General features: G+C 51.5%; 2 protein-coding genes, 1 long non-coding RNA gene and 1 pseudogene across 7 annotated transcripts; 2 read left to right on the forward strand and 2 right to left on the reverse strand.

The window, feature by feature from the left end:
* The first annotated feature begins 5141 nt into the window (after positions 1 to 5141).
* LOC101552714 (ferritin light chain-like) lies at positions 5142 to 5848 on the forward strand (annotated as a pseudogene).
* Positions 5849 to 12026: 6178 nt separating this feature from the next.
* LDB3 (LIM domain binding 3) lies at positions 12027 to 81075 on the reverse strand. 5 transcript variants are annotated; one of them, XM_055119603.1, is made up of 16 exons: positions 81004 to 81075; positions 80795 to 80910; positions 68838 to 68989; positions 68262 to 68337; positions 61391 to 61413; positions 60073 to 60276; positions 57927 to 57941; positions 55623 to 55792; positions 55129 to 55165; positions 42723 to 42890; positions 39329 to 39447; positions 30313 to 30790; positions 28523 to 28703; positions 28169 to 28289; positions 20379 to 20494; positions 12027 to 15029 (listed from the first exon to the last, which is right to left on the reverse strand). In XM_055119603.1, exons 2-16 carry the CDS (start codon positions 80885 to 80887, stop codon positions 14940 to 14942), a joined length of 2043 nt encoding a protein of 680 aa, XP_054975578.1. In that variant the 5' UTR covers positions 80888 to 80910; positions 81004 to 81075; the 3' UTR covers positions 12027 to 14939. The 5 variants fall into 5 exon arrangements, with proteins under 5 accessions (XP_054975578.1, XP_054975577.1, XP_004607471.2 ...); XM_055119602.1 differs by lacking the exon at positions 57927 to 57941; XM_004607414.2 differs by lacking the exons at positions 57927 to 57941; positions 60073 to 60276; positions 61391 to 61413 and adding an exon at positions 66358 to 66725.
* Positions 81076 to 83759: 2684 nt separating this feature from the next.
* OPN4 (opsin 4) lies at positions 83760 to 95627 on the reverse strand. Its single transcript, XM_055119251.1, has 11 exons — positions 95423 to 95627; positions 93284 to 93473; positions 91855 to 91858; positions 90911 to 91044; positions 90359 to 90562; positions 89781 to 89952; positions 89273 to 89437; positions 88298 to 88405; positions 87494 to 87674; positions 86006 to 86140; positions 83760 to 83881 (listed from the first exon to the last, which is right to left on the reverse strand). Exons 1-11 carry the CDS (start codon positions 95552 to 95554, stop codon positions 83843 to 83845), a joined length of 1464 nt encoding a protein of 487 aa, XP_054975226.1. The 5' UTR covers positions 95555 to 95627; the 3' UTR covers positions 83760 to 83842.
* Positions 83806 to 91884, forward strand: LOC129399400 (uncharacterized). Its single transcript, XR_008627061.1, has 3 exons — positions 83806 to 83900; positions 89770 to 89924; positions 91670 to 91884. It is a non-coding gene; the product is annotated as an uncharacterized LOC129399400 (long non-coding RNA).
* Positions 95628 to 141922: the final 46295 nt, after the last annotated feature.

Raw genomic sequence — 141922 nt, forward strand, 5'->3', positions numbered from 1 at the left:
ATCGAGCCTAAATTGCTCGCTTGTAAGCCAAGTGCCCTATGCACTGGACTGTCACTCTGCCATCTTACCAGAGCTTATTTCTGTCCTATTACTTACCATGCATTCTGCTTTGCAAGCTAAGTTACCTACTAACATGGGACATGGAGTATAATGATGTCGTAATGGCATCTTCTCTGGGGCCTCAGTTTTATTTAATAACACTTCAATTAAAACAAAGGGCATAATTTTCTTTTGTTAAAATACATTAATTTTTTAAGTTTATGATCACAGAGGGTCCTTAGAGGACTTGTGCTTACATCCTTTGCTTTTATGCTTACACTGCAAAAAATTTAAAGAAACGTTTATTGCCATATGATAGTGAAACTATATACTGTATCACTGCATCACTGTCATCCTGTTGCTCATCAATTTGCTCGAGCTGACACCAGTAATGTCTCCATTGTGAGACTTGTTACTGCGCCATGGGTAGTTTGCCAGGCTCTCCTGTGTGGGTGAGATAGCTATATACTAACTTATCTATTTATCCCATCAGACTATGAATTCTGATAGGGCAGGAATTGTGCCTCCTTTGCCTCTGAATTCAAATTCTTAACTACTGGGTTATGAAAATAATGTAAGTGGTAGAGCACATGTCTAGCACGCATAAGACCCTGAGTTTGATTCCTGGCACCACCTGCCTTCCCTCCCTCCTTCATAGCAGGGTGTGGGCTGAGCACCACACTACCAGACCGAAACACTAAACCACCAAACCAAGAATTGCCAGGAGTGACTCACTGCCACTAAGGAAAAAAAAAAAAGGAAGGCAAAAAATACTTAGCCACATAGTACCAGGCCTGAACCATCAATGTTTGTGTAAGTAAACTCAACTTTGCCTTCTTCCTGTACTTGTGAGAGACATATATATAGTGTTTCCACCAAGAAGAGGAACTCATACATCGAGTGTCTATTAAAGAGAATTACAATCTTAGCTGTACGTTTGGGGAAGGACTTTTAAAAATAATTTTTTATTGAATCACCATGAGATAGACCATTATAAAGTTGTTTATAATTGGGTTTCAGTCATACAGTGTTCCAACATTTGGGGAGGATTTTAACTGACTGACCCTTGATTTCTCAAACTGGTAGGAGTGTGAATATTCAATAATAAAATATTCATACAATACCAATCACTACACTTGTCTCAAAAATAGTGCATGCAAAAAGCTTTCTTTACTTTCCTCCTAAGACATAGTCTGGCTTTTAATCTGTACTCTAAGAGATGATCATTTTATTCATTTTTAATTTATTTTTGTTTTATTAAAGCAAAATAGTTTTATTGAGAGAAATTTACATAGATGTGAGGGGAGAGAAGAAAAGGAATACATATTCAAGAGAGGACACAGGCTTTTCCAGAGTGGAAAAAGCTGATTCCAGTCATTTTAAACACTCCAAACAACACAGAAAGAATCTGGTACTTGCAGCTCAGGTCTGAGTTTGGGGGCTTCTTCCTAAACTTTTCACCTAATATAGCCATTCAACTGTTCACGTCCTATCTCACTTCCCTCACATTAAACCTGGGCTTACAAGATAAGGAAAATTCATCCAGAAGGTGGAGAAGGGTGATGATGTAATGGAGGTTTGGACCGCAGAGTCAGGGCCCATTTCAAGCCTTCCCTCACTCAGTAATATGATTTACGCTTCCAGCTCTAAGGCAGGTCTTGGTCCTGGTTCCTCAGGCAGACCTGGACAAACATTACTATTCCTTAACATAGAATGTAAGCCAGGAAATCAGGATTCTCCCATCCCCCCACCCCCAAAGGTGATTTTCATTCTACTGGCCTCTGTCCAGAGTAGCTAGAAAGCTAGAAACTGATGAGAAATTAATGAAAACTTAAGCTACAGGTTAAGTTTTGAAAGGTCTTGTTTTGAAAGGCCCCTGTAAATACCGGGAGTTTCTAGAATGTTTCTGGTTGACTGGGAAGTCAAGTGGCAGTCTGGAGCATTCTTAGGCTTTACAAAGAGTTTGCCTGAAAAGATTTCAGAAGAGACCCAGAAGCACACTGATTTCCAGTAATTTCCTGTGACTCATTTTCCTCTTTCTAAATGAATACTGAAGCTATGTGATCAGTTTTGTATTTGAAATTGTATATTCTTTGCTTTAAAAATGACCCTACAAATTGGTCTTCTCCAACCTGTGCCTCCCTAGCCTGCTGCTCACCAGAAGATCACAAACAAACTGTGAGGCAACCGAAGCTGTCCTTGTGGAGAGGACTGTGTGCAAGAGAGACTCACCCTCACTCCTGGCATTCCATCTCCACCCCAGCCGCACACTGGGTGCCCTGTACCGGTTCTCCCTTCACAAATGCCAAGACCCTCTGGCATTCCCAAAGGCTGCATTTAAGAATAAAAGAGTCAAACCATGAACACTCTGGACAAGAACTGAGAGCTGATTGTAGGGAAAAGACTATACATGATAACTTCTCAGTACCTATATTGCAAACCTTAATGCCCAGAAAGAAATAGAGAAAGAGAGCGAGAGCGAGAGCGAGAGCGAGAGAGAGAGAGAGAGAGAGAGAGAGAGAGAGAGAGAGAGAGAGAGAGAGAGAGAAGGAGAGGGAGAAGGAGAGGGGGAGGAAGTAGGGGGAACTGTGAGGCAATAGAGGCTGGGGAGGAGGGCAGTGTTGGGAGGGAAACTGGGGACATTGGTGGTGGGAAATGTATACTGGTGAAGGATGGATGTTGGACTATTGCATGACTGAAACCCGGTCATGAGCAAGTTTGTGCTGTGTGGTAATTCAATTTAAAAATTTTAAAAATTAAAGAAACCAAAAGAACCAAACCTCTGTTCTGAGGCTTCTCCCGCAATCTTAAAACAATTTGAAATAGTCCTGGTCTACCCATTTTTAAGTATCAAAGAGACTTTGGACTAGAATTAGATAAGATATAACGAATTTGCAACTGGAAAGGTAGCTTGTAAAAATTTACTTAATAACATGTTTTGAATTTTGAATAGAATTTGCTTGTGAAAAAGAAACTCTCTCCCCACCTATCTGTTCATGACCAAGGCTTCCTTTTGCCATTTTAGTTCTAAACAATCTGGTCTAACTCCTAAATGTAAGTGGAAAAACAAATAAATAAACAAACAAACAAAAACAATGCATATGTATTATAGAAAAGTGTTCAGTGTTTTACACAGTTTGACTAACATATAAATGGACTCCTAAGAGTCATCCTCATAGCTGCTTCTTGCCAAAACAGGTGAGAAGTACATATATAGTCAGTTATTAAATAATGTGAAAATGCGAGGATGCTATGAAAATACTGAGGCAGGAATGTGAACCCTGGCACGTCCAGAGTGTGTGGTAATGTTGAAAGGTAGATCCAGGGGCCAGAGTAATAGTAGAGGGCTATATGTGGCTGACCCAGATTCAATCTTCAGCACCACAAATGGTCCCTGAGCCCCACCAAGAGTGATCCCTGAGCATAGAGCCAGGAATAGCTCCTGAGCACAGCTGGGTGTGACTCCAAAACCAAACAAGCAAAACAAAAGAAGGTAGTTCCACAAAGTTTAGCTGTCCCATTCCCATGCAGGGGTTTATGTACAAATTAGCTTGAACTCTAAGAGTTAGCTAGAGTTAGTTCTAACTAAGGGATAATGGGAAGTCATTTATGAGTGTTTTGGGGACTTTGAGGAGTTTTTATTTCACAGTGCCAGGGATCAAGCTCAGGGTCTCACACATGCCAAGGCAAATACTATACTACTGAGCTCTATTCCTGACTCCTACTTAAGTGTTCAATGAGACCATTATAGGGTCAAACACCTAACTCAGTGCTTTGAGGTCACTCTCGAAAATGCTCAGAGGACCATGTAGTGATGGAGATCAAACTCAGGCATCCTGTATATTGAACTCAGTCCCTTTGAGCTACTTCTCCAGTTTTGGGTCAGATGTATTTTTGTTTATTTTATCTACAGTGGAACTATTCCTGACAGTGGCCAGGGGCCATCAGGTTCACATCCATCTGCACAGGGGTCCATATGTGTGCAGAATAAAACTCAGGGCCTTTCAAATATATGAAATGTGCTCTGCCTTTTTAGTTACAACCCTAACAGGGGTCAAATTTATTTTTAAAAAATATTTCCCTAATTACACAATGGGGAATGGGTTAGGAGTGGTTTGGGGACAAAATGAATAGTACTATGCTATGTTAATTTAAAATGTTTTAGTTAAAAATGTTAATACTATTATATACCATGATATCTCAATGTTAGTTAATTTTTATTGTATTTATTTAGGTTTGGGTTTTGGACCACACCTATCAGTGCTCAGGACTTAACTTTTGGCTCTCCATTCAGGGACATTCCTGGCTGGCTTTTTTTTTTTTTTTTAATTTTACAGGATTTACTACAAAACACCATAAAAACTGCCCTGGCTCTAGGCCCGCTACCCCCGTATCCGGCGGGCCAGCTGGATGTCCTTGGGCATGATGGTGATGCGCTTGGCGTGGATGGCGCACAGGTTGGTGTCGACTTCCGCTACGTCTGCTTGGTTCGGGCCATCGCTCACCAAAAGCCGAGGTCTCCAGCCGCTTCTCCTCCGACCGACCGCCGCGCCGCTACCGCCGCCCCAGGGAGAGCCGCAGTTCCCGAGCGAGGGGCACAAGACTCCCCGACCAACGACCCAACCGCTCTGGGCTCTCCTGGCTGCTTTTTAATTATTATTATTATTATTATTTTGCTTTTTGGGGTCACACCCGGCGATGCATAGGGGTTACTCCTGGCTTTGCACTCAGGAATTACTCCTGGCGGTGCTCAGGGGACCATATGGGATGCTGGGAATCGAACCCGGGTTGGTCGCGTGCAAGGCAAACGCCCTACCCGCTGTGCTGTCGCTCCAGCCCCCACTCCTGGTTGTTTTTGAGGACCATATGGAATGCCAGGGATTGAACTTGGGTCAGCGGCACGCAAAGCAAATGCCTTATCCATTATACGATCATTCTGGTCCCATAGTAAATTTTTTCTTTTTTTTTTTTTAAATGAACAGGGGTAGAGCGCGGTCGGTTGGTTCCCGCGGATCTGTCTCTTGCTTCACCAGTGTTTGGACGGAACAGACCCGGAACGCCCTACTAGCCTGCCTCCAACCACCCTCAACTTTCTTTCTAGTCGCAATCTGCGGAACCAACCCTTCCGCCGCCCTTTCTCCCCTGGGACCATCTAGCATCCTTTTTGGATCTTCACTTCTCACTGCCGACCAACCATGAGCTCCCAGATTCGTCGGAATTATTGCTCCGACGTGGAGGCCGCCGCCAATCGCCTGGTGGACCTGCATCTGCGGGCCTCCTACACCTGCCTCTCTCTGGGCTTCTATTTCAGCCGCAACGACGTGACTCTGGAGGGCGTGGGCCGCTTCTTCTGCGAGTTGTCCTTGTTGGAGGGGAAGCGCCAGGGCGCCGAACGCCCCCTGAAGATGCAAAGCCAGCGTGGCGGCCGCGCCCTCTGCCAGCACGTGCAGAAGCCGTCCCCGGATGAGTGGGGTAAAAACGCCGGAGGCCACGGAAGCCGCCGCGGTCCTGGAGGAGAATCTCAACCAGGCCCTGCTGGATCTGCGTGCCTGGGGTTCCATCCGCTCGGATCCCCGTCTCTGTGACTTCCTGGAGAACCGTTTCCTGGACGAAGAGGTGAAACTGATCAAGAAGATGGGCGACCACCGGACCAAACCTCCGCAGACCAGGAAGCCCCCAGCCTGGGCTGGGCGAGTATCTCTTCGAGAGGCTGACCCTCAAGCACGACCAGGCGCCTCTCGAACCCCCCCGCCCCCCGCCGTGGCCTTTGAGTCTCCAAAAATGGTGTCCCCTGGTATCACGGGCTTGACCTGAGTCCTTCTTGATGCTCCCTGGGCAGCTTCTGAAGTGGACCAAATAACCAATAAAGCTTTTGCAGCAAAAAAAAAAAAATGAACAGGGGTGGAGAGATAGTAAGGCCGGTAAGGTGCTTAGCACAAAGCTAACTGTGGTTCCATCTCCAGCACCACATATGGTTCCTTGAACCTTCCAAGAGTGATCCCTGAGAGCGGAGCCAGTAGTATGCCCAGAGCACCGTTGTGTATAGTCCAAAAAAAAACACAAAAAGCAAACAAAAAAGGGAGTTGTAGAGATAGTATGAGAGTGGGGCACTTGCCTTGTATGCAGTTACCCTCGTTTGACCCCTGGTACTGTATGTGGTCTCCTGAGCACTACCAAAAGGATCCCTGAGCACACCGCCAGGAGCAACCTCTGACTATCACCAGGTGTGGTTCCTCAAAATACGGAAGTGAAGACAAGGTCAGTTAGGAAGCAGGTGACGTAAGTGAGAGAGACTTGAAGGCAGAAGTCTCGAGGATGGAGAAGAGAAAGCACATTCAAGACAACTTCAGGAAGAAAATTTGGTGGCTGGTGGTAATTATTGTCATTAAGAGCAGCCATGGGGGAAGAAAGTCAATCACTTGTGTTGACTGACTCCCAGATTTCGAGTTTCAATGACTGAGTAGTGCGTACAACTTACAGAAATAGAGTGTGAAAGAGGCAGCAGGTTGGGGGTTAGAGTGGCCAGGCCACACAGTGGCAGCTCCAGAGTTCTGATACTGAAGAGGTATGGGACCGCCGGACTGTGTGATTTGTCTTGAAGCTGTTATTTACAATAATAAGCACTTTGTTTGAGTTAGCTGGTGTGTCTAGATGGAATGGCATGGGAAGTACGGGTGAAGAATTATGGGGGCTAACAACGACCCCTCCCCCATCCGGAATTCATCATCGAACATTATATTAGTTGGCATGCAGCTCACCTGGGTTTGATCCCCATCACCACATATGGCACCTGAGCACTGTCAAAAGTGATGGCTGAGCAAAGAGCCAGAAGTAGCCCTTGAGCACTTCCACGTGTAGCCCAAACACTACCTTCCCAAATAAAATAATAAAATAAACAAATAGCATCAGGGAAATAACTCAGTGGACTGGAGTGCCAGCTTTGCATGTAGGAGTCCCAGGTTCAATCCTTCATATTACATGGTCCTCTGAAAACTGCCAGAAGTGATCCTGGAGCAGGAAAGTAACTTCTGAGCGCCAGTTGGTGCAGCCCCCAAACCAAATATACAAACAGATAGTTAAAATGGGCTAAATGTGGGACTGGAACTTTGAGAATGATTATTTGACATTAGGATTATCCTGGAGAAACTAGAGCTCAAGAAAACCTACACCAAACTTTGGGCAATGTTTTCCAAATTGGAGTTGCATACTCTGTGCTCAAGTAAATTAAATAGGCTTCCTTATTAAGGGACAGGCTACTCATATGCTTTGTTATGTGTGCTCTGTATCTTCAGAGCTAAAACATATACAGCTCTTCCCTGAACTTATTTGAACCCGAATTCACTTTTCAAGCTATCAGTGAATCTAAGTTCAGCTTAATGCCACTGTTATTTATCCCTAAAAAAAAAATTGGGGGGCTGGAGAGATAGCACAGTGGGTAGGGCGTTTGCCTGGCACTCGGCCGACCCGGGTTCGATTCTCAGGATCCCATATGGTCCACTGAGCACCACCAGGAGTAATTCCTGAGTGCAAAGCCAGGAGTAGCCCCTGTGCATCGCCAGGTGTGACCCAAAAAGAAAAAAAAAAAAAAGAAAAAAAAAAAACAATTTCAGTGTTTTGGTTGTTTTATTTTTTGGCTTTTGGATTTTGGGCCATACCTAGCAATGCTCAGAGGTTTTTCCTGGCTCTGTGCTCAGGAATTACTCCTGGCAGTGTTCAGGGGACCATATGGGATGCCACGGATTGAACCTGGGTTAGCTTCATGGAAGGCAAACACCCTAGCTGCTGTACTATCACTCCAGCCTAGAAAAAGTTTTAAATGGTCAAATATTTGTCCGTATAATATAAGTAATGTATGCTGTTTGGCTCATTCAAGCTCAGATATAAGTTCCACTGGAACAGAGTCTGTTTTTGTCTGATTTTTTTTTTTTTGGCTACATATGGCAGTTCTCAAGGGCTACTCCAGGCTCTATCCTAAGGGATCACTCCTGGCAGTGTCAGAGGACCCTATGGGTGGGCTGCCAGGGATCAAAGCTTACTCCTAGCTCTGTGCTCAGGGAACATTCCTGGTGGTACTTGGGGAACTTAGTGGTACCAGGGACTGAACCTGAACAACTGAATGCAAGGCCAGCACCCTTCCTGCTGTATTTTCTCGCTGGCCCCAACAATAGTCTAATTTGGGAGGGAAGTGGGTCATACCTGTGGTGCTCAGAGGCTACTCTTAGCTTGGTGCTTAGGAGCCACTCCTACAGTGCTCAAGGAGACATGTGATACTGGAAGAAAGAGAGAGAAGAAAAGTGCCTGTCATAGAAGTAGGCTGCAGGGGGAGGTGGGTGGTAGTGGGAGGGACACTGGGGACACTGATGCTGGGAAATGTACACTGGTGGAGGGATGAGTGTTGGAACACTATTGTTGAAATATAATTATGAACAGCTTTGTAAGAATCTATCTCACTGAGTCAATTTTAAAAAATCTTAAAAAAAGAATAAAGATCACACAGATAGTCAGAAACATAAACCAGATGGACCAGAATTTGTATAATTGTTTTGTATAAAAATTTCTGCCTTTTCCTCTGAGGAATCTGGGTAGAATAAGAATGCCCTTTTGGAGACTGGGAAATAATTTGGTAGACTAAGCACGGGTTTTGCATTTGGAAGACCCAGGTTTAATCCCTGGCACTGCGTGCTCCCCCAGCACCAAAAGAAGTGGCCCCTAATAACTGAGTTGGGAGAAGTCCCTGAGCACCACTGAGTATAACCGGGGCGGTGAGGGGGAAAGGGATGTTTATTCATTCATTCATTTATTCATTCTTTTGGTAAATAGTGTCTGAGCACCCATTATGTGCAAGACATTGCTCTAAACATTAGGAACTATATAGTGAATAAATCAGACAAAAGCAAGTGCCAGAGTACCACTTGGATGGGCCCCCTCGCCCTTCCCCAAACAAACTCAAAACATAAAATAAGACAAGAACCAAATTAAACACTCGTTTTACCATTCTAAATACCCAGCTGTCTTCCTAGCTGGCTGTTTGTGCTGGAGGTCACTTCCTTTTTCTGGGCTTCAGTTGCTGTGTCTAGTAAATGTCCAAATCACCGCTCACATTCTCTCCACCTTTACATTCTCTTATTCTATGAGTGGGTTTTTGTTTGTTTTAAAGGACACTGGCTCCAGGTCTGTCCTGTTTTTCTTTTCTTTTATTTGGGAAGAAGGGGGCCACACCTAGCAATGCTCAGGGCTTACTCCTGGTTCTGCATTCACTGATCACTCCTGTTAGGCTCAGGAAACCTAACAGGAGTGATCATATGGGATGTCGGGGACCGAACCCAGGTCACAAACACCTTACCCACTGTACTATCACTCCAGCCCCTTTATGAGCATTTTTTTTTTTGCTTTTTGGGTCACACCTGGCAATTCACTGGGGTCACTCCTTGCTCTGCACTCAGGAATTACCTCTGGTGGTGCTCGGGGGACCATATGGGATGCTGGGAATCGAACCCGGGTTGGCCGCGTGCAAGGCAAACGCCCTATCCGCTGTGCTATTGCTCCAGCCCCTTTATGAGCATTTTAAAATCTCCATCACCTATGTTTTATTAATAGCTATAGCTTTAAAAAGTCCCCAAATAGTGGGATTTTATTTCTATTTATAATTGTACAACTCTTGACATTTTTTATTCTGGTTCTAAGAATAAATTATGAAAAACATCTCTTTCTTTTAAAATATGCCTAGGAACAGACCATCTGGCAAATGAATGAATGGGCTTTGTTAAGCTTTACATCTTCAGAAGGGTTTTCATTATTTGGCACTGGAGAGACAGTAAAGTAGGTAGGACACTTTCCTTGCACACACATGACCTATGGTCCAGCACACCCTATGGTTCTCCAATCTCTCTAGGAGTGACCCCTAAATGTAGAGTCAAGAGCAAGCCCTGAGCACCACAGGGTGTGGCCCCCAAATTTTTTTTTTAAATACAGAAGGGTTTTCATTATTTATTTACCTGTCATCATTTCCTCTTCCCTTTGTTGTTGCTGTGGGGCTGGGTTGCACTACTGAGTTATAGTGCTAACTGGGGCCATATATACGGTTGTGGCACTCATGCCATGCTACCACAATGCTTGCTGGGGGCTGCATTCTTCCAGAATAATGTGTTGGTCATCCACATTCTGCTGGCAATGCTCACTGGGGGCCATGCTAGTATATAACTACTTGCTTGCTTGCTGAAACTCCTGGTTCGCACATCTTCAGCAGCAGTGCTCAGCAGGGCTCATGCAACTTAGTGCAGCACTTACTCATGCAGACCTGATGGTGTACAGACAGTGCACATGCCGTGGAGGCACTGGGGGCCGCAGAGAAGTGCTTAGTGCTCTTGGTTGGTGCATGTGGGAAACATGATCAAACTTCTGGTCTCATGCCTGAAAGATCGGCCCTCTTAGCCACTGAGTCATCCCCTGAACCCTAGACCTTTGTTATTGAGGGTAGGAGCAGGGCACAGATAGGGCAATACCTGGAAGTGCTCAGGGATTACTCGTGACTCTGTGCTCAGGGATTGCTCCTCGTGGTGCTTAAGAGACCACATGCAGTTCCGGTGATCCAATCAAGGACAGTCACATGCAAGCCAAGAACTTAATTCTGCATTAGCTCTCAACCCTGGCTTTGTTATTTTATTATTATTGTTATTATTAATTTAATTTTTATAAAGTTGTTCACAATATTTGATCACTTTAATATTCACTAATCCCACCGCCATTGCACCTTCCCACCACCATATTTCCATCCCAAACCCCAAACCCTGCTCCCAAAGCAGAACCAAAATAATTTATTTTGTATTGCGAGTTATGAATAATCCACTAAAAATGATCCAAAACGGTTTTTTAGAGGAAAGTGTGTGAAGATTGTTGTATTTCACCCAGGAACCACAAAGGCCTTCATAAGAGATTAATAACATGTTGTTAAAGGTTTAGCCTTGTATGCTTTTATATATATATATTTTTATACACATATATATGTGTGTGTGTATATATATATATACATATATTTATATATAGCACTGTAGCACTGTCATCCCATTGTTCATTGATTTGCTCAAGCAGGCACCAGTAACGTCTCCATTATGAGACTTGCTGTTACTGTTTTTGGCATATAGAATACGCCACGGGTAGCTTGCCAGGCTCTGCCATGCGGGTGGGATACTCTCGGTAGCTTGCTGGGCTCTCCGAGAGGGATGGAGAAATCAAACCCGGGTTGGCCATGTGCAAGGCAAATGCCCTACCCGCTGTGCTATCACTCCAGTCCTGTATGTATATATATCTCTATATATCTGTATATCTGTATAAATATATTTCTCCCTAAGATTGGTTCTCTATTTGTTATTTAAAAGAAAAATGCCATTAGGAGATTTTTCTCTGAGCTTATTTCAAAACAAAGGTATATAGAGGGGGAGAGGAATCTCTCAAGGGGCTGGAGTGCAAGCTTTACACATGGGGATTTCTTTTCCATCCCCAGCACTGCATGGTCTCTGGAACACCGCCAGGAACAGCTTCCCTGCCCCAGCAGCCCAAAAACAAAATATAGACCTATGTGTATATATATATGTGTATATATATATATATACAGATATGATAAAAAATTTCCCAGAAGCAAAGACATTCAGAGAAGAATAACATTAATAAACTGAAATATCTAAATGATCCATGAATAGCTAAGTAAACAAACCTCTCCCAAAAGGAGAAAGCGAAGTCTGCTCTTCAGTTTTTGTTTACCTGGTAAATTTACTTTGTAGGCAAAATGTTTGCATTATTCATATATCTTTGTCTGTTTCTATTAAACTATGGAGCTATGCAGCCAACGGGGCAAGGAGGTTATGTGTGTTTCTTCTTCATGGGGCATTTTATTTTGTCTCAAACTTATTTGCAACTATATAGAAATAACCAACTTTGGAGATGTTGCATTAAAAAGAACTGCACAGGAAAATCGGTATTTGCACATTCGTTCAAGGTTTTATTTTGCTAAAAATTATAAGTCACAAGCCTTCCCTCCCCCCAAAGGAAAACATGCATAATGTTTTTAAGCACACCTATCCCACACTACATTCCACTTCTGACATCTTAAATTTTTTTTTCAAAATAAACAAACAAAAAAACACACCCAAAGGAGGAGTACCTGGGTTGAGAAATTAACCTTATAAAATCTAAGTTTCTAACATAAACTCTGCAGATACAAATCACTCAGTTGTAAGATGTTAATATTTATAAATGTTCAATTGAAAGAGTCAAGAACTGTAGATCTTAAAATATAACAGATCCCTGCTGTGATCTGCTAAAATTTGTTTGGTGCTGTAGGAGATGGATTATGTTACCTTGAAATAATAAGGTTGAATAATTAGCAATCTTAACCCATCTTACATTATATTACACCCATAATATTACACCCATCTTATAGACACCGAGGGAACCATATTCATAATTTTTTTGTTTTAGTTTTGCGGCCCACACCCAGCAGTTCTCAGGGCTTACTCCTGGCTTTGTGCTCAGGAATCACTTGTGGCAGGGCTTAGGGGATCATACAGGATGTGGGATCAAACTTGGGTCAGCTGCGTATAACACAAGTGCCCTACCTGATTTACTATCTTTCGGGCCCCAGGAACCATATTCAAAGCTATCTCCTTCCTTTGTTACCTTTAAAGCATTTTTTGCTTGTTTTGTGTAAAAAAGAAAAAAAAAAGAGTTCCTCAGAAGCTGTTCTGCTCTGAGATGCAGAAACAAAAATTTGAACAAATAATTATGATGTCATTATCCTTTGGGATATTTTACTTTTAATCACGTGTATGTGTGTGCATGTGTGTGTGTGCACTCGCGCATGTGTGTTTGTGGGTAAACCTTTAAAAAATTATTTTGGAAACTTAACTCTATGGAACTTTTTTCCTTTCCTCAAGACAAGTCCCTGATGATTTAGTAGATCTATTGTTTTGCTTTCAGAAAACCTGTCTACAGCCTTTACTTATAATCAGCAACCTCCTAGTTCCCGCATATTAAATTCTGCAAAAATTAACAGGAGATTCCAAGGCACTTGTTGGAAACACCTGAAATATCTCCCAGCACTCCCGGTAGATTTCACTCTGACTACTCTTCCTCTTCACTTTCTTTGGGCACCAAAGGGAAAGAAGAACCTTGTGGTAGAAACACATTTATGCCCCTCCTGGTGCTCCTTGGGGAGGTTTGTAGCTTCGATCTTGAGAAAAAAAACCAAAACACAAAACCCAGGCCTCCTGCTAGGAGGACAGCAAGCTGTATCCCCTGAGGAGAGGGACACGCGAAGGACAGCAGTCCCCTGACACCCTCAGTTTTCAGAAGATAACGTGCTCTTGTGCATTCCCACAAAATATTGCAAACGTGAGAAGAGAAACCCCAAAAGAAGAGTGAGCAGAGGGTATCTGGGAGTTGGACTGAAGAATGCCCAAGCATTGTGCACAAGTGAGAAACATCTATTCAAACTACTTGCCTCAAAGCCATCCACTCAACATCACAGTGCTTCCTAAGAGGGAAAGAGAATCTACCCTGGGCAGCCTCCGGAACTAAGCTTCACTCTGCATCACCCAACGGCTTTAAAATCTTACTCAAACTGTGGTTCATATTTTAAAGAAGTCTGAAGACCCAAGTCTATTTCAGTATGCACTTAAATAATTGCTGATCAACATAGTGCATGCATTTTCAAAATGTTGGCCTAAGTGAGTATCTTTCATTCAGATATCTATCATTTTTTTTTTCCTTCCTGCATCCAACACCGCTCTCTGTCACTGGTGTTCTCTGTTTAAAGGAACTGGGAAGGATGGTGCCCAACTTAGGTGGGGGGGGGGGGGGGCCTGCCAACTTGTTCTTACTGAGGTTGGCAGGAAAGAAGGTTCTTCTTCTCCACTCCGACTTTGGGCCTGGTAGCAGTCTGTTCTGCCCCCCAACTGTGGTACACACTGAAACTCTCTTCTCCACAGACCATTCATCGGTTGTGGGGAGGGTGCTGTGGGAAGACTGGGAAGCGAGCAGCCATAGGGCTGGGAGTGAAAGATATGCCCCAAACAGAGACATCCATGCTAAATGAACCTCTAAAGCAAGACAAAAGCAAACCCAACCCTGTGGCCATCGGTTTAAAGAAATCTCACACAGCTAAGCAAAACTGGAAAAATCCAATTCCACCTTCTGATCACGATTCAAAAAGGAGTTAAGCCTCTCGGGGGATGTTGACTGTTTCAGCCTAAAGACACTCCACTTTTTTTCTCTGATGTCAGCTCTGTGAGCCAAATCCCTTTCTGAAGCCCTCTCCATTGCCGAGTGGCTCCCAGAAGTCACCTCCTCTGAGTTCTGTTCCGAAGGTTCAAGTCTGTTCAAGGTCTGAAGTTTGATGTGCAGAGGTAGTTCCATGATGCTAGCAATGGAATAACGCTTCCTTTTTTGGTGAGGAAAGCCCACGCGGTCTTAGCTAACCAGTTCTCAGCTATGACTCTAAAAATACCCTGCAGATTGTTTGGCACTTCATTCTGTTTGCCCAAAGAACTCTAAAGAACTCCACAGAATGTTTGGGATTCTCCATCACTGCTCTGAGCTCTGTCCCTGCTCTGGTGACCTCATGGAAGTGGATCTTTTGGGAAATATTACTTTCTTTCACTGCTGAGATCTCAGAATTCTGTCCTGAATATCTCAAGTATGATGCCAGTCTTGGGATTTATTACTAGCTTGGTTTAGGATCTTCATTTGGCTTCTAGTTTGAACTATGCAAATGTATTATCTGTATGCAGAAGAAAGGCTAAAATTACATTTCAAAGTGGCCCAGTCGCTTCCTGTCTCCCCTCTTCCCCCCAAAATGAAACATCAGCCTCCTCGAGTCCTTCTGCTCCGCAGAAGCCCTGGGCTCCCTACACATTGATGGCGTGCGCGTGCTTCTTGCAGAGTGGCCGGTCCTTCTTGGAGTAGAACGGCTGCCCCTCCAGATTCACGTGGCAGACCTGGCATGGAAAACACACCGGAATGAGGCAGAGCTTTTCTTGGCGGGCGGCGAACATGAGGACAAGATTTCAGTAACCATTTAAGACAAAGTGCTATTCAAGGTTCGGTCTGTTTCCCACCACTACAGATTCTTCACACAGCAGGAGAGATGGCTGAAACGAGGTAAACTTTAAGATTTCCAAAGAAACAGGCAAAGAGAAAGCTTAAAGGACTGAGGACATTTGGGGCTGGAGCAATAGCACAGCGGGTAGGGCGTTTGCCTTGCACGCGGCCGACCTGGGTTCGATTCCCAGCAACCCATATGGTCCCCTGAGCACTGCCAGGGTTAATTCCTGAGTGCAGAGCCAGGAGTAACCCCTGTGCATTGCCGGGTGTGACCCAAAAAGAAAAAAAAAAAAAGGACTGAGGACATTCTTTGCATGTGTGAGGCGCAGGTTCAATCCCTGGCTCCACATCGGCCCTCTGAGCACACCACTCCGTGCATAATCCCCAGGCCTTTCCAGGTAAGGCCCCAAAACCAAAAAAAAATTTTTCCCCAAAGGGGAGCCTGATATAAAACTCAGATAAACTAAATTAATTCGGGGTTGGGGAGATAGGAAGGGGTGAAGGTGACTTCCTTGCATGTGATTTCCTTCCTTCCCAGCACTGCATAATCCATGAGCACAGAGCCAGGAGTTGCATCAGAGCACCACTGGCTGTGACCCACTCCCTCAATTATTAATTAATTAAAGTAATTAAAATAGTGGAATAGAGCATAGATACAGAATGAAGATGGTTAGTTGGTTGATGCCAGTCAATACTTATAAGGCTTGTAAATATATTATAAGCTTATAATATAATGACAATAAGTATAAGTATTATTTATAATATATATGTAATATGTGTACTCTCATTTGGTTTTGGGGCCACACCTGGCGGTGCTCAGCAATTACTCCTGGCTCTGTGCTCAGGAATTACTCCTGGCATGCTCAGAGATTCATATTGATTGCCAGGGATCAAACCCAGGTCACTGCATGCAAGGCAAATGAACTTCCTGCAGTACAATTGCTCTGGCCCCCAACATAGATAATTTTTATTTTTATTTTTTTTTTTGCTTTTTGGGTCTCATCCAGTGATGCACAGGGGTTCACTCCTGGCTCTGCACTCAGGAATTACTCCTGGTGGTTCTCAGGAGACCATATGGGATGCTGGGAATAGAACCTGGATCAGCCTCGTGCAAGGCAAATGCCCTACCCACTATACTATCGTTCCAACCCCAACATATGTACTTTCATAGTATACTTTCCAATATGCACAATTTCCTATGTCAATATCCACCAACATCTAAAATAAAAGTACCACTAGTAAACTAAGAAATATGCCAGAAAAAAATAATTATTCTACTATTAAAGGGAAAAAAAAAACAAGAAAACTTCTATACAATAATACCAGACATCAATTAATTCATTGGAATAAGTAAAATCAAGTGCAGTTCATGCCCAATTCAATCAGCTTAAGCAATGGCTGAACAAATAGCAGTACTACATTATTTAAAAAAAATAGTACTACAGTTAATAGCACTGTAGTATTGAGAAGAGTAGATTTGGAAAGTTCTCATCACAAGAGAAAATTTTTTGTAGCTCTGTTTTCATGTATGTTAAGTAGACAATGGTGACCATTTTGCACGGTTTGCAGTCATCATTATCTTGTATACCTGAAACTAATTTTATATTAGTCATTCTATAAATTACATTCATTTAATGACTTAATATTAATAAAATAATTTTCAAAAATTAGAACAATAATTTTAATAAAAATTATACCTTAATTTTTTATTTCAGAAAATAAAATAAAATAAAAATAATTTTAATAAAAATCATACTTTAATTTTTTTATTTCAGAAAATAAAATAAAATAAAAATACACATTGGTTACCTTTTACCTCATCTGAGCTGTAGCTAAGAAAGGAAAGAAAAAAAGTAACTGATCCAAAGTCAGCAATGCCCAAAGGGCAGTAGTGCCACCATGGTGACACGCGAGTGAGCTTGGCTTCTGCAAGGAGGTGGCCACACTGCAGAGCACCCAGGAAGCATGCCTGCCCTGGGCTCCAGGAAGACCCTCGTGGAGAATTCCACCTTGCAGAAACTAGGACAGAGAACAAGGTAGCCAAGTGTGCTCAAACAAAAAGTGAAGACCACTGAAATCTCTCTCATTTGGGAGATGATTCAATAAAACACCAGGCTCTATTTCACCAATGACATACCACCATGAAAAAAAGAGAAATAATATCTGAGAAAATAAATGCAAGAACTGGTTACAAGGGAAAGAACACAAAGATAAAATCATACATCCCAGGTTAGTAGAATTTGAGAGCCATTTGAGGTTGGACGCAACCCTGAAAGAAGTACCTCAGGGGCAGAATGACTTTTCCCCCATGTCAAAAATGAAACACTTGAAATATGGAACATAATGAAGGTAAAGAGAAAATGAAGAGAAATTCATCAGTTATACAGTTGGGGATGGGGGGCGGGGGAGAGGGGTATACTGGGGTTTCTGGTGGTGAAATATGGGCACTGGTGAATGGATGGGTGTTTGAATATTGTATAACTGAGACATAAACCTGGGAACTTTGTAACTTTCCACATGGTGATTCAATAAAAATTAAAAAAAAAAAATGAAACACTGAGATTCAGAGCCAGGGCCAGGCTCAGAGGTGGGGCACAGCACTCCAAAGTGGGTTTGATCCCTAGCGCCAGAATTAAAACAAAGACAACGACCCAATCATGTAATGGAGCAGTAAGTGCCACCCAGGCTTGTTTGGAGGGAAGACAAAGAATCTCCAAAAGAACAGAACCAGCCTGGTTTCCCTGGGTGGGTCTCTAGGGCAGCCTTATGGCACTCTCATAGCGGATGGGAACTTATTTGTAACATCAGCCTGAACAACCTGATAGGACTTCTGACTGCCAAGCATGGCTGGCCTGAAGTTGCAGACAGACCCACAGGTCCCCATGCCATGGCGCTCTCTCTCTCTCTCTCTCTCTCTCTCTCTCTCTCTCTCTCTCTCTGAGTGGAAGGGTTTGCAGGAGGGCTGCCTTCAGAGATCAGACCTTCTGGCTACCGTCTTCTCTGTACCTTCTCCAAATGTCTTCTTTAATTTCTGATTTTGCTGGTGTTGGTTTTGGGGTTACACCCATCGGTGCTCAAGGACTCCTCTCAGCTAGGGACTGTCTCGCCAGAGGTGACCAGGCGGTGCCAGGGATTGAACCTGGACCTACCTTATGCAAAACATGTACTCAGCCTGTTGAGCTGTCTCTCTGGTCCTTCAAGACTCTTGGATCCTTCTAGAAGTTTGATAATCAGACTTACAATCCTAAACCTTTTAGGATTAGACATGGCCATAGCTTAAATGTAAGGGTCAGAAGTTCTGATCATGGCCCTACAGGGGACAACTCCAGACCACTTCATATTTGTATCATTGTCATTGTCCCCTTTTTGGTTGTTGTTGGGGGGTGGGCACACCCGGCAGTGCTCAGGACTTACTCCTGGTTCTGCATTCAGGGATCACACTTGGCAGGGTTGGGGGACTATATGGGGTATGGGGGTCAAATTCAAGTGATGTGCAAGGCAATTGCCCTACCCACTGTGCAATTACTCCAGCCCCCAATCATCATCCCTTTATAGAGGGGAGTCCCCAATATATTTAACAAATGCTGAAAGCCAACTAGAAAATCTGATCAAAGAGCTGGAAAAATCAGCAGTTTCTGGATTGAATTGTGTCACTCCCTTCCCCCAAGTCATACACTGAAGTCCTTACCCCCACAACCTCCAAGCTACCAGGCACAGCAACCTTATTTAAAACTTGGACCTCTGTAGATACAACTAGGATGTGAGCTAAAATGACCTGACACTGGAGTAAGGTGGGAATTAATCCAAAATGACCAGTGCCCACAGAGACAGACAGGAACACAGCCGAACACCGTGTGAGGTCACAGACACACAGAGGGAAGCCAGCAATGTGAGGATGGAGGGAGAGACTGGGTCATGCAGCTGCAAGCAAGTCCAACAACACAAAGGCTCGCAGGGAACTGACTGGTGGAGGTTCCAGTAGCTGCATGACCCTACTGAGACCTCAACTTTGGATTTCTAGTCCTGGGAGTTGTGAGAGTGGAATACATGTCTGGGATTTCAGCCCTCAGTTTTCCTTAGCGCACTAATCCTCAGAGAGACTTAACCAATGCACCACATGGGCCCCAAGAAGGGAAAAAAGGAAATGGGGGGACGGAGCGGAGGGCTGTGGAGATACTCAAAGGACTGGAACACATGCTTTGCTTATAGGAGTCCAGGGTTCAATCACATGGTCTCCTGAGCATCCCTGGGAACCACCTCTGAGTACTGTGCCAGGAGTAACAAGAAAAACCCCAACATCAAAAACAAAAAAGGCAGGAAGTCCCACATTAATTTTTCCAGATAAAGTTTATTCAATTAAGAGATTCATATCCCAGGGCTTTAGTGGGACGACCATTTCCTAACTCTCACGCAGATTCTGAATGGTGGGAGGCTGGGGCCAGAGCAATAAGTAGTAGTACAGCTGTTACCCTGTTTGATCCAATGCATCCCATATGGTCCCCCACACCCAGACAGGAGTGATCCCTTAGGGCAGAGCCAGGAATTAGCCCTAAGCATTGCCAGGGGTGGGGTAGCCCCCAAACAAAAACAAAACAAACAAAAATATTGAGAGGCGCATTGCCATGCCCCTCCCCAACTCAAAGCCCTTGGAAGTGAACGTCAATATCGAAGTAAAAGTGACCTGGCATTGAGCAGAAATAAATTGTACCCGGTTAATAGATAATCTAGGGCTTATCTCTGGCAACCACATTATCAAGAACAGGTCCTACTTTCTGAAGGCTCTAACAAAAGGAACCTTATCTTTTCGATGGGATTAGTCAACAAGCTCCAATCTCCTGTTCACAGGGAAAACTTTGAGGAGAACCTTTGAATGACTTCATCTAAAACAAGGAATGACCATAGGAAGTCATCCACCCCTACTTAAACCCCAGCACCACTGCTGCTCCCATGATTGATGAAACTGCCAGGGAGGCAAGCTTCTAGTTTGCCAGATCCTGGGACACTCTTTTAGCCTAATGGAAATGGAAAGTTAACAGAGTCACATGGGTTTATAAATAATTATTAGTAATAAAACTTTACTCGACTCTGACACATCAAGACCTCATGGTATTTTGCCAGTGTTTAACAAGAGATCAGAAGAGCAGAATGCCAGAGTTAAAATGGGGGGAGAGGGGTTGGTCATCCGACCCCACTTGGTCCCTCCTCCCCCTCCTCAGAAAGTCAGACCCCAGGTCAATACATACTGCGCAAATGAAGCAGGTATCATGCCAGGTGTGCCCCAGAGCTTCGATGAACTTGTCACCGGCCTCCACCGGGAAATCACAGCCATGACACTTGGTGCTGAACAGATTGACGTAGTCTGGAAAGAAAGGCAGAGTGAGGAGCAGGAACCCAGGCATGCTGACTGGAGTTGACAGCCCCCAAATCAATGGGTCAAGGGGCAATGGGTAAAACTTGATGGAATACTTCTCATCTTGCAGGCAAAACACTCAACTCCATGACTAATTGGTTGTTTTACGTTTTCCCCCTGCCAATAATTTGCACTGGTGTGTAAATTCAAATTTGGTCAGCACCCTGTGCTGGTCTGATGTGCAAATACTTTCTGAAACTGTCATTGATTTGCTACAGATTATTTTTTCCCTCTGTTCTGATGTGTCACCTCTTTTTAAAATTATTGATGGATTTATAGTTTTTTGTTGGGAGAGGGGGGCACACCCAGTGGTTTTCAGGTCTTACTCCTGGCTCTGTGCTCAGGGATCACTCCTGGCAGTGTTCAGGGGACCATTTGCAGTGCTGGGGATCAAATGGGTTAGCCATGTGCAAGGTAAGTGCTTTTTAACCTCTAAACTATCTCTCTGGCCTTGGTAAGGCACTTGCCTTGCATGCAGCTGACCCCTTCGATTTGGTTCTCTAAAATCCACCAGGAGTGATTCCTGAGTACAAAGCCAAGAGAAAGCCCTTAGCATTGCTGGGTGTTTCTCCCCCACCAAAAAAAAAAATCACCCAAATTTTCACAACTAGAAAGTATTTGAGCTACCTTATTGGGACCTAGTCCCATGCCAAGGAGTTAATCCAACCTAGAAGAGAGTAACTGTGTAATGCTTCACAATTTACCAAGTATTCTACAGAAATAATCTTATTTAGTAATACCTCAGCATCAAGGTCTTTATATTCCCAGCATAGCATTTGGTACACAAATTAGTATCCAAGGTATATATGTATATATATATTTATTTGTTTATATTATATATAATCTAAGATGTATTATAAACAAGTACTATATTATATATTATATTAGATATAATATTATTTGTAATATAAACAAATACTATATAATATATATAAATATAATGTGATAGCACAGCGGGTAGGGTGTTTGCCTTGCACATGGCAGACCCAGATTTGATTCCTCCGCCCCTCTCGGAGAGCCTGGCAAGCTACTGAGAGTATCTCGCCCATACGGCAGAGCCTGGCAAGCTACCCGTGGCATATTCGATATGCCAAAAACAGTAACAACAAGTCTCACAACGGAGACGTTACTCACACCTGCTTGAGCAAATCGATGAGAAGCGGGATGACAGTGATACAGTGATAATATATAGTATTTATATATTATCATATATAATATAAACAAATACTATATTATATAGTCACTGTATCACTGTCATCCCACTGTTCATCGATTTGCTCGAGTGGACGCCAGTAACATCTCCATTTGTCCCTCTTGCATGCTAGTGTAGCCCGATGGTATATTTCAGGGGGCTTGTTCAGGGTCAGGGGAATGAGAAATGTCGTTGTTACTGTTTTTGGCATATTGAGTGTGCCACGGGTAGCTTGCCAGGCTCTGCCGTGCGGGCGGGATATTTATATATATATACACTCAAACACATACGTGTGTATATGTGTGTGTGTGTGTGTTGGAGGAATGAGTGCATGGCTGAATCAATGAATGAATAAACTTCGTCTAGGCAAAATGCTTTGGTGATCAAACTGTTATTGTTTTCCTATTTTGTTTTGTGTGTGAAAGAACTAAGGCTCAGGGAGGTGAAAAACTTGGTCAGTCATGCCTGAGACTCAGTGGCCAGGTCCCTGCTTTTCCACCAGAGTTTCTGTCTTCCCTGGGCCAGAAGGGCAACAATTGAGCTTCAATCATGGTTAAACACTTCCTGATTTTCTTATTCTTCTATAAGAGCTGGACGCCTTTTACAATTCCCCCAGATCTTGTGCTTGTCCTGCCATAGCTCTGTTTTACCTGGATTTTTCTTAATTTTTTAAATTTTTAAAAATTATTTTGGCTTTTTGGGTCACACCTGGTAATGCTCAGGGGTTAATCTTGGGTTTGCACTCAGGAATTACTCCTGGCAGTGCTCGGGGAACCATATGGGATGCTGAGGCTCGAAATTTGGTCAGCCGTGTACAAGCCAAACGCCCTACCCACTGTGCTATTGCTCTGGCCCCTTACCTGAATTTTTCTTACATGATTTTCTGGGCACATCTCTTGTTGACAGTAATGCCTTTTCTCTTCCTAAAATGGCAGGCTGGGAAACAGTGTGCCATGGTGGTTATGAACTCTCACTTTGAAGAAAGAGCTGGTGTCAAATCCTAGCCTTAGGAAAGAATTTTTCAGACCTAGGACAAGTCACCTTACTTCTCAGTGCCTCAATCTTCTCACTGTATGGAAATAACTCTAGCATTTAATTTATGGAGCTTGAATAAAATAATGCATGTGAACTACATGGCATAAATACTCAGAAAAAAAACATTATTCTGAAAGTCTTCATGAACAATGGTTTGGAGACCACCACCAGCAGTGCCCAGGGGCTGCTCCCAGAGATGCCGGGAAGAACCACGAGGTGACAGATTTCAAACCCAGGGTTTCTGTATGGAAGCTTCAGTCCTCTGGGTCATCTTCCTGGCCCCTTTCTTCATAAACAATGAAAGGAGAGTAGAGAAGGTGATTTGATTGCCTAATGTCTGCCAATCCAGTATCAAAGACTTTTTGACAGTCTTTTGTTTCATCTTCATGATGTCTCTGTGAAGGAGCATTTATTCTCTTCTCCAAAAGGAGGAAGCTGGCTGCAGACACTCCGTCATACAACTGGTAAGGACTCCAAAGTTCATTTTCTTTCCGTGACTTCATGATGCCCCTGGTTATCTATTTGCCATTGAGCTTTGATAAGCTATATCTTGTGTGTACTTTTTTCCAATGTATGATTTCCCCGCAGGAGTTTAATTATAGTTTGTCATGCAAATGCATTTATATAAGTCCATAAATCTTGTCTCTAACAAAACATTTGATTTCTTGAATTATTGGCAGATATTTTCATCTCATCCGACCTAAGAAAACATGGAGGCTAGATAGAGAGATCAAAGGGCTGGAGTCCACGCTGTGCATACAGGTGGCCAGGTTTGATCCCTGCAAGCACCGTCAGAAGTTACCCACCCCCCCAAAAAAAAAAGATAACAAGATTTTGGGCATGAGAGATAGTATAGGGATTGAGGCACTTGCTTTTCATGCAGCTAAGCTGGTTTTGAATCTCCCACACCACATCTGATCCCTTTGTGTACTACCAGGAATAACCCCCCGAGGACAGCCCCTGTACTAACTCTCCTGCCTGGAACTTTGATTTAAAACTTGGTGATACGTGGGATCAGAAAGATAGTACAGCAGGAAGGGCACTTGTCTTGTATGCAGCTGACCTGGGTTGAATTCCCAGCGCTATATACAGTCCCCTGAGCACTCCAGAAATGATCCCTGAGCACACAAGGGCTCAAGGAATAAGCCCTTAAATATTGCGATGTGGCTGCAGTATTTCCCCCAAACCACCACACCAAAAAAATTAAAAGATTTTGGTGGCACAGGTCTGACCTTAATTCATCTTACTTTTTTTTTTTTGTAGTACCAAAAACCCTAAAAGAGCCTCCAACGTGGCACCATTGAAAAGGACGTGTAAAGAGAGGCTTCTAAAATCTTGGGGCTAGGACGAATGGAGACGTTACTGAGACCACTCGAGAAATTCAACGATCAACAGAATGAAGACAATGATGATGATGATGACCAAAAATCAAGCCCAGTGACACTTATATATTTTATTTTTGTTGTTGCTTTTTGGGTCAAATCTGGCTGTGGTCAAGGACCAGCTACTTAGTCCTTGGGGGACATTCCCTGAATTTCTCAGGGTAGATATGGGTTCTGAGAATAGAACCCAGGACCTCACATATGCAAGACAAGTGCTCTACCACTGAGCCACTTCCCCAGCCCCCTAATACATTTTTTAAGTGGTATTTTGTGTGAAAGAAATAGTATAGCTATTAAGGTGCTTGCCTTGCATGCAGCTGACCCAGGTTTAATCCCCAGCATCATGTATGGTCTCCTGAAGCCTGCCAGAAATGATCTCTGAGCTCCAAGCAGAGTAAGCTCTGAGCATAATTAGGTATGGTTCCAGAACAACAATAAAGATGGTATTTTACCCCACTTAATGTACAAAAGATAAATATACCTGTTATTAAATCCAGTTTGTGAATGGGCCTTTCCTAACAAGAATAAAATCTGGTTCCTCACATATTTATTCCTTTATGTCTCCTTTATAATGTTCTTTAACTTTCCTATGCCCCAAGTTGAACTAATACCTGGTACTTAATGGATTTGCAAAAGGATTTCCAACCACCAAATCACAGATGCTCAGCGTTGAAAGGGGGCTTAGTGCTTTACTAGAGCAGCAATTCCCAAATGTTAGAAGCACCTGAAAGATTTGTTGAAACACCAATTGCAGGCTGGAGAGGGAGCTTTCCAGGCCGGGGTACGTGCTCTACATGTAACAGGACCAGGTTCCAAACCAGCCCCACACTGTTCCCCGAGCACTCCCGGGAGTTACCCCCAAGCATTCAGCTGGGAGTAGCCTCCAGTACTGGTGGCTGTGGACCCCCACCAAAACACATTTAAGAACAGAGAAGGGTATCTTGTCATAAGCACTGGTGAACCTGAGGAACAATATGTAAGTGAAATAACTCAATCACAAAAAGATACATACAACTTGTGTCCACTAATATGAAGTATCTAAAGTGATCAGATTCAAAGAACAGAATAGAATGTTGCTAGGAGCTGCTAAGAGAGGGGAAAGTAAGTTGCTGAATGAGTAAGAGTTTCACATTGACAAGATTAAAAAAGTTCTGTGGATATTTTTTTCCACAACAGTGTGAATTTCTAACCCTTTTGAACCGTGTACTTGAAAGTAGCTAAGATGGGCCAGAGAGATAAAACAGTGGGCAAAGTGCTTTCCTCGCATGCAGCTAAGACAGGTGTAGCCCCCAAACAAAAAAACCCATAAAACATGGTTAAGATGATAAATTATATCATTTGGGGGAAGGGGGTGTTGGGTCACACCTAGCAGCGTGCTCAGGGGCTATTGCTGGCTCAGAAATTACTTCTAGAATTTGCGGGGGTGGGGGTGGGGGGGTGGGAGCATATATAACACTGGGAATTTGGACCCATATCACATCCTCAGCAGCCACATGCAAGGCAAGTGTCTTACCTCCCATACTATGTCCCCAGTCCCCAAGAGTATCATTCTTCATCATGTTCAAGAAGCATACTGAACATCTAAAATTAAAAATTTTGATTTCTGGGGATGGCGAGATAGTACAGCAGGGAGGCCATTTACCTTGCAAGTGGCCAACCTGGGTCCAATCCCCAGCACCCCATATGGTTCCCAGAGCACTGCCAGGAGTGATGCCTGAGTGCAGAGCCAAGAGTAACCCCTTTAGGGGCTGGAGCGATAGCACAGCGGGTAGGGCGTTTGCCTTGCACGTGGCTGAACTGAGTTCAATTCCCAGCATCCCATAAGGTCCCTGGAGCACCGGCAGGAGTAATTCCTGAGTGCAAAGCCAGGAGTAACCCCTGAGTATCTCCCAGTGTGACCCAAAATGCAGAGAGAGAGAGAGAGAGAGAGAGAGAGAGAGAGAGAGAGTGTAACCCCTATACATTACCAGATGTAGCCTCCAATAAAAACAACAACAAAAATTATTTTTTTAAATTTTTGTTCCTAAAAGAAAAGGGAGATTGTATTCAGACATTCCAGGACCCTTCATTGCTTTGGGGAATGCTTTTCAATCGTGTTCCTTGGAGCTGAGTCTCCTGGAACTGCTGCAGGAGTTGCACACTCTGCAAGTAGCAGCCTCAGGAAGAAGCAGGAAAGGGGAGGAAGAGGCGAGAGCTCACACAGCCTCAGACGGGCTCACAGGCTCTCAAGTCAGGGCCTGTCAAGCCTGGATCTGAGCCACAAATGCTTCTTCAATGTCTCCTCTGAACGGCAGACATGTCCTTCCCAGATCTTCTTCCTCAAAACATCGTTGGTTGGGGGCTGAAGAGATAGTACCATGGCTAGGGCACTTGCCTCACACATGGCCAACCAGGGTTAAATCCCCAACACCCTAGGTATGCCACTAAAAGGAATCTCTGAGCACAGAGTCTGAAGTAAGTCCTGATCACTGAAGGGAATGACCTCAAAATAGTTGCACTGTAGCACTGTCATCCTGTTGTTCATTGATCTTGCTCGAGCGGGCACCAGTAATGTCTCCATTGTGAGACTTGTTGTTACTGTTTTTGGCATATTGAATATGCCACGGGTAGCTTGTCAAGCTCTGCCATGTGGGTGGGATACTTTCGGTAGCTTGCCAGGCTCTCCGAGAGGGACAGAGGAATCAAACCCAGGTAGGCCGCGTGCAAGGCAAACGCCCTACCCACTGTGAAAAATAGTACAAAACAAAAAAAAATCTATAATTTGTTGTCGGTGGTTATAGTCTTGGTGTTGGACCACACTTAGCAGTGCTGAGAGTTAACCCCCAGTTCTGTGCTTGGGGGTTGCTCCTGACGGTGCCTGGGAGATCATATGCAAAGCCAGAGATGGAACCAGAGCTGGATGCATGCAAGACAAGCACCTTAACTGCTGCACTATCACAATCTCTCCATCTTCTCAAAACACCATTAGAAAAATATTTTTTTTTAGTGGCTGGAGAGGTAGTACAAAGGTTAAGACACTTGCCCTGCATGCAGCTGCGGCCATAACTCTGGTGTGAACCCAAATCCGAGTGACCCCAAACTATGCAGCAAAGGTTTGCTACCTGCTAACTGTTAGCTCTGTAAGTCTTAGTAATCAATTCACCTCCCTGCTGTTTCCTTCTCTACTTGGTGCTGATTTTCTAGTTCTATTACCTGAACTTTCCTCCTGTGATCCCTTTGTTAGAACTTGCCTCACATTCTTCTCTGAAAGAAGCTAGCTACATATAAAAGTGAGTGGTGGTCAGGGAGATGGCTTAAAGCACTGGTGTGTGGTGGGATATGCAGGCTTAATCCCTAGCACCACTGGATCCCCAGCAACACCAGGACAGGTCCCAGAGCACTGCTCTAGGAGTAGCCTCCAGTCCCACTGGGTATGGCTCTAAAAACCAAACAAAAAGAGTGAATGAATGGAAGTTCCACTCTCTAGGAGAGTGCTTGGTCTCTAGAATTCCTATTCCCATAGGTCACTATTCCTTCCTCTGAATAGGAACTTAACAGTTAGCATCTTGGAGAACAGGCACGCTCTGAATTCAGACACGGAGTTTGCAGGCCTGAAGAGACATCAAAGCCTGGTGCAGCATCCCAGGAGCAGGGAAAGGAAATGAGGAATGTGAGGCTCAGAGAAGTTTGATAGCTCCCTCAAGGTCACAAAGCCAGCCTGAGGCGGAGTCTGGAATGGAGCTAAACACGAAGTCTGGACTGGAGGACTTTTCAGACACTACTCCCTGTTATCCAAATGATAACCCACCTAAAAAAGGGTCCCTAGGCGGTCACAAGACACCAACGTGGAACCCCTTTATTTGGTGCAGAGTAAGTATCCAAGTAGCAGACACCCCCCAAGGGCAGGGCTAGCACCAAATCGGCGGGGAACATAATCTGATGGATTTCCTTCAGAATTGGGCCCAATTCTGCCATTTGGAGGGTTCCGTCCATGTGAGGGCGTGAGGGGCTCTCCTGCAGCACAGAGGGGCCTACCTTTCTCGCAGTAGGGTTCCCCATCTTCCATGTGGAAGAGGCTGTTCCCAAAGGGCTTCTTGCAGGCCGCGCAGACAAAGCAGGTGGTGTGCCAGGTCTGTCTCAAGGCGTGCATCACTTCCTGGGGGGGAGGGGAGCGCCGCTCAGGAGGGAGGCAGGAGGCAGACCTTCCCCTCCCTCCAGCTCCCAGTCACCAGGGGATGGGGCAGGAGGGCCCAGGAAAGGGCCTTGGATACACAGAGGAAAGGGGGGTTGGGCAGAACAGAGATTCCTACACTGCTCAGTCTTGGGGAGGGCAGAGACTGGTGAAGAATGGGGGAGAAGATGGGGAGAGGGTCGCAGCCATTGACTTACCCCCATGATTTTGGTGTTGCACTTGGCACAGATCGGGGCAAAGAACTGCTCATAGCACCGTTCACAGTACACGTTGTTCTGCTCCTCCACAAAGCACCTGTCTGCCAGTGAGGTCTTGCAATAGGCACAGTTGAACTCCTCCGGGTGCCAGGAACGGCCCATGGCTACCAGGAAGGGCCCCCTGGAGACGCAGAGAATAGCACTTAACAGGGCGGCTCTGAAGGTTTCAGACTAGGTATTTTAGAGACCCCATCACTGTTTCTATTTTGACCCCCATTTGCTTGACTTCCTTGACTATTCTAATGAAATTTGGATAAAGTTCCACACAGAGTGGCTGGAGAGATAATACAGCACGACAAAACCGAGTTTGATCCCTGACACTCCAGATGGTTCCCTGAGCCCGGCAGGATTGATCCCTGAGCACAGAGCCAGGCGTAAACATTGAGTATCACTGGATGTGGCCCCAAAACCAAGGTGGGGGTGGGAGAACAAACTCCATGCAGAGGTATGTTCCTAGTTATTGTGTTGTTATGGTAAATGGAAGCCAGGCTCAACTCAAAAATTTACCATCTCGAAGTCAGGTTAGCCTGTTACCTACATGGTTGGCTACTTTAACTCAGAATAACAAAGGCAACTGTCCCGGTGGTTAACATTTACTACGTGCTAGCTCTGTGCCAGGCACCATTTAAGAAGAAATTTGTATTAACTGAAAAGAAAAAAAAAACCAACTTGCTTAACTCTCTCAATAGAACTATGAAGTAGGGATTATTATGAATTTCATTTTCAGAGAAGAAAGCAGACACCAAGAAGTTAGGTCAGTGGTTTAGGGTCTGAGGGCTAAATGGTGGATCAGGACACACCTGGGTCATCTAGTTCCAGATTAGGAATTAGAACAGTGGGACTATAAGGAAATGTTTTGGTTCTAACTTATTTTTTTTGGTAGATTTGGGGCCACACCTGACGGTGTTCAGAGATCATTCCTGGCAGGGTTTGGGACCCACATGCAGTGGTGGGGATCGAACCAGTGCTGACTGTGTGCAAGGTAAGCACCTAAACCCCCATACTACCTCTCTGGCTCGAAAAGAAAAGTTTTAACTTTCACTTTTCTGAATTTTCTAATTCTTCTCTAAGTGTTATTTTGTTTTCAAATAAAAGTGTTTTTAATATGTTTTCAAATAAAAAGGTTTTAAATACACACACACACACACACACACACACACATTCACTCCCTGAAGTTTCTCCCCCTACACACACAAACATACTATTCACATGAGCACTGCCAAAGATCCCTGACCTCCAAGCATGAAATAACTTGTTTTCATTTCAGTGTGGCAGCTGCCCACCCAAGCCGAAGCAGCACAGAGCCTGTTTCTGAAAAGATCTAGAAGTAACTCAAAAGGGAGGAGGCTGAGTCAAACCAGCACTGCTAGCCAGCTTGCGACATGCCAGCAAGGCCTGTGATTCCCAGAACCTGGCCCAAACCCAAGAGGGAGGCTCTGGCACCAGGCAACTCGCTGGAACTTACCCACTTACCTCATGGAATCCTCCCAACTCCGCAGGGAAGTGGGTGTTGCAGAGGTGGGGAAACTGTTGCTCCCAGAGGGTGGACCAGATGGCCAGCCAGAGGGCCGGGAGACTGCTCTGCAAGCTTCCCCACTCTTTTCCCCATACCTGCCCTTCCAGATCCCCCGCACCCTTGCACCCCTCCACCTCACCAGGGCTCTGCCCATGGGTGACCCTTGCACGCCCCCCGCCCCGCATCCCTCCCTACCACATTACAGGAATCCTACCGGATGATGTTGTTGCAATGGCCACAGAGTGGGGTCCGGCTGCTGGCTGGGAAGCGCTCAGCCCTCTGAACGATGCCCCTGGCCAGGGGGGCACCTGTCGGGGTGTAGCCCGGACCCGCTCGAGGCAAGGTCTGCTTGCTGATGGTGGTGGTACCCTTGCCAGGGGCAAACTTCTGAGAGAAGCTGTCGTCTGTCACCCATGGGGGGCGGCTGGCAGGCTCCGAAGGGGCCCCACCATAGGTCGATGTGGGGTTATAGCTGGGGGCTGGTGAAGGGGTATAGGTGGGGGCTGGCGAGGGGGTATAGGTGGGGGCTGGTGAAGGGGAGTAGGTGGGGGCTGGTGAGGGGGTATAGGCTGGTGCTGGGGAGGGAGAGTAGGTAGGGGCAGGTGAGGGGGTATAGGCAGGCGCAGGAGAGGGGGTGTAGGGAGTTTGACTGTAATTGGCCCCTGGGGATGGGCTGTAGGTAGACGCAGGCACTGCAAGTCAAAAATACCCAAAGGAAATCATGTTAGGAATTCATTCCCCTAACTCCCCTACCCCCAGCAGAGAACTATCAAAGGAGACTCGACTCTTAAAGTAGTACAGTTCCAACCTTTGCATGAGACAAGTCACTGGACTTCTTGATACTCCAGATCTGCACTGTTTTGTTCTGTTTGGGAGCCACACCTGGCGGTGTTCAGGGTCGATTCCTGGAGTATTACTTGGTAGGGAGAGGAGAGTGTTATGGAGGGTCACTCCTCGGAGTGCTTGCAGGACCATGGGGTCTCAGGACTTGAGCCCGGGCTCTCAATGCAGAGCAAGTACTCTAGCCCTTTAAAGAGCTGTCGCTAAAGGAGTGGAGGGAGACAAAGAACCACTGGAGCAGAGCTCTGCAATCCAGAGCTTGGGAAGAGCTCAGGGAGGGATTCGGCTATAAGTACTTGTGGCTGTGTGGGGTACGGCTCTCTGAGCCTTGGCTGCCTGCAGGACACGGGGAAGTATGAGGGGCTTGTGGGGAGGACCCCAGGGTGTCCCCAAAGCTCACGTCTGGGTTCCCTGGGATGGGAGTGGCCAGCCGGGCCTTGACTGGAAGATGCGTTCAGTTGCACTCTGACTAGTGATCGGCTGTGTGCAGTGCTTCACTGCGTGCACTCGCTGAACCCGAACCAAGTCCAACCTCCCGGACAGAGCAGCATTTTCAGGCTCAGGTTTGGGGTTTAGTGACAATTGTTTTCTTGAAAAACAGCTGGCTTGGAGAGGAATTCCATCCTGGCTTGATTGGAGTTGGGGGTCTTGAAGGAATCATTCAGAGTAGGCAGAAATGCTAGGGTGACAGAGCCCAGGGCTCGCTAGTGTCCCTTGCCTTGTGACTATCATGGGGATCCCTGCTCCCACAGACCCTACTGCAGTAGAAAGTGAGGATGCGTGAGACTGAGCTTACCAAGGAAGTTCAGGAGTGGGGGAGAAGGCCCTGCCCCACTGCCAGCACTCCCTTTCCAGCTCTCTGAAAGCAACCATTTTTCCAAAGACATACAGATGGCTCTGGCATATTGGCTATGCCAAAAACAGTAACAATAAGTCTCACAATGAGAGACATTACTGGTGCCCGCGCGAACAAATCGATGAGCAACGGGATGACAGTGACAGTGACAGTGATACAGATGGCTCACAGACATAAGGGAAAGTCTCAACCTCACTTACTAGGAAAATGTACATAAAACCATAATGAAATATCAGCTCTCACCAATGAAAATGGCCTAGATCTAAACTGGAAAAAATCAAATGTTGGGGCTGGAGCGATAGCACAGCGGTAGGGTGTTTGCCTTGCATTCGGCTGTACTGGGTTTGATTTCCAGCATCCCATATGGTCCCCTGAGCACCACCAGGACTAATTCCTGAGTGCATGAGCCAAGAGTAAGCCCTGTGCATCACCAAGTGTGACCCAAAAAGCAAAAAACAAAGAAACAAACAAAAAACCAAATGTTGGTGAGGGTATGGAAAAAAAGGAACTCTTGTGATGTTGGGGGAATTGTCAGTTGAATATAGCTTCTATGCTAAATAGTATGCAGATTCCTAAAAAACCAAAACAGGGGCTAGGGATGTGGCCCAAGGGATAGAGCACATGCCTCAAAGTGAAAAGCCTGGGCTCAATCCCCAACACCACCTCCCCCAAACACCTGACCTCTTTCCCTCCCAAGCACACATTCTCAGCACTGCCAGATGTGACCTCCACACAATAATTTTTTTTTCTTTTTGGGTCACACCCGGTGATGCACAAGGGTTACTCCTGGCTCATGCACTCAGGAATTACTCCTGGCGGTGCTCGGGGGACCATATGGGATGCTGGGAATCGAACCTGGGTCAGCCACATGCAAGGCAAATGCGCTACCCACTGTGCTATCACTCCAGCCCCCTCTACACAATAATTTTTTAAAAAATTAATTCATGTCTTGAACATGTGTGAGACACTGGATTTTATTCCCAGCACAGTCAAAACAAAAAAAATGGACACTTAAAAATGGAAGTATCATGTAATTCTTAACACTATTTTCTAGCATTTATGTGAAGGGTATGAAAACACTAATTTGAAAGAGTATTTGCACTTCTATTTATAACAACATTATTCACAATAGCTAAAACATGGTAACAATCTAAATGTCCATCAACAGATGACTGGATAAAGAAGCTATGGTATATCTATGCAGTGGAATATTACTCAGTGATTTAAAAAGAAAAAAAAGATGAAATAGCCCCAAACTCTCCCCTTTCCTTGAAAAAAGAAGAAAGGAAAAAGCCCCCCAAAATGATGAGATGCCTTTGGAGATAACACAGATGAAATTTTGAAATTTGAGGTGATTCTGCTATGTGAAATGAGTCAGGAAGTAAAAGATAAAAATGTTTTTTTTAATGTGAAATATAAATAGTCAAGCAACCAAACTGGCAAAACACCATAAAAATAGTTCTTAGGGGGCTGGAGCAATAGCACAGCGGATAGGGTATTTGCCTTGCACGCGGCCAACCCGGGTTTGATTCCCAGCATCCCATTTGGTCTCCTGAGCACCGCCAGGAGTAATTCCTGAGTGCACGAGCCAGGAGTAAACCCTGTGCATCGCCAGGTGTGACCCAAAAACCAAAAAAAAAAAGAAAAAGAAAAAAAAAAGAAAAGAAAAGAAAAGAAAAAAATGGTTCTTAGACTTGAAAATTAGAATGGCTACTAGCGATACAGGAGAAGGGGTGTGAGAGTCATAAGTTAGGGGGGAGGGTACGTTTTGATGGTGAGATGACACTGGAATGTCGGTGGCTGGATATGGTAATACATATCAAAGTACAAAGCTCTAGTTGACATTTGACAGTGGTGCCAAAAAGCTAGTATAGTGGCTAAGGCACTTGTCTGACACACAGTGACCCGGGTTTGATTCCTGGTACCCTATGTGGCCCCCAAAGCAAATTCAGGACTTATCCCTGAGCACAGAGCCAGGAGTAAGCCCTTAGCAACTACAGGTACAGCCTGAAAACAACAGAATTTGATAGTAATAGCAAATGGGCAAAGGTTAGTTATTAATTTATTTTTAAAAACTAATTTAAAATATTAATCCATTGAGAAAGAAGAACAGGGGCCAGAGTGACAGTACAGCAGGTAAGGCATTTGACTTGCATGCACTCGGTCAGCCCTAATTTGATCCCCAGCATCCCGTGTCCCAAGCACTACCAAGAGTAACCTCTGAGCTTGTTGTGTATGGCCCACAAACAAACAAACAAAACAAAACAAACAAAAAATTCAGAAGACAACAGCAATGGATAGGATCCCATATAGTCCCCTGTGCACTGCCAAGAGTGATCCCTAAGCACAGAGTGAGGAGTAACCCCCTGAGTACTGCCAAGTGTGATCCCAAAACTAAAAACCAAAAGGATGAAAGTCCTCCTACTTCTGGGCTATCTAACTGGTAGCTCTAGTGACCACAAAGCACCTGCAATGTGGATCGATTAAATTTTGAAGATTAAGCACAAGAATGTGGCACATCTCATTAAGAATGATCTTAGTATTGAAATCTTTTGAATATTGTAAGTTAAATAACATATACTAAATGGATTTCACCTGCTTCCTTTGAAATTTAAAGATGTGACTACTTGAAAATTTATTGTGATTGGACTGCACCGCCCTCATCAAAACAGTGACTCCCAAGAGGCTCTACCTTGCTTCCCCAGCCAGACCCTTTAAGGGTATTATTTCATTTAACATTTGCTGCAACCCACTTGAGGCAGGTATTATTCTCCAGAGAAGAAATTGAGGCTTGGAAAACTTAAGCGCCTGTCTTAAAAATCACGGAGCTAGTGAACTCGCTGGCAGAAACCCGAGTTCAAGCCATGGGATTCAACCCCCTTGCTTATAGCCACTCCCTAAGGCAGCAAAACAGGCTTTAGCACGCCCCTTCCAAATGGGGCCTTTGCCCAGTTTTGCCCGCCTCCCTCAGCAATACTAACATTCCCGGTGCCTGGCAGACGTTCACCCTCCTCCCCTGCAAGGCCTTGCAGACGTCCCGGCCCACCCACCTTTATAGAAGGTGCTGAAAAGCTGAGGTCTGCACACATAGTGGCGCGGGGGTGGGGTAGGGGGCCAGTGAGGCCAGAATCGGGTTTGGCTGTTCCCCAGCGCAGAGCCGCAGTAGAGCTGAGGCTAAAGACCCTACGCTACAGGAGGTGCGACCCTCTGGCAGGACGCCCCTGCACCACTTAGTCCCGGAGGGGGGGGGGCGTGGGGAGATGTGTGTGGTGTGTGTGCTGCACCCCCCCCACCCCCAGGACGAGCCGGGAAAGAGACTTGACCCCCTCCCTCACCCCCACCCCCACCCTCATCTCCCGGAGCCCCGAGGCTGTTGCTATTTTCTGCGTGACGGAATTAAGCCCGTCCAAATTAGAAGGTGATATTTCATCTCTAATGGGCCGAGTTCAAAAGGCCCCTATCGCACTCGGCAGGCTCGGGAATGTGTAATTAAACAAGGTGATTTCTGACTCATTCCACATCGGGCCTGGCTCCCCTCCGCGCGCCCGGCCCCGCTGGGGTGCCTCGCCCTCCGCCCGGGCCACATCAGTCCGGGTCTCCGCCCGGCCCTGGGGGTGCGGGTGTGTGTGCGTGCGTGCGTGCGTGCGTGCGTGCGTGTGTGTGTGTGTGTGTGTGTGTGTGTGTGTGTGTTTATGGGGGTGAGGGCCCAGGTGTCCCGGAGAACCGGCGCCAGCGATCAGATCCGGGCAGCGGAGCTGCAGCCCGGCCGGGGGTGGGGGAAACGGGGGGCACTCCTCGCCACCGCCCCCGGGGCCCCTCCCAGCCGCCGGGCCACCCGGGGAGAGGCTGGAGGCACACCCGGCTGCCTGCTCCCCGCCGGCCAGGAATGAGTTAACGTCTGCACCGCCTGGGAACACAGCGCAGGCACGTCTCGCGCGTCTGGGCCTCAGCCCGGGTGCGGGAGGAAGCGGGGGTGCGGGGAGGGGGGGGGAATGTCCCGGGCTCGTGCTGCCTCCTGGCGGGTCAGCAGAGAAGTGTCGGGCGGCAGGGCTGGGAAGCACAACCCCCCCCAACCCTACATACACACACACACACACACACACACACACACCCATCACACCCAACACACACACACCCATCACACCCAACACACACACCCATCACACCCAACACACACACACCCATCACACCCAACACATATCCATCACACACGCCCACACATACCCATCTCACACACACATGCGCACGCACACACACGCACGCATACACACACACACACACACACACACACATCCCAGGACCCGCCCCGGACCCGCCCCGGAAGGTGCCCGGAAGAACCCGCCTAGGCGGGGCGTCCGCCAGGACGGAAGTTCTGGCTCTCAGAGTTGCGGCGGAGACTTCGTCTCTCGTGCCCGCTCCTTCCCCTCCTCCCTTTTCTCAAACGTTGTGTTTGTTGGTGTTTGTTTATTTCTGTTTTGGAAGCACCTCTGAGCGCGCCCTGCCCGGCTGTTCTGTCTCGGCCCCTCCCACCCCGGGCGGTCCAGCTTCCTGAGATGTTTCCACCCTTTGCAACCTCCGGCTTCCGGAGAGGTTTCACCCTTGCCAACTGCTCCAGATTGCTCCCCGATCCTGGGGCTCTGTGACCTCAGGACATCAGGTCGTCGTCGCAGAGGGACAGAGGAGGGCACCTCGTGGGCTAGGAGTTTCCCTTGGTCCCCCAGAACATAGATAGTCAGGTGCCCGCGCGAGAGAGTAAAGATTTCTCGTTCGAACAACCTTGGGCATAGAAGGGTCTGTCAGCGTTTAGTAAAATGGGGCTAGTCCTGACTCTTCTGCCCTGCACATTAAATCAAATTTCCCCCCCCCCCCAAAGAAGGCCCTTCCTGAGTCTGTTCCTGTTTTGTTTGTCCTGTTTTTGTTTGGGGACCACACAAAACAGTGCTCAGAGCTTAGTTTTGACTCTACTCAGGGATCACTGCCAGTACCTAACCTGCTGCACTTCATCTCCTGTCTTATGTGGCTTGTTCTCCAGCCACTAACCACATATTCCTGAGGCCACGGCTGATTGTCCAACTCTCCCATGTGACAGAACAGATTCCTCCTTCCCTGCTGCTGAGTTAGCTGCCTCGTTCTTTCCTAACCAGTGACTAGCTCCAAACTGCATTAATTTTGCCACATGAAAAAAAAAAGGCCTGTATGTAACAATGGGAGGTGGGGTTACTGGGGAGAATAGTTTCTAAAACTGTTTATCGCGACCGGAGACTTGCAATACCAATTCCATTACATTTACTATTGTAAAGAGCAATAGTCTGAAGATACTATTTCTTTTTTTCTTCTTTTTTTTTTTTGATGGGGGGAGCAGGTCACACCTAGTGATGCTCTGGGGTTAGTGCTGGCTTTGCACTCAGAAATTATTCCTGGCAGTGCACTGGGGGCCATATGGGATGCCAGGGATTGAACCTGGATTGGCCACCAAAAGCACAACAATTTTGAGGGAAAGCTTGTGTCTGTCTCAGGTCCGATCACACCCCGCTATGGAAGGGGCAGCAGGAGACAGCACTGGGGACCCTGCTGATGTTAGTCCTGAGACTTGGACCCCCAAAGAGTGTAGCTCACAGCTCCTCCAAGCCCACCCCACAGATTGCTTTCCTCACTCATCCCTGCCATTCTTCTTTCACGACTGTTCTGGGCAGCTTCTTGGTGCCAGGTGTGAGGCAGGGGCGGGGGATACAGTAGGAGAAATTCTCCACAACTCTGCCCTCATGGAATTCAGAGATACAATCCAGTGGGAAGGAGGGGATGGTGATATCAGCACCCAGGGTGGGTGCCGGGGGCCCTTGTGTGGATATATTCTGAGAAAGAAAAAAAACTTAGGGACCTTCCCCTGGCCTGGAAAATGTCTGCCAGAGAGCCTTCAGCTTCACTAAGCAGGGATGAGCAGGGGGCAGGGGGAGTGCGACCCAGTTGGAAAACTGCCTCTCGGGGGCAGCGTGTTAGTGCTGCAGGTAGGACACTTGCCTTGCACGTGCCCAAGCTGTGCAATGTCGATTCCCGGCACTCCATATGATCGATTTCTGAGCCCTGCCAGGAGTGATCCCTGAGCACTCAGCCAGGATTCAGTCCTGAGCACTGCTGGGTGTGATGAGCACTGCTGGCCTACCTCCCCACCCCACCAAAAATAAAGCAACCAAACACCAACAAAACAAACTGCCTGTCAGCTCTGGGGAACAGGTCCAACTTTTCCTACAAAACAGGGTCTGAGCCTATAGGCCGAACATGATGGCCACTTAATACCTCTACTGCAAACCACAACACCCAAAAGGAGAGAGAGAGCAAAAGGGAATGCGCTGCCACAGAGGCGGGGTGGGGTAGAGTGGATGCGGTGGGGGTGGTGGGAGGGATGCTGGGACCATGGGTGGTGGGAAATGGGCACTGGTGGAGGGAAGGGTACTCGCCCATTGTATGACTGAAATGCAAGAACAAAAGTTTGTAAGTCTGTAACTGTATCTCACGGTGATTCACTTATAAAAAATTAAAAAAAAAAAAAGAGGTCTGAGCCCTTGTCAGGCCTCCTGCAAGGAGGCCCTGGGCAGTGATGAGAATGGGGACCCGAGAAAATGGCATAGCAGCAGGCAAGCTCAGCCCGCCCTGACCCCCCTGGCCACTCTGCATGCAGCACTCTATGTGAGGAAGTCAAAGACCACCCACTGAGAAGCTGGTGGGGGCCACACCATGACCCGTAAGCTTTCCCCAGAGCCCACAGCTGCCTGTGCTGTGGCGTGAATGAGACCCAGGCTCCTGGAGAAACGAGCTCCTTTCCGGCTTCTCCGTGAGTCTGGAAATCCCCACCCAGGAATGTTCTTTTCCTATAGAGCTGGGAGGCTCCCCACTTGTCTTCCCATAGCCAGCACAGATCCCAGAAGTGTCTGCGCGCACATGGGCACACACACATACACATGCACACACGCGCGCCAACCACGCACACACAGACGCGCAGACACACACACGTGTGCATGCGCAGACGATTCTGGCCCAAAGTGGGAGGAAGGCAGGTTCACTCAATAGTAGGGCCTCACTTTTGATCTCTCTCTCTCCAATTGGGTGTGTGGTTTGCAATAGGAGCACTGAGCGGCCATCGTGTTCAGTCTCTAGACTACTTTCAGCACACATCTCCCTTCCCACGCAGGATCTCCAACCACATTTTACTTGGTGTTCCCTTCTCTATCTGAGCTGCCTTTTTACCCTGCCACAGAGGCAGGGTGGGGTTGGGGGGAGATGGGATTGGGGGTTGGGAGGGATACTGGGTTTATTGGTGGTGGAGAATGGGCACTGGTGGAGGGATGTGCTTGTGAACATTGTATGACATAAAAACAAGCTCGAAAATGTGTGAATCTGTATCTTTACCCTCATGGTGACTCACTAATTAAAGAATAAAATAAATTAAAAAAAAAATAGTAGGGCCTCACTGAGCCCCGCCCCACCAAAGCTCTGGCCCCTCTCTGCAAACAGCTTCCCGAACCACCCTGCCACTCACCTGGCTGGTAGACAGAAGGCCGGATACTGGCAGTTGTGACAACCCGGGGCTTGGGTGCAGGCGCTGCAGGGGCTTCACTGTAGGTCTGAGTGGCAGGTGCTGGAGAGGTCGCCTGAGGCCTGGAACCAAGGGGTAAGAGTTAACTGCCAGCAGGACAGCCCCACCAGGCCCCGGGGCCTGCAGCCATAAGCTGGAACCTCTGGGAGGTGGAAACCTGGAGCGCGTGACCCTGGGGCACTGCCAGGGGCTGTGGAGGAATGGAACTCTGAGGGTCTTGGAGGAGGCAGCTGAGTCCCGGTGAGTCAGTTAGAGCAGCAGACGCCTTCAGACCTGCAGCCCATTGCGGGGGAGGCAGGGAAGACCCGCTAGCCAGGGGGGAGGAAAACTTCTCCCCCAGGTAGAGACTGCCAGGCTGGGGCAGGAGAGAGTGGAGATGGAGACGGCCACCCCCTGGCCCCGCAGACCCTCAAGGGCACCACACGGCCTCAGGCCACTTTCCCCTCAGTGCTGTTGCAGGAGGGAGTAGCAAAGCCTTTGGTTTTGGGGCAGTGATGCTGGGGGGGTGGGGGGCGGGGTTCAAGAGAAACCCGCGGTCTCTCTTCCACTGGGTAAATTGCTAAGACACCTAGAACATCCTGTTCATACTTGTGACCCAATGACCAGGGGGCCCAGAGAGACAGGGGACGGGGGGTGGGGGGTGAGGAGAGGGAGTGTTCCAGTGCATTGCCCTCAAGGACCTGCTGTCCTGGGCTTCTCTTCTTCAAGAGCTTGCTGGAGAAGCCAACCTGATCCCATCCAAAGTTTCCCCATTCAACTCTGTGTGAGCCACCCAACTCGCCTTTCCTCACTTTTATGCGAGCCAGACAGATAATACTGGGGTTAAGGAAGGAACTTGTCTTGCAGGTGGCTGACCCTCGTTTGATCTCCAGCACCAGTCTGTGCCTACTCTGTGATCCCTGAGCACGGAGCTAGGGGTGGTCCTGGAGCTCTTAGGCTTGGCCCTAACCTGCTCCCCAAGCCCTAAATAAATCTAACGAACACCCGCAGAACATTCCCTGGTCTATGTCTCTTTCAGATCCCAGTGGAGACCCCATACCCATAGTTAGGGCAAAAGGGGTGCAGAAGAAGTGAGCCCCCAGATAGGCTACCCTCTTTCTTCAGCCTTTCCTGCTTGCTTTCCACTAGTAGCCCAACAAGCCCACAACTGGCCCATCCCCTTTGGGACAGATTTGGATGCTAAAGAAGCATCTTCCTCTCAGTAGGTCTGGGAGTGGGTAGACCTCACCTAAGAACCCTCAGTAGGATGTGGAGGGTGGGTGCGGTGCTGAGGTTGAAAAGGGCTCGGCCACCAGAGGCCTGGGCCGAGGGCAGCCTTCAGACCTGCCCTGTTAAATGACCTGTGAGGCTGCCAGCCTCCCCTCCCGAGGCTTGCCTGCCCTTCTCTGTTAGACCCATCAGGACCAGTGCAATAGGGGCCTCCTTGGGAGCAAAGAGGCTGTGTTCCTGGGTGACCAGCTTCCCCTGTGGTGGGAGAAGGCCAGAGGTGGCCCCCGAGAAAGATAGCATGTCCAGGATTGGTGTTGGGAGAGGAAGCAGAGGCTTAAGACCTACAGCAAGAATCGTGATGAGATGCCTGCGGGTTTTTGCCTCCTCCTGGATCCCGTAGTTCTAGCTCCACCCTGCTCCCAGCCCACATGTAGGGAGAGGAGGTGGTCTGGGGCTCCAAGGACCAGGCTAGACTGCCTGGAGGCCACTATGTCAGGGGCTTCCCCCATCTAATCTGGGATGCTCATCACTCTTCAGTTTGGTCCTTCATCCTCCCGCTGCACATCTGGCTCCGTCTAAGCAAATCTGGCCTGCAGAGGAAGTGAGGGTGAATCGATGACCCTTGGAGGCTGGGGCAGGAGTCGCCCTCGAGTGGGACAAAGTCCGGGCGTGGCACCACCTGGGTCACTGTGAGGCCCAGAGTGCAGTGTGCCAACCTAGGGTGCTTAGCCCACCTTTTGCCCTGTCTCGGGCTGCTCCATGAGCATCAGCCCCATCAGGAGAGGCATGGCCTCCAGCAAAGCCATGTGGGGAGAGTGCAGGGGTGGGGTCCTGGGGTACTGGCTGGCTCTGACTCCAACACTAGCTTGACTGCACTGTGCAGCCTGTAAACAGCTGGGCACCAGGCCTGTTACCCTACTGCTCTCCAAATGACCTGCATGAACTTCTCCTTGAGTACCCTGCCTCCCCCGCCACTTTTCTTCCTTCCTCCCCTCACTTCGCAGGTATCCTAGTACAGGGAGCTATACAGTCGTCTGCAATATTTGTGGGTCTTTTCTATTACTAAGTGTTCTATGAACTCTTTTCCTATCCCAGCCCTATAAAAACAGAGCTTGCCTTGAACCTCCTGGCAGAGGAGGACACAGGTTTGGAGAAATTAAGTCACTTTCTCTGCTGGGTGTGGAGGAGCTCCCCAAGCACCACTCAGGAGGTCTGGGAGTCACTCTTGGTGATACTCAGCCAGCTGGGCTGAACAGTTACGCACTTGGCCTGGAGAGGTGCCATTGCCTTGGCCCAGGGGTCAACCACGCTTGAGTCAGGTGTCACCAGAGCTGCATCCTGTGGTCCTTGGGGAGTCCAGGTGGCATCAGGGATCAAACTCAGGCCCTTGACATGCAGTGCATGGGTCCCAAACCCCCGAGCTATCTCCTTGGCCCTTTAATCACTTTCTGAAGATTACTGACAGCATTATTTCAAGCCCACTGCACCCGCTGTCTATGCAGTCAGCATGTTCCTCCCTTAGAGGAGAAGAGGGTAAGGAGCTGGGGACGCTCATGTGTGGACTCTGCCCCACGACCTGCCATTCATAGGTCAATGCCCTTTCTCCATGGAGACCTCTTTGACTTCTTCAGTATGCAGGGATGCTCCCTGGTCCAAGTGCCAAAAAAATAGACATGGACATAGTCTACCTTTGTGTGCATGTGTGTGCGTGTGCATGTGTCTGCATGTGTGTGTGTGTGTGTGTGTGTGTGTGTGTGAGACTTTAACCTCTCTCACTAGAACATGTAGCTCTGAGGAGCAAGAAGACATGTGTTTCTGCCTCTGTCCTCAGTCACATGCCCTGTGTTCCCTGGAAATGCACCCCCACATCCCCTGTCCCCACCGTGTGCTCCCTGGAAATGCACCCCCACATCCCCCGCCCCGTGTGTTCCCTGGAAATGCACCCTCATGTCCGTTGCCCCTTGAACAGCATGCAATGCTAGCTTGGCTTGTCAGGACCCCCAGGGTCCTCTAGCCACCTTGGATGGGCCACCTCTGGAAGGCCGGACACAGCTACCAGCAGAGGCATCCAGGCGAGGGTCTCTCCTGCTCCTCTTAGCCGCAATCAGGCCAGATGCCGGGCAGTTACCTGGGACTCTCCACACGGCTTGAGGCAGGGGCTGCAGCAGAGGCGGTAGCAGCAGCCAGGGGTGGCGAGGTTGCACTGGGAGAGGCAGCAGCGGGCGACTGGGCAGAAGCGGGCAACAGCGGGGTGGCGGCCTGGCTGGTACACACTGGAGCATGCTCAATAGGGGTGCTGATGAGGCGGGACGGAGAAAGAAAACAGGTCAAGATGTGCCTCTCCAAGGAATGGCCCCAGGCTCAGAAAAAAGAGCCCTCTACTTTATTTTATGGTTTATTTTTTGATTTGGGGGCCACACCCAGTGGTGCTCAGGGGTTAGTCCTGGTGCATTGCTTGAGTACCACGTGGGAGCACCCCCTGAGCAAGGCACCAGGGTTTGGCCCCTGAGCACCACTAAGTGTGGCCCCAAGCCCCCAATAAAATATAAAATAAAAGCTAGCTCAGAGATTCAGCAAACAAGCCTTACATGAATGAGGCCTTGCTGCCATCCCTGGCACCTTGCAGGGAAGGAGCCCTCTAGGGCCCTAGGGGGAAAGGACTCAAACTACAGCGGTTCACCCTAACATCAGAAATATTCCCCAGACTGACAGAAGCTCCCACATGCTTTTTTGGTGTATATTCTCATTTTTCTTTATCTGCATCTATTGTAAAAATTCACAATGGCTGGAGAAATGGTACAGCAGGTAAAGTGCTTTCCTTGTACACAACTGACCTGGGTTCAATCCCTGGCACTTCCTATGGTCATCTGAGCACCTCCAGGAATGATGTCTGACGACAGTAAACCTAAGCACTGCCAGACATCAGCCAAACACCCAAAACAACAGTCCCCAGAGTGAAGAGAAGATAAGTTGACTTGTTAACCAAGGTTCTAGTGAAAGCCAGGGTAAGATATTTATGGGATACAGACTTGGGATTTATGAGCCTCTGGGCTCAGAGCTTCAAAGTTCTTGTTGACATCTGCAAATACTGTCTTTGAAAAGTAGATCAAAGCTACATGCCAGGAAGATCACGGCAAGCAGGGCCAGGAAAGGGATTTGAGAAGAGGCAGTGCTGCCTTTGTTTTGGGTAAACCCTGGGGTAGTGTCAGGACCCCCGGATTCCCCATGCCCACAGGGAAGGGGCAGGCAGACCTGAGAGAGACCATCATATCACCTGTGGGCTGCAGGTATCCCCCACCCCCACCCCACCACCTGTCATCAGCACCTGCTCATCTGTAGTCGGGAACAAGGTGGTGGCTGCTCCACCAGTGAGGACCAGTGTGACAGCCATGATGAGGGGAAACCCCACACAGGCGGGCACTGGCTAGACCATGACTGAGAACCAGGACCTGCAGCCCCAGCCTGCCCACCCTGGTGGACTCTAGGCTCCTCTGCTCCAGACACCCCGTTGGACAAGTGAGGCCCATCAGAACCTGAATCAAGGGGCTCGTCATCTGCCCCCTGTGACGTAGGCAGCAAATAGAAGTTAAATTGGGTGGAGAGCACAGAAATGCACATTCTTGCTTGACTCCTTTGGGTCACTGAGTTAAGATCTGGATTCGCAGCAACAGCAGCAGGATATTGCAAACTCTTATGGGTGGGAAGGACTTTTCCCAGAAGGTGGAATTCATTTCCTGACTGTGTTCCATGTGCCAGGCATCTGTCTTTAATTCCTCTGCGTGGGTATTCTCTTTTATCTACTAGAAGACAGGATGGAGAGACAGCAATTGCTCAAGCTCTTGAGATTGATCTGTAGTGATAACAGGAGCTGACTTGAGACTGGAGGAGCGTTTGGATTGGAAGCCTGAACCCATCTTCAAGCAGTTTCCCGGAGAGGAGGAAAGGAACGTCTCTGGTGAGTCAAGAAGAATCTTCCCCCAACAAAAAGCATTATCCCTACTTGATAAAACCTAAACCAGCGGTCTCTCCTCCACAACAGCTCACCACACACCATGCCTAGTGTGCACAGCTGTGCACCTGATTTCGTAACACAGTTGATCCTTTCTGCCACCCAGGTGCCTGGTATCACGATCATCGTTTCATAGATACAGAACAGGAGGTCTAGAGATAACCAGTCTCTACCAAAACATCACACAGCTGCTGATGGGTGTGAACTAAGATGAGTGTGAGCCCTAGTGACCACAACGCTTCTCAGATTCTGACATGCAGATGCAATTGCCTGGGAATTTTGCTCAAATGCAACTTGGAAGGTTTGTTCAATAGCTTTGTAGTGAGGCTGAGTAGCTACATTTTTTTCTCTGTGTATATATGCTGAGAGAGATCAAACCCTGAACCCACATGTGGGTAAGTAAGACATGTGCTCTGCCACTGTGCTCTACTGCACCACCGTGGCCTCAAAGCCTACATTTCTCACAAGTTTCCAAGAAATGCTGATGTGCTTGCCTGAGGATCACACTTGGAAGGGCAAGGTTTCACAAAGGCCTGTCCAGGAGCAGGGTACAAGTGAACCACAAACTGTTTGGCAAAGCTTCCCTGAATTGCTCTCCTCCATCTGGCGAGGTTTGAGGTAGAGAAGGAAGCTTGTGCAGAGAAGTAGCTGCGGAACTTGACAACATATGCCTGAGCTGGCTGCCAGACCCACCCGGCAATGTGGGTAGGTGTGGCAGGCTCAGGCTGAACACGGGACACCTGGTTTCTTTGACCTGCTTCTCCCTGACCTTGCTGCATGTTTCCAGTGAGTCTCCGAGCCCAGCAATGGTGAAAAGGTCCATGCTGAGTTTAGTGCTCTATAGGACTAATAGAAACAAACAGCTCTACTATTGCAGTCTTGACTTCAGTTTCGTCAGATCAGCTGGCCAGCTCTCCCTACACTAGCGCCAAGTGATCCTGGTCTGGGGAGCAGGGGTGAAGCTAGAGCTGGGAGTAGGACATAGTAAAATTCATCATTTATCGCAGAACTTGGGCAGCAGACATGCCCGTGAGTTCGCTGCTTGGGGTTCCTGTTGGGCGGAGCCCCTCTCAGACCACTCTGTGCAGATACCAGGCATCCAGGGTGAAGAAGAGGTAGGAAAAGAATTAAGGAGCATCAGGGCTGGAGTGATAGCACAGTGGGTAGGGCATTTGCCTCGCATGCGGCCGACCCGAGTTCGATTCCCAGCATCCCATATGGTCCCCCAAGCACCGCCAGGAGTGATTCCTGAGTGCAGAGCCAGGGGTAACCCCTGAGCATCACTGGGTATGACCCAAAAAAGCAAAATAAATAAATAAATAAGAAGCATACTGATTAGGATCTTAGATTATTGTCCAGGTCAGTACTGGTCCTGTCTGAAGTTCCACAAATCCCCAAAAGCCCTAAGTAAGGGGTATCACAGAGCAACCAAGGTATAGAACTCATGTAGCCCTGGCTTCAGCCCTAAAGACAGTACTCATGAGCGCACCCCAGCTAGTCTAGGAGTCCATAGCTGTCTATTAGAACACTATTAAAGTGGTTCTAATCCACTTTAAGCATCTAAGCAAGAACCAAACCAAACCAACGATACTTGTATATGCAAGGCTGCCTGGGGAGAGAGCAAAGACAGGCTACAATCCTTTTCATATCATCTCTTCTCTCACCCCAGTTGGCATGGAGGGTCCATCAGTAGCCGCAGCTCAGCTGTGGTGGCCCTTGGTAGAAGGCAAGGTGGGACCTGGTTGATGTTCTTTGCTCTGGAAGGGAGGGGCATGGCATTGGTGCTCTTCTGCATCTTGAGGTTTTGTGATCATTGGGTTCAGAATGAAACTGCTGATACGGTGCGGATATTGTTACTGATGGTATTGGGAGTAATTGCTATGATGGCATTTGCATTAGTTAAGAGAATGGAATATTAACACTTCTTTTGATTGGGTGATGGCAACATACCAGTGTGAAGGTCAGTCTTGAACTCACTCACGCTGCCCACCTTGCTGGCATTTCATCTTTCTGCCTGGGGATTATCGCTCAGGGCAGCCCGGACCACGTCACACACAGCAAGAATGCTTTGCTGCACAATTCCAGGGATGCACTGACATTGTTGCCTAGGCTAACGACTCCACTGAGAACCAGGGGAGGCTTAGAAAATTCACAAGCTAGTGTAAGAATGGCACCCTGCAACCTTCGAGAGCTCCATTGAGCTTGTGAATATAGTGAAGCTATATTGGAGTTTTCTCAAAGGCCCAGTGGGCATGGTTGCATGCAGGAGTCCTGTGTTCAATCCCTGGTGCCGCAGAGTCCCTTGAGCACCACCACTAGGAGGGACCCACAAGCACAGCTTGAGAGAAGCCCCCCAGGTCTGCTGGGTAAGGCCTAACAGCAACCCCCAAACAGAATACAGTTAAAATCCCTCGCCGGACCAGCACAAACCACAGCATTCTCTACATTCCCCCAGTTCCAGCCAGAAATGATTGACATGGGTTAATAAGGTCTCTGAGGTCCCCCTTCTTCCCATCCCACCTTTGTGCCCTCTGCTTAGGGATCCTGGCCAGGCTTCCTCATTGCGCAAACTCCCTTGTGAACTGATCTCAAAGAGCAGCCCCCAGCCGAGGGGGTCCTCCCTGTCTCTGCACCTCTCGCACCCAGCCACTCACAGGGTCCAGTCACAGCCACTTTGCTCCTTCTGATTCCTTTGGTACTCACAGCAACCACACGTGGCACGTCGACTAATACCAACAAGACATAGATCGCTGAAGGGGGACGTCTCTGCTGCTGGAGCGGTAGTACAGTGACTAGGGCACTTGTCTTGCCTGTGACCAAACCAGGTCCAATCACTGGCATCCCATACGGTCCCTCAAGTACCACCAGGAGTGAGTCCTAAGCGCAGAGCCAGGAGCAGCCCCTGAACATCACCGGTTATGCCCCAAAAACAAACCAAAAAGAAGGGGGACATCTCTGCTGGCTACTCCAGAGGACTCGACTGGATGCCTGGCCTGGCAAGGTACCAGGCAGGCTGGCAAGCAGAGAGGAGCTTTCAGTGAGGCAAGGCAAGGGGCCTTCCACAGACAGGGCAGGAGGCTGTGGTACCACGAGTTCTCAACGGTTGACTCAGGCCCTCTGCCAACCCTGGGACTCTCCCTGACTGGCACTGCTTTCTGCTAGGCAGGTCCCACCTTTGGGTCTGAGAAGTTTCAGTGAAAGGTCAGACAGACATCACACGCCCCGACATGCCGAGACACACAGCTGCCCCTCACCCTTGGCCTCCGGCTAAGGGACATCCGCTGGGCCCCGGCTTGGGCCTTGGAGTGAGACCACTAGAGGCAGCAAGACATGGATGGGCAGCAGCTGGAGCAATAGCACAGCGAGTCAAAGGGCATTTGCCTTGCACGCGGCCGACCCGGGTTCTAATCCCAGCATCCCATAGGGTCCCCCGAGCACCGCCAGGAGTAATTCCTGAGTGCATGAGCCAGGAGTACCCCTGTGCATCGCCAGGTGTGACCCCCCCCCCAAAAAAAAAAGAAAGAAAAAGACATGGAGGGGCAAACAGGCTCCTGGTGGCCTTGGGGAGCTTCTCAGGCTATGGGTCAGAGGACAGATATCTCCCTGGCCACCTCTTCCAAATGAACAACGTTGTTCCCTTCCTCAGAGGCAGAAATCAGGTCCAGGCATAGGCAGCAGGTGTGGACTGTACGGTGGTGGGCCAGGACAGCCGCTGGGGCAATGGCAGAGCCCTGAGGGACAAGCCCCACTCATGGGGGTGCCGAGCGCTGGGTTGGGGACATGGACAAATGGGGAGGACAGACATCTGTCTGGACTCTTTGTTAAGTGCTCAGGTCCAGGACAGGGTCACAGGTGGGTGAGGCTTTCGGACCTCCTGCCACCTGAGCAAGATTCCATCTGTGTTTTTCACTTCCTCCTCCTCCTCCTCCTCCTCCTCCTCCTCCTCCTCCTCCTCCTCCTCCTCCTCCTCCTCCTCTTTCTCCTCTTCTTCTTCCTCCTCCTCCTTCTCTTCCTCCATCCACTGAGGGTCCCCAATAGCTCCCTGCATTCTACTCCTTAACTCAGTGGTGCCCCTCGAAGCCCCTTCTCCTGTGCTCCACGCCAGGCCTGAGTGTGAGCAGCGGCTTCCTGGGGGTCTTGGAAGCGTGAGGGCTCAGCCTGCTGGTGGGGGCCGGGGTGGGGCAGGCAGGGGACTGATACGGTCCCCCCTGCCTGAGCTCGGGAACAGCCAGGTTGGGGTAAGGGTGGGAGAGCGACAGAGACGGCGCTGTCCAGGGTCTCGGGCTGCCAGGCACCGCTGCCCAGCAAGCCCCCCTGGGTGGTCCGCACACAGAGAGAGCATGACTGGGGCTGGTTTGGTTCGTTTCAAATCCTCTTTATTTCGGAACAGGCACGCTTCTCTGTACAGGATTGAGAACTGGGGGTGGGGAGTCACACGCAGCGCAGCAGAGGACGCCCCAGTCTCTCCACAGCCAGGGGGCTCCACTTCCTCTGCACAGGGCCCGATCCAGCCGCCCGCTGCTCTAGGAACCAATGGGAACAAGCCAGGACTTGGCCTTCTCCTGGGCCCCTGATCTACGGGTGCTTCAGGAAGGCATGAGGCCAGGCTGGGGGAAGCGACAGACCACTCGTGCCAAGACCCACCTCCCGGGGCTGGAGCCTCACAGCGGCCAAACCGCATCCTGCCCTGGCTCATCTCTGGCTAAGAAGCAGAGGTTTGGGCTATGTGAGGTGCCGGAGGGGTCGCATTGAAGGATGGGGAAGTGAAAGGGGGGGGCGGTGCTGTGTGGGGTGGGTCTCAGCCTTCAGCTCAGGTGCCAGCAGAGAGAGAAACTGCTAGAGTCGGCTTTCAAAGGCGGCCCCCTACACAGCTCTACATTCTCAAGCGTCACCGCAGGGTCTCATGCCAGATGGGGGTAAGGAGGAGAGGGGTCGGGCGGGGAGAGGGGGCTGTTCCAGGCAGCCTTTTAGGTTTTAACATTAAGGCTTTGGGCCGAAAGGCCATGGTGCCAGTTGCGCAATTTGGCAAAACGTGGGCTGTTACGTTCCGTTTCAAACCTTTCCCTGTGGCACAGAGAGAGACAGAGAGACAGAGACAGAGAGAAGAGAGGAAGAGAGAAAGGGGTTAGGGGCTGCGTCCATTGTTTCCCTGTCTGTAGCCAGGGCAGAGGGGAGGGGACAGCGGAGTCTGGGCTTGGAGAGGCTTGGTGAGCTATGGAGCACTTTCCAAGTCCTGAGGGTCAGGCTGGAGGGGAGGGGAGGGGGAGACTAAAGCCCCTGACCAATGTAAGAGGGGGGTCTGGCTAGGGGGCCTGAGGGCAGGATGGGCAAAGGGGGCATCTCTGGGTTCCCCCTGGCCTGTGTGGTTAGAGGTGGGCAGGGCTGCTTTGGCTGTGACCTCTCTGGGGTGAACCTAGTCGGCAGGTGGGCCAAAGTGCTCTCTGTCCCCTAGCTGGGCATCAAGAAGGAGGAACACCTGTCCCTGTGATGGGGCTTGGTGAACACACCTGCTGCCTACTGTCCTGTCCCTGATCTCTGCCAAACCTTCCCTGTCCTCGAGGGAGAGAAGCCTTCAAACACCACGGATGGCCCCCCAGAGGCCGGCACGCATAGGCAGGCAAGAGCAGACCCAGAAGGCTCTCCACACCGGCCGAAGCCAGACTGTCCAGCCGCTTCCCGCCAGCAGCACCTCTGCGGCCCAGCACACAATCTGCGCAGCCCAGGGGCACAGGACAAAGCCAATAAGGAGCAGCCGGGAAGGTAGAAAAGTCGGCAAGTGTAAACATAGCAGACCTGGGCCACAGAAGCCAGAATCCTATACTGTGCACGCGGTCAAGGCTTCTCCCACCCAGAACAGGAGAATACACAGGGTTGCCTGGAGCTGCACTGCGGCACACACATGGGGTCTTTAACCTGGACGATGCTTGAAGACATCTGACAAAGAATTGCTAAATCCGGACCATGAACCCCCAAGTCAGCAGCCAAAAGACGCAAGGGACATCAGCACCCTCTATAACTTTGGCTGAATCCCAGGAAGTCAGGCTGAGTGAGAAGAACCAATTGACACAAAGGCCCTGTGCTGTATGGTTCCACCTATAGGACACTTTGGAATGGAGAATTCTAGAAGCAGAGAACAGGACAGAATGCAGTTACCAGAGGCTGCAAGAGTTCTGGGTCTTTGCTGGACCAGTGTAAACCTCCTGGTTGTGGCACTGAATGGTATCATTTGGCAAGAGGAAATCACTGGGGATAAAGGGACCATGAGATCTCTCTGCAGTACTTTTCACAGGCATCTACAGTTCAGCAGCGATCACCAGAGTAATTGTTCCATAAATAAGTGAATTGCCAGCTTATGAAAATTGAGATGATCAGATTTTGGTCTTTGAAAATTGGGACGGAGCCGTGCTGGTCTTACATTTCTGTGCGTCCACATTAACCCCAGCTGCCGTCCCACTCCTCCCGGGGCTACCAGGCTCCCTCCCCCTTGCCACCCTGTGGCCTGCACTGGGTCTCTGTGGAGGATTCTGTTGACGAAGGGGCCCTTCCACAGACACCCGAGACACCCACTAGTTCAGATCTGCCTTTTCCAAACACGAGGAGAGAGCCAAGAGCACAGCATGAGCAGACGGGACGGAAGCTACACAAACACGCAGTGACCCAAGCCAGAGACCTGGCCCCTGCCCCCTCTGAGGCTGGGGAGGGGAGCAGCAGGCCCGCAGCAGGGTCCCACTGCCCCGCTGATCACACGGCAGCATCACAACCCTGACACCACCTAGGGCAGGCCTGCAGCTTGTTCTCAGTGGCCAAGGATAGGCTGAGGGACCGTCCTCCAAACCTAAGGCACTTATTCTGCTAGAGTTGCTTGGAAAGTCACCGCAAGTCAGAGGACCAAGGAGAGGAGAGCATGTGAGAGAGGAGCAGTGAGGTCCCAGGACATCCAAGAGAGCTACCCTGGTGACACCCAGGGGGAGATCCCGTCTCTCCAGAAGCCCCAGAACATAGTTCAGGAGGCCGGCTGTGAGGGATGGGGGGTGGGCACAGACCAGCCAATCCCTGTGTTCCACGGGAGCTCCCGAGCAGAGAGTCTTGGCTAAAGGCTTTGACACTGTTGATGATGGGGGGGATGAAATTCAGTTCTCACCCTCTGTGAGCTCACGAGAATCAAGGCTGGTCACAGCATCCTGGGACATTGGGGCTGGGAAGAGCTCAACAGGCTGGTGTTTACATGAGGGAGGGTCTGAGTTTGATCCCCGTGATCCCCAGGTCCCCTGAATCATGCTAGGCATAGTCCTAGGCACCATCAGGTGTGAACCCAAAACAAAACAAGAAAACATCCTGGGACAGGACGGGGGTGCAGGGGGTCTCGGTGACACACTAGAGTCTTTTTGGATGGTTACACCCAAGCCTGGGATCCAGGTGCCTCTCACAGATTTGATCCCAGCTTAGGATGGAACCTGGTTTGCTTCTACTTGGTACCTTGCCAGGACTCCCCAACGTGGACCTGGCCTTTGGGGCCACCAGGCCGCCAGAATACCTTCCCAAAGACAAAGGGAAGCAGTGGAGACCTCGTGAGAAGAGGAGAAGCCCCCGTCTCTGGTGGAGGCTGGGAGTGTTGCATTACCTGAACCTACTAGTACAGGGCTCGGGGGATGCAGGCAGGGTGGGGACTAGTGTCAGCCCACACGGACAGTTTGCTAAGGTGCTGGAGTCTCTCCTGGACTCCCCTGGCCACATCCACAGCTGACATCTGGGCCACTCAGGGGCCTGTCCTGCTCCCACTGTAAGGACAAGGGCCGTGCAGACTAGCTTCTGCACTGAGCTGCCAACAGGTGGGTGCTGCAGCCTTGGAGGGCATTTCCCTGCTTCCAAATACAGAGAGTCAGGGCCTGAGAGCAGAGCAGAGCAGGGCAGAGCAAGGCGGAGCTGCTCAGGGCCTCCCCGGAGGAAGGAGCAGAGATGGGCCAGGGAGAGTCCCTGGGGTCCTCTGACATGCTATATTGCAGACTGATCCTCCTGCCAGTCTTCCCACACTCACCAGACAACAGCACCCCAGTGTGGCTGGTATGAGCACCCCAGCACCCTTGTATGAGGTCTGGCAGAGCAGGTTCTGCGGGAAGAAGCTACTTGGAAGCAATGTGCAGTGGGCAGCCTGGGGGATGCACAGCCTTTGGGAGAGAGCCCAGACTCGTTGTCAGGGACCCAGCCGGGGAGCACACGGAGGCTGTTTCTCTCTGACCAGGGGAGGGGGCGGAGGGCAACACCAATGAATGGACATGAGGCTCCGTACCTCCTTGAGGAGCAAGTTCCCTGGACCAGGGAGGCCACCGTCACCACTTAATGCTTTAAGCACACACAGAATTGATGGGGCTAGAGAGAGAGCTCGACCACATGGTTCCCCAACACTGCCGGGAGCGAACCCCAAACACAGAGCCAGGGGTAACTATAGGCTGCAAATAGAAATAACTGATCCCTGCACATGTTACATGCATGGGCCCTGGACACCCCAGGATGGTTCGACCTGAATGAAATAGAAACGCACACACACACACACACACACACACACACACACACACACACACACACACACACACACCCCCTGGGGCCACAGGGAGGTTGAGCACTATTGGGAGAGGCTCCGAGGAGGACCTGCAGAAAACACAGTTGGGAAAAGGGAGTTTGCACCCCCTCCATTGCTGAGTAGGAGGGGTACTGGGTTCCCCAAGAACCTCCACTGATGGTGGTGTGGTGCTGTGGGGGAAAGCTGCTTTTTCAGGCCAGCTCAAACCTCTTCCTGGGTCCTCTTTTTACATTTCTCTCCCATGAAACTCGGTAGGAACAGAAGCAGGAGGAGACACTCCAAGACGTACACAGGAGCCCAAGATCCCAGGATCCCCCACCTTCTTTCTACCGGGGGCCCAAAGAAGCACATAAAGACCAACATTCCCCAGATATCTACAGGACCAGGGAGAACTAGCCCCAAAGGCTGCTTCTGGAAGGGGAGAGAGGGAAGGCCAACCGCCAGCCTGGAGAATCCCCTCCTTCATGCAGCCTCTTGGCTGCAGAGACCACAAGGATGGGACAGAGGATGAGAGAAGACACAGAGCCCTGCTATCTGCCTCCACCACGGCCTCCTGCCTTTCTACAGTGAAGGATGGGTGAGAGTCACACCCGGAGCAACTGGGCAGGGGAAGTGACTGCTCCAGCAGAGGTGATGGGGCCAGAAAGGCAGGGGCTTCCGGTCACTCCTGCTGCTTGACAGAAGGAACCTGGAGATGCCAGCTGTCTGCTCTGGGCTGTGCGACGTAGAGCCCGCTAGCAAATCTTTGGCAAAGTCTCAGCGCCTATGCAGGTGGGACACTTATGGAAGACAAGAGGTGGGTGGGGAGCATGGCGGGGAGGGGGGGCATCCAGACAGCGGTGAATGGGCGCTGGTGTAAGAGCCAAGCACTGCTCTGTCACACTCCCGAGAGCTAGAGACCGGTTCGTGAGCCCCACCAAACATTCAGTTCATTGCAGGCGCTCTGAGACATGGCCACAGGCACCCAGGGGTCAGGCTCAGCCCTGGAAATACGCTGCATCACCAGCAGACCTGGGCAGAGTGTGTGAAGCCCTAGGCAAAGAGTGACCAACACTTGGATCACTACAGACACAGGTTCCGAGACACAATCCATGTCCACTGGAACTGACCACCAGGCACTGGAGAGCAAATATAGCACCACCCCCTGCCCAGCCCCCACCCTCGGGAGAAACGTGTCTGAGCTCAGGCAGCTCACGTGGCGGATGGGATGGGGCCAGGCCGCCTCCCAGGAGATGCACACTGAGGGGACATTGGCCGCAGCTGCCAGAAGCATAAACTGCCACCCGATGTCTCACTGCCTCACCACCGAAGGCCCTAGTGAGTCCCCGCGAGCAGCAGGCCAGTGCTCTGTCCTCACACCTGCGGCTGGAGTTCCCCGGCGGAGACTAGCCAGGGAACAGCACCAAGACGGCAGGCCCTGCACAAGCCCCTCCCTTGCTGGGACAGGCCCTTCCTCACAGCAGCTGTGGGGCTTCAAGCCGCACAGGTGCTGATACTCCGTGGGGTCTGGACAGAGGCCAGGGCTCGGGCGCCCATGCCCGGCACAGCCCTCGGCGTGCTGGTCACCCAGGATCTTGCCTGCACACTCCCACATGACAGGCCCTGCAGGTTGGCAGGGCAGCTGGCCCGGTGCCCTCATGGGGAGAGATGCCCTCCTTCTCAACAGCCCAGCCAAGGCCAAAGCAGCGCTGCACCCTGCCCGGGAACACAGCCAGGAGGGCCCAGAGTGCTCAGCTCCTGCCGCCTGGGCTCGGGGGTGGGATAGACAGCTCCAGGCACCCACACGCCCTTCACGGGCCTGGGGACAAACGGCCCAAGCCAGTGTTGGCTGGAATCCATCAGGGACCAGGAGCTTGAGAGGGTCCTTCCGAGAGTCATGGGACCTAGGGACTGCCCGGGGAGGGGTGGGGAGGAGAAGGGCCACAGAGCCCAAGCCCAGGCACTTACCTTGACCTTCGCAATGCTTCCTCGTCCGGGTCTTGCACTGTGGGTGGAAAGTGTCTGGTCAGGAGGCATCATGGGAACAGAAGGCAAGACGAGCTCAAGCATTGGGGACTGAACAGTGACCCTAAACTGTAGTAGAAGGTTGCCTGCAGGCCAGGGACCCAGGAAAGATGGGACCGAAAAGGAAACTGGGAAGAGTGGTCAGCGTGTGCCGTAGGGGCCCCTTCAGAGCCTGGGTTGCCTGCTGGCCTGCAAGCTCCATGGTAGACCAGCTTCCCACTGCAGAAAGGAAACCATTAGAACTGACCCACCCCAAGGGAGCCCAAGGGACACTAATGGGCTCAGCAGGCTCCCTACGACCCACTGACCCATCACGGCTTGGCTCATCTTGGGAATTGGGTCGGGGGGGGGGGGCGGTGCCTCAAGGTGTTCATGGGCTCTGTGTGGAGCGGGCCCCGGCAGCTGCACCTTCTGTGCCACCCCCAGCCCGCACTTACTGAACTCTGTGCCCGTCATCTGGGCCAGGATGCGGAAGGAGCGGGACTGCAGGTTGGAGGAACGGCGGGCCCACTCGTCAGCCTCGTCTTCGGGCTTGTTCTGGTTCTTGATCACAGCCTGATACACGGGCGAGGCACTGTCCACAGCCAGGTCTTTCACAGGAAGGCTCCTGTATGTGGAGAGAGCTGGTGGGCGAGGGCCAGGCTCACCCCTGTCCCTCCCTGCCCCTCCCCCAGCCTCCACGCTTCTTGGTCCGAGCCCACCATGCTCTACCCACCGCCACCCGACAAGGGCTTGTCTGGGTCCTCAGTGCTCAGGGTGGGGACCACGAAGCAGCGATGGCTCTTGGGGAGAGCCCAGGCTTGGGGGGGCTCCCGCCAGCCATCCCTCCTCTCCCACTAATTCCAATGCAAGGTCCGAAGAATCTCCTCAGCCCAGCAGCTAAGGAAAGAGGCAGCAGATGGGGCCCACCCTCCATGACCAGGCCCTGCGTGAGGACAGCCCCCGTGGTGTCCCTGGCTACCTTTCACCTCTGCATCTAGACAGGAAGCTGCCCTGACCCGACTGACCTGGCTCAGTGACCTGCTCAGGACCACAGTGCATGGGCTCAGGCCGGCTAAGGGGAGTTGGTGGGGACCAGTTGAGGGCTCAGCTGCAGGCACAGGGCCTGGGGCCGTTGGAAGAGCAGAGCTTAAAGGAACTCCCTGGCTTTCTGCCCCAGGGCAGTGCAGCCTTTGGGGAGGGGGGGGGCCTGGAGATGATCCCTTTGACTCCTGAGGTCAAACACTGGGTAGGTGCTCAAAACTTCACTGCATGAAGCAATCCCAGGGGCTCACGCCTCTGGGCCCAGGGTACCTCAGCCCAGATCAGACAAGATATTCCAAAAGTCAGGATATATCAATAGCTTCTGGGTTGTCCCTGACCTTGGCCCCATGCCCCACCCCCACCCCCAGGCTGGAGTCTCTCACAGCAGTAACATCCTGTGTCCCCAGCCCTCTCTCCGTAACATGCTGAAACGGAGGCCCTTCTGGGTAGGCCACCCCGTGAGCTGCAGGTAGGAGTAGGTAGCACAGGCAACATGCTGAACTAGAACTAGCTTCCGGGGACCCAGCTCTGTACCCCTTCCACCAGAGCCCCTGCTCCCCCTCCACAGGGCTCAGGAAGGCCACTCTGGAATGGCCCAGCCCAGAGAGATGGTGAGGAGGAGCAGATTCCAGTGGGAGTCCAGGCTCTGAGCAAGGAGGGAACAGGAGCCGCCCAAGGAGCAGGGATTTGGGGAGTGGGGGGACATGGGGGTCCCTTGGGAGAGATCGTTTCCGAGACCGGAAGGGGTGCTGAAGCTTCCAGGGCCAAAGCTGGGGGTGTGGGGGCCTCTGGGTGAGCTGGGTCCCGAGAAGCTCACAGCCAGGACTCCCAGTCTTCTAGGATTAGAGTGTGGACGCCAGGTGTGCTAGATCCAAGCCCAGGCCCGGTCTCGGGCTTCTCTGCAAGGGCTCTGCTGCCGTTTCCCTGGGGTGGGCCCGTCAGGAGCTCCCCATCGTTCCAGAACAGCTGCAGGGTGCAATTCTTGGGATTCGTATCACTGGCTTCCCTCCCCACCAGACCGCGCAGAGCAGGGGTTTGTGCTGTTGCCCCAACAGAGAATGAAAGTCAAATGAAGGAGCTGCTGCTGGGTGAGACTCCTGGACTCAGGGAGTGAGAGTAGGGGCAGAGGGCACGGGACAGGCCTGCCTGTCCCCTGGGCCTGTGGCCAGCCTTTGGAGCCACTCAGCGTGGCACCCTCCACAGCCATTTCGATATCCAGATAGACTACCTGTAGGCACCCATTGCTTTGGATGCTGTTCCCATATTAGACTCAGTTTGGGGGCCCTATGGGTGAGCCGGGCAGGTGCTGTCTCTTCCAGATTCATCTCTCAGGAGGATCCTGGGGGCATGGCCCCCAGCAGGCCCCCTGGGCACTTCTTCTCCCTGAATGACACCAGCCCAGGGTGAATTCCACGCTCTGCGCATGTGGAAAGCCTGGGCAGAGTCCCTGAGACAGCCTTGAAGGAAGAACAGTAGGAGGGACACAAATCTGATTTCTGGGCCCATAGATTTTCTGATGTCAACCCCCCATCCCACCCCAAGGTTAAGTTCTTGCCTGTATTGTCAGGAGAGCGCGTCCCCTGGCTGAGAAGGGGCTATGAGGAAGATGTGGACGGAGCCAATGACCGCTGTCCTCAGACACACCTATTATACCCAGACACCATCCCACCACCAGACAGACGCACGCCGACGCAACAGATACTGTGGGATCTACTTACGCCAGAGGCGACGCCCTGCCAAGCAGAGGAAAGCCCAGCAGAGGGCGCATGTCCATCAGGGGGTGGCAGAGGGGTGGCGTACACACGGGGAAGCGGGGTTAGGGCCAGAAGTGAGTTATGGGAGTGGGATGGAGAGAGGAAGAGAGAAAAGAAAAATTGTCAGCGAGGAAGGAACAGTGGAAATTAACAGCAGAAACGAAGCACCGTCAGGCCGAGAGGGGGCGCTCTGACCCCCTGGCATCATGGCTGGAGTAGCCCAGCAGGGCTGAGTTAAAAGGAAGGGAATTTATTTGCTGCCTAGGCTGCAAGGAAAGGGGGAAGGCAAAGGAGGGCACAGAGATAGGAAAGGTCCTCTGAGAAGCCTCGGTTAGATCCATTTGCGCCGTGTTAAGAAAAAATTAAAATCACAGAGGCCCTGGTGGTAAAGCCATGTAAGAACAGTCTCTGGGGCGCAGGAACTAAGGTTAGCACAGAGCGAGCTTTCATTCTTTTCCACTCGACTCCCCTTTGGGGATGGCTACCAAGGACACACATGGCAATAAATATGAACAGGAAATCCCTGTGAGCGCTCCGGTTTAGGCGGCCTTACTTTTCTGGGTAGGCATGAGCTAAGAATGGTGTTTTTAAACTTGCGCAGTCATATTTTGTGCTTTGAACGGTGGGAGGAACTCAGTCACCACTGCCAAGGGTTCTGTGAAGCTGCAGCCCGGTGCCTGACCAGATTGAAAGTCAAGGCCCCAGGGCAAGCAATTTCTGCCCCCGTGTGGCCCTGAAGATGTGCTGCAGTTCTGGAAGGTTTGGCTGTCCAGGGGTTCAGAGCGTCCCCCTTAAAACCTGTGCTTAGGTGATACCCACAGGGTGGGGTTCTGGAAAGGCAAAACATGAGGTAAGCATTTTCTGGGATTTTGTAAGCCCCTTTACCCAGCTGCAGTGTTTTGGGTTTTGTTTTTGTTTGGTTTCATTTTAAGTTTCAGAAAAGAAGTATAATCATCATTTTAAGATTTCTTGGTTGGAGATCCTGACAGGGACAAGAGGCTCCCAAGAAGCTCCCGAGTCGGTTCTGAAAGTCACTAATGCTGTTCTCTGAAACATTAGAGATATCCTCAAGTAGAAACAGAGGCTGTGAGTGTGTGTGAAAGGAAGGGTGATCAGAGACAGAAGGGGACACACAAAGAGATGAAGAAAGAAAGAGAGAAATGAAGACAGCAAGAGAAAGAAAGAGAGAAAGAGAGAAAGAAAGAAAGGAAGAAAGAAAGAAAGGAAGGAAGGAAGGAAGGAAGGAAGGAAAGAAGGAAGGAAGGAAGGAAGGAAGGAAGGAAGGAAGGAAGGAAGGAAGGAAGGAAGGAAGGAAGGAAGAAAAGAAAGAAAGAAAGAAAGAAAGAAAGAAAGAAAGAAAGAAAGAAAGAAAGAAAGAAAGAAAGAAAGAAAGAAAGAAAGAAAGAAAGAAAGAAAGAAAGAAAGAAAGAAAGACGGGACACAGAAAGAGATGGAGACAGACAGAATGAGGGACATAGACTGCAAGGAAGAGAGAGAACCCCATTAATACCTGCACCATTAGCAGTTTCATTCTAGATTTTCAGCAATTCTCCCTACTCAGCCCTCAGGTTTCTCCACTTCAATAACGGAAATTCCAGGAACCAAGGATGTCCTAAATCTCACCACCATTGGGCTTCCCTGGGAGCAAACAAGAGCTGCCCAAGTCGGGGTGCTCCCGAGGACTTGAAGAATCCAGCTGACAATCGAAGGCAAATGACTGGTCTCGAGGCTGATTCCCAAGCGAGAAACCCAGTCCTGTTTGAACTGCCTTTGGAAGCATGTACCATCTCCCCTACCGCCAGGTAACAGCTGGCTTCACTGTGAGGAGACAGGGTAGCCAGGAGGCATGCTGACCGTCAGGGTTCCTCCTGAGGAAATCACGTTCTGAGCCAGCTCCATTGCCATGGAGCCAGGGGAAATGCACTTAGAGAACGTGCTGGGTTCTGCGTTTCTCCACCCTTCTAAAAGGGACCCTGCGGTTGGGTCTGGAGAGAGAGCATCATGTGCTCCGGAGGGCCCTGGGCAAAGCTGTGAGCTGAGCCCCCGGCAGCCCGGGGCGAGGAAAGAAAGTAGCCAGAAGTCTCCGATGGGCTTGGCCTCCAGCGCTTACCCACTGAAGTCACTGCCCTGGGCCTGGGCCTGGCCGGCAATGGCGTCCATGATGGCGTCCTGCGAGTACATGCTGATGGGCGTATTGTACTGTGCGTGGATGATGGTGGCCTTGCCGCCCAGCCCTTTCACCTCGATGGGCTTGTGGGTCGACAGGGCTGAGTCCTTCAGGGCGTTGGGGTTGAAGCGTTCCTGGTAGTCCGCGCTGGGGGAAGGGCGGGTGCAGGATGGGGGTGGAAGGAGAAAAGGAAGGCAACAGGTGGCATTACATTGTGGGCCAAGACCAGGGCAGGCGGTGTGGACGTGTCAAAAGAGATGTCTCAGAGCCTGACCCCAGAGAGGCTACACAGAACCCCTCCCTCTCCCCCCACCTGGACTGCAGGACGGCGGGAAAAATAATAATGCCCCACACCCCCCGCAAAGGTGTTTTCCTCTTTGCTGCCCAGGCCTTGCTGGCCACCCCAGATGGCTCTCTGGGTGCCCAGCTCAGCCTTGCTCCCTCCTGGGTTCAGCAGGGGCTCGCCAGGCATTGAAAGCTCTCACCACGCAGCAGCAGCGAGGAAGCAGAGACAAAGACCAGCTGGGGAGTGGGGGGTCAAACGGGACAGAAGCTGGGCCACATGTAAGCGGCATCCACAGCCCAAGCAGAGTCCAGGATGGCCCAAAGGTGAGAAGCAGCGCCCTGGGCCCCTCCCTGTCCACCGAGGGGGATTCTGAAGGTTTCTCTGAGAAGAGGCCCAGCTGGCGGACACCGGCTCTCGGCTTCTCCGGCCACTTGAGTGCACGTGTTTCTTCTTTCAAAGCAGGGTTCAGGCTGCCCAATCTCCCCCAAATGCGAGTTGTTGTGTGCCCACTTGGTGCTCCCCATTCAGGGCTTTCCCCCATCCAATTAGCAGGCAAGCTCCCCAGTCAAAGACAAGGTCAGGCGCAACCCCTCTCCCACGCCCTCCCCCCCACAGCAGTCTTCAGGCAAACACTGAGCCTGGCGTAGTTCACGCTCCCGGACACAGACACCCACCCTCCAGAACCCGTTTGGCTTCTGAAAGAGCAGGACCTGCACCCCAACCCGACCAGGCAGGCGCAACTGACACAGCCACCCCCCCCCGCACCCCTCCCGCCCCCGCGCCACTCCATCCTTGCAGCTTCACACCCATGCAGGCGCACTCGGAGGTGGGGGGGACACAAATGCACCCCATTGCTCCCATGCACACAGGAACGAACACATGCCGGCGCAGACACACACTGCCCAGACAGCCGCGCGGATGCATGCTGGGCTCGGCACGCAAGCGCACACACACATGCTTTCCTCGGATACTAACTTGGCTGGAGAGTTGGCTACCACCTGGGGGGGAGAAGAGAAAGAGCAAAGACAGAGCTGTCAGAGTCAGGCTTCTGCAGAGGCAGGTGGAGGGGACTGTGGGCGCTCGGGGACCAGCCCCAGACTGGCCAACTGCCGAGGCAGAGCCAGCCAGGACAGGCACGCAACTGGGCAAGGGGGGTCCAGAGATAGGGTGGGGGGGGTGGAGGGGAAGAGCTGAAGTCAGGACCACGGTTTGGGTGTGAGAAGCTGATGGCAGCGATTCCCTTTGTGAGATCCCGGGACCCAAAGTCAGGAAAGAAGTTTTCTTGTGCATCTTCACCTGCGCGCACATACTATGAACTTGAACCCCCACGACGCAGCCTGGCCGTAGACCCCGGGAGAGGAAGCTGCAGCTGCAGGCCGGGCCTTTATGGTGCCACCGCCAGGCCGGACTCGCCTCTGTTTAACTCCATGTGCTCTCTGAACAGGAGTCGCTGGGTGTCTGTGTCACAGTGTCACTGGCATCTCCCAAGATCGCTCTCTCCCGAAGCGGGTAGGTGACCCAGACCACTCCTGGGACACAAGTGTGCCGGGTCTCTGCTTGTCCCTACCATTACTCTTCAAGGCCCAGAGGCTGGATGAAGGAGTAGGGAGGCACTCGAGAAGTGTGGGCCAGACGCTTATTATAAGGGAGCACCCAGCCCAGGCAGCCTAGTTGCTCCCCCCCTCAAAGACCCCCCTGGGATCCCTTACGCGCGTGCACACACACACACACACATACACACACACACAGCCCTCATGCCTGAGAGTGTCCAGGAGCACCAGCTCCTGGGGGAAGCAGTGCCAGCAGTATTCTCCCCGAAAAGCAGTGGCGGCCTCCTCACAGCTTGATCAGGACCCCGAGGGGCAAAGAATGCCGAGGTAGTGGCCCTGGGCCCTAACTGCCACTTTCCCAGATCTGACTAAGCCAGGCTCTGACCCTGGGCCACCAGAACAAAGCCAGGACACCACCCCCCGCCCCTCCCGTGCCCCCAGCCCCAAGTGCTGGTGCTCAGTCCCAAATCCAACACTCTCCAAGCTGATAACGTTCCCTCTGTCCTTAGAGGCTCAAAATAGCCGCCAGCCGAGCTATATTAGGAAAGGGCTGGCACAGATCTTCCATTCCTTCTCCATTTTTGGAGGGTGCTGACAGCTGCGGGGTTGACTGGCTGAACCAGCCTAGTGTCCATGTAAAGGGCAGTGTTGAACCCTAGGGTCAGTCTCTGCTCTCCTGTGCCAGGCAACCACCACCTTTTTTGGCACTGGTTCCTGTTGTAGCTGAGCTTGTCAGACAACCTGGGGGCTGGGCTGCCTGTGGCCCAAGGGCTTTGAGGGGAGCTAGCTGCGGGGTGGGGGGAGCCAGAGATCTAAGACCTGCCCAGAGGCCCTCCCACCTACTGGCCTGGGGGGTGCTCAGGGATGTCCCTACAGGGCCAGGCCAGACCCAAAGAGAACAAGAAACAGAGGGGCTGAGAAAATCCAACCGCACCTCTACCCACCCACTCCTCCCCCTTCCACCCAAGATTAGCCAAAGAAGTACATTGTAAACTACCCAGAGAGAAAGAGACAATACAGGAAAGTGCTTCCTTTTGGAGCCAGTTAGAAGAAGGTTAAAATCTTGACTGTGGGCAATGGTTTGACTCAAATGGTAGGGCACAGGAGAATCCCTGAGTTTGATATCTAGCACAGCCAGGTCCCCAACATCGCTGGCTTTAGCCTGGTGGTCCCCCAGTACCTCAGGATTTGAGGGTCACTGTGCCAGAGCACCACTGGGAATGGCCCTACCCACTAGCCCACCCAGCACCGCTGAATATGGCCCTTAGAAAAGTAATTTCTAAAAATATGTATTTTTTAATTGTGGGGGAGGGGCTGGAATACCTACATAGGACAGCAGGTAGGTAGGGTGCAGCCTACCCGGATTTGATCCCTGGACATTCTCTATGGTCCCCCGAGCACTATCAGGAGTAATTACTGAGTAACCCCTGAGCATTGTTGGATGTGGCTCAAACACCAAAAAATAAATTAATTAAATTAAAATTTAAAAATAAAACTTGTGGGACTGGAGCAATAGCCCAACGGGTAGGGCATTTGCCTTGCACGCAGCCGATGCAGGTTTGATTCCCAGCATCCCATATGGTCCCCTGAGCACCGCCAGGAGTAATTCCTGAGTGTAGAGCCAGGAGTAACCCCTGTGCATCACTGGATGTGACCCCCAAAAGCAAAAAAATAATTAAAAAAAAATTTGTGAGGTGGGGGTGTGGCGTGGAGAGAAACACGTGGTAATGCTCAGGGGACCATGTGGTGCTGGAGATGGAACTCAGGCCTCCTGTACACCACACATGCACTCAGCCCTTACCCCGGAAGAATCTTCTTGGTCTTCCTCTTCCTAATTTGAACAAATGATCCAGCTGTCTCAGCCTCAGTTTCCTCATTCATAAAATTGGGAAGGTGGTGCCCCTCATCCAGATGGGTCATGCAGACTAGACAGAATCCTGAGTGTAAGACCCTCCAGGCTTATTAATGGCAGGCCAGCATTTGCCTTCCTGTTGGCTGTGAGCAGTTAGACACGTGGTGCAGGTGTAGGTCGGGGTGGTGGGGGGGGGGGAAATGGGTCTCAGCCCAGCGGGGGTGCTCAGACAGTTACCCCCAAACCCCCGCCCTAGACCCACTGCCATTTCTCAGCTACAGCAGATCACATTTTACTTACATTCCTAGGTTTTTTTTGAGGGGGGGGGCTGGGGGCAAACTCAGAGCTTCACACACAAAAAACAAGTGTCCTACTTGCATTCCTGGCCTCTGTCTTTATGGTTTTTTGGGGGGGCAGAAAGGGGCTGGACCATATCCGGCCATACCCAGCCATGTTCAGGGGGCTGCTCTCAGCTCTGTGGCTATAAGTAGGCCCCGGCTGTGCTCAGGGAGCAAGCAGTGCCAGGAGACAAACTGAGGTTGGCTGCATGCAAGGCAAGCCTTAACCACTGCACTGCCTTCATTTTAGGTGAAGTGCCTGCCCTTCCCCCTTCCTCCCCGAGGCCTCTTCTATCCTTGGAGACTACTGTGCCCACAGCCCTGAGCATCAGCCAGTTGCTTAGCAGCTGTCAGGCTCTGTGAAGTCCGTGCCCACAGGAGGGCACCTTGGAAGTCAAGGGAAGGCGGCAGGTGGGCTCTCTGTGCAGAAGGGAGTCCGCGCCCCTCATAAACCACTAGCTGTGTGACCTTGGGCCATGACTCACTCTCGCTGAGATTCTGTTCTGCTGTGGTAAAGCGGAAGAGACAAGGCCCACCTCGAAAGGTGCTGAGAGAGTTGTTAAGATAATGTCTGAGGGGGCTGGAGTGATAGCACAGCGGGTAGGGCGTTTGCCTTGCACACGGCCAACCCGGGTTCGATTCCCAGCATCCCTTATGGTCCCCTGAGCACTGCCAGGAGTAATTCCTGAGTGCAGAGCCAGGAGTAACCCCTGTGCATTGCCAGGTGTGACCCAAAAAGCAAAAATAAAAAAAGATAATGCCTGTGGACTAGTAGTTGGGCCTCGCCTCGACTGGGGACTCACTGGCATTCCCATGGCTGCAGGTGGGACTCTCAGAGGCTTGCATCCCTGCCTGACAGCTGTCTCTACCCTGCCACTTTCCACTCATGCTGGCAGAAGTTCCTCCCCGGAAAAGGCCTACATAGATGGCTTTGCCACCTTGCACTAGGTGTTAAACCTTGGCTTGCTCGAGGCTCACCTCACTCAAGACCCTAGACAGGGCCAGGGCAGCAGCAAGCTGGGGAGGGGGGGCGGTCAGGGGGGCCCTGAGACTTCAATAACAGATGAAGGAAGGATGTGGGCACGGTGACACGGTGCATGAGGTACCAGCTCTATGACTTCGGGCGAGGAGGACAGTAGCAAGTACCAAGTGGTGAGTGCATACACATATCAAGGGTGCTCGGTGCCAAGCTCGGGCTCAGTCCTTCAGCCCTCCCCGTCTTCCCAAGGCAGGCCCATGCACAGAGGAGGGCTTCTCCCCACAGGGCCATGTTGCTTGGACCCGGCCTGCACTCTCTAGCACGCAGGCCCACGGACCAATGCACACAACAGACAGACATTGCCTCATAGCCTCCCCTTGATCCTTGATACCTTCATGACACCTCCACTCCAGGCTCCGTTTTGTTTTGTTTTGTTTTGTTTTTGAGCCACACCCAGGGTACTCAAGGGCTCTTCCTGACTCTGTGCTCAAGAATCACCTCAGGGGACCCTATTCAGTGCCAGTGATTGAACTGAAGCCGACCATGTGCCACGCAAGCACTTAAATCCCTGTTTTATCTCTCCAGCCTATCAACTCCAAATTCTTTCAACTCTTGAGTCTCACCAGCTAGATCTCAAGTTGTGGGCTGGGGGTAGTGGGTAGAGAGAGTGGGTGGGTCCTACTCCTAGTGTCCTGCGGGTGCTCCCTGCCCAGACCTGTCTGCAAGCCCCTCCCTTGCCACTGTTTCCAAATCTCTCTGCATCCAGCTCAGGAGCTCCTTCCTCCAAGCAGCCTTCCCAGACTACTTCTAGGCCTGGAGAACTCGCCTTCTCTGCTCCTGCCGGAGGGCTCCCAAGGGGAATAGAGACCAGCCTTGCTCTGAAGCTCCTGTGGCTTTGTCCTGTCCTGGGCAGAGTTGTTTAGGGAGTCAAAGTCTCTGGCATCAGGCCATTTAGCAGCTGGGCCTCCGGTCCTTAAACTCTCTTAGCCTTAGTTTCCCCTGGTGCAGAATCCAGCACATAATTCAAAGTGTGGTAAAGCCATGATACTCCTGACTCTTGGTAAATGTCACCAGAATCACTGTTTTTAGTTTCTGCACCCCTCGGCTGGCTGACTGGCTGGCTGGCTGGCCGGAAGTCAGCTCCTGGCTCTGGGCACTTGAGCACTGAGGACCCACGCAGCCCAGCCCGCCTGCACAGAGCAGAACTGTGCACGGTTACCTACCCTCCTAGGAGTCCGACACCCGAGGCCTTCCCTCGGAGGCTCATCTGATACATCTGAGCCATCTCCCTCAGGGTCTCTGCCGAGTACAGGCCAATGGGGTTGTTATACTGCCTTGGCTGCCTGGGGCCCAGGGGCCCTTTCGGGCTGTGTGTGTCCGAGGCCCCTTCTGGGCTGCTCGTGGCCCCTGGGCTGCCCCGAGGAGGCCCATGTTCAGAGGCCTCCGTGTATGAAGAGAAGCCGGAGGTCTGGGAGAAGGAGGAGCTAAGGTTCGGCCCGAGCTCCAGGGTGCCGAGGTTGCCCGGGCTGGCGCCCGTCTCGGGGTCGGGGCTGGGCGCCATCAGGCTGCCGTTCGCGTCCAGAGTAGGGTCCTGGCCAAAGGTAGGCACCATGCAGGGGAGAGAGAAAAGAGGAGTTAGAGGCCGCCAGCGTCCGAGCCCTGGGGTGGGTCTGAAAGTGAGGTCAGCCTGCTGCCCGTGGCACAGGGCCCAGGAGGGGCCCGACGGGGGCGCCTGGAAGGGAAAGGTTTAGTCAGGAAGAGCGGGTCAGGCCACTCTTGGGTCCGAGGCCGGCATCCACCTGCACAAAAGGCAAAGCCCCGCATAGAAAGCCAAGCTGAGCCAGCCTGCCTGCGAGGCCAGAGGGCGGGAGGAGGTTCCTGGGAGGGGGTGAGCTCATCTGCACTCCAGGCTTGTCCCTGAGCGGAGCCGGGACAGCCCTGCCTCTGACTCCACACTAAGCTGCCCCCCTCCAGGCCCTACTGGCAGAGAACAGGCAGAGGGGCATTAGGGGAAACTGAGGAAAGAGGGCATTGGGGGGTTTGCTTGTTTGTTTGGGTTTTGTTTGGGTGCCACACCTGGCTGTGCTCAGGGGTGACTCCTGGCTCTGAGCTCAGGACTCACCGCTGGCCGGCAGTGCCCGAGGGACCGTACATGGTGCTGAGAATGGAACCCCAGGAACGGTACGTGCCCTGCTGTTCTACTATTGCTCCGGCCCAGGAGCTGACAAGTAGCTCTCTGCCCGTCTCCTGTCACCCAGCCCAGCCCCACCCCAGCCTCTCCCCCTCTGCTCTCCCTCGGCCCATCGCTCACTGCCCGTGGACAGGCAGGGCTCAGTGTGATAACATGCGGGGAGGGGGGTGGAGTCCCTTAACAAGGTAGGGGGTGGGGCTGGAGCAATAGTACAGCGGGTAGGGCATTTGCCTTTCATGCAGCCGACCCGGGTTCGATTCCTAGCATCCCATATGGTCCCCTGAGCACCTCAAGGGGTGATTCCTGAGTACGGAACCAGGAGTAACCCCTGTGCATTGCCAGATGTGACCCAAAAAGAAAAAAAAAATAGGTGGGGGTGGGTCTCCCTTGCTTCAGGTCAAGTGCCTTGAACCACCAGGGCTGAGGTGTTTAGAGGGCTGGGAAAGGGTTGTGGGTGTGTGGCCAGAATTGTGGCCAGGCTTGCCGCTGTCCCCCGTGCCTTCTCCGGGCCACTCCTAGTACCTGGGTGGGTGGCCCAGGGGTGGTCAGGGGAGGGGTCCTCAGTCAGAGGCCCCTCCCTGCCTGTGGCCAGCTCTCACAACCATCTCCCCCTTCCTCTTCCTCCCTCTAGAGGATGAGGGTCACAGCTTTCTGGACTCTTGTCCCCGCCTGACTGACTCCTCTCCTGAGACAGTCGTTGCCTAAGCACGTCTCCTGCTGGCCCAGATACAAGGCCCCTAGTGGCTGCCATGACAAGCAGCTCCACTGTTACAGATTTCATGGGGTCTCGAAGGCCTGACCCACCTGCCCGGGGTTGGCAGCAGCAGGATGGGACAGATGGCATTGATTGTGCCAGCCAGGGTCTATGCAGGAGACAGGGGCCTGAATCCATGGACCACAGCTGAGTGGAGCCTGCAGCTGGCAACTGGCACCTACCTTCTGGTGGGGGATCACCGGCAGAGGGGACTGCATGGGGGGCGGCGCCGTTGAGATGGGGACGGGACGCTTGGACCTAGAGAAAGCAGAATTAGAACTGCATGAGGACAGTTGCCCCTGGGACCAGGACTGGTGTCAGAGGAATAGAGCAGAGTGGGGGGACCAGGCCCGAGGGCCAGTCCCAGGCCCACTGAACACCCCACTGCCTGAGGGACTCCAGGAAGGCCCTGGACAAGACCAGGACAGAAAAACTCAAGACGCTGGGGCATGACACAGCCAGAGCTCTTCTGCCAGGTCACTGAAAGCTGGGCAGGTAGAAACGGAAGACCCTGGCTTCCAGACCCAACACCCACAGCCCTGTGCCCCCTCTCATCAGGAAAATGAGGCAGCAACGTGGCAAGGACACAGCCGTTTGGGCATGGTCCTTCCTCTGGTTCAGGGACTGTCCTGGCTTCCCTGCATCATCCCATCCCATAGGCCTGGGACCATGGACCTGCTGCTGGAGGGTGGCCCTTAGGCCCCTAAGGCCCCCCTAACACGGCCCACCCACCCCCGCTCCGGAGAGCTCCCACCTACTTTTGCAGGGTGAGGCTCAGGTTGTAGCTGGCAGATTTGATCTTGTTCTGGGCCTCCAAGTGGGTCATGGTGTCCGTGTTGACACCGTCAATCGCCACCACCATGTCACCCTGGCTAAGCTGCGACTGGGCTGCCTTGCTGCCTGGAGTGATCTGGGGAGAGAAGCAGATAAACGGGGTGAACATGAGGAGGACGGGCTGGTCCACAGAGGGGCCTGGGAGCAGCCAATGGAGGCTGGCTGCCGCTTCGAATTTTACTCACAACAACCAGTACCCATGGCCAACCGAGCTCGGCTCCCCAGCTGGCCCCCAGCAGCCCCACTTCCCGGTGCTCTGGCCCTGAGTGCAGCCTTTGGACTGGCAGCAAAGCACGTTCAACCTAGCGACCATTCACCTCCCGCTTGCCCTGCATGTTGGGTGACTGGAGGACCCAAACGAGGACAGCCAAGCCCTTAGCTGAGGAGGACTCGGCTCCGCAGTCACAGCTAGACTAAAGAATAGAGCGCTCTGGGGCGGGGGTGGGGGCGATGGGAGGGAAACTGGGGACACCGGTGCTGGGAAATGTGCACTGGTGGAGGGATGGCTGTTGGAACTCTGTGTGACTGAAATCCAATCATGAACAGCTCTGTAGTGCTCTAGCACTGCACTGTCACACTGTCGTCCCGTTGTCCATCGATTTGCTCGAGCAGGCACCAGTAACGTCTCCATTGTGAGACTTGTTGTTACTGTTTTTGGCATATCAAATACGCCACGGGTAGCTTGTCAGGCTCTGCCATGTGGGCGAGATACTCTCGGTAGCTTGCTGGGCTCTCCAAGAGGGACGGAGGAATCGAACTCGGGTCGGCGGCGTGCAAGGCAAACACCCTACCTGCTGTGCTATTGCTCCAGCAGTGCTCTAAAAATAATAAACTCAAAAGAAAAAATTAAAAAATAAGGATTAAAAAAAAAAGGAATCTAGGGGCTGGAGTGATAGCATAGCGGGTAGGGCGTTTGCCTTGCTTGCTGCCAACCCGGGTTCGAATCTCAGCATCCCATATGGTCCCCTGAGCACCGCCAGGAGTAATTCCTGAGTGCAAAGCCAGGAGTAACCCCTGTGCATTGCCGGGTGTGACCCAAAAAGCAAAAAAAAAAAAAAAAAAAAAAAAAAAAGAATCTAGCACTCTGGATTGTGTGTGTGAGGCAACTCCTGTTACTGGACCTCTTCAAGTGTGTTGGGGGGGAGGGCTTGTGCTGACCTTTTTTACTTTGGGTCCCTTACATCCTCACCTACTATGTTTCCCACACCCTGAAATCCCAGGGAGCACTTTCCAGGCTCCCAGGGGAGGGAGATGCAAGGCTCCGCCCCTTTCCAAGGGGCTGCCGACTCAGCAGACAGAACAAAGGGCCTCTCCCCAATTCAAGTGCAAGTGCTGAGTGCTCGAGGGCCCGGAGCCGTCACCCTGGCAGCTGACGTGCATGGGGGCCCATCTCAGCTCAGCTCAGCCCAGCTCAGGGGTGGCTCCATTCCTCCAGGCAGGGGCGTGTCAGTATGAGACCCAGTTCCCAAATCTTGTGTCTTCGTGACCCCATGGATTTAAGTCTTGGAGCCCGTCCCTCTGTGTGAGCCCACAACGCCATGGATCGCCCTCTCTCCTGCGTCCCCCACAATACCAGGAAAGCCTCACATGCTCCAACTATCTCGACCTAAAGCCTAGTGACATGCACGAGGCCAAAGTCTCTGTGCCTGGAACACCTGTCTACAATGATAGCACATGAAATGCAAACTTTGGGAAGACTTAGTCGCATCACCTAAAAGAGCTTGAGAGACTTGATAGATGCCCCCCCTACACACCCATTGACAAGACAAGCAGAGTGATGCAGCCCCACCCCTGAAGATGTCTCATGGAGTGTTGGGGAGATTCTGTCTCCCATAGCTCCTCTGACACCTTGATACTTTATGACCTTACCCTGGAATATCAAGTGTGGAACCCCCAACCCCATGCCATGTGGGCCCCTCCCAGGAGCATCAGGGAAAGGAAAGCCTCTGGGGGCACCCCATCAAGTAGCCACTGTGATGGAATCTTCCACCCAACACACCCAACAGCCCTCCCTCCCGGCTCCTCTGGGCATATCCCAGTCACCCTTCTGGCTAGGTCCCAAGGACAAGGCCAGTGTCTCACTGACAGGAGGCAACTCCTAGCCAAGGCCTGGGGACCATCCTAGAAAGAGCCCAAAGAGTACTGGGGGAAATCCCAGACCTGGGTGCCAAGCCCGGGTGGGCCTTTGGCCAGGCCCTGGGCTCCCGAACCTGGACAGACATCTCCTGCCAGGCTCCTCGCAGGGAATTCCCATCCCCCGGGACACCCGCTGGCTCAGCCTCCAGCACATTCCCAGATGGGTGCCATGGCGGACCCAGGAGCCATCTGTGATGAATAACCAGGGATAAGTACTGACCCAGGAGCATCCTTGCCGACTGCCACAGACCCGCCATCCGAGCCCCCAGAGCTATGATGCCTTCTGAGACCCAAAGCAACATCCCCACCCCCGAGTCTGCTAAGCCAAAGCAAGAACATTCGAGAAACAAACCCCCAAACTGCCAAGAAGTCCCATCATCTGGTTTGCAGAGTCCAGCCCACTCTTCGGGCTCCTAGAAAGGCAGCTTAGAACTACTTCGTGCTCCTTCAAATGAGCATGTTTTGGGGGAGGTGGGGCACACCCAGCTGTGCTCAGGGCTTACTCTTGGCTCTGCACTCAGGAATCACCATTGGCCCATTGGCTGTGCTCGGGGGACCGTATCGAATGCAACGGATCAAATCCAGGTTGGCTGCATGCAAAGCAAGCGCCCTACTTGCTGTACTATCTCTCCGGCCTTACGCATCATTTTTATCCCCCCCACCATGACCCTTAGGCACTCCCACTAATAACAAATGTAGGTGGTTTCCTTGGATTTCAGGGGTGGAACAACACAAAAGATGACAAAGAAAATGCTTCCCAGGAGGAGGGGCCTCCAGAGGCCTGACTGAGCTGCTTCACACTCAGGCCTGTGCAACCCTGACAGTTATTGCAAACATCTTTAACCAAACAGAAAACAGACTTCTACATTAAGCATTTCATTCACACTTCCCCTCCCCCACAAAGAAAACCAAACTCCACCTGCTGTGTCCCTGCCTCTCTCCACCTCGCCCCCATCACTCTGCTTAATTTCAAAAAGTCACAGACACCTGTATTCTTCCATTTGGGGTGTTTATGCAATGCCTCTGCTTCCCCGGAGGACTGTTGGCTGGGCTGTCCCAGGCAGAGCACCCCCAGATACTTCTCATCATCTCTAGAGAAGGGGACCGGCACCTGCAGTAGGGAGCAGGTAGTGGGGCAGCCCCAGGCCCCCTAGAGAAGGGCAGGGCTGCTGTGGGGAAACGGAGGAAGAGATAGATGATGACAAGGACACCAGAATGACATCCAGCAAAGACGGGGCCAGGTGAGTTAAGACAAATTGTGGAAACATCTGGAATATACTCCCTTTGGAGCTGTCCTGGGGACAGATTTGTCCCCTAGACACAGGCCTTTCGCTGGTCTCATGCTTTGCTTTTGCCTGGCCCTGTCTGACCCCCTCTTAGCCACAGGCATGGTCCTGTTCTTAGACCCCAAGCACAGGGGTCCTGTCCCCCGGGAAGAGCTCAGCCTTGTCAGGGGCCAAACTCCCCCCAGATGTTCCTGTCAGCCCCTGGACCTGTCCATCAGGCTCAGCTGCCTTGAACAGGGCCCCAGACCATAAGGTCTGGGGACTTAGAGGTGTTGTGATTCATTTCAAGGTAAGGAGGCACATTCCTAGCTCTGCCCAAGTCCCTGTAGAGGGGAGCAGGATGAAAACAAGGACCCTAAGGAGGATTCACCCGGGGCAGTCCCAGGGCCATCAGATTCCCTTCCCCGCCCCCCGTCCCCCACTGCGTGGCCTGTGACATGCTGGCAGAAGGGGGCCCCACTCAGACCCTGGCCTGGAATCCAGGCCTCAGAAAGGAGAAGTCCAGGCTTGATGGCCCCAGGTAACTCTTTTTTTTTTTTTTTTTTTTTGCTTTTTGGGTCACACCTGGCGGTGCACGAGGGTTACTCCTGGCTCTGTACTCACGAATCACCCCTGGCTGTGCTCAGGGGACCATATGGGATGCTAGGAGTCGAACTCAGTTCTGCCGCATGCAAGGCAAACGCCCTACCAGCTGTGCTATTGCTCCAGCCCCACCAGGTAACTCTTACTTGCTGCCACTCTCTTTCCTGCTTTCCTTGTCCCAGAATAGACCCAAAGCAGCTAAAGCCTAGGAATCTTTCTTTCCTCTTTCTTTTTATTTCTTTCCTTCCTTCCTTCTTTCTTTCTTTTATTTGTTCTTTGTTTTTTGGTTTGGGGGCCACACCCAAGAATGTTCAGGGGTTACTTCTGACTAGGCTCTCAGGAATCACTCCTGGTAGTACTTGGGTACTTAGGAAACCATATGGGTACCAGGGATTGAATCCAGGCCAGCTGCCTGCAAGTCAGGGGTTCTACTCACTGCTGCACTATCTTTCTGGCCCTGAATGTGTCTTTTTTTTTTTTTTCTATCTTCTTCTAATCTTCCGGTCATCAGAAAGAATCTTTTTGGCCAGGGATCTATCTCTGTGGTAGAGTGCTTGGCCTGCCTGCATGAGGCCACGGCTTTACTATCCCGGGCACTGCAAAACCCTAGATTATTTTACCATTTTTTGTTTGTTTGTTTGTTTTGCTTTGTTTTGTTTTGTGCAGTGGTATGCTAAGGATACTACCTATCCTGTGCATGCAAGTCATCCGTGAGGAAAAGCTTTTCTTGCAGATGTTTTGGTTTGTCTTGTTTGGTTTGGGTTTGGGTTTGGGGAATACACCCACCAGTGTTCAGAGATTACTCCCAGTTCTATGCCGGAGGGACCAGACAGTACTGGAGATCAAACCCAGGCCTTCTGCATGCAAAGCACGTGCTCATCCCACTGTGTTCTCGCTCTTTTGTACCCCCAAATATATTTTTTGCCTATGTCCAGCCATGCTCAAGTCTTACTCCTGGCTTTGCGCTCAGGAATCACTCTGGGTGGACTCAGGGGACCGTTTGGGATGCTGGGGATCAAACCAAGGCTGGCCACATGCAATGCAAGCGCCCTGCCTGCTGTACTATTGCTCTACCCCACCACCTGATGTTTTTAAATTAAAAATGTTCTAACTGCATGTACCATGTTTTACAATACTGTTAATGATAGTATTTTGTGAACACAACATTCCAACACCACACCCTCCACCACTGCATTTCCCATCCCCACCCCGCACCCCCACCTCGTCTCCCTGCCTTGGTAAGCTCGGTTCCCATATTTCTTTTTAATACTTGTTTCATTCCCACTACACTTTCCAGCCTTCTTTGGTGATTAACCCCCGCTCAAGTGGGAACCCAGCCCTGGGCAGAGTTCCAGGACCAAAGCCCTGTGTCAAATGCTAAGACAGGTTCTAGATATTTGGATTTGGGATATATGGATCATCGCCTGACCTATAAGAGTCCTATTTGGCTAGGTCACTGTCTTAGTGCAGCCCCGAGGGGTTAGGGGGATCTCTGAGACTAAACTGGGGAATAGCTTAGAGCATAGACTTAGATCAAGTCACCTAAAACTCAAGTCTTAGTTTGTCCTGTCCCACGCAACCGTCACTGAGTTTGCACTGTTGGCCTCCATGCCCTGAGTCAGCCTCTGGCCTAGAGGGGCGTGAGCGGCAGCTAGAGGGCAGAGAGGTGATGTCCAGCATCCCAGAGAAACAAGGTACTGGCAGGGGCTCTGGCCAATCCCCTGGAAATGATCAGGGGAAAAGGCAGCAGAGTGTAGACAAAATCTGAACTATAGCTCACCTTTGCTTCACACCTCCTCCCCCAGGTCTCTGCAGCAGAGGGGCTGTGGGCTCCCCAGAAGGTGCCAGCCACCTAGGCCAGTGCTCACACCCACACAGACCCTTCCCCTCTAGATCTGCCAATATTGGTATGGCAGGGGCCAGGGCAAGCACCATTGGCAGACAGCACCATCAAGGCCCACCTCCCAACCCTCCCAGGCTGGCGAGTCCATAACTTCCAAAGAGCCGTGTGTGCAGTGTCCATGGTGTGACTGAATTTCCACCATTCTGTGCTTTACTTTCCTCCTGTCTGGCCTCCTCCAGTGCCTTGCTCTGTCCCTCAACTCGCCACTGGAAACTTCTGACTCACCACGACCCCAAACCCAACCAATTCAGTGTCCTCTCTGCTCAAAACACCTCTTTCTGGGGCCGGAGTGATAGTACCGCATGTAGGGCATTTGTCTTGTGTGTGGCCAATCCAGGTTGGAACCCTGGCACCACCAGAAGTGACCCCTGAGAGCAGAGCCAGGAGCAAACCCTGAGCACAGCCAGGTGTAGCCCCCAAACCAAACTGCCACTTCCTGTGCAGAGAATGTTTAGGATGGTGATGAGGATAATCTGAATGACACTAGTGGCAGATCCATACCCTTGTCCAAAGCCACAGAATGGACCACAGCCAGGGCGAACCCTGTGGCCAACTTGGGGCAATTAAGATGCTTCACTGCAAGTTCATGAATGGGATCTGCTGGACCACTCTTGCGAGCTGTGCCGATAAGGGGGAGGCAATGGGTGTGTAGGGGGAGGAGGCATATGAAAGGCCTAAGGACCTTCCTCCACTTCATTTCACTGGAACTTAGAACTACTCTAAAATGAACAAAGAAATAAGTCTTGGCCAGGGACATGAGTCAGTGTTGGAGCAAGTGCCTCACATATGTGAGGGTCTGGGTTCAACGTCCAGCACCAAAAAGAACCCCCCAAACCACCCCTTCGTCTCTGCTTTAGCAGCTCCCCCAGGGCCTACTGGATCTTTCTCTCCTTCTTTTCACCTCTAGAATTCTCCAAGAGAACCACTAAGTCTGACCTTTACCATTCTGTGTCCATCTGACTTCGGCCCCCACCATTCCACATACATCATAACCACCCTGAGCCCTGAGTCGGGGGGTCGCCATCTCCCGGAGAGCTGACCACCACATATCTCCCCAGCCTGGGTCTCCTTGGCCTCTTCTTCCCCTACGCTCTCTCACTTTCACGCTCTGGCTCTCTGCCCTCTTGCCCAGGCCCACACAGCCCTGTCCAGGAGACTGTGGATGTCCCCAGGAGAATGTGGTCACCGGCATTTCCCCGTCAGTGGGCCCCAAAGAGCCCTGGGCCACTGCTGGGCCTAGACCTGGTTCCACCTCCCAAGCCAAGCTGAGCGAATGGAAGGGTGGGGTTAGGAGGAGACAGCAGGGTCTCTGCCATCACCTCAGCTCCTGCCAACCAGAGAGAGAGAGAAGGAGACTTGAGCATGGGGGACACCTCCCTGACCAGAGGGTTCCCCAGAGACCCCTCACACTTGCACTCCCACCGCGCATTTACCCTACGGAGCCCTGAGCCCTCAGGCCTCCTTCCTTCAGGGTCCTCAGAGGTCAGGGAGAGCTCTGAGCACTGAATGGAGAAGTCAGGAAAGTGAGAGATGGGTGGGGTGGGATGGGCAGGGGGGTCCCCAAAGAATGCATTGCTGTGGGCCTCGGCTGTTATCTCGAAGCCGCCAGCAGCAAAGGGCCCTGCGGCCCTGGGGGAGGCTTACCTGACCTTCAGCGCAGCTATAAACAGCAAAGGTCTGTCAGCACCGGGAGGCGCTGCCCAAGAACCAGCACAGCCTGCTCCAGTGGCCTCAGAATTCCAGGAATCGTCAGCACGGATGCCCCAGAATAGTCTCCGCCTGTGCGCCTCCCTCTCCCAGGGGGCCCCCTGTTCTCGTGTCTCCAAGCACCCAGCAAAGGGGCAAGGGCCCCCGGGCTGAGGCCCCAGGCCAGCCTGGTAGTGGGTGGGGGTCTCAGAGCAGAGGGATAGGCCTGCCCTGGACACAGACTCAGCCTCGCCACATCCCCAGTGTCCCGCAAGTTTCCATGGTCCCCGTTGGCTGGTGCACCTTGCCCGGGGTTTGACTTCCTAGAGGGAGATGACCACAGCAGGCAACCCCTTCTTCCCTGGGAAGCAGGGTGGCCTCACGCACCCCGGGGCTAGGCCCAGACTGTGGCCCCAGCCTCAGGCCCCATTGCTCTGGCCAGGCCCCCAGGGGGCTGGGCTTGGAAACTGCTCCCACCCCTCCCCCACTTCCTGGAGCCCGGGGAGGGTTGACATGAGGGGGCAGCTCGAATTGCAGGCCCAGCTGCACCTGTCTGGGATCAATGGAGGCGGTTCCCACCCACAGAGGCCGGGAGGCCTGGAGGGGTTGCTGTTGCCAAAGGTTGATGCCCGGGGGCTGGTGGGCCCCCACCCAGCCTGCAGGTGACAGGCCCTACTTGGTGCTTTGCTTACTGGTTGCCTCTCCACTAGCCCAAGAGGTGAGGGTAAAGCTTAGCAGCAGAGGATGTCAAAGGCACAGGATTTGCTGTGCTGATGTGAGCTCAGGCGGCTCTGGAGGGGGGGTGCTACCCCAGCCCTGTCTGCTGGACCCCCATCAGGACCGAAGGGCGTGCCTGGGGTGTGGGAGAAGGAGCAGCCCAGCCTTTACTAATCCCCCCACTGCAAGACTTGGCTTGGACCCTGTGGCAGAGGCCCTGGCCAGGTGCTTGGGTGACCAGTGGCTCACCGTGGGGACTGGGGCATGACCCAATGAGAGGAATGGTCCTTCAGAGAACTCTGGGACCGCATCCCCCTGAGGGGGAGCGGGGAGTTTAGGGGCAGCAGGAAATAGCACAGGCCTGGTGGGAGGGCAGGTAGGCAGACCTGGCCAGCAGCACGGAGCTGGGACACCCAGGTCCCAGCCATCAGAAGCCGCACAGGATCTGATGATCCAGGCCCTGGAAGGTGATCTCGTGGATTGGAGTGCAAGTCTTGTATACAGGAGCTCCGTCCCCGGCACCACATGGTCTCCTGAGAACCGCCACGAGTGACCTCTGTGCCTCTGAGCACAGAGCTGGGAGATGCCCCTAAGCACTGCTAGGTGTGGCCTCAATCAAAAAAGAAAAAGAGGGGCTGGAGCGATAGCACAGCGGGTAGGGCGTTGGCCTTGCATGCAGTCGACCCAGGTTCAATTCCCAGCATCCCATATGGTCACCTAAGAACCGCCAGGGGTAGTTCCTAAGTGCAAAACCAGGAGCAACTCCTGAGCTTTGCTGGGTATGACCCAAAAGAAAAAAAAAAGTGAAAAAAAAGAAAAGAAAAAGAAAGAAAAAATATGCTCCCTGGGGGTGGGGAGGGAAATTGGGGACACTGGTGCTGGGAAATGAACCTGGTGGAGGGAGGGGTGTTGGGACATTGTATGACTGAATCATGAACAACTCTGAGGGCCTAGCTCACAGTGATTCAATAAAAAAGGCCTTAAAAAAGAAAAAAAGAAGGTGCTTCAGGTCCAGGGGAGGCCCGGTACCCTGTCCAGCTCACTCCGTGGCCTGGGTCATGTGGTCTGTGGCCCTGAAGGCAGCCGACAGACCATTCTGCCCATCCCCCGATGCTGTGCCTAAGCTTCAGGTTCTATTTTTAAAAGTTCCCCCGCCCCCAGCCATTGGCTCCAGCACATCCCCAAACACCCCTCCTATTAGTGAGGACATTCTTCCATGCAGCTAAAGGCCTCCGTGCTGCAGCTAAAGGCCTCCGTGGTGCAATTTAAGCCCCACGCTGGCCAGGGCCAGGTGGTGCATTGAGCCTGGGTGAGATCATTGGCTATCCTGGGTGCTGCTCACCAGGGGCTCGTTTCTCCCCACTTGACAGGGCAGGGAGCTCCCGCAGGAATCCTGGAGGCAGGTGGGGCTCTGAGGGACCCGGTGAGTCGAGAGAGCAAGGGGAGGGGCCTTGCCTTCTGCATGACCAGGAGGCCTGAGGGATGCAAAGGCCACATGGACCCAGATCGTCAGACGCTCGCTCCCCAGGACAGCAAGAACCTGGGGGGTGGAGACTCCGGCAGCAGGAGCCAGAACTCCAGCAGAGGGAAGGCGAGCACGGAGGGTTGTGCTGATTCCACGGCTGCTGCTTCGCAGAGTCTCCCCAAGTCCCCACAGCTAAGACCGCACCTCGGCACAGCACAGATGTCCACTTCCTTCCCCCTCGGCCAACCACCTCTGTCTGCCACACCCTGCCCCCTGCCCGCTGACTGTCCCTCTTGACTCTGCCCTCGTAGTCTCCCCACCCCGCCCCCCTGGGCTAGCCTTCCTGCGGGAGAGAAGGAACTCGCCCTCCGGAGAGGTAGCTCAAAAGGCTGGAGGCTCTGTTCAACCTGGTACAACACGGTCCCCTGAGCACCAAGCACAGCCTGGAGCGAGTGCTGAGAAAGGCCTGAGCACAGGAAAGTGAGAGAGACAGAGACAGAAGAGAGAAAGAGAGATACACAGTGTGGCAGGCAGCCTGGAGTGACTGTACGGCGGGTAGGAGGGGCTTGCCTTGTACTTGGCCAATCTGGGTTCCATCCCTGGTACCCCCTATGGAACCCTGCGCCCTGCCAGGAGTCATCACTGAGGACAGAGCCAGGAGTAAGCCCTGAGCAGAGCCACGCGTGTAGCCCAAAATTAAAAAAAAAAAAAAAATAGTGAGTTGGAGAGAAAGATGGAGAGAAATAAAGAGAGAAATAAAGAGAGAAAGGAGAAGAAGGAAGGAAGGAAGGAAGGAAGGAAGGAAGGAAGGAAGGAAGGAAGGAAGGAAGGAAGGAAGGAAGGAAGGAAGGAAGGAAGGAGGGAGGGAGGGAGGGAGGGAGAGAGGGAGGGAGGGAGGGAGGGAGGGAGGGAGGAAGGAAGGAGGAAGGAAGGGAAAAAGGAAGGGAGGAAGGGAGGGAGGGAGGAAGGAAGGGAGAAAGGAAGGGAGGAAAGGAGGGAGGGAGAAAGGAAGGGAGGGAGGGAGGGAGAGAAGCCAGATGCGGTCTTATCTCTGGGTGGACAGCCACCCAGACAGTACACGGATAACGGGCAGTGTCAGCGTGGCCCCTGCACCCTCGGCAGTGCTGAGAGGAGGGGGCTCCACCTCAGTCTTAGCTCCCAGCCAGGGATCGTCTTTGCCCTCAGCTCCTCAGTCACCCTGAGCCTTGCCACCTTCGGCCTCGGCTCTGCGGGAGCTGCCGGGAAGTCCTGTTTTTTACCGAGAATGCCTGAGCGCCTGCTCTGTCCTCAGCTCGGGGCACACGGCCGTGCTGGAAGCCGAGCCCCTTCTCAGAAAGAGCTTCCTCCTGGGCAGCTCCAGCTTCTTGCCTCCGGGCTCTGGGGTCCCCTGGGGCAAGAGTGTTGCTCAGACAGCCTCCAGAATTCTGTGCTTCCCCATCAAGCAGTGCCAGATCAGACAGTACGAACCCACAGACCATATCTCCGGGCTCCCAGGGGGCGCAAGACATAAGAGAGGCAGACAGAGCAGGGCGAGGGAGGGAGTCCCAGCCTGAGGCGGCCGGCCGGCCAGCGCGAGGTTTCTGGCCGACTCCGGAAGCCAGGGAACAGAGGGGGCCGCTATCTGGGCCCAGGGGCTGAGCAGGGCTGGAGCGCACATAATCAGCACAGCCTTGAGTCACAAGGCCAGCACCGTCTCCCTCCGTCCGCCCTCCATCCGGCTTGCCCCTGGGTAAGGCTGCTCTCTCCCCGAGGAGCTGTCCATTTTGCAGAGCTGTGCCACGCTCAGGGGGTAACCCTGAACCCACCCTACCGGGGAAGGGATGAAGAAGGCTCTTATCCCCCTGCTCAAGTTCACTTCCCTCCTGGGCCTCAAGTTCATTCCGTGTTTGGAACGTTTCACACCCACAACCGCCTGCTCCACTCAGTGGGGCAACCAGGGGCCTGTGACTGGTGCTGTCTGGTGGACTCTAGCCCAGCCCCCCGACCCTTAAATAGGAACGGGCACTCGCCGAGAGCAGACGGGAGGGTAGATGGACAGATACCCCCTGCCTCCTTCGGCTGCGCCCTGCCCCTGGGGGTCACGGGCTGCAGGCATGGCACACTCACCCGCGAGATGGTGAGGGGCATATTGAAGTCCTTGCCCCCCTGCAGGCGGAAGCCCCAGGGCCCGGGGCCGGTGAGGGTCACGCTGTAGGACATGCTGGTGCTGAGTGCGGTCACCTCTGTGGACAGGCGAGAGGAGTGGAGTGAGAGGGTGCTCAGGCACCTGCGTCCCAGCCCCGACCTCACCCTGCCCCGACCCCAGGCCTCCTTGCCTGCTCCGTCGTCTCTCGCTGCCCGGCCAGCTCCAAGCGGCTCCTAAGAATAGCTGGGAATGAATGTCATGGACACTGATATCTGCCCTCGGCTGCGCCCATAAATGGACTGTAACCCTACACTGGGCCCGCCCGCCCGCGGCCTCCCCACTGGTCCTCTGTGACTCACGAGGCTAATATAGCCCCTGGGGAGGGTGTCCGGCAGCCAGCACCCCCTTTCCAGGACGCCGGAGAGGGGACGGGCCAGGTTGGCGATAATGTTCCAGCGGCCCTGGCTTCCTCTCCCCGCTCGAGAGCTCGGCTGTGCCCCCCCCAGGCCCTGCCCCATCCGCGCCTCCATGGGCAGGGCCTTGGCTTTCTCTTCCTTTTTGGGGGACGGGGTGGGTTTGGGGGCCACACTCTGTGGTGCTCAGGGCTTACTCCTGGCGACAGTTGGGGGATCAAATGAATGCTGGGCGCCTACCCAGTGTGGAGTCCCGCTGCTGCTGAGGACGGCCCTGAGCCTCGAGCTGCTCAGGAGACTGGCAGGGGGCCCAGGGCTGTCCAGCCATAAAGATAATTGTCACGATAGCAGCAGCTCTGGGCCGAGCCAAGTTCAGCTCCTGGCCCTTCACGCCATGATCCCATCTTGCGAGGCAGCTGCCTCAGCCCGAAGGCACCAAGGCTCAGAGAGGTTTAGTGACTTCTCCAAGGTCACACAGGTGATAAACCAAGGCCCACGGGCTCTGGAGCTCAGTCAGAGGGGACTAGTGCCAGATAACGGGTTTCCTAGGCCTCCGATACTGGCTAATGCCAGCCCCAACTGGGGGAGCCACAGGCCTTCCCCGTACCTGTCGATACCAAGTCTGAAAGCAGGTTCGGAGCAGGCCCAGCCCCTCCAGACCCTCTGGGGCCCAGCAGTTATTCCTGGCTCTGCCGCCCCGTTTGTGTTCTGGAAAAGTTGACAGCAGCATGGAAAGCTCCAGCTGCCAGCAGTGCGCGCCAGGCCCCCATGCCCTTTACACAGGAATGGCAGGGCCAGGGAGGAGGGGAGGAGATGCCATTTGCTCAGCTGCTGGGACTCGGGACAGGAAAGCTGGGAGGGGAAGTGTATGCAGCGTGTTCAACCCCTAATCCGGAGACAGGGTGTTCTGGGTGGGGGCTGAGGCCCCTCGGCCCTCCTACCCCCATAGTCTATACCGAGATCCTTCCCTGAGCCCTTCCCCGGAAGAGACATCAGGCCCTGGATGGCCTACAGGTGGGTCAAGCTCCACTCTGGTGGAAATGGGGGAAACTGAGGCTTGAGGACCTGTTCTCTGCCCTGGGAAGGGGGCGGCACTCTGGGCTGGACGAGGATTTAGTACAGGCTTGAGGAGAAATGATTCTCTGACTTTTAGGTTTCAGCGTTATGCCCCGCGCTTGGCCTACACAATGTGTGTGGTAGAAGGAGGCACCCACCACACAGGGGCTTAAGGGCATTGCCCTGAGTCACAGGGATGTCATGTGGGGGCGCCAGGGAGAGCGCTCAGAGGGCTGGGCTACAGGCCTTGTCTGTGGTAGTCCCTGGGTTAGTTCCCTGGCAATGCCCCCCAGCCCCAACTATGGTGGCACCCAGCACTCGGAGTACCACAAGGAATGCCCCCCCTCCAGACACCTCCTGCCCAGCACACGGTGTTCTTTCCTCCACCACGACGCAGGCACCCCGACCCTTCCCCTGCCCTCCCAGGAATTTCCCCCCTGCCCCCATGCCCCTGCCGTCCATCCCTGGCTGCAGTCTATCCTCTTTCCTAGGCATGTCTGCCTAGCCAGAGTATGAACAGTAAGGGATAAAAAAGAGGGAGGGTCCCCTGGCTGGGGTCTCCTGGGTGGAAGCCAGAGCCCACCCAGGACTAAGCTGTACCTGGAGCTGCAGCCTCTTTCTCCGGACCGGGGCACTGCCTGCTGCTTCCTCTGGAGAAAGGGAGGGGTAGGCAGAGGATGCCTCTTAAAGGGGAAGGCCAGCCTCCCACCATCTGCCTTCCCTGGGAAGCCCCAGGGCTGTCCGAGAGCAGCTGGTACCCACAGGCTGGGTGGAAGATGCTTCCTGATAGCCGCAGCTCGTGGGGAGCTGGGATGAGGGAAGCCTAGTCTTTGTCCCCACCCCCACGCTGTTGCCCCTTGTAGTTGGAGGTGGAGGGGCATCAGGAGGGACAAGGTGGGGGACAGGGAACCGGAGGAAAAGACACTCTGGGCAGCAGAGGCCAGTCTCGCTACATAGGTAGAACCCATGCTTTGTCGAAGGAAATCTTTGCCTTTTATTTTCCTAGCGCTTGCCAGAGCCTGAAGTGCCCCGAGGTGCTGCCCGGACACACGGCACGTGCACGGTGTACAGAGACGTGCTTGGAGCACATGCAAAGGGAGTGCGTGTACACACAAGAGTGTGGTCGCGGGGGGCACCGGCTGCAGGGGTGAGTGATGGTTTCCTCCGGCACATGAAGCGTTTGTCCGCGCTTGGCTTCCCCTGGCAGCGGCGAGGGAGGTGGTGCCAGCCTTCCCAAGCCACTGTGCTGCCCAACCCAGGTGCAGAGGCAGCTCAGAAACCGCTGGCGTGTCCTGCAGAGCCATCCCCATTGTCCTCGCTGGGACAATCAGAGCTCACAGCAGCTGAGGAGAGGCCGCGACTGCAGGGAGCTCCAGCTCCGGCGCTGCAGGGATCCTCGGGTTCAAGCTGCTGAGATGAGAAGGGGAGAGCCGCTCGGCAGGGCAGGAGTTCGGTGGTGTGGGGCTGTGCTCGCATAGCGGCCCCAGGGGCAATCCGGGATCAGAGTGTGCGTGTTGCAGGGTCAAGAGGGAGTGGACATCTCAGAAGAGAGGCGATGCCCTACATCCTGGACTCCAGGCTGGGGAGCAGCCCCTTGGTCTGCAAACAAGTAGCACAGGTCTGTGTCCACTGGGAGCTGGCTCCCCCTGCCCTCTGAGTGGAGGGTCCCAGGATGGGAAGGGGGGTACATGGAAGGGTCAGCGGATGTCCTGGCTGTGATGGGATGGGCCTTCTGGGGGATGATAGACCATATGGCCTGGAGGGTGGGGCCTGTCTGCCAGACACCTCCCTGGGATGACCCCTGAGCTGGTCCCCACCCCCCACCATCCACGTCCACTCCTCTTGGTGCCTCTGCCCCAGAGCCTGGATCTGGCGATCTGGCTTTGCTGGTTGAAGGCCTGGTTTGCAGCCTGGCCTCCAGCTCTGCTCCTCCGTCTCCTTTCTGTGGCTCATTCCTGTCACCCTGTCCTGCTGCAGACACAGCCAAGCTGACCAAACCCTCCTTAGCACCCTTCTGTAAGTCTTTCAGTTGCCCCCCCACCCTGCCAGGAGTCCTATCTGGGAACCCTAAAGATAGCCAAGACTGAGACGCCCTTGGGGCCGGAGCGATAGCACAGTGGGTAGGGCGTTTGCCTTGCACGCGGCCGACCCGGGTTCGATCCCCGGCATCCCATATGGTCCCCCAAGCACTGCCAGGAGTAATTCCTGAGTGCAAAGCCATGAGTAACCCCTGAGCATCGCTGGATATGACCCAAAAAGCAAAAAAAAAAAAAAAGACTGAGACGTCCTCCTTGGAGACTAGCCTCTGCTCTCAGTATGTACTCATTGATGACAGTGCTCAGCACATGTGTTAGGGACTGTCCATGCACTTCCCTCTCCACCCAGAACCTCGTACCCCCCCAACACACACACACACACACACACACACACACACACACACACACACACATCCCCCAGAAGGCACTATATGGCTCCTAAATGCTGGCTTGGATTTGCTTGGTTTGCACTGGAGGATGCACGGATGGGCTGGAGCGATAGCACAGCGGGTAGGGCGTTTGCCTTGCACGCGGCTGACCCAGCTTCGATTCCTCCGTCCCTCTCGGAGAGCCCGGCAAGCTACGGAGAGTATCTCGCCCGTACGGCAGAGCCTGGCAAGCTACCTGTGGCATATTCGATATGCCAAAAACAGAAACAACAAGTCTCACAATGGAGACGTTACTGGTGTCCGCTTGAGCAAATCGATGAGCAATGGGATGACAGTGATACAGTGCACTGGAGGATGGGAGGTGGCGGCTATGCAGAGTCTGGGCTCAGGGTAGATTGTCCTTGGAGCTGGAACCTCAGGGGAGTATTGCTGCCAGGATTGGGGATGCTGGAGAAGGGCTTCCCCTCGCTGGAATAGAGATAGAGCTGCCTTGGGGAAAATGTACAGGAAAGTCTTTGGGAATGAACTCAACCGAGCCCAAAGTGGATCAATCCTCCAGTCATCTGGGGGTGTCCAGAGAACCTAGGGGTTCATGTCGAAGTGGAGGGGCAGGAGTGTCAGGTCAGGAGAAGGCAGTTTCCAGGCCTGCGTGTGTGTGGCATTGCCAGCGTTCCAGACCTGGCCTTCTCTCATCACCACCGACATTCCAACCCACAGACACTTGGGCTGACAGCTGGCCTTCTTTTAATAGCCGCGAGTATTCTGGGTGACAGCCTAATCTTTGGGCATTCACCACAAGCACAAACGCCGCCTGTGGCACCCCCCCTCCAGGTATGTCCAGCCTCCAATCACTCACCTCCACACACACACACACACACACACACACACACACACACACACAGCTTAGAGCAGATATATTGGTGCATGGTTCTTCCCATAGCCTGGGGGCATGGTGACAGCGTCACACAGGCCTAGTGACCCTCTGCCACGACACATCCCATCCCCTCGCAATCACACACTGACACACATGCATCCATCCTCGCATTGCAGTCATCATCTCTGGGGACACACAATCCTATGCACTCTCAGCACGCCCCGGCCATACCTGTGCATAGCATCAAGCAGTCGCAGTGACCCCTAAGCCCCAGGATGGTCAAGGGAAGGTAGGAGACGTGGGGAAGGGGGGTTTTCCGAGGGGGCCCGAGCACAAGAACAAGCCCCCTTTGGGGGCCAGTTCCAGAGCTACCTATCCATTGTCCCCACCCCAGTGCAGATTGACAGGTGCCAGGCCCAATCACCTTCCCAAGATCCTCGGCATCCAGTCCCAGGAGTTCGTGAGGGACCTTGGTTTCCATGTCCTCCAGGCCCTGAGAACAGTGGGATCTTCCACTCATGGCTCCCCACACCGTAGCAGCTTCTGTGTCTGTCCAGGCCTGGGGCAGATGAGAGTTATGTGGGTGCAAGACAGGCTTGCTCCCTGTCTACCCCACCCCCACGAGGCTTTTCTCTGTCCTCCCCACTGTGCTGTTACAGTGAGTGCACTCTGGGTGCTTTTGCTGGGGGTGGGGGTGTCGTGTGTGCATGGAACTGCTGGCAGGAGCCTCAGGAGGGTCTAGGCCTCTGTTCCCAGGTAGGACTCACTCCTTATCGTCACTCCCTAGAATGGTGCAGAGGAGAGACCTACGGCAGCTCCTCCCTCAGCCCCCAATAGAGACCCCTGGGCGGGGGGGTGCAGGGTGAGCAATGGTGGAGGAGGTTGTTGGGCCCTGAAGCCTGAACCAATGAGAAGGGCAGCTGGCGACAGAAGCCCACGGGGCAGTGAGCTCTCCTGGGGACATCGGGAGGTGGCACAGCGCCAGAGGCTGCAGGCTAGAGGCTCCCAGAGCTGACAGTGGCTCCCAGAACCACCCCAGCCCATTTTGGAGGGAAAGGTGACTGCTTTCCCTTTCAAAGAGGCTGCAGGGGCTCAGAGAAGGTGAAGGACTTGCACAGCAGGACATGCAGGAGGTGGGTGCTGGGCCAGCAGTCCTGCTGCGGCCTGTGGGACACTGGAGGCTTCATGCTGAGAGAAAGGCCACTGAGATCTCGTGCCTGTGTGCTGGATAACTGGTGAGGGCCAGGAAAGCTCATCCTTTTATTTATTTATTCATTTATGGTCTTTGGGCCACACCTGAACGATCACTCTGGGAGGCCACTTCAGGGGACCACATGGGACTCTGGGGATTAAACTCAGGTCAGCTGGTGTGAGGTAAATGCCCTATTCTCCGTACTACACCTCGGGTCCAAAATCATCTTAAAATTTTTTAATTTAGTGGTCAACCCGGGTATAATCCCCGGGACCCCAGATGGTCCCCCAAGGCCTTCAGGAGTGATCCCTGAGCACAGAGCCAGGACTAAACTCTGAGCACTGCCAGGTGTGGATAAAAAAATAATAATAATTTATTTCTAATTCATAAAATGCTGGTCTATACTAGGGTAGGTCCTGAGCTAGCTGCTGGCAACTTGGGCCAACCTGTCACTGCTCTGCCTGACAGAGGGGACAATGTTTTAAAAGGCTGTGAGTAGCTTGTGAGGAACTCTTCCTGTCAGCTGTGCTGGGGGCTGAGGGTGCCTGAACCTCAGAAGCACTCCCTGTACCCACACAGACACAAACACACACACACAGAGACACACACACATACAGACACACACACACAGACACACACACACATGCGCACACACACTGCCCAATCCGGGTGAGGAAGGGACAGCCAGGTACCATGTCCATGAGAGCCCAGTATCCTTACCACCTCAGTCTCAGAGCCCAGGGACGTCTGGCGCCTGCACCCGGAAGCCCAGCTGAGGTCCGAGGCCTGGCTGCTCAGCGTGGAGCGGTGTGTGGAGCGGTAGCTCGTGTACAGGTGGGGCCGCTGGGCTGACACCCCCAGCAGCAGCCCCAGGCATGGCAGGTACTGGGCAATGGCCATTCTGCAGAGACAGTGCACCTACTTAGGGCCCAGGGAGGGACACGTGGAGTCACTGAGAGTGAACAGAGGGGCCGGGGTGGGGAAAGGCTCTGACTTTGGGGCTGTGAAGACAGAGAGACATTGGGATGGGCAGGGGGGAGCCCGATAGTGCTAAGGCCAGAGAGACAATGCTGGGGTGAAGGTGACAGATGGACTCACAGGGCAGCAGGTATGTGGGGGGCGGGGGGGCGGGAATCCCCGCACTCATAGCACTGGGCTCAGGCACCTCTCTAGAATGGAGGTGATTAGAACAGCTTCTGAGCTGGCCAGGGTGCAGGCTGCCTCAGCCAGGCAGGACGGCCAGTTACCACTAGGCAGAGGGAAGAATCAAAAACCCGCTCCTGGCAGGCAGTCCCGTTGCTCAGGGAAGCCAGATGTTCTCTAAAGCTGAGCCCGGGGGCAGCAGAGGGGGATACACCAGTCCCAGTCCCAGACCCAGCTCCCTGCATCCCCCCACCGCCGTGTGTGACTGTTCCCACCTGCCAGCAACCCCCACCTATGGCATGCACAGGAGACAGGAAGAATGACCAGCCCTGGCCCCGTTATCAGGAGGTCGGTCCTCGGGGGTTGGGAGGGGCACCAAACCTGTACTTGGAATGCGTGAGGGCATAAATGATGGGGTTGTGGATGGCAGAAGCCTTGGCGATGACGGCGGGCACTGCGTTCACGTAGGGCGTCAGCACATGCGAGTACCTAGCACAGAGAAGGCAGGGGAGAGGGTCCCCTTGCCTGCTGGCCCTCTCTATCCCCTCCACTGTTCACTGCCCTCTGGGGAACCTTCTTCCTGGGAACCCTGCCCTCGGGGGTGCCCAGCCTGTCTGGGTCCAACCAGCCCTGCTGAGGAACTGCAACAATTGTGATCGGAGGGGAGCAGAGCTCTGGGGAGCAGCTGAAGGAGGGGTGCCAGGAAGGTGGGCCAGGCTGGGTCGGCGTCCACCAGGCCTCACTCTCCCTGGGAGCCTGCGCTGCCGGCCATCAGCCCCTCCACTTACAGTGACCCTGGTCTCTGCTCAGCCCTGCCCCTGACCCACCCCATGCTCACCTCTGATGCCCTCAACTCTCCTGGCTATCCCAGAGGAGAGGAACCTTTCAGGTGGGCCCAAGAAGGAACCAGAGTGCTCCTACTCAAGGACAAGGCCTGCGACCCACCCAAGCACACCGCAGGATGAACAGCTCCCTCAAGGGTGCTCCTCGAGTCTGACCCAGACCCCTCGAGCCTGACCCATGGCAGGTCCATGCTGCTGCCCAAGCCGCCAGCCTTGAGCCACAAAGAACTGGTGGGCAGGAGGTAAGAAGCACGCCAGGTGATGCAGGAACCAGGGCCCCAGGAAGACCCATCAGTCAGGCTCCCAGGAGGGACAGCGGGACCCGGGACACTCACAGGCCATCAGCCAGATCCAAGATGGTCCAGTAGCACCTACAGCAGCTCAGCAGGGCGGGTCCAGGGGCAGGGTAACTCCACCCCCGGCGGTGAGACTGGGCTCAGCGGGGAGACTTGGCCAGCCGGACGCCGTCCAGGGCGCCTGATTCTTCCCACCCCCGGCCCCAGCTACCACTCACCCGGCGAAGGCCAGCAGGGCCACTGCGGAGTAGGGCGCCCAGGAGAGCACGAAGAGAAGGATGGCCAGGAGGATAATCTTGGCCATCTTCCACTCGCTCTGCAGCCGCTGCCGCTGCTGCAAGAACTCGCAGCCGCCCTCGTGGACTCTGAATGTCTGGAGAGCCCTAAGGGAAGGCACGGAGATTGAGTCTGCGCCCCCGTGGGCACAGTGAGCCTCCAGGGGCACAGACAGCGCTGCTCCCAGAGACGTCTCCGTCACGTCAGCCCAGCTGTGTCTGTGGTCCCCCTGCCTGCTGCCCGGCCTAAAGGCACCTTCTCAGAAGTCCTGTCCCCAGGTGCTCCCCCCCGGCCCTGGAGTCTCCGGCCAAGATCTAGGCCCCTAGCAAGCTTGTCTGAAGCTAGGAGTGCTATGGGTGGGGGGGAGAGGGGGCCAAGGGGAGTCCTAGGGGAGCCCGATGAGGCCCCCAGCACCATCTAGCTTTTTTCCCTCCCTCAGGCCCATCTTACTGGCCCGTCTCCCAGATGGCCTTGAAGATGAAGATGTAGCAGTAGACGATGACAAGCAGGGGCAGGAAGAAGACGAAGCAGAAGAGGAGCAGCGTGTAGGCGCGGAAGGACGGCGTGAAGCGCATGTAGTCCCAGGAGCACGAGGTCAGCAGCCCCTCGGGCACGTAGGCACCTGGGAGCCAGGCCCGGGAGCTCAGGCTCCACAGAGGCACAGATGCCCCAAACACCGGCCCCTACTCCAACCCTGCCCCCCACAGTGAGAGGAGCTTTGCAGCAGATCCTGGCAGGGCCACCAGCTCAGGAAGGGATGACAAAGGCCACCCACCAAATCTTATGGGGCGCAGAACCCACCAGAGCCCTGGGTCTCCCTGCCCCAGCCTTCAGCCAGCTCCTGCTCTCAGAAGCGGGCTACACCACTGCTGACCCTCCCACGTGCTGACTTCTAACTCCAGCCCTGACCCTCTGACCCAATGGCCCTCTCCGATCAAGACTGGGAGTCCCCCAAGTCTCCCTTGCTGCCCTTTGAGCATGCCCTCCCAGCCTCTCTCCCCCTCCCCCAGTCCCACCAGCCCACTTACTCCAGCCAAAGAAGGGGGGCAGGCTCCAGGCCAGGGCATAAAGCCAGACGCCCAGCAGGACCAGTGCTGCCCGCCGCTTGGACACCACCCCGATGGAGGCCAGTGGGCGTGTGATCACCAGGTAGCGGTCCAGCGCGATGGCCGTCAGGGTCATCATGGAGGTGATGCCAAAGAGAGCCCCGCAGAAGGCATAGAACTCGCAGCCTGTGGGCACCGGAGCTCAGTGTGCTGGGCAGGGAGCCATCAGCTGCCCAGGAGAGGGGAGGCTGGGACGGTGGTTCTCAGCTCCCACCCTCACTCCTCAAGAAAGGCAGGCTCAGGCCCCCACCACCTCCCTCTCTCCTTGACAGGGAAGGTGTTCTTTTTTGGGGGGTGGGGGGTGGGCAGTTGCACAGGCACAGAGCCCTCTAGGTGACACCATGGACTGAGGACAGCTGCCCGCACTCTGCCCAGGAGAAGCTAATCACAGTCCCCTAGGCTCCCCGCCCCCGTGGGCACCCCCATCACAGCCTCTCCACCCTCCCTGCTCCCAAGGGAGCCCCAAGTGCCTACCGGCCTCCCCAAAGAGCCACCGTTTGTAGAGGCTGCTGGCGAAGAATACAGGCGCCTGGCTGAAGCACATGAGGAAGTCGCTGACCGCCAGGTTGATGATGAGCATGTTGGGGGGGGTCTGGAGGCTCCGGCTCCTGTGGGGGCCAGGCACAGTCGGGAGGTGTCTGTGCTGTGGCTTCTCTCTCCTCACCCACACAGACACACAGACACACACAGACACACACACACACACACACACAATGCCACATGCCTTGCATGCACACATGTGCACGTGCACTCAGGCCCATGCACAGGCATGCACAGGGGCACACAGAAACGGGCACAGGCCGCAGGGCAAGAAGCCCATTGTGCTGCCCAGCAGGGCCTGCCCCGCAGCTCTGGGGCTGGCTGGTGTGTGCTGAGGGGTGTGCGAGCAGACAGCATGTCTGGGCCGCCTGGCAGAGGCTGCTGTTTGCCTGAGTCCCTTTCCTCTGCTCCTCTCTGGCCTCCCTCTCCCCCCGGCCTTGCCTGCATTTCCCTGAGCCCCTCCAGGCCCAGGTCTCCTGGCTGGCTTCTCCCACACACCCAGACAGAGCTTCTCTGCCAGCTTCTCAGTCCCCTTCCTTCCTCGGGAGCTCCCGCCCCCCCACCGTGATCCCCTTCACCCAGCACGCCGTGGCCCACGCCCTGCTGTCTGCAGTCTTCTCCCTGCGTGTGGGGGAGCAGAGGGGTTGACGGTTGTGCCCTCATCTATCTTTGTCTCTATCTCCCATTTTCTAGGTGGAAACACTGAGGCTTCAGGGCCAAGCAGACAGCTCAAAGGGCTGTAGCACGTGTTGTGTGCACATGAGGCCCTGAGTTCAATATCCGGTCCCACATGGCCCCATGAGCACTGCTGGGTGTCACCCTGGAGGCTCCTGAGCACTGCTGGGCCTGAGCAGAGCTGCATCAGTGCGCCAGAGCACTGAACTTTCAGGACCAGTAGGCCAAGTATTGCCAGGAGTGTCCCAGGCTTCCTATCCATTGCCTAGAAGAAGAGGGAAGGAAAGAAGGAAGGAAGGAAGGAAGGAAGGAAGGAAGGAAGGAAGGAAGGAAGGAAGGAAGGAAGGAAGGAAGGAAGGAAGGAAGGAAGGAAGGGAGGGAGGGAGGGAGGGAGGGAGGGGAAGAAAAAAAAGAAAAGGAAGGAAGAAAGAAAGAAAGAGAGAGAGAAAGAAAGAAAGAAAGAAAGAAAGAAAGAAAGAAAGAAAGAAAGAAAGAAAGAAAGAAAGAAAGAAAGAAAGAAAGAAAGAAAGAAAGAAAGAAAGAAAGAAAGAAAGGAAAGAAGGAAGGAAGGAAGAAGGGAGGGAGGGAGGGAGGGAGGAAGGAAGGAAGGAAGGAAGGAAGGAAGGAAGGAAGGAAGGAAGGAAGGAAGGAAGGAAGGAAGGAAGGAAGGAAGGAAGGGAGAGAGAAAGAGAGAGAGAGAGAAAGAAAGAGAGAAAGAAAGAAAGAAAGAAAGAAAGAAAGAAAGAAAGAGAGAGAGAGAGAGAAAGAAAGAAAGAAAGAAAGAAAGAGAGAGAGAGGAAAAAGAAAGAAGGAAAGAAAGAGAGAGAGAAAGAAAGAAAGAAAGAAAGAAAGAAAGAAAGAAAGAAAGAAAGAAAGAAAGAAAGAAAGAAAGAAAGAAAGAAGGGAGGGAAGGAAAGGAAAGCAAGGAAGGAAGAGAGAATGAGAGAAAGAAAGAACAAGATAAAGAACAAAAGAACAAGAAAGGGGAAGAGAAAGAGGAAGAAGAGAGGAGGGGAGAGGAGGGGAGAGGAGGAGAGATAGGACGGAAGGGAAGGGAAGGGAAGGGAAGGGAAGGGAAGGGAAGGGAAGGGAAGGGAAGGGAAGGGAAGGGAAGGGAAGGGGAGGGAAGGGGAGGGGAGGGGAGGGGAGGGGAGGGGAGGGGAGGGGAGGGGAGGGGAGGGGAGGGGAGGGGAGGGGAGGGGTGGGACAGTTCTTTTGGCAAACTGGTAATGGAGTGAACAATTCCTTCTCTGGTCTCAGCATCAGTTCTGAACAGGCCAGGGGCGCAGAAGCTGTGAGCATTGGCTGCGGGGCTGTGACCAGGACCCTGACTCAGGAGCACTCTGCAGGGCAGAGGGAAGGAATCCATCTGCTGGGACAGGTGATGGTAGAGGTGAGTTGGGATCAGGACCTCGATGTCTTAGGGGTCTTAGGGGTGTCCTCTGCATACCCAGCCCACAGACAGGATGTCCCCAGGGCCCAGAGATACCCAGAGTCCTTTGTGGCCACTGCTCTGGGCCTGAAGCTTGAGGTGGGAACAAGAGAGCACTGAGGACTTCACTGGCTTCAGGAGGCTCCCGGCTGAGCTGGCATCACATTCTCACCCTGAACTCTGCCCTGCCTCCACCTGACCCACCACCCTCATCCCCCAAGCCACAGCCCTGCCCGTCAGGCACCTGCAGAAGGTATAGATGACCGTCAGGTTGCCCAGCATCCCTGTCAGCCCCACCAGCAGGATGACCGTGCCCAGGGTGTAGTGGGCATGGTCTGGAACGTCCACCGTGGGGAAGGGGACCCAGGCAGCTGCCTGAGCCTCGGCTGCCTGTGGAGAGATGGAGAGACAGAACATCCCATTATCTCCTAGCACTGGCAGATAGTCCCAGGAAGGAAGGAGTAGGGTGTCCAATGGGTCTGGGGCAGAAACTGAGGCTCAAAGCCCACACAAGTATCGAATGGCTCAGCCAGAATGGAAGTGCAGGTCTCCACAAAGCCAAGCTCCTGGACCTGGCACAGAGGTAGGAGGTGTCACGGAGCAGGCCAGGGTCAGGTGTTGGAGCTTGGTGGCACACACAGACATGTCTGGCCTGCAGGGACATGTGAAGGACTCTCCCTTTCTTAAGGAAAAGCAGAGCCAGTTCCTGGGGGTTTCTCTCCCTCGCATCAGCCCTGCCCAAGAGCCTGAGTCGGTCAACAATGGTATTCAAGGCCCCCCAGGCTGCAGTGTGGCGGAGAGGGCTGGGACTCCCCTCAGGAACCTCCAAGAAGAAGCTGTGTGTCCCTCTAGTGAAGAGGACAAAGCTAATCTTGAGGGGGCCAGAACGGCAGGTACAGCAGGTAAAGCACTTGCCTTGCACGTGGTCAACCCAGTTTCAATCCCTGGTACCCCACACGGTAGCCGGAACCCTCCAGAACTGATTCCTGAACACAGGCAGGTGTGGCATAAAAATTAAGTCGAACAAGCTGATCTTGCTGCCAAGCCCAGAGTGAAGGAAAGCTCCTATTAATTTACTTCTCCTTGGGGCCTGGGAGATGGCTCAGAGACCAGGACTAGAGACTGCGAGAGAACCTGCAGGATCTCCAGGTCCATCCCCGGAAGTCACAGACTTGCTACCCAGCACTGCATGGTCACCTGAGCACCACCAGGAGTGACCCCTGAGCACCACTCTCTGCAACCATGCCTCTTCCAACGATTTATTTATTTATTCATTTACTTGCTTTTTGGGTCACACCAGGTGATGCACAGGGGTTACTCCTGGCTCTGCACTCAGGAATTATTCCTGGGCGTGCTGGGGAACCATATGGGATGCCGGGGATCGAACCTGGGTCAGTCGTGCGCAAGGCAAACGCCCTACCTGCTGTACTATCACTCTGGCCCCTCCAATGATTTATTTTCCCTTGGGTCACTCAAGCTTGGAGTTCATGCAGTGCCTGGATGGAACCTAGGATCATGCATGGATCAGGTATGTGCTTCTCTACTCCAGCCCCACCCTTCCAGAAGAGTCGGTCCTGGGTCACAGAGGGGCCCTCTGAGGTGGTACAAAGGGGTTGCAAACCCTCCATCAAGTTGCAGAGAACTCAAAGGCCTGAGAACAGGCTCTAGATGCAGAAGACTCAAGTTCCATCCCAGGCTCAAAGTGGTCCCCAGATCACCGCAAGGGAGTCATCTCCATCCCCAGAACCACTAAGTGTGCCCCCCCTCACCAATCAATGAGTTTAAACCAAACCCTCCCTCTCCTGTTCCTTCCTGGGGAAGTAGGATGGGTCAGTCTATGTTCTACCCAGTCCCTTGGAACTACTGGAGCTTTTACATCCTAGCCAGGACCTTGGCCAGCTTTCCCACGCCTTCAGGGTCCCTCAGCAACCCCCTAGTGAATGATGGGTTTGATAGGGGATGGTCCTGGGCTTCTGGCTAGGATGATGGAGCAACAGAAGGCACCCAAGACCTCATCATGGTCTGGAAACATCCAGGGGCTGAGCATATTCCTTCCTCTCTGGTAGGCTTCATGGGGTGCCAGCCGACCTCAGAAAGGCAAGGAAACACCCAAGTATGGGTCTGTCTGGGGTATCCAGTGTCCCCTCTTGCAGAGCTGCTCTCTGCTCCTTGGGGCGAAGCCATTACTCACGCACTGTCTCTTGGCCTCTGAGTCCGGGAAGGCGCAGAAGTCTGGCCCTACACCCAAGCCCCACCCTAGAGCTTAAAAAGTCTCCTGCTCAGAGCCCCCACATGGCCCCGGGAGCAGAGGGAAGGGTCTCTGCTTGCCCCAGGCTTACCTTAGTAGGGCTGAGGGCTGGGAGGTGGCCCCGGCTGGAGCTGTCCAACAGGCTGGGTGAGGTGGGGGTGGCCATGCCGCTGGGATCCAAGACAGGGCCTGGGTGGCCTCGTGGCCCAGAGGGAGGATTCATCCAGAGGCAGGATGATGCTTTCTCCAGGCGACAGAGAAGTCAAGAGCCCAGGGATCTCAGGTCCTGCCGGTCACCCGGGACCCAACTCTCCTCCAGACTCAGCAAGTCTGCCTGCTTCTCTGCCTGTCCCTGTCCCTGTATCCCACGCGGTTGGAGTTTGAAGCCGATTTTGTAGCTGGTGGCTGCTCTGTGTCCAGTGAAGCACAAAGGAATGAGTGTCGCAGCTATGATGACACAGCCACGGGGTCTGTCCCCACCTTCAAGGAGCGGAGCAGGCAGCGTTCATGCCCAGTGACATGGTGCCCCCACTCCCTCCGACAGAGGTCCCTGGGTGTCTGGCCACAGATGGTGACCTGATGGCAGCGTGCGTGCGTGTGTGTGTGTGTGTGTGTGTGTGTGTGTGTGAGAGAGAGAGAGAGAGAGAGAGAGAGAGAGAGAGAGAGAGACAGGAGACTGCCAGGCGAGGCGCCTGCACACTGGGCAGAGACTCAGTCCTTCCCTCTGACTAGTCTCTCTCCTGAGCTTATCAAGAATAGCATCTGCATCCCCAGCCCTGTCCAGTGGGTGGGGGGGCCCAGTTACAGCCTTTCCACCAAGTCTCCTGCCCTGAGTTCTGGCCCATGACAGTCCATCACTTCTTCTATGCCCACTCCGGCCAGAGCCACAGCCAGAAGCTCACTTCACACACCAAGTGTCCTCGAGGACAAGCCAGCATACAGCACAGCTTTATTCAAAGGATAAAACTTTGAAACGAACACGCCTGGCCCCCAGACATGACCCTCAGGACAAAGGTGGGGGGATGCCCTTGGGTCCAGGCCACACCCCTTCTTGGAGAAGCAGCAGGAACAGTCCCAGGAAGGATCTGGAAGTTGTGTGCACTTGCCGGAGGATGGGTGCTGTGACCTGAGTTTAGGGGTGAAGGGAGGACCGAGTTGGGATTCTAGAAATGTCTTTTTCAAGCAGGGTTTGGCCATACTGAGCATCACTCAGAGCTTACTCCTGTCTGTGTGCTCAGGGAGCACTCCTGATAGGACTCAGGGGGATGTATGGGGTGCAGGGGATGGAACCCGGGTTGGCCACGAGCAAGGCAAGCATCTTACCCACTGTCCTATCACTCAGGCCCAGAAATGTCTTACCTAGGACTTGTCCTGAGGCAAGGTGCTAAAAGTGTGAACTCTGGAGTGGAATGCCTCCATCCTTTCCGAGCCCCCCACATCAGTTTCTATGGACAATTCTCCTGCAGTTCCAGATTTGGGCTGGGGTGGTGGGGTGGGATCACTCACGCTCAGAGAGAGAGACACCTCCCCACCCCCGCTCAGCTCAGCATGACCTCCCAGTCTCTTCCCTTTCACCTGGGCTACAGAGACTCACCCTGGGTAGCAGGGTAGGCTGGGGTGCTGCTTCGTGGTTCTCTTCCGAAAGGCCAGTGTGAACTTGCTGGCTTGAGCTTTGGGGCATGGAGTTTATTTCTCCAGCTGGGAACAATTCTGAGCCAACACGAAGTCCATCCTCCCCTACCCCACATTCACACCTGAGAGCTAGCAGTGAAGGCAGGTAGGTGAAGTGGTTCCCCTGGGCTCCCAGAAGTGTCTGCCAGGTGCAAAGATGAGAAGGGCAGGGCCAGAGTATAGGGGCTCAGGTCCTTGCCTTGCATGCAGTCAACCCTGGTTCCGTCCCTGTCCCCACCCCTAGCACAGAGCCAGAAATAAGCCCTGAGTACTGCCAGGTGTAGTCTAAACCCCCATCCCCATCCCTTCTCCTCTAAGAAGACAAGAAAAGTCCAAACAGGGGCTGGAGCGATAGCACAGCGGGTAGGGCGTTTGCCTTGCAAGCGGCCAACCCGGGTTCGAATCCCAGCATCCCATATGGTCCCCTGAGCACCGCCAGGAGTAATTCCTGAGTGCAGAGTCAGGAGTAACCCCTGTGCATAGTCAGGTGTGACCCAAAAAGAAAAAAAAAGTTCAAACATGAGGAAGGGGTGAAGGAAAATACTTCCATGTGTCCACTGTAAGTGGATAAGAAATTACTTTTGGGGGCCCGGGCAATAGCACAGCGGAGAGGGCATTTGTCTTGCATGTGGCTGACCTGAGTTTGATCCCCAGCATCCCATATAGTCCCCCGAGGAAACCGAGGAGTGATCTGGAGCAAGAGCCAGAAGGAACCCCCGAGCATTGCCAGCAAAACCCCAAAATAAAAGAAATGGCTTTTGTTGGGGGAAAGAAGACAGCACAGCTCAGCGGGAAGTGGCACGCTCTGTCCCTACAACTTTCTGGGTGCACGGGCCAGGCCGATGTTGTGCCAAGGAGGGAGCCACCCGCTGCTGCTGCCCTCCAGGACGCCTCTCCGGAGCAGCCTGGCAGGGCTGGGGGCCGGCCGAGCAGCCAAGCTCCGGCGCCAAGTTGTCTGCATGTGCCTGCCAGCCGAGCAGGGCTGACGGAGCGTGCCAGCTGGGCCCCTGCGAGACCATCCTCGTCCTCGGGGCTGGAGTCTGGCCTTGAGGCAAGGGGCAGGCACTCAGTAAAAGAGCGGAAGAGAAGGACCCGTGAGTCTGGCCCGCACAGAGGGTCTCGAGGTCTGTGCTTCCACTCGCAAGAGCCTGAAGGGGCCCACTGGACACAGCCGGGCCCCATCAGAAGCCCAGAATAGGGACAGTCCCTCCCTCAACCATCTCTGCTCACGGCTGCTCCTCAGTCCTTCCCTGGGCCTCGGTTCACACGGCGCCTCATCAAGGGACGGGCCCCCTCCCTGAGAATCCGACTACTCGCAGCCTCCCGTGCTTTCTCTGGAGCACAGATGGTGTCACGGAGCTTCCAGCCACGTCTGTCCCTCTCCTTGCACTGCTGCCAGCTCCTCTCCTACCTCCTCAGAGCTCCTACCACATTGTCTCAGGAAGACAAGGGAGGGGCTGGAGTGATAGCACAGCGGGTAGGGCGTTTGCCTTGCACGTGGTCAACGGGGATTTGATTCCCAACATCCCATATGGTCCCCTGAGCACCGCCGGGAGTAATTCCTGAGTGCAGCTAGGAGTAACCCCTGTGCATCGCCGGGTGTGACCCACAAAGCAAAAAAAAAAAAAAAAGGAAAAAAGGAAGACAAGGGAAACCTCCCTGGTGCCAGCTTCTCAAAGTGTGGACCAAGGGCCAACTCGTAAAGGAAGTTCCAGGTCCCCTGAATCTAGGGATCCAGATACATGCTGGGCAGATAAGGGGCTGGGCAAGATCCTGAGGGGGAAGCTGATCTGAGGGGACACAGATGACCTAGCAGGGACAGCACAGCCATGACTGGAAATAACCGCAGGAGGAGCGGGCTTCCAAGGCCCTTGTCTCTGGTCTCCTATCTGTTTCCTTTCTTTTTTGGGGGTCACAGCCAGCAATGCTCAGGAGTTCTTCCTGGCTCTGTGCTCAGAGCAGAGAACTGCTTCTCAGGAGCTACTCCTGATGGTTCACAGGGAACCACAGGGGATGCCAGGTATTGAACCCCGGTCGGCCACATGCAAGGCAAATGCCCTACCCGCTGTACCATCACTCCGGCCCCTGGTCGCCTATCTTCTTTCCCAATGGCAGAGGGAGGCTAACTTGAGACCATAGCACCCTGTCGCCAGACAGGGAGGGGCCAGTAAGGAGCCACCACCTCTCCACCCTCTACCACACCCTAGGGCAAATAGGTAGGGTGGGCTGGCTCCCAATTCATCGAAGCATGTCCTTCCTCTGTGTTATTTTGGGTTTGTTTGTTTGTTTGTTTGTTTGTTTGTTTGTTTGTTTGTTTTTCACCCATGAGGGTGACCCAGCCTGGCTGGGTGGTCATGCCAGATTTTCTGCTCTCACACTCTGTGGTTCTCCTGGGCCAGCCCCAGCCCCTTGCTACCGGGCCCGGCTGAGGTGTCAGCGGCAGATCACACTTACCTCTTCTCCCGCCACTCAATGACTGTGCCAGGGAGAGCAGACAGGGACAAGACGCCCCACGGTACTTTGGAGCCCTTGCCCACCGCTCTGCACTGACCAGCATCTGCTCTTCACACCTCACTGGCAGGGCCGGAGGTGGGAAAAGCTTTCCAGATCCCTTGCCCCCGGGTTGGACACGGGAAGCAGGTAGTGTGAGCGCATCCCTGGCTCGTCCAGCAGGCCTGGCATCTGCACAGCCTGGGGGCTGCGGTAGGGAAGGAGATGCTGTTTAGGGTTGAGCGACACCCAGAGGTGCTCAGGGGCTATGCCTGGTGCTACTCAGGGGACCCGATGGTGCAGAGGATTGAACCGAGGTCCCCTGTGTGCAAAGCAGGCGCTCCACTCGAAGTGTCTCCCCGGCTCCAGTGTATATTTAATATTAGCTCAGGCAACAGTTAGAAAAAACTCAGCATCAGACCCTCAGCTGGCACACAACCCGCACTTGGAGAATATACCAGCGGGTGCTGTCCACCGAACCAAACACTGAATTTTGCTTATAGATCTCTGAGTTCCAGAACTGACCTTTTTTTTTTTCTTTTTGGGTCACACCTGGAGATGCACAGGGCTTACTCCTGGCTCTGCACTCAGGAATTACTCCTGGCGGTGCTCGGGGGACCATATGGAATGCTGGGAATCAAAGTGGGGTTGGCCACGCGCAAGGCAAACGCCCTACCCACTGAGCTATCTCTCCAGCCCCACAACTGCTGACCTTTATAGGAAATCTTGAAATCCCAGGCAGGGTAGAAAAGGAAGGAGGGAGTTGGAGAGACAGTATAGGGTGAAGGCTCTTACATGTGGCTAGCCCTGGTTCGATCCCTGGCACCAGATATGGGCTCCCAGGCAGAGCCAGGAGTAAGCCCTGACCACAGAGAGTTGTGGCCCAAAATCCAACAGAAGGAAAAATGGGGGGAAGAAGTCCTGAACTCATATTTCTGGAATTCTGGCCACACCCCCCAGTCTCGGGGTGGTGGGGCTTCCGGCCCTGGACTGGCCAAGCTGGCGGCACTGTCCTGTATTCCTGGGCCAGTCGTCCCACAGTGTTCCCTCCTGGGGATCAGTTTCCTCATCTGGGGACTGGAAAGGACTATTTGGTTACCTAGAGACTCCTGGGAAGCTCCTGGGGACGGTTGCCAGGGGTATATCAAATGTCTCAGTGCACATGTCCCTGCAGGTGATGGCCGGCCGTTCACCTGGAGCCTCCCTCACCTGGCAGCTGTGAACCCTACCGAGACAGGGAGTGACCGTATAGCAGGTAGGGCGCTTGCTTTGCGTGTGGTCAACCCAGCTTCCATCTCCGGCACCCCATTGGGTCCCCAGAGCCCAGCAGACATGATCCCTGAACACAGCCAGGTGTGGCCCCAACACAAAGACAGGGTCTCACTACTCACAGCCCGATGAAGCTACTAGAAAGGTAGGAACACAAAGTCCTTGACTTTTCTGCCGCCTCCTCCAAAAGAGAGGCAGGCATCATCCTTGACCGCTTCCCCTGTCCTGGGCCTGGAGGTGCCACCCTTGTCTCCCACATCTAGCATGGACTTGCCTCTTGGGGACCCATCAAATGGCCCAGCAGTCCCGAGAGGTATGCGAGTGCCTCCTCTCTCTGGCACCGCTCCTCCTATTCCCTCCTCCAAGTTCCTTCCGTACCACCTCCACCAGCCCGAGCAGGCAGCGGGATGGAGAGGTGGAAAACAAGGAGGAAATGAGGAGATGGGATAGACCAAGCCCTGTGGTGACTGCTGAGCTGGGAACCCCAGGGCGCCCACACTCTTGGCCCTGGGTCCAACCTCAACACTCAGAGCTGACCCCTAGGCCAGTCCTGCTAGTGGCGAGAGTCTCCGACTTGATGTCCCTCCAAGGACCTCACATTCACCAAGAGCTGCAGCCATGTGCCATGTACTGTGCCGGCTTTAGGTACAGCAGCATCCTGAGTCGACACAGTAACATCTCAGAAGCAGCCTTTCTGTCCTCCCCACTCTGATAGCCGGAGGCTTTAGTTGAAGCACTCAGGGCTACTTAGCAGGGTTGAGAAGGGAATCGGGGAACAGAAAGTCGAGGAAATCAGGCCAAAGATGGAAGCTGGGTTGACCACAATCAGGCCAAAAAAGAAACTTTTAGCTTAAAAACTGACTATAGGGACGTGAGCGGCTAGGGAGCTTGTCTTGCTTGCTGCTGACCTGAGTTCAACCCCCGGAACGCTGTACTTGTGGTCCCCCGAATGTTGTCAGGAGTGATCCCTGAGCACAGACTCAAGAGCAAGGTCTGAGCACTGCTGGATGCGGCCTAAAAACAAAATCAGAATCACAAACCTAAAGCTTGTTGGGGCCGGAGCAGTAGTGCAGTGAGTAGGGCATTTGCCTTGCACATGACTGACCCAGGCTCAATCCCGGGGATTCCATATGGTTCCCTGAGCCTTCCAGGAGTGATCCCTGAGCACTGCCAGGTGTGGCCCAAAAACAAACAAAAATTCACAATAGACCCCAGAAAGACATTTACCACAGGCACAGGAGCCCATCAAAAGCAAGAACATCTTGGTATCCCTCAGCCCAGCTGTGTGAGCCTTGCAGTGCTCAGACCCAGCGATAAGGGGCCAGGAGGCCTACATGTTGCAGGGGTGGGACTTAAGATCTCCACATGTCAGGCATGTCACCCCTTTGAGCCATCACCCCTGCTCCAGGACTTTTTTTTAAATAAGATTCTTAAACCAGAGCAATAATATAGAAGGTAAGGTGGTTGCTTTGCACATGGGGGACCTGCATTCAATCCGCGGCACCCCCATATAATCCCCCAACTCCCACCAGGAGTGATCCTTGAGTACAGAGTCAGGAGTAAGCCCTGTAAGTTCTTTCTGGGGGGCGGGGATGGGAGAGGGGAGTCACACCCAGCAATGTTCAGGGCTTACTCCTGGCTTTGCACTCAGGAATTACTCCTGGCAGTGCTCAGGAGATCATATGAGATGCTGGGGATTGAACCCATGTCAGATTCATGTAAAGCAAATGCCCTACTTGCTGTACTATCTAACACTCCAGCCCCAAGATACAAAATTCTTTCCTTAGAACCACTGATGTTTCCCAGTGGCCACCTAGAGCACTGCTTGGGAGGTTTTAAAGAGGTTTTTAGGAGGTACGTGTTTTTTGTTGTTGTTGTTTTTAAATTTCCTGGCCTTTGGTAACATGATAAAACAGTAGGAGTAGCTGTTTACTTCCTCAAAACACTTAAGTGAGGAGCTAGAGAGACAGTATTATGGATAGGGTGCTTGCCTTGTATGCAGCCAGTCTTGGTTTAACCTCCAGTATTGCATTTTGTCTCTTAAGCACTGCCAGGAGTGACTCCTGAGCACAGAGCCAGGAGTAAGCCCTGAGTACTGTTGGGTGTGGCCTGAAGACAATAAATAAATAGCACACAATAAAACTTCAGCACATCTTTACTTACTGGGAGATCAGGGGAATGGGGCCATATTCATAGTGCTCAGAGATCTTTCCTAGAGATGCTCAGGAGTCCATATACAAAGCCAGGATCAACCGGGGTCAACGGTGCACAAAGCAAGTGCTGTAACCCCTGTACTATCTCTCTGGTAACCATTGAGAGGATCTTGCCCACAGTCCTGAGCTATTTTCTACCTAGCAGGGCGTCTATTTGAGGAAGAGAGGAAGGGAGGCCTTGTTTTGTGTGTGTGTGTGTGTTTTAATTTCTGATGATCCTTTTTTTATTATTATTGAATCACTGTGAGATACAGTTACAAAGCTTTCATGATTGAATTTCAGTCATACAATGATTGAACACCCAACCATCCACCAGTGTGCATTTTCCACCACCAATGGAAATTCTGTGGAGTATCCCTCCCACCCCCTGACAGGCAGTTTTCTTCTTACTCTCTCTCTACTTTTGGGCACTGTGGTGTGCAGTACAGATACTGAGAGGCTATCATGTTTGACCCTTAATCTACTTTCAGCACACATCTCCCATCCCGAAAGATCCCTCCAACCATCATTGACTTAGTGGTCCATTCTCTATCCCAACTGCCTCCTCCCCGGCTCATGAGGCAGAGGTAGGCCCTGTTTTGATGCTTCACTACTCAGGGTAACTTCAACCCACTCAGAGGGCTGGATCTGGAAGACCAATAGTGCTGGACTCAACCCGGAACCAAATCTGTGCTGAGTGAAGCGAGATACACACCGAGTCAGGGGCTGCCTTCCAATCCACAAGCTCTCATGAATCTGAGCCTGCGATGCAGCCCTGGAAGCCTCCTGAATGAAACCGTGTTTCTCATTGAGTTTGTCTTTGAATAGGACTGGACATGTCCCCTTAGCAGGCCGACTTCCAAAACTGTGAACACTATGAGTCCCGGTCCCCATCTGGCAGCTGGCTCTGCCCCCATCTGCTGCCAGGATCTGGGACGGGGCGAGGAGCCCTGCATGTCTGAGACTCTGCATCCCCACTGCAGAATGAGGATATTAAAACCTGCTGCATTCACCAAAATGGAACTGGGGAAGGGGGGATGGGGCCAGAGAGGTCACTCAATGAGCTGAGCATACAGGAGGCCTCCCATCACATACTCCCTTGAGCACCCCCAGATATGACTCGAAAATTAAAATCTAGAAGCTGAAGCGAAAGCACGGCCAGTAGGGCACTTGCCGTGCACTCGGCCGACCCGGGGTTCGATTCCCAGTATCCCATATGGTCCCTTGAGCACCACCAGGAGTGATTCCTGAGTGCAAAGCCAGGAGTAACCCCTAAGCATTGCCAGGAGTGACTCCCCCCAAAAAATTTAAATCAAGAAAAAAAAGGGAGGGAGGCAATCAGAGATCGGAGTGATAGTACAGCAGAGATGGCATTTGCCTCGCCTGTGGCCAGCCCAGATTCCATCCCTGACCTCTCCTATGGTCCCCCATGCACCGCCAGGAGTAACTTCTGAATGCAGAATCAGGAGTAACCCCTGAGCATCGCCAGATGTGACCTAAAAAGCCAAATAAATAGGGGGCTGGGGGAGCAATCCCAGTGAACACCATGAGTAACAGATATACAAGGGCTGGAGCTCTAGGATAGCGCAGAAGGCATGTGCCTTGCATGCGGCTGACCAGGTTTAATCCCCGACACCACATATGGTCCCTCTCACCCTATCAGGAGTGATTCCTGAGTGCAGAGGCAGGAGTATACCCTGAGCACAGCCAGGTGTGGCCCAAACCCACCCCCCGACCCAACCCTGAAACAAAAAAACACTTGGAAAATAATGTGTGAGCACTACAGCCAGGAAGGGAACCCTGGTGAGCACATGCGTGAGCAGCACAGCCCAGCACATCCTGTTCGTCTGGTCACTGCAACAATGACAATAAGGAAAAGAGAAAGGAAAAAAATGAGTGAGAGCCCCACAGTCCCAGAGTCGGGGTGCCAGGCTCACAGAGGCGGTGGAAGCAAAGGCGACCTTCGCCTGGCCTTGCCTGCGGCCACCACGTTTGTAGAACACAAATGCCTGCACCCCGTCCCCAGGACCCGGTTCAGGCAGACCGGTGCTGTTCCGCAGTGCCTGTGACCTTGGGCAACTCTGTCTTGGCTTCCTTCCACATCTGTGTAGTGGGGAGAGTGTTGCTTCCGTTGGCAGGAGACTCAAATCCTGCTTCAGTAGTAAAAGCCCTTATCATCCTCCTCACTCACTATGGGCTTGGGGATGAAGTCCAGGGCCTCCTTTCTGCCTCTGGGGCTTATGTAATTTTTTCTTTTTAAAGGTTTTTTTTTTTTTTGTGTGTGTGTGTGTGTGTGTGTGTGTGTGTGTGTGTGTCGGGGGTCACACCCAGCAATGCTATGAGTCCTGGCTCTGCACTCAGGGATCACTCCTGGTAGTGCTCAGGAGACCATATGCGCTGCTGGGGATCGAACATGGACTGGCCACATGCACATCTTACCCACTGTACTATCTCTCCAGAAGGACTGGTGCAAATCTTGTCAGGTTCATGGTCAACTTAGTCACAGAATGAACCAAAGTCATCTCTCCCTCTCTCTCTTTTTTTTGTTTTTGCTTTTTGTGTCACACCCGGGGATGCTCAGGGGTTACTCCTGGCTCTGCACTCAGGAATTACTCCTAGCGGTGCTCGGGGGACCATAGGGGATGCTGGGAATCGAACCTGGGTCGGCCGCGTGCACGGCAAATGCCCTACCTGCTGTGCTATAGCTCCAGCCCCAGCCAAAGTCATCTCTTGGAGGATTGTTGGGGCAGGCAGAGGGGCAGTGGAAAACAAGACAGGTAAGGAACCATCGGCCTTTTGCTGAAGGGAGAATTAGCTCTGCTGTGTAAGAGCTTCCTCAGGAGTGTGAGCTCTGGGGTCCAGAGTTCACAAGGGCTCAGTTCTTTGCAGAGGAACAGAAAAGTGGAGGGAAGCTGCACTTTCTCTCCTCCAGGAAGACCAGTGAACCACAGTAGCTGCTGGCAGCCAAAGCCAGGGGCTGCTGAGGACTGATCAGTGCTGGCCCCTTCCCAGCCCTGCAGAAGGACCTCGGGTCTGCAGAAAACTTCAAGGGGGCCCTGTCTTCTTGTCCCCACTCTGGATGCCTGAGGCTCTGGGGAAAGCCAGTGCACCAGTGACCACTGCCAGCCCCCAGGGCCTCTTTCCTTTCACCCTAACAGCCACTCTGCCCCTTTCTTCCCCTCATACCCCAAGCACGTGGGAGTCACAGTTTGTGACACTGTAGTGTGACACGTCAGAGGCTCGGATTTAGTTGGCATGGGATGTGGTCTGGGCATTGGGGTGTTTTGTAGCTGTTGTTTGTTGCCGTTCCCAGGATCGCACTCAGGGCTGCTGCTTGTGAACGGAGGCTGGAGTCACAGCCCACGGTGTTGGTGGTGCAGGAATCACACTCACGGCCTCACACGTACAAGACACGTGGCTCTTCCACTTGAGCCACGTCCACAGACTCTGCGATTTTTTTTTTTTTTTTTTTTTTTTGCTTTTTGGGTCATACCTGGTGATGCTCAGGGGTTACTCCTGGTTCTGCGCTCAGAAATTACTCCTGGCGGTGCTCGGGAACCATATGGGATGCTGGGGATCGAACCTGGGTCAGCCACGTGCAAGGCAAAGGCCCTCCCCACTGTGCTATCACTCCAGCCCTTTTTTATTTTATTTATTTATTTTTGAGTCCTGGTGATGCACAGGGGTTACTCTTGGCTCTGCACTCAGGAATTACTCCTGGTGGTGCTCAGGGGACCATATGGGATGCTGGGAATCAAACCCGGATTGGCGGAGTGCAAGGCAAACCCCCTACCCGCTGTGCTATTGCTCCAGCCCCTCTGCGATTTTTTAAGTGCTGCCACACACTAAGTTGTATTTTTTTTTCTTTATGTTGGGACCACACCCAGCCGTTCTTAGGGGATACTCCCAGGGAGGTGTTTGGGGGTTGGGAGGTGCTTCTGATGGCGCTTGGGGAAACCAGGCAGTGCTGAGGATTGCATGTAAAGCGCGTACTGCCACCTGTGAGTGCTCTCTCCAGTGAGCCTCACCACATTTTGGAGGGTGGGTTGGGGTCTCACCTGGCAGTGCTTGGGAACTCCTAGCTGGAGGGTTGTTCGCAGCGGTGTTCGGGAGACCGTGTTGGGCAGGGAATCAAACCTGGGCCTCCCACATGTAAGGCACGTGCAGAACATTGAGCTGAGTCCTGGCCAGAGCTGCATCCTTATACTGATCCCTCTCCACCGCCCCCCCCCCCCGCCCCTTGTACAACCCTTTCCTCTAGGTAAACTAGCATGGGAATACAAGCTGGCAAACCTTATGCCCACTTCTATTTATTTCCTTACAAATGTGTTTTACTTAGATCTGTTTTCACTCCCAAGCTGTGGGTACCCTCTCTCCACGGGCAAGTCTGATGGTACTCAAAGATCCCCAGAGCTACAGTTGGTATTTGGGGGACAGGAAGTTCCAGGGATCAAACTCAGGGCTTTGCGCTTGCACTTGTTCTCTCTCCTCTCCCTCACCGACACTTCTATATGACTGTAGTATTATTGGAGATCATGGTGCAATATTGGCTTCTCTCATCACTACTTCAAAATGGCAGTTCCTGCCAAGATCTCTCGCTCCCTTTCACCCCCTCCCCCAGATCTGACTGATCTGATCATGGGGAAAGCACACATGAAACTCTATCCACCACTTCATTATGCAACATTTTAATAACACTGTTTCACTGTAATTAAGTTTCCTGGGAAATGCTGCGTGCTTTTATTTTATGCATTGAAAACATTTCTGAATGTTATAGGCCGCTTAAGACTCCGAAGGGATCCCTGGCACAGAAAAGGTGATGAATCATAGAGTGTGAGGGAAGTGGGTACTCAGAGATCGTGAGGTGGGAGCCACCATTATAATCAGGAAAAAGCCTCCCCAGGGTTCCCCCAGGAGCTGCCGGAGGGATTTTTATCATGGGGGTTGCTATATCTGGTTCAGGGGATCAAATTCTGGTAGGCCAGATGCAAGGCGAGCATCCCACCCACTGTCCTATCTCTGCAGACTGAGGGATCTTAAACGCTCCCACATTTCTCCAGAAAGCTGGTCTCCAGCAGGCTCCTGGCCCTTGCAGGCTCTGTTGTTCAGCTCTGCTCTTGTCTTCCCAACACCCTCCCTGCCAGCCAGAGTCAGATAAGAGCTTCCTAGGCCCCCAGGCCATCAGCGTCCTAACCCCGGAGCTCTGGTTTCCCATTTCTTCAGCTCAACTGTGATTTTTGGCAGCCTGCAGCAGTGATCAGCATGCAGCAAGTGCCAGAGTGAGGCCCTGGGCACCCTCACACCAGCCAGCCCTTCCACTCTCCTCCTTTCTCTCCAAAAGGCCGTGTTCTCTACCAGGAACCTTGGCCTTGCCCCATCATCTAAAAACGCCTCAGAATCTGGGCCAGAGAGATAGTACACAGGTTAAGGCACTTGCCTTGCCTGATGCGATCCCCAGCACCCCATACGGTCCCCTGAACCCCACCAGGACTGATCTCTGAACACAGCCAGGAGTAAGCCCTGTGTACCACCAGGTGTAGCCCCAAACCCAAGGGGGCAAGTAAATACGTACATAAGTAAACTTCTCCAAATCTTCTAAGAGCGAAACCGTCACAGCTTCTCCCCCAGGGCCAGGAAGACTGAGATCACACATCAGAGCCCAGAGCAGCAGCTCCTGCCGCTGCCCACGCATGCCTGGGCCCTGCCCGGGATTCACAGTTGCAGCAGCAGCGGGCGGGAGGGGTGGGGCGTGGGGGGAGGTGAAAACGGATGGGCTGAAGAGTGTGACTCCCCGCTCTTCTAGCCCAGACCTCCCCGCCAATCCAGGCCATGCCAGGACAACAACAAATCCAGAACTCCTGGATTTGCCCTGTACTCTGTTACTGTGTGAGCTACCTGGTCCCGAAAAACCCTTTGAAAGTAAAACGGGGCAGCAGAGAGACAGCCTAGATTCCCAGGAAACTAGTTTGAGGCCAAAGCAGTCACGAGATGGGGGCCCAACAGAGAGTACAGCGGGTAGGACACTAGCCTTGCACGCAGCTGACCCAGGTTGGTGCATCCTCTATGGTCTCCCGAGCCAGGATTAATCCCTGAGCATCGCTAGGTGTGACCCCAAAACAAAAAAACAAAAGACATCAAAAGCAGAGAGACGAACACCCAATGGGAGAGTGAATCCCAGGGAAGCAGGAGCAAGGCGGGCTGAGGGGGAGGAGGACATGACTGAGCTGGTCTCGGCGCTGTCATAAGCTCTGCGATTGCTCACCCGTCTGGTCTGCAGAGACTGCCGTGAGCCACCATGACGCCAAAGAGTCTGACTCAAAGGCAGGAGGGAGAACTGACTGCCCAGCTCCCCTGTCCCACTTCTGCTTCCCTGCCTTCACCGGGACCCTTTCCCTCTGACTTTGTACGGGATTCCCCCACACAATCCATCATGCTCCCAGAAAAGCTGCATCTCAAGACCACTCGGGTCTTTAGCACAGGGTACGGCCCAGGAGGTGAGACAGCCAGCGGGCAGACACATGTGCCATTTCCTACCTGCCACACAGCAGGTGAGCTGGCTGACCCAGTAGGCCAGTAAGGAAGCATGGGCGTGTGTGGGTCTGCCGCTGCTGGCCGCTCCATAAGGAGAAGCTGCAGAATAGTAGGAAAAGTGAGGCAGTGTGAATGGGTGTGTGTTTGTGTATGTGCGTGTGTGTGCACATGCACACATGCGTGTGCGCTACAAGCATGCTACAGGGTCAGATGGATGGTCATGTGGGTGGACACAAAGCTGACGTGGCTCATGTAAGACCGTGTCCGGCACAGCAGACTCCTTCCAATAACACTCCAAACCTTCCCTGTGTCCTGAGCACGTGATGGTGCCAAATGGTCCTGCACAGGGGCCACCTGGAGCATCCGGCTGACCATCATGACCAAACCAATCCAGGGAGGTGTTGAACTGGGCCTCACATGAGTGGCTTTTTTTTTCTCTTTTTCAACTGCCGTAGGAGAAAATTCCATCCCTCCAACACACTCAGGCTCTGTAGCCTCTGGTTCTCCTGAGGAGACATCAGTAGACGTGGGGCTGCAGCAGAGGGAATAGAAGGGGAGGAGGGGAGAGTGGAGGAACAGCAGAGAGGATCATGGGAGGACAGTCCCCAGATCTTTCCAGGGCCCAGAGGACCAGAGTGGGCACCCTGGAGCTGGGAGACGGGCTCCTTAGGGTGTGGTTTACATTCTTTTTTCTTTTCTTTTCTTTTTTTCTGAGTCAGAGGTGGAGGGTAGGGAATACTAGCAGTGCTCAGGCTTACCCCTGGCGGTGCTCAAGGGTCAAACTTGTTGGTTGCAAGGAAAGCGCCCGAGCCACCACTGTACTCCTCTCTCTCTCTCTCTCTCTCTCTCTCTCTCTTTCTCTCCCTCTCCCTCCCCCTCTCCCTCTCCCTCTCCCTCCCCCTCCCCCCTCTCTCTCTCCCCCTCCCCCTTCCTCTCCCCCTCCCCCTTCCTCTCCCCCTCCCCCCTCTCTCTCTCCCCCTCCCCCTTCCTCTCCCCCTCCCCCCCTCTCTCTATGCTGTACTTTCTCCGGTTCACATTCTTGCAACTTCCTGGCCCCCAAGTGATTTTCCCAGTAAGCACTGTTAAGAACCACTGCCTCAGGCTCTTTGGAATTCCCTTCATTGAGAGGTAAGATCTGTGTCCCCTCCCCTACACTTCAGTTGCTGAAAGGCATGAGCCGACAGACTCTGATCCCAAGCCTAAGGAGATTGGACACTTCCTCTTCCCATATATTAGAGCAATGTATGTTGCCCCAGCAGCAAGAATGGCCTTTGAGCCAACATCCCAGTTAAACAGAGTTCTTGTGAAACTCATTTATAAAGGTTCTTGTTCCTACAGTAGACAGACACTATCCATTTGGAATGTTTAGGTTGGTCGTATAAACTTCCCAAATGCACTCATTCCAGAATTATTTTTGCTTTGGCATTGTTTGTTTGGGGACCATACCAGTGATGTTCAGGGCTTACTCCTGGCTCTGTGCTTAGGGATGACTCGTGGTGCTCAGGGGGCCATACGTGTTGCTAGAAATCTAACCCGGTTCAGTTGCATGCAAGGGAAGTGCCCTACCCACTACACTGTCTCTCTGGCTCCATAAATTTATTTTTTTAACTAGGACCTCTATTTTTCCAGGTATAAAATAGATTTATTTATTAATATTGTTCATGCCAGTTATTTTATTTTTGTATTTTTCTGCTTAAATATCCTAATAATATTCAGTAATAAAGGTAACCGCCAGGATCTGTCTCAAGTTCCTGATTTTAATTGAGGTGGTTCACCTTATTCATCACGTATGAAATATTTGCTGTTAATTTTAGTACATTAAAGTTCTTGTTCCGAGTTTGTTTTTAGTAATGATTAGTTGTTTTTTTTTTTTTTGGTGACTAGCGGTGTGGGGGAATTGTTTTGTTTTGGGCCCACACCAACCGGCTCTCAAGGGTTACTCCTGACTCTGCACTCAGGAATCATGCCTGGTGATGCTTAGGGGACTATATGGGATGCCGGAGATCACACCCAGGTCAATCGTATGCAAAGCAAGTACCCTACATGTTGTACTAGACACTGACCCTCTTGTTAAAAGTTTAATCCACTATTGTGGTTTTTTTTTTGGGGGGGGACATACCCAGCAGTGCTCAGAGCTTACTCCTGGCTCTGTGCTCAAGGATCATTCTTGAGGGGGCTCGAGGCACCATATATGGTAGAAAGGATCAAACCCTAGTTGACTATGTTTAAAGCCAGCACCTTACCAGCTGTACTACCTCACAAGTCCCATTATTATATTGTTAATGCCCGATAAAGGAGTCTAAATAAACCTCTAATATTTTCTTAGGGAGGGATATTTAGGTCTGGGGGCCATACCGCGGAATTCTTTGAGACTATTCCTGGCTCTGGGAATTTGAGTCAAGCACCTTGTCCCCACACTACCTCTCCACCCACCTCTAAAGAACACACAGTAAAAGAGAAGGGCAAAGCTGACTGGGCTCACAGGTGGTGTGGAAGGATAGCATAGGTTATCAAGGAGGGCCTTGAGCTTTGAGTAATAGTGTAACATCATCCTGTAGCTCCAGGTGTGGGGATTGACTGTCATGAAGCATGTCTCCTGCATCTAGCCAGGTAGACTGGGCCTCACATCCTCCCAGCGCCAAACCTCATCCCTCTCAAGTGGGTGTCAGCAGGTAGGGTGGGAATCTTCCTTACCCAATACTGGAGATCCCTACTGCCCTTTTCCCCAATCCTCCCACTAATAGGGTACCCCATCCCCCCTAGAAGAGAAAACCATCCTGCCGAGTCAATGCTAGAGGACAGCAAAACTAGGGGGCCTACAAGTACCTCACAAACCCAGAAGACCTACCTGCAGTTCACCTCTGGACCAAACTCTGCCCAACGTCACAGAGCAGCCCTGGAGGAGGCCAAAGACTTTTGCCTGAGCCTCCATTTCAGCATCCATTTCTGTATCAGTGAAGGTTTGTTAGATTATATCAAAGTCTTTTTTATATGGTTGGTTGGTTGGTTGGTTTGGGGGCCACACCCACAGATGCTCAAGGTGTACTCCTGGCTCTGAACTCAAGGATCACTCCCGGTAGGCTTGGGGGATCATATGGGATGCCAGGGATCTACCTGTGGTCAGCTGTGTGCAAGGCAAACGCCCTCCATGCTGAACTATCACTCCAGATGCATTTTTCAAACCTTAAGGACCCAAAATAACAAAGATTTGTTTCTTTTCTCTTTTTTCTTTTTGGGTCACACCCAGCGATGCCCAGGGGTTACTCCTGGCTTTGCACTCAGGAATCACTCCTGGTGGTGCTTAGGGGACCATGTGGATGCTGGAAATTGAACCTGGGTCGGCAGCTTGCAAGGAAAAACACCCTACCCGCTGTGCTATTGCTCCAGCCCCCACAAAGATTTGTTTCTTGTTCTTGTCCTCTTCCTAGTTGCTGGGGCTCCTACTCAGGATAAGAAGGAAGATAATTCTCCTGGCCAACGGCAGAAATGAAGCGAGTTACTTCTTGACTCCTAAGTTAAAGGCAGTTGTTTTGTGCTTATGTCCTGTGTCTGAGGGATCGCTCCCATCTAGCAGGAAGGTATGTGCTGTGAGGGGAAATGAGTCAGTGAGAAGCCAACAGAGAGTTAGATAAAAGTAGACGAAGTTGGTGGTTATACAACCAGCAACCAGGGACCAAAATGAAAGCATTTAGAGAGCTCTTTGCATGGAGAAAGTGTGAGATTTGAAAGCTGAGATGTGAAAACTGGAGTGATCTCTGGAGTACCAAAAGACGCAGAAGGCCACGGGAGACCAAGTATTCTCAGAACATGAGTCTGTTCTTCTATAGCTAGAAAAACAACTTCTATAACCAATGCATGACAACTCTTTATCAAATAAAAAAAAAAGTGCCCCTGGGCCTTATGACACAGTCACAAGTTAGGTAAGGCACAAAGGACCTGAGAGAATTGCTTTCATTTAAAAAGAGAGTGGATGAAAAAAAATAGATGTGGAATTCACTCATCAATAACTTTGTAAATCATGGTGCCTCAAGAAAATAATTTAAATTAAAATTTTAAAAGTTTGGGAGCAGAGGGGCCTGGAACAATAGCACAGTGGGTAGGGTGTTTGCCTTGCACATGGCCAACCTGGGTTCAATTCCCAGCATCCCAAATGGTCCCCCAAGCATCACTAGGAGTGTTTCCTGAGTGCAGAGCCAGGAATAACCCCTGAGCATTGCTGGTGTGACCAAAAAGAAAAAAAAAATGGGGAGCAGAGCTATAACACAGTTGGTCAGGTGCTTAGCTTGAATGGAGTCAACCTGGGTTCGATCTTCAGCATCTCATATGGTCCCCAGAGCCTGCCAGGCGTGATCCCCAAGTGCAGAGCTATGAATAATCCCTGAGCACCTCCAACTATGGGCCCCAAGCAAAAGCAAAATTAAATTAATTAAAAAAGTTAAAATAGGAGGGTAATTTTTGATAACTTGAAAGAAATTAGGCCTAGAGAGATAGAGCAGGGGTTAAGGTACTTGCCTTGAGCACAGCAGACCCGGGTTCGACTCCCAGAACTGCCTATGGTCTCCCAAGCCCCACCAGGAGTGATCCCGGAGTGCAGAGCCAGGACTAAGCCCTGAGCACCACCAGTATATGTCCCCAAATACAAAACATAAATTAAGAAATAAATGAATATAAAAGGAGGAGGACTGGAGATATGACTCAGTGGACAAGGTGCATGTCTTGCGTGTTGAAAGCCTAGGTCACATCCCCGGCACTGCGTGCTCCCCACTGGTTGGTGCAAGTGCCGAGCACAGAGCTGAGAGTAGTGCCCAAGCAATGCCACATATAACCTAAAGGAAAAACAAACTTAAATTTACATTAATAAAAATATAAAAAGAGGAGGGGCAGGAGTTAGAGAGATAATACAGCAGGCAGGGCATTTGCCTTATATGCAGTTCACCCATGTTTGATCCCCAGCAACCCATATAGTCCCCTGAGCACCACCAGGAATAATTCCTGAGTGCGGAGCCAGGAGTAACCCCTGAGCATCACACTGGATGTGCTTAAAAAATGATGAGGAGCCATGTGTAATCTCCAGGCGGCTAAGGAGATCCCCGTGGCTCTGGCCGCCTGCGTTGGGTGGACTTGGGCTGCTCCCCCAGCCGGGGCAGCCAATGCCATTGGTGGATGAAGGAGGAAACGAGGGCCAAGCTGGGTGGTTGATGATGATGATCAGTTGCCATTTATTCCATTCTCCCCACGCATTGCCCGTCATTCCCGTCTCCTCCTGTCTCTCCCGCACATCTCTTCGTTCTCCCTCTGGCAGCCGGGTCTCTCATCTCTCCACGTGCCTGCTTCTGCATTCTTACCCTACATTCTTCTCCCTCTGTCCCCGTTGCTAGTCTCTCTGTGCTCCATCTCACTGCCCGGGTCTCTCTCTCTCTCTCTCTCTCTCTCTCTCTCTCTCTCTCTCTCTCTCTCTCTCTCTCTCTCTCTCTCTCTCTCTCTCTCTCTCTCTCTCTCTCTCACACACACACACACACACACACCTCTCCAGTAGCACAATCAACATATGAAAACCCTTCCTGATCACTCAAGGGTAAAATACCATTTAAGGGTGTTTCTCCTCTTCTTAGTCCAATAACTTAATTCACATCTTAATTAATATCTTAAGTCTACTTCTTAATATTAGTTATTTTGTATGGACACTAAGAGATACATTGAGCTTGTAGGGTGTCTCTCCCAGGGACATCTTGATATAGATCTCAGACTGCAGTGCTCAGGCCAGATGAATCTTTCCTAACCCTAGCAGGGTCCTAATCCAGTTGTTACCCTTTGGATCATGAGAGAATTTGTCCATGACCATGCTTTTAACTTATAGCTAAGTATTATGGTGCTTTGGCCTGGCCCATTTCGATGACAGGGTAGCTCACAGCTTGCCCTGGGTCCATCCAGTCCCTCATAGAGACCCTGCTTTTGGGGTGCTAGGAAGTAAGGGCAACTGAGGCTTAGGTTGAGAGAACAGATGCCCGGGGGTGAATATCATTTGGAGTCAATTAACTCCCAAGTTACAAAAGTATGGTATTAACTGTCTTCCTGTGTCTATACAAAAAGGACATTGCTCTGAATTAACTATTCAAAAGACTTAAGGAGAAGAGAAAAGCAATATTTACAAGCTAATAGAGCACAAAGAAAGAAGTTACAGATAAACACAGAGGAATGGGAGCACTGTGATGGGAGTAATCCAATAAACCCAAGCTCCCTGTGGTAAGGCAGAAAGGACAAACCGATGTTACCCTACAGAGCCAGAGCTATAGTCCGGTGAGTAGAGCTCTCACCCCGCATGTGGCCAAACCAGGCTCAATCACAGCACTTCATCTGTTTCTCCAAGCCCCACCAGGAGCGATCCCCGAGTACAGTGCCAGGAATAAGCCCTGAGTATAGCCTGCTGTGGCCCAAAAAACAAAAATAAAATTAGATTAACTTGAAAGATGAGGGGGTAGCAGAGATAGCTCAAAGGACTGGAGCATAAGCTTTGCGTGGTGGAGGCCTGAGTTTGGCTCTCAGAACTGCATGGTTCTCTGCCCTGCCAGCAATGACACCCAAGCACAAAATCAGGAGTAGCCCCTGAGTACCACAGGTTTGGCCCAAAAAGTGAACACACAAATTTAAGTAAGAAAATATGTGTCGATCTTTGGAACTAAGTGGAGTTCAAGCCATATAGCTTCCTGACAAAGCAACAACAGTTAACCGTGTAAACATGCTAAATCTGTTTACTCTTTAGATATTATGTAATTCAAGTCAAGCTATTCTGCATTTGGGGGTAATTTAAGAAGTTAATTCCAAATGAGGCTAAAGAGAAACAATTATGTACAAATCTTTACCATTCACTGCTATCCAGAGGAAAATGATCATGACAAGCACAGGGATTGTGGAGACGATGAGGTCGTTACCATGGCAGCCATCCCCACAACCACTTTCAAACAACCCTTAAGAAGGTGCTATTCAAAATGATGGCTGGAGGGATGGGAGATGTGTGCTGAAAGTAGATAACGGACCAAGCATGATGACCTCTCAGTGTCTGTGTTGCAAGCCATAACGCCCAAAAGGAGAGAGAGAGTATGGGGAATATTGTCTGCCATGGAGGCAGGGGGAGGGTGGGAAAGGGGGGGTATACTGGGGATATCAGTGGTGGGGAATGTGCACTGGTGGAGGGATGGGTGTTTGATCATTGTGTGATTGTAACCCAAATATGAAAATTTGTAACTATCTCACAGGGATTCAACTAAAAAAAAAAAGGAAAGAAAAAGAAGGTGCTATTACTGCCTCTATTTTACAGGTGGATAATCTGAGTACTTTGTGGGGGGGAGGGAAGTGGAGGGGAAGTGGAGGAGGCATACATTCCTTCATTTCTTCATTTCAAGGCTCAGAGCTTACTCCTGCCCCTGTATATAGTGTCATTGATTAAGCCCAGGTTAACCATGTGCAAGGCCTTACCCACTGTACTATTTCTTCATCCAGATCTGGGTATTTTTGGACATCATTGAACTAATAAGTAGTAAGGACAGGAATTGACCCTTAGCCTGTAAACTACAAATGTCCATGATTCCAATTTTGATTCCTAAACTTCCAAAGCTGTTGACAAGGTACCCAAAGTACAACACAATCTGTTTTACAGTAACCTTGTATGAATAGGGAATACTGTTTTACCTGTCCTAACACACCTGCCCCTAAATCTTGGTTAATTCTGGGCCAAGCAGAGGAAGCCTAGCTCCCTCCAGCCTGGGGGTGACTGACAGGGCTGTGTTAGAGGTCAAAGGGCACATCAGGCTTGCTAGAGCGCTATAGACATCTGTAAGCCTGCAGGTGACATGGCTGACTCAGAGGCGGTCCTCTTCTTGAAAATGACTCATTTAAAAGAACCCTCGGGGTGTCTAGATTGAAATCAGATAAGAGGGTATATGTAAGATACAGGAAACCATAAGGAACTGAAGGTGAAAATCTTTGAAAAGAAATGAAAAAATACCAGAGACTTATGGAATGAGTTCAAGAAAAACAAAATACAAATTATAGGAGTCTCCCAGAAACAGGAAAAAGTTGAGAACTATTTTTTTTGTTGTTTTTGTGTGTTTGTTTGTTTTTGTTGGATGATTTTTTGGTTTTTTGCTTTTCTGTGTCACGCTCAGGGATTACTCCTGGCAGTGCTCGGGGGATTATATGGGATGCTGGAGATTGAACCCTAGTCACATGCAAGGCAAGCGTCCTACCTGCTGCATTATCACTTCTGCTTAAGAACTATTTTTTTTTTTTTTTTGCTTTTTGGGTCACACCCAGCTATGCTCAGGGGTTACTCCTGGCTTTGCACTCAGGAATTACTCCTGGCGGTGCTTGGGGGACCATATGGGATGCCGGGGATCGAACCCAGGTCGGCCGCGTGCAAGGCGAATGCCGTACCCGCTGTGCTATCGCTCCGGCCCCTTAAGAACTATTTTTCAAAGAAATTATAGCTGAACATGTCCCAAACTTGAGGACTGAATTATGCACTCAGATTTAAAAAGCTCAAAGAGTTCCAGTTAAAATAAATACAAATAACAGAACTGGAGTAATAGTATGGTGGTTAGGGTGTTTGCCTTGCACACAGTCAACCGAGCTTTGATTCCCAGCATCCCAAGTGCTCTCCAGAGCACCACCAGGAGTAATTCCTGAGTGTAGAGCCAGAACTAACTCCTGAGCATTGTCAGGTGTATCCCCAAACACCCCCCTCAAAAATCCAAATAGAAAAACTCCAAGACACACATGTAATTAAAATGACAAAAGTCAAAGATAGATGTACTCCAGAGAGCAACAAAGAAGGAATGCACATAAAAAGATTCTTTGTTTATGGGGCCAGAGCGATAGCACAGCGGGTAGGGTGTTTGCCTTGCACGCGGCCGACCCGGGTTCAATCCCAGGCATCCCATATGGTCCCCCAAGCACCGCCAGGAGTGATTCCTGAGTGCAAAGCCAGGAGTAACCCCTGAGCATAGCTGGGTGTGACCCAAAAAGCAAAAAAAAAAAAAAGATTCTTTGTTCAAAAAAAAAAAAGTGGGGGGGCTGGAGTGATAGCACAGCAGGTAGGGCGTTTGCTTTGCACATGGCCAACCCAGGTTCGAATCCCAGCATTCCATATGGTCCCTGAGCACCGCCAGGAGTAATTCCTGAGTGCAGAGCCAGGAGTAATCCCTGAGCATTGCTGGGTGTGACCCCAACACCCCCCAAACAAAAATATTCTTTGTAAGATCCCCAACAAACTTATCACATGAAACTATAAGCCAGAAAAAAATAGTAGCAAACAAGTTGAATGAAATAAACATTTCAACAACAACAAAAAAAAAACCTCTCCAGCTTGGTTGTTATTCATATTCAAAGGAATAATGACACAAGGCTTTATGGACAAGCAGCAGCTTAAGAAGTTCTCGACCTGACGGGCTGGAGCAATAGCACAGCAGATAAGGCATTTGCCTTGCCCGGGTTTGATTCCCAGCATCCCATATGGTCCCCGGAGCACTGGCAGGAGTAATTCCTGAGTGCATGAGCCAGGAGTAACACCTGTGCATTGCCGGGTGTAACCCAAAAAGCAAAAAAAAAAAAGAAGTTCATGACCATTAAACCAGCTTTGCAGAAGCATTAATGGCCTCCTTTGAACAAGTAAGACAACTTCACACTCATAATTTTTACAAAATTATGGCAATAAATTCCTTCATCTTAGTATTCCCACTTAACAAAAGTGACCTGAATTAACTAATCAAAAGGCTGGATGGGTTAGAAAACTGAATCCAACTATCTGCTGCCTACAAGAGACACACCTGGACAGTAAACACAGGGTCTATCGACACAGATCAAAGTAATAGACTGGAAAACAGTCTTACAGTCAGACAATTAGCAGGGAAGGCATTTGCCTTGCACATGTGATTGATCTGGGTTGAATCCCTGGCACCTCATGTGGTCCCCCAGGCAATGCCAGGAGTGATCCCTGAGTGCAGGGTTAGGTGTAAGTTCCCACCAGAAGTGGCCCCCCTCAAAAAAGAACAAAAAGTAATATAGTAATATTGCTTTTGATAATCAAAATATACATTTAAAAGCATTTTTTTAAGTTTTTGCTCAGGGCTTAATCCTGTCTTTGTGCTCAGGGATCACTCCCGATGATCCTCACAGAACCACATGGAGTGCTCTGGATTGAACTCAGGTTGGCTTCATGAAGCAAGGTAAGTGCCTTACCTGTTGTATCACCTCGGTGGTCCCTATTTGAAAACGTAAATGAAGCAATTAAAAGGTCGGTTTGGTGTTGTGCCTTTAATAAACTTTGGTTTCCAGGAGAAACTCTGCTCTCCTCTGTCTTCCCTCTCCGAGTTTGCCAGGACAGGAGAGAACCCTGTTCATTTTGCAGCTTTTTCTTTTGTCTAAACCCTAGCTTTCCAAATTGTGGGTTGTGGATCCCCAAGGAGATTCTATAACTTTTTGAAATTTTGTTTTTAAATATATCTCCACTGACCAACTTGGGTTCAATCCCTTGCATCACATATGTTCCCCCAAGCAATGCCAGGAGTAAGCCTTGAACATAGAGGGGTGTGGCCCAGAAACTAAAAAAAAAGGTAAAAGTAAAAATAAGTCTTTGGCCAGAGACTTATTTTTGGCCAGATACAACGGGTAGGGCGCTTGCCTTGAATATGGTCAATCTGGGTTCAATCCCTGGCACCCAGTATGGTCCCTAAGCCCCTCCAGGAGTGATCCCTAAGTGCAGAGCCTAGCATTGCCAGGTGGGGCATCTCCCTAATAAAATTTAAATTTTTAAATATTTATAATAAATCTCTGGGCTAGAGAGTTACCACAAAGGGCCGAAGCACAAGATCCTTACTGCTTCATGGTCTCCTATGCAGACTTGAGAGTGATCCCCAAAGTCACCCGTGAGCACTGCCAGCATAAAATAAAACACACAATAAAATAAATTTCTATATAATTTATCTCTAGTAAATGTTTGACCTGTATATCTATATTAGATATCTATATGCCTGGATCACATAAAAAAAAATTTCCCAGGGTACAGAGCTTAAGGTGCTCGCCTTGTTTGCACACGACCAATCCGGGTTCAATCCCTGGCACCCTATGTGGTCCCCAATCCTTGTTCCTGGTGTGGTCCCTGAGCTCAGAGATAGGAGTAAGCCTTCAGCACCGCTAGGTATGGCTCAAATATGGTGGTATTTTTTTTAATTTCTCAGGAGAAAAGGGCTCACGAGTGGGAAAAAACTTAAGGATCCCTAAGCCAACATTCCCTGTGTCCTGTCGCAAACACTAAGTGTTGCTGAAAGCTGAAGAGTGGCTGGAGAAAGGGGTTTGATATGGTTCCCAAGGGTCAGTTACATGGGGCTAGAGAGTAGAACAGTGAGGAGGGCAGTTGCCTTGCACGTGGCCAACATGGGTTTGATCCCCGGCACCCCATATGGTCTCCCTAGCACCACCAGGGGAGATTCCTGAGTGTAGAACCAAGGATTAGTTGTTGGTCTGGTTTTTCCCTGTCAACTCAGCTTTCTCACATGCCCCCTTCTTTATCCACAGCTTGATTCTGCACCTTCAACAGCTGATCCCCCACTGACTACATCAATGTAGTCTGTGGTGGGGTATAGGAGACAGAAGAGAGCTTAGGGGATACAGATGTTATTGCTCTTTTTGTATGTTTGTTTATAGGGTGTTTGTGGGGAAGCATTGGTTTTTGAGCCATACCCAGTTTTTGCTCAGGGCTTACTCCTGGCTCTGTGCTCAGGCCTGGATCACTTCTGGAGGTGTGTGAGAGATTCTTTGTGGTGCCAGGGATCAAACCAGAATCAGGCACATGCAAAACAAATGTCTCAACCCCTGAACTATCGCTCTCTGGTCTCTCCCCTTTCTTTCAGGGTAAGTAAATGGTTTTCTGACATTCAACTATGCAAGAATTCCACACCCTGATGGGCAACTAACTGGCATCCCACCTGGTGCCACAGCAAAATTGCTGGGGGTTGGGGGGGAGGCTGGCTGGAGCAATAGCACATTGGGTAGGGCGTTTGCCTTGCACACGGCTGACCCAGGTTTGATTCCCAGCATCCCATATGGTCCCCTGAGTACCACCAGGGGTAATTCCTGAGTGCAGAGCCAGGAGTAACCCCTGTGCATTGCTGGGTGTGACCCAAAAAGAAAATTAAAAATTGCTGGGGGGAGGGGTGGTGTCCAGCTAGGGTAACTGCTTCATGCAAGAATGTGTTTCCAGTAGGACTGGAGCCTTTTGGTTTAGTTTTTTTCCTATCCTGGAATAAAACTGCATCTAAATAGTTCTGCTTCTCCTTATTTCAGCACAAACCAATTCCACCTACACCCTGAGAGTGTGTACTGTCCACTTACAGAGGTCATGTAACCCTGGTCAAATCACTCACATTGAGTCCTCATTGGTGAAACGCTAATACCACCTCGCAGAAGTATGAGATGAAGGAGAAAGCGAGTGGAAAATGGGAAGACCCCTCCCACAGAGCACTGGAGGCCTAGCTTCGAGGCTCAGAGAAACACTGGTGGGCTTTTCAGTGGGCTTCATTAGAGTTGAGATTGGTTAACTTCAGCCACAGGTTAAGAAATTACTTCTAGGGGCTGAAGCAATAGCATAGCAGGTAGGGTGTTTGCCTTGCACGAGGTCAACCCGGGTTCGATTCCCAGCATCCCACATGGTCCCCTGAGCACCACCAGGGGTGATTCCTGAGTGCAAAGCTAGGAGTAACCCCTGATCATTGCCGGGTATGACCCAAAAAGCAAAAAAAAAAAAAAAAAAAGAAAGAAAAGAAATTACTTCTCGTGGGGCTGGAGCAATGGTACAGTAAGTAAGGCGTTTGCCTTGCATGCAGCTGACTTGGGTTAAATTCCCAGCATCCCATATGGTTCCCTGAGCACCGCCAGGAGTGATTCCTGAGTGCAGAGCCAGGAGTAACCCCTGTGCATCGCTGGGTGTGACCCAAAAAACAAATAAATAAATAAATAAATTACTTCTTGTAATAATTTGATTAGAAAAATAATGCATCTTTATATAATAAGGAAATTTAAAAAGGTAGAAAAATATAAGCGAGCAAACAAAATCACCCCGATACCCAGGCAATGCTTTCCCACCTTCCCTTGAATGACTGCTTAATACCCCGTCTATGAACCTCTTGCTCTCTTCTGCTGCCAGCTTCTCTGGTTACTTCCCGTTGTTCACAGACGCCAAGAATGCGGTTATAATTCGGGGTAAACAAATCTTGGTGCCCAATCTATTATTATTCCTTAAGGAGGGATTCTTAGAGGCAGAATTTCCCCTCCTCCTTCCATTTGTTGTTGTCATTGTTGTGATGTCCAGGAGGTCACAAAGGTGACTGTGATGCATTGGTGGGGGCTGGACACCTGTGGGATTAGGGACAACAATGGGCCACGTGGGCCAGTGCTGGGCTTCAGCATGCTCTCCCGTGAGAGCTGGATGCTCCCCCCCAACAAGGCACATCCGTCTGTTGAAGTTATTGTGACAATCAGAAATCTCTCTCTCTCTCTCTCTCTCTCTCTCTCTCTCTCTCTCTCTCTCTCTCTCTCTCTCTCTCACACACACACACACACACACACACACACACACACACACTGAGCTCTGCTGCTCACAAGTTTAGCTGTGGATTTGCCAGGGGTGACACTCATCTAGTTGGGGTGTCTACCCACATTCTCGTGGCATGCTCAACTGAGCTCCTTGTGGTGCTCCTGCACCAGGACCCGCACCTGGTTGCAGTGCTCCCTGGCTGGAAATCCCTCACAGTGCTGGGCATCTCAGAGCCTCCAGCACAGAAAAACAGGCCTGCCCATGTCACTCTGGTCACAGGCAGCAGCGCCAGGGACCAAACTCCCAGTCCCACGCTTACACAGCAGGCACCTGAACCACTAAGCCATGTCCCCACCCCTCCCTGGTATGGTCAAGGCCAAAATTACAGCACTGTCTCACGCCCCATCCATGTCTCACGTCACCGAGCAAACAGCTTGAACTCTGCATTAATTTTATTATAATCCTAAATGTATTAAATATAGGGTGTTGGGAGGATTGGGCCACATATGACAGAGTTTAGAGGCTGCTCCTGGCTCTGTGCTCAGGGGACACTCCTGGCAATGCTTAAGGAACCATATGCAGTGTCGGGGACCAAACTGAGGTTCATCCTGCTGGGTAAGGGCTCTAACCCCTGTACTGTCTCTCAGGCCTCTAAATATATTTTTGGGTTCAGGGGCTGGGGTGGGATGGGGGCCATACCCAGTGATATTCAGGGCCACTTCTACCACTATACTCAGGTATGACCCTACACAGTGTTGGGGGGAACTTATGCAGTTTTGATGATTCAAACAGGAGTCAGGGGATGCAAGACAAACACCGGAAGCCTTGTCCTGTCTCTCCAGCCCCCAAGCCTGTTTTTACAAACTTCTGAACCCCCCACCTCCCGTTTGATATTCTAGTATTCTCCCCAGAGAACAGAACATCCCCGTTCCCAGTAAGGACTTCTCCATCTGCATGTCTGTCTGTCTGTACTCAGTCTCTGGGCTGTTGGGAGCAGCACTGTGTATTTGATGGCTGGACACAGACTGCAAAAGCTAAAAGCTGATTTTTCTGTCCCTGCTCCTTTCCCACCTTTTGTGCACGAGAGTCACCCCATTCTCTTTTCTCAGCTGTTGCTGTTGTTTTGCTCGGGATCACATCTGTCGGTGCTCAGGTGTTGGAGGTACTTCCTGCTAATCTCAAGAAACTATGTGGGGGCTGGAGTGATAGCACAGCGGGTAGGGCATTTGCCTTGCACGCAGCCAACCCGGGTTCAAATCCCAGCATCCCATATGGTCCCCTGAGCACCGCTAGGGGTGATTCCTGAGTGCATGAGCCAGGAGTGACCTCTGTGCATCGCTAGGTGTGACCCAAAAAGCAAAAAAAAAAAAAAAAAGAAACTATGTGTTGCTGCTTTTGATCAAACCTGGAACCCCCACAATCAAAGCATATACTCCTCAGTGGGTAAGGAGTCTATGCCTTGCACACAGGTGGCCTGAGGTTGATCTCGGGCACTCCATATGGTCTCCTGAACACAGCCAGGAGTAGTCCCTGAGCACAGAGCTAGGAGTAAACCCTGAGCATAGTCAGATGTGGGGCAAAAACAAAACAAAGCATATGCTCCTGGGACTAGAGAGATAATACAACGGGCATAGCACTTGCCTTGTATGAAAATGAGCAGGGTTCAATTCCCAGTACCCCTTATGGTCCCTCATACCCTCCAGGAGTGACCACTGAGTGCAGAGCCAAGAGGAAGCCCTCTGGGTATGGCCCAAGCCACCACCCTGCCCCCCACAAAAAGAAAGAAAACATTTTTTATTGAATCACCGTGAGATACAGTTACAAAATTCTGTTTGAGTTTCAGTCATACAATGATCGAACACCCACCCATCCACCAGTGCACATTCTCCACCACCAATGTCCCCAGTATTCCCCCCCAACCCTCCCCCTGCCTCTATGGCAGACAATTTCCCTCATACTGTCTCTTTACTTTTGGGCATTATGGTTTGCAATATAGATGCTGAGAGTCTATGACGTTTGGTCCTTTATCTACTTTCAGCACACATCTCCCATCCTGAACGATCCCTCCCAACCATCATTGACTTAGTCATCCCTTCTCTATTCCAGCCTTCTCCCCCAGCTCATGAGGCAGGCATCTAACTATGGAGCAATATTCCTGGCCCTTGCATCTACTGTCCTTAGCTGTCAGTCTCATATTATGTTATTCTATACTCCACAAATGAGTGCAGTCATTCTGTCTGTCCCTCTCTTTCTGACTCATTTCACTCCGCATGATACTCTCCATGGAGTATCCATGTCCTCCATGTCCATCCACTTACAAGCAAATTTCATGACTTCATCTCTCCTAACAGCTGCATAGTATTTCGTTACGTAGATGTACCAAAGTTTCTTTAACCAGTCATCTGTTCTCAGACACTCGGGTTGTTTCTGTGAGAGGCAGATTCTTCAGTATGATCATAGAAAAAGGGGGGAGGGGTGAGTGAGAAGCTGCTAACTCGCCTCTTCTCACTCTGGCCATAAAGTTTGTAGGAGATAGCTCAGGCCAAGAAGCGTATATGGCTTAACTGTGCTAATTGGTTAACAGTACCACTTGGTGGGAAGCAGCCGTGGCCATGAAGGATATATGACTGACCTAATGAACTAAAGGTATTAACTGGTGCTTACACAGACACGGAGCTGGAAAGTTAACACACCTGTGTCTTGTATCCTGCGTCTAACTGATAAAGTATCTAACTGATAAGATGCTTACTTGATATATGGGAATGTCTTGCTTGATGTATGGGAATTGGGAATGACTCCCTAATTGGGAATGTTTCCTTGATATATTGTTCCTGTATGCTTTTGTTCACTTATGAAATGTTTAAAGCTATTTCTGTCTTTGGAATTGTTTATCTTTGTGCCTACTCCTGAGGCCTGTGTGCCCAGGGTGGCTATATAAACCCTCTGCTGTAAGCCCTCGGGGTCGAGCTCTGGCCTCCTGCTTCGGCAGGACAGCTCGACCCCAGCTAGCTGGAATAATGGTCTCGGTGTGTGTTTTGCAGTCCCGCTGGACCCTTTGTCTCTCTGAATACTGAGGGGTGGTCGCGGTCCCAACAGTTTCCAGATTCTGGCTATTGTGAACAGTACTGCAATGAACATACAGGTGCAGATGTCATTTCTACTGTGCGTTTTTGCACCCTCCAGATATATTCCCAGAAGTGGTATCTCGGGGTCATATGGAAACTCAATTTCTAGTTTTTTAAGGAACACCCATATTGTAAGAAAGAAAACTTAGGGTGGTTGCTTGCGGAGGCCTGCAGAGGAGGCGCCAGTTATCTTAGTGAGCAGTTCATCAGTCAGTACAGTTAATGTCCACTGGGTGGTGCTGCTGCTCTTCGAAGAGGGAGCAGCTCGCAGGTGCCGGCTCACCAGGGGTGGAAGGGCCTGGACCAGGCTCAGCTGAAGAGCATTTGCGTCACTCCTGTGAAGCACGAAGGACCCATGCCCGCGGGGAGTGAGCGATAGTCAGGAAAGAGTGGGAGCGCCCGAGTAGCGCCCTACTCCGCTGGGCATTGGGATCACAAAAAAATTGCTGCGCATTTTGCTGAAATTACAAAAGAAAAGAGTTTCTGCCCTAGAAACGGATAGCAAAGAATTAATTGCTGTGGGGCCGGGGGGATGGCGCAGGGGACCAGGGCGCATGCGAGCTCCAGCAGGGAGTAGCCCCTGAGCACCGCTGGGTGTGGCACCAATATCAAAGCAAACGAAAGATAAGGGAGAAAAAAAAATGTTCCAATCGACGATAATTGTTCTTTCTTCACAACGGAGTGCAGGAGAGGAGGAAGTCTTTGAGACTGGTATGGACTGTTGGGGGACTCCGAAGTTTTGCAGGGCAGCTCAAGGGCCTGATCCTGGCTGGAAGCTGCAGAGAGGTGGGCCCCAGGATGATCTTTGTCCTCTGAAGCTAACCTAAGGCTCTAGGCTGCGGGGACTATTGTTAGGCGAGCAATCTCAAAGGGCTGGGGGGAAAGCTTTGCATTCTGGATGTCCCTTCCATCCCTCGCACAGCCAGGGGCCCGGAACTCTGCCTCCGGAAGCCCCTGTGCACCCACCTTACCAAGCAACTGTGGACCACTGCTCTCAGGCTCAGCGGCTGCATCCTATAAAGGGAGCTTTTGTGCAAGAAAAGGGAGAAATGGTACAAGGACACGTGACTCGAAAACCATAGGGTGAGGCTGGGGAGAGAGAACAAAGGGGTAAGGCCTTGCACGTGGCCACCACATATGGTTCCCTAAACCGTGCCAGGAGCACATACGCTGAGCACAGCGCCGAGAGAAAGCCCAGAGTTGGGGGTGGGGAGGGAGGACAGGAAGGAAAAAATAAGCCAAAGGAGAGCCAAAGTGGCTACCTGGGACCCTGAAGGTACAGCCCTCCTTTAGGGCTGGGGTGCCGGTGAGGGGGACTCCCTTGCTCGCCTCCCTCGGGCCCCCAGGCTCAGTGATAAGCCAGGACGTGTCTTTGTCCTTGGAGAACAATTCATCTCCACAGCAGCTGTAAAATTTGATAGACCGAGCTTTGTAGCAGGGAAATGGTTTAATATCTGGGAGATACATTTTCATTACATTTGAAAAGATGGCACAAAGACTCTCAGTTTTCAGAATTTCTCCTCAGAAGTTAACTCATCAAGGTATTGAAAGGCACAAGCAAACCATTTAACTGAAATCAGTTTTGTGCTCGCTTCGGCAGCACATATACTAACTGAAATCAGTTTCAGGAGGGGGGAAAGTCAGTCAGGTGGGAGCACTCTAGTTCTGAGGGACACTCGCCTGCTGAGGGGGCCAGTTTGACTTCCCGAGTCACCTGAATGGAAAGGTGGGGGGAGAGCGGGGGCGGGAGAGAGTCTGTATGAGCCTTTTGAGATGGGAAAATTGACCCAGGGCTGTGTGGTCCTAAGGGGGGCAATCAGGAGGGCCGGGAGAGATGGCTCAATGGACTCATTGCATGCAGGAGTCCCCAGGGTTGACCCCAAAGCTGCCTAGTTACCCGGTACCACAGGGAATGACCCCAAAACAAAACAAGACAAAATTGTTTTAAAAAGAAAATCAAAAAGGCTCTGATCTTCACAGAACACCATGACTCCTCCATACGCCTCCCCTAGCAAAATATATCTTGACCTTCAGGGGCGGCTCGTATATCAACAAACAGTACCTGCCTTGCCTGGCCTTTGGAATATACAGCAAATAGCACTGTCTGTGCCTTGCTTGCTACCTACAAAGAGTGAGCCTGCGTTATCTTGCTTTTAGCATGTAAATATATTAACCAAACAACGAAATGCCTTTCACTTCCCCCAAATTCACCAACCCAGGGAATACACATAATCTGAAATTTTGCTGAGAAGGGGACTGCTCCTGTCTTCCTCTTGTGTGTGTGTGTGTGTGTGTGTGTGTGTGTGTGTGTGTGTGTGTTTACCACACCTGGCAGTGCTTGATGCTTACTTCTTGCTCTGTGCTCAGGGATTATTGGGGATGGTGTTGGCAATTGAACTCAGATGGATCGCACGCAAGGCTAGTGCCTTACACGGTGCTATTTCTCTGGCCCTGCTTCTGAATTCTTTCTGAAGCAAATGAGCCTGGAAAATTGGAGGCAGGGCCCCCTAGTCCCCAGTCTTCCTGCCATCATTTCAAACCCCTTATATAGATTGCAAGTAAAGTCGGAGGGAGGTGACCAGGGTGTGCGGAGGCCCTATGTGAAAGGGGCTCCTTTAACTCCCTTCCACCACATCCAGCCGCAGAGCCGTTCCATGGAGTCTGGAGACCAGGTCCCTGCTGGGGGAGACTGCTCCCCTCCGTGCCACGCTGACTCAGGCTTTGACTCACGATGGCCGTGAGAGCACGCACAGCCTTTTCATTCAGGCTGGGAGCGAGCTTAATGAGTTAGAGCTGCTTTCACCATTGGTGGGAATGCCGACTGGTCCAGCCTTTCTGGAAAACAGTCTGGACAGTCCTTCAAAAACTAGAAATTGAGCTTCCACATGACCCCGCAATACCACTTCTGGGACTATATCCCGAGGGTGAAAAAAAGCACAGTAGAAATGACATCTGCACCTGTATATTCATTGCAGCACTGTTCACAATAGCCGGAATCTGGAAACAACCCGAGTACCCAAGAACAGACAACTGGTTACAGAAACTTTGGTACATCTACACAATGGAATACTATGCAGCTGTTAGGAGAGATGAAGTCATGAAATTTGCTTGTAAGTGGATGGACATGGAGAGCATCATGTGAAATGAGTGAAATGAGTCAGAAAGAGAGGGACAGACATAGAAGGACTGCATTCATTTGTGAAATGTAAAATAACATAACATGAGATGGACACCCAAGGACAGTAGACACAAGGGCCAAGAATATTGTCCCATATTTGGAAGCCTGCTCATGAGCTGGAGAAGAAGGCAGCTGGAATAGAGAAGGGATGACTAAGTCAATGATGGTTGGAGGGATTGTTCGGGATAGGAGATGTTCGCTGAAAATAGATAAAGGCCCAAACATGATAACTTCTCAGTATCCGTATTGCAAACCATAATGCCCAAAAGTAGAGAGAGCGTATGGGGGGAATTGTCTGCCATGGAGGCAAGGGGAGGGCTGGAAAGGGGGGCTATATTGGGGACATTGGTGGTGAAAAATGTGCACTGGTGGAGGGATGGGTGTTTGATCATTGTATGATTGTAACCCGAACATGAAAGCTTTATAACTGTATCTCACAGTGATTCAATACAAAATTTAAAAATTTATATATATATGTAGGATAACATAGCCTCAGTAGTTTAGGTTTATTGGGTTACTCCCATTACAGTGCTCCTATTCCTCTTTGTTTATTTGTAGCTTCTTTCTTGGTGTTCTGTTGACTTGTAAATAATGTTTTTCTCTTCTCCTTGAGTCCTTTGCATAGTTTATTCAGAGCAAGTCCTTTTTGTATGGACACAGGAAGACTTAACAAATGTTATGCTTTTGTAACCTGGGAGTTTTTTGACTCTACATGATATTTTCCTCCAGGGCATCTGTTCTCTTGACCTAAGCCTCAGCTGCCCTTACTTCCTAGCACCCCCAAAGCACGGTCCCGACGTGGGACAAGAAGGACCCAGGGCAAGCGGTGAGTTGTGTGCTACCCTGGCATCGAGATGGGCCTGGCCAAAGTGCCTAATGCTTAACTATAAGTTAAGAGCTTGATCATGGACAAATGCTGTCATGATCCAAACAGTGATACTAAATTTGGACCCTGCTAGGGTGAGGAATGATTAATCTGGCCTGAGTGCTGTGGTCTGAGCCTGTGGCAAGATGTTGCCAGGAGAGCTGCCTTTCAAGCCTCAATGTATCCCTTGCTATGTCCATACAAAAATAACTAGTATTGAGATGTTAATAAGTTCCTGGACTAAGGAAAAGAAAAAAACCTTAAGAGTGAGGAAGGGCTTTGGAGTGCCCTGCCCTCAGGAAGGGCTTTCTTATGTTGATTTGGCTACCTGGCTGGTTGTAGCCTAGAGGGCAAGGTGGGAGAGAGAAGGAGGAGGAGAGAGAGAAGCCAGAGAGAGGCAGCAGTTGAGTAGTTGATCCAGAGAGAGGCCGGAGCTGGGAGTGCGGGAGATGAGAAAGATTGAAGATTGAATAAACGGTAACTAATCAGCAACCAGCTTGGTCCTCGTTCTTCCTTCGCCTGTCCTTGACCACCGGCCGTCCCGATCCAGTCCACACACTGCGGTTCCAGAGCACCGAACGCGGGTGGTGAGACAGAGCCGCCCGGAGAGCCCGCGAGTGCACTCGCCCCTCGGCGAGCCTTAGTTTTTTACATATATATATATATATTTTTCTTTTTGGGTCACACCCAGTGATGCTCAGGGGTCACTGCTGGCTCTGCACTCAGGAATTACCCCTGGCACTGTTCAGGGGACCATATGGGATGCTGGGAATCAAACCCGGGTTGGCCGCATGCAAGGCAAACACCCTACCCACTGTACTATCACTCCAGCCCCTCTAACTCATTTAAAAAATATATATTAGTTTTTGGGGGCTGGAGAGATAGCACAGCGGGTAGGGCGTTTGCCTTGCACTCGGCCAACCCGGGTTCGATTCCCAGCATCCCATATGGTCCCCTGAGCACCGCCAGGGGTAATTCCTGAGTGCAGAGCCAGACCCAAAAAGAAAAAAAAATGAGTTAGAGCTGGAGCATCTATGCTGCTTGTGAGGGCCCAGTGTGAGAGCGCAGCCTCGGAAGAGGAGCTCCTGAGCATGCCAGGATGGCCCTAGAACCAGACAGTGGACTACCAGCCAATGCAAATGGCCGTTTTTCAACAATACTTTTACTGTGGGATGTACAGGGGTAGGGTGCCTGCCTCACACAAAGCCCAGCTAGGTTGAATCCCCTTCAGCACCCCAGAGCAACCGTAGGAGTGATTCCAGAACAACCCCAAGTGTGACCCATAAACAGAAAGGATCAGACAAGAAGTGGTGAAGAAACAGCGGTGGAGGCTCTTAGACACGTCGGTGCTGGTGGGGTACAATAACTATGGACATCAACACCGTAAATAAAAATGTTTGGCGGCCATTGCCTTGCACATAGTTGACTCAGGTTTGATCCCCAGCATCTGATATGGTCCCGTAGGCACTGTCAGGTGTGGCCCAATACACACCCCCACCAAAAGGGAAAAAAAAAAGGAAAACTCAATTATAATCATGTTACCTAATAATTGTTTTTTGTTGTTGTTGTTTTGGTGGTTTGTTTTTTTTTTTTTTTTTTTGCTTTTTGGGTCACACCTGGTGATGCACAGGGGTTACTCCTGGCTCTGCACTCAGGAATTACCCCTGGCGGTGCTCAGGGGACCATATGGGATGCTGGGAATCGAACCCGGGTCGGCTGCGTGCAAGGCAAACGCCCTACCTGCTGTGCTATTGCTCCAGCCCCCACCACCAGTATTTTTCGAGAACACTTTCCTCATTCAAAATGGAAGCCCCACATCCTTAAACATTAATCCACATTTGTCCTCCCTTCCACTCTGACCACTTTTCTATTTTGTCTTTATGAGTTTGCTTATTCTAAGTACCTCATATAAGTAGACTCACATATTTGTCTTTTATGTCTGGCTTATTGCACATACTACGATAATTTTAAGGTTCACGTTGTACCTTGTAGGCCTCTAGGACTCCATGCGGCAGTATTCAGGGAGACCATGAGATGCTAGGGATCAAACTCAGGGCTTCACTCATGCCAGAAACATATTCGACTATTTATCTTCCCAGCCCATGCCTTCCTTTTAAGACTGAATAGCATTCGACTGTATAAATGAACCACATTCTGTTTAGCCCTTCATTTGTTGTAGACACTAAGATTGTTTCCACCTTTGACTATGGTGATAACTAAGGTCCCTGAGAACTAAAGAGAGGCCAGGCAGGCGAGGCATAGGGGGCTCTGGATCAAACTCAGGAGCCCAATTTGTGTTCCCCAGGAGTCAACCCCGCCAGTGAAGAGCAGCCCTGCTTTACTGGCTGTGCATTTCGTCACCTCTCCACAACACATCATAAACATACAAAGACATCCTAACGGTAGGTTCCTAACCACACAACAACACACAAGAACTAGCTCCAAACTGCCAAGGTCACACTGGTGAAGCAACACCAGGAACCCTGCAGGCTTAGGGAGTGACGATGCTACCCCGTACGACCCAACCAGTAATAATGAGCTATAGAGCCTCCCTGATATATTGAATTTAGAATAGAATTCTTGAGGATGCATAACACAACAAGCTCAAAGAAATAATGACAACGGCAATGGTTGCTTTGAAGATAGGTGTACAGATATCTATTGAACTCCTGCTTTTGACTCAGTTGGGCATATGCCCAGAAGTAGGATTACTAGATCATATGGTAATTCTATATTTAACTTTTTGAGGAACTACCATGCTGTTTTCCACAGCAACTGCATCTTTTTATATTCCTTCCAGAAACGTAGGAGAGTTCCAAGTTCTCCACATATTGACAACTTTTTTTTTTTTTTGCTTTTTTTGGGTCACACCCAGCGATGCTCAGGGGTTACTCATGGCTCTGCACTCTGGAACTACTCCTGGCAGTGCTTGGGGGACCATATGGGATGCCGGGGATCGAACCCAGGTCAGCTGCATGCAAGGCAAATGCCCTACCCGCTGTACTATCACTCCGGCCCCCTGACAACATTTCTGAAGAAAAATAATAGCCATCCTAGAGAGTGTGAAATGACAACTTATTGAGGTATGGTTGTCTTTTCTCCCCTCTCTGTGGTATGGTTGCATTTTTTGGTGGGGGAAGGGAACTTGGTGGGGCCATACTTGGCAGTGCTCAGGGGTTACTCCTGACTCTGTGCTCAGAGGTCACTCCTGGCAGTGACTGGAGAACCATATGGTGCTGGGGATTGAACTGGGGTTGGCCACATGTGAGGCAAGCCCCTTATCCCTGTACTCTCTCCCCAAACCATAATGATTTTGGGGGGGGCTGGGGGGGCTGGAGCCATAACCGGTGATGTTCAGGTCTTACTACTGGCTCTGTGCTCACGTGTAGGATAGCATTGGTTTGTCCTTTCCACCTTGCCATAGGGAGCTTGGGTTTATTGGGTTACTCCCATCACAGTGCTCCCATTCCTCTGTGTTTATTTGTAACTTCTTTCTTTGTGCTCTGTTGATTTATAAATATTGTTTTTTCTCTTCTCCTTAAGTCCTTTGCATAGTTACTTCAGAGCAATGTCCTTTTCGTATGGACACAAGAAGAGAGTTAATGCTATGCTTTAGTAACTTGGGAGTTAATTGTCTCTGAATGATATTTACCGCCTGGACATCTGTTCTTCCGACTTCAGCCTCAGTTGCCCTTACTTCCAAGCATCCTAAAAGCAGAGTCCCAACGAGGGACTGGATGGACCCAGGGTAAGTGGTGAGCTATGTGCTACCCTGGCATTGAGATGGGCCTGGCCAAAGTGCCATAATGCTTAACTATAAGTTAAGAGCTTGGTCATGGATAAGTGCTGTCACGATCCAAACAGCAACAACTAGATTCGGACCCTGCTAGGGTTAGGAATGATTAATCCAACCTGAGCACTACAGCCTGAGACTGTGGCAAGATGTTCCCAAGAGAGCCACTCTACAAGCTCAACCTATCTCTTACTATGTCTATACAAAATAACTAATGTTAAGAAGTAGAATTAAGGGGTTGGAGCAATAGTACAGCGGGTAGGGCGTTTGCCTTGCACGTGGCCGACCCGGGTTCGATTCTCAGCATCCCATATGGTCCTCTGAGCACTGCCAGGAGTAATTCCTGAGTGCAAAGTCAGGAGGCATCGCCAGGTGTGACCCAAAAAGCAAAAAAGAAAAAAAAAAGGAAGTAGAATTAAGATGTTAATTAAGATGTTAATTAAGTTATTGGACTTTGAAAAGGAGAAAAACACCTTCTGGTATTTTGCCCCTGAGCAAAGAAGGGCTTGGGTTGATTTTGCTACGGGACTGGGTGTAGCATCTACCCCCAGTGCTGGGGGGTTGGAGAGAGGCGAGGAAGTTGGAGAGACAAAGAGTTGGAGAGATGAGAGACAGACAGCAGGAGACAGACAGCAGGGCAGCGAGATGGAGCGCGGAGAGACTAGCAAGGGGGACAGAGGGAGGAGAATGTAGTAGAAGAATACAGGAGCAGGCACGTGGAGAGAGAGAGAGAGAGCCCAGGCTGTGAGATGGAGCGCGGAGAGATGAGTAGGAGAGACTGGAGGAGATGGGGATGAGGGGCTGTGTGAGACTGGAATGGGGAGCTTAGAGACACTGGAACAGGCGAGTGGGGAGAATGGAATAGATGGCAACTGACCATCAATCGGCTTGGCCCTGATTTCCTCCTCCATCTGCCCATGACACAGGCTGCCCTGGCTGGGCAAGTGGCCTAAGACCACCGAACCCAGGCGGTGAGGGGGAGAGCCTCTGGGTTTCCCTAGCCACCCAGAGATTATACACTCAGGGACACTCCTGGTAGTGTAGGAAGCATAAAAGCATGGTCTTGATGCAAGCTCTTATGACCTTATAGGGAAGGTCAAGCTGAGGCCTTAGTCTGGGATTTATGGTAAAAGTCTTGCCCTCAGAGACCAGAGAACTAAGTTTTGGAATCTATATCTCCTACTGTGTTTATCCAAATAAGTGCAAGTATTAATAAGAAGTAAACAAAATTGTTTAATATGTACAACTAAAGGAAGAGAGAAAAGCAATATAGATGTCCCTGGGTGACAGAGCATCCCCTTGAGTTAATTCCCCCAAGAGAATTGCCTCCACTGAAATGCTTTACCTCTGTAAATGATCAATCAACACCTATGTGCGGTCCTATACCTCAAACCCCTCAGTTGTGTTACAAATATGCTAATAGTTTTGCATTAATCGGGCCATTTTGACTAACAGTCTATAGACCCCCATTTCATTGTTCTTCTGCTGGTAAAGTGGTTCTCGTCCACCGAACACACACAACCACGAACTTACAATAACATTTGGGAAAATAAGCTCAAGCAGAATTAACTTTGGGCAGGGCAATGTGACTCAGTGGTAGAATTTCTGCCTATGTGACACTTGAGTTCAATTCTTCACACACACACACACACACACACACACACACACACACACACACACACACACACACACCAGAAAGACTGAAAGACTGATGTTGGGGGCTGGGGAAATAGTAAAGTGGGTAGGGCACTTCCCTTATACATGGCCAATCCTGGTTTGATCCCTGACATCCCATATAGTCCTCCAAGCCCTGCCAGAAATAATTCTTGAATGGAGAGCCAGAAGTAATCCCTGAGCACAGCTGGGTGAGGCCCCAAGACCTCCAATTTTTTTTAAAGTACCTGGATTATTTTATAAAATCAAAGAAATGTGGGGCTGGAGTGATAGCACAGCGGGTAGGGTGTTTGCCTTGCACATGGCCGACCCGGGTTCGATTCCCAGCATCCCATATGGTCCCCTGAGCACGGCCAGGGGTAATTCCTGAGTGCAGAGCCAGGAGTAACCCCTGTGCGTTGCCAGGTGTGACCTAAAAAGAAAAAAAAAAAAAGAAATGTATTGAAGAATTACATAAATGTACAAGTATTGGATAAAGTCAGATGGATTCATAAACCACAGCATATTTTTTTCAACAGGTGTTATCATGCAGTAATTGAAAAATAATAACTGTAAAATCTTTTTTGTTGTTGGGTGTTTTTCGTTTGTTTGGCGGGCCACATTCAGCAATGCTCAGGGTTAACTCCTGGCTCTGTGCACAGAAATTACTCCTGGCAGTGCTCAGAGGACCATATGAGATGCCGAAGGATAGAACCCAGGTTGGCTGTGTGCAAAGCAAGTGCCCTATCCATTGTACTATCTCTCCATCCCCAATTGTGAAGTCTTGTTTGTATCACTGAACTCCAAAAAATAGTGTAGAAAACTATCTACAGCTACACACTGAGATGAAATGATATGAACAGAGACCTGAAAACACCCTTCTCCCCAAAAGCGGCTGGTTTGCAAAATGGGAACCAATATACTTTCAACAAGAAAAGCAAGGACTAAGTGAGAGTGCTGGGGAGAGAGCTTAACAGGCCGAGCACACACTTTGCAGACGGGAGCTCTAGGTTTGCCGCCCCCCCAAGCACAGTGACCCCTGAGTGTGCTGGGAGTAGCCTCCCCAAAGCACTGCTTAGTATGGCCCCAAAACAACAACAGCAATCGGGCTGGAGCGGATAGGGCATTTGCCTTGCACACAGCCGACCTGGGTTCGATTCCCAACATCGCATATGGTCCCCTGAGCACCTCCAGGAATAATTCCTGAGTGCATGAGCCAGGAGTAATCCCTGTGCATTTCCGGGTATGACCCAAAAAGAAAAACAACAAGAACAACAACAAAAGTAGGGAGCTAAAGCGATAGCACAGCGGGTATTTGCCTTGCACACAGCTGACCCGGGTTTGATTCCCAGCATCCCAAATGGTCCCTCACTTGAGCAATTCTGAGTGCATCAGCCAGGAGTAACTCCTGTGCATCGCCAGGTGTGACCCAAAAAGGAGAAAAAATAGTAAAATCCTTCCTTGGAACTGGTGGATGAATGACAACCAAGCATCAGCTCTTATTTTTCCAAATGAGATGTCATTGACATATGATGTTATATATGTTAAAGGTGTACAACATACTGATCTGATAAATTTCTATTGAACCATGATTGTCATTTATAGCATTAGTTAACACCTCTATCATATCCCAGAACGCTTTTTGGTGTTAGGCGATAAAAGTGGGACTTTACACATGCAAGACTTGCATTTCACAAAAGGACAAAAGGGCCACATCTTCAGATTCTTATCTCTTCAAGTGGATAAAAAAAATAAAGAACTATTTTTGGGCTTAACCTTTAACAGCATCTTAGTAATCTCTCATACAAGAACTTAATAGTTCCAAGGTGAGATACAACAAACTTCACTAACTTTCTTCTAAGGAAACATTTTGTGATCATTCTGTTAGCAAAGTATTGATTACAAGCAATATTAAATAAATTCTTGAGGGCCTGCTATGGGGACAGGCTCAAGGGGTGGTTGGAAAAATTCGAGAAAATGGCAGAGGAAAAGATATAATGGTGGTAGAATTGGTGTTTGAACATTGAATGCCTTGTAACAAACCATTATGAACAACTTTGTAAACCACGGTGTTTGTACAAAGTATAAGGGAAAAATTAGGAAGGAAATTCATTAAAAAAGAATTGTTTTTGAACCAAAGCGATAGTACAGAGGATAAGGCATTTGCCTTGAATGCAGCCAACCCAGGTTCAATCTCCAGCACCACATATGGTTCCCTGAACCCTGCTAGGGGCTCCATCCCTAGAACCACATATATATATACATATATAGTCTCCACATAGGTCTAATGCTTATAATAATTGTGCTGTCTATAGTCCCTTTACTGTGTGCATGTGTGTTTCGTTCTCCAGTTACCACTGATTGGCGTTCAGGGGTTCCTGTATCTTGTTTGCTGTGGGACTCGCTGCAGCCAACACCAGTGGGGTTGTATCTCTGCTCACCAGCTTCCCTGTGTGCCAGGCAGCAACGCTCAACATGACTTTGACATTTATTCTGAATTTTCCAATTTGCTCTTTGTTCTCTGACAGCACTTTTTGCCTGACATGGCCTTAGATGAGTCCCAAGAAAAGTGTGATTACAAAGGTAGAGTCAAAAATTCCAGAACAGGGGCTGGAGCAATAGCACAGCGGGTAGGGCGTTTGCCTTGCACACGGCCAACCCGGGTTCGATTCCCAGCATCCCATATGGTCCCCTGAGCACCGCCAGGAATAATTCCTGAGTGCATGAGCCAGAAGTAGCGATGAAGTACAGGTGGAAAGCGTTGCCAGTTTGATGGGAATGCCTGAATCCTTGGGTGTCCGTCTATGAAACTACCACTAGATGCCGCTGTAGGCTGGGATGTGCCTCCCGCAGGCAATGCCTTTCCTCCAGTGTATGTGCTGGGGGAAATTGACATTTGTGGGAATGCTTTGTGTTAGTGAACGGTTAGTGAACCAGAAGTAGCAGCAGTGTCTTCTCTACATTTCTTTTTTTCTTTTTCTTTCTTTCTTTCTCTTTCTTTCTTTCCTTCTTTCTTTCTTTCTTTCTTTCTTTCTTTCTTTCTTTCTTTCTTTCTTTCTTTCTTTCTTTCTTTCTTTCTCTCTCTCTCTCTCTCTCTTTCTTTCTTTCTTTCTTTCTTTCTTTCTTTCTTTCTTTCTTTCTTTCTTTCTTTCTTTCTTTCTTTCTTTCTTTCTTTCTTTCTTCTTATGCCTTTCCTTCTTACTTTCTTCTTCTTTTTTTCTTTTTAGCTTTTTGGGTCAAACCCAGCGATGCTCAGGGGTTACTCCTGGACTCTGCACTCATAAATTACTCCTGAGGGTGCTCAGGGGATGATATGGGATGCCAGGATGGAACCCAGGTAAGGCAAACCCCCTACCTGCTGTACCCTTGCTCTCGCCTCATCTACATCTCCTGAATGGAGGTTGGGGATTTATTGACCTCTGGGCCAGGCACTTTATACATTTCCTGTTCAGTTTCTGAGCCTTCGCAGTCTGCCCCTCTAGTCTTCTCTTAACAAACGCTTTCCACCCACTGAGTGCCCCAGAGTTGATCAGCAGCTCAGTCTTCCTACTCTTCCTCTGACTGTGCCCCATGTTTGCTGGATGCAAGCTCTCTGGCTGCCCCAGTTCCTCTGCAGAGCCTTCACCCCGGGGCTGGGTCCTGCCTCCCTGAAAAGGGGCCTCCACAAACCTCTCTGTCTCTAGGTTTTGTTCTTTGGGCCACTGTCCTCTGTGGTTACTCCTCCCCTTAGCCACGCTCTGTAAATCGTCCCTTTATTAAACTCTCCTCAGATGACCCAATCAAGTGTGTCCTCTGTTTTCTGCCAGGATCCTGACCTATATAATCCCTACAGTGATAGGGAGGAACTCACCCAAGTTTAAGAGTTAGTGGGTGGCAGAACGGTGATGGGAAACAGGTCTGTCCGCATCCTCTGCCAGGTCGGCCGGCTGAGCCCTGGAAGGAGCGGCTCAGTGTGGGCACCGAGCGGCACTGGCCCCTTCCTCCCTGGGCCACGCCCCGGACCTCCTCAGCCCTCAACCCAGGCCCAGAGGGCCTCTAGGGTAGCCCAAAGGGGTCCCCGGGTTAAAATCGCATTACTGGGAGGCGAAGAGATCAGACTGTAGGACGGGGTGGGGGCACAGGAAGGAAACATGGTCAGGTGGGGTTGGAGTGACAATCGTACACTGGGTAAGGTGCTTGCCTTGAACACAGGCAACCCAAGTTCAATCCCTGGCACCACATATGGTCCCCTGAGCCTCACCAGGAGAGATTCCTGAGCTGACCACAGAACCAAAAGTAAGTCTTGAACACCACTAGGTGTGGTCACAAAACTAAAAAAAAAAAAAAAAAAAAAAAAGCCGAAAACACACACACAAAGGAAACAAGGGTAGGGAAGGAACCGTCATTATAGCAGATGGTAAAAAGGGGCCACAATTGCAAAAGGTGAGAAACACTGGACCAGGCAGGCACAGGGCTGCCCTCGCTGGCATGTTTCCTGAGGCTGCTTGCTTCTCCTCCTGGGTTAGTTGTTATTGCATTTGCCTGAGAAGCCCAGTGCAACCTCCTTAAGGTATCCTGTGATCATTGTTAAAACATGCCCATAGATGGGCCAGAGAGACAGAACAGCGGGCAGGGCGCTTGCCTCGCATGAGGCTGACCCGGGTTTGATCCCAGACACCTTATAGAGTCCCCCACCTGAGTGAGTCCTGAGCTCAGAGACAGGAGGAATCCCTGAGCATTGCCAGGTATGGGCCTGCCCTCTCTCCCCCGCCAAACAAAAAACAAACAAACAAAAAAAATACAAAATCATGCCCAGAGAATCTTGAAGTCTCTTCCATTTGGGGGTGAAATCTATTCCCCTTTCCTTGCATATATGCTGTGCCTTGTGATTTACTTGTGATTAACAAACAGTGGCCAGGGGAAGGGCTGCCCTGAGTTCATAAATGATGCACTTGACTTACCAGGGTAGTTGGTAAAAGCAGATCTGCGGCCATACTCCTGTCTCTTAATCATTCATGGAAAGGAGCTCCAAAGCCGTGCAGAGCCTTGGGCTTCCGCTGGGGCCACCCAGCTCAAACCCTAGCTGAAGTTCTAGCTATGAGAAGGCCTTCATGCCTCAGCCACGGATTGAGTACAAATTCCCAAGAGAGAGGAGGGCCCAGAGATGGAGCAAAGGGGGCCCAGGTTCGATGCCAGTGCTGCCTGGAGCGCCCTCTGAAGACCCAACCTTTACTGAATAAAACAGTAAGGGAGGGGCCGGCGCGATAGAACAGGAAGTAGGGCGTTTGCTTTGCATGCGGCTGACTTATATTTGATCTTGGCACCCCATGAGATCCTCAAAGCACCACCAGGAGTGATTTCTGAGCACTGCCAGGTGTAGCTCCCCAAACAAACAAACAAACAAAAACAGTAAGATCAATGCTTGGGGAAATAGGAGACTCTGAGACTGCTCCTTCCTCTAGACCGACTATGGGTAATTGGGAAGTCACCCTTCAGACGGCTCCCAGAGAACCTCATCCCCAACTGTACATGCTACCGGGTAATCCAGATCCAATGAGTTGCTCCTAACAAATAGACACGGCAAAATGGTGGGCTATAGTTTGCAAGATTAGATTACCAATTAGATTAGATTAAATGGAATGACTTTCAACTTGTTTGCCTGCTTTAATGAAACAAGCTGACCGGGAGTGGTCCAAATGGCAAGGAATTTAGAGTAATGTCTGACCACAGTTCATGACTTCCTGAGTCCTATCAGTAGCTTGAATGTGGATCCTTTCCCAGTTGAGCCCTCAGTGAACCACAACCTCAACTGACACCTTGAGTCCTGTCTTGCTTGAGATCTCCACAGAAAAGATACAGATAAACTGTGCCCAGATGTCTGACCCCACTGACTGTGAGATAATAAGTCTGTATTGGTTTTAAGTCTCTAAATTGTGGAGTAACTTCTTGTGCACCAAATAGATAACAATAATTATTTAAGGATGGGAACTGGCAAGTTATAGCATGTTGTAATCGAATAAGTCATGTAACTATTGCCTAGGGTTTCTGTTAAAAGGTATTCATTACAACATGGCTCTGGGAGCCAATAACGGCCACAGCGGGAATTTAAAAAAATAGTGTATAGGGTAGTGGGGCAGTAGCTCACAGGGCTGAAGTATAAGTTTTGATTGGATGAGCTCCGAGTTCAATCCCTGGCAACCCCCAAACACAAAGCTGAGATTACCACCCAAGCAATGCCAGGTGTGGTAATCTCAACAATA

This window comes from Sorex araneus, chromosome 11 (genome assembly GCF_027595985.1).
Source record: "Sorex araneus isolate mSorAra2 chromosome 11, mSorAra2.pri, whole genome shotgun sequence".
NCBI lineage: Eukaryota > Metazoa > Chordata > Mammalia > Eulipotyphla > Soricidae > Sorex > Sorex araneus.

Bases quoted from the DNA above. Each gene is read 5' to 3' on its own strand.
- LDB3 (XM_004607414.2), bottom strand. From the start codon at position 80,887: ATGTCCTACAGCGTGACCCTCACCGGCCCCGGGCCCTGGGGCTTCCGC. The intron at 68,338-68,837 runs GTAGGTGGGAGC...TGCTTTCTCTAG, and splicing joins CTGAGCCTCACCCTGCAAAA to GTCCAAGCGTCCCGTCCCCA. The intron at 55,793-66,357 runs GTAGGTAACCGT...CTCCACATACAG, and splicing joins GGTGTCGGACTCCTAGGAGG to GAGCCTTCCTGTGAAAGACC.
- OPN4 (XM_055119251.1), bottom strand. From the start codon at position 95,554: ATGAATCCTCCCTCTGGGCCACGAGGCCACCCAGGCCCTGTCTTGGAT. The intron at 93,474-95,422 runs GTAAGCCTGGGG...ATCTCTCCACAG, and splicing joins CAGCCCTCAGCCCTACTAAG to GCAGCCGAGGCTCAGGCAGC. The intron at 89,953-90,358 runs GTAAGTGGGCTG...CCTGGCTCCCAG, and splicing joins GCCCCCCTTCTTTGGCTGGA to GTGCCTACGTGCCCGAGGGG.